The sequence below is a fragment of the Myxocyprinus asiaticus genome, chromosome 50 (assembly GCF_019703515.2).
Source record: "Myxocyprinus asiaticus isolate MX2 ecotype Aquarium Trade chromosome 50, UBuf_Myxa_2, whole genome shotgun sequence".
In the NCBI taxonomy this organism is placed as follows: domain Eukaryota; kingdom Metazoa; phylum Chordata; class Actinopteri; order Cypriniformes; family Catostomidae; genus Myxocyprinus; species Myxocyprinus asiaticus.
This window is the reverse complement of record NC_059393.1, coordinates 15,378,508-15,497,010: the sequence shown is the minus strand read 5'-3', so window position 1 is coordinate 15,497,010 and position 118,503 is coordinate 15,378,508. Positions and strand designations below refer to the sequence as shown.

General features: G+C 38.0%; 3 protein-coding genes across 4 annotated transcripts; all 3 read left to right on the top strand.

Moving 5' to 3' along the window:
* The first annotated feature begins 29,994 nt into the window (after positions 1–29,994).
* Positions 29,995–40,330, top strand: LOC127439198 (follistatin-related protein 3-like). Its single transcript, XM_051695344.1, has 5 exons — positions 29,995–30,227; positions 31,238–31,423; positions 35,701–35,916; positions 37,739–37,966; positions 38,945–40,330. Exons 1-5 carry the CDS (start codon positions 30,149–30,151, stop codon positions 38,977–38,979), a joined length of 744 nt encoding a protein of 247 aa, XP_051551304.1. The 5' UTR covers positions 29,995–30,148; the 3' UTR covers positions 38,980–40,330.
* Positions 40,331–51,796: 11,466 nt separating this feature from the next.
* Positions 51,797–76,930, top strand: LOC127439196 (basigin-like). Of its 2 annotated transcripts, none has more exons than XM_051695342.1 (9): positions 51,797–52,011; positions 52,694–52,845; positions 62,691–62,859; positions 65,550–65,638; positions 66,995–67,137; positions 67,460–67,736; positions 74,768–74,792; positions 75,657–75,730; positions 75,816–76,930. In XM_051695342.1, exons 2-8 carry the CDS (start codon positions 52,833–52,835, stop codon positions 75,715–75,717), a joined length of 777 nt encoding a protein of 258 aa, XP_051551302.1. In that variant the 5' UTR covers positions 51,797–52,011; positions 52,694–52,832; the 3' UTR covers positions 75,718–75,730; positions 75,816–76,930. The 2 variants fall into 2 exon arrangements, with proteins under 2 accessions (XP_051551302.1, XP_051551301.1); XM_051695341.1 differs by lacking the exons at positions 51,797–52,011; positions 52,694–52,845 and adding exons at positions 55,717–55,932; positions 57,093–57,443.
* A 4,035-nt stretch (positions 76,931–80,965) lies between these two features.
* On the top strand, positions 80,966–116,802 carry LOC127439191 (potassium/sodium hyperpolarization-activated cyclic nucleotide-gated channel 2-like). Its single transcript, XM_051695327.1, has 8 exons — positions 80,966–81,798; positions 85,612–86,035; positions 89,276–89,437; positions 97,633–97,851; positions 106,967–107,113; positions 107,458–107,698; positions 109,918–110,082; positions 114,309–116,802. The coding sequence occupies exons 1-8, from the start codon at positions 80,966–80,968 to the stop codon at positions 115,184–115,186; spliced, it is 3,069 nt and encodes a 1,022-aa protein (XP_051551287.1). The 3' UTR covers positions 115,187–116,802.
* The last annotated feature ends 1,701 nt before the right edge of the window (positions 116,803–118,503 follow it).

The following is a 118,503-nucleotide window of genomic DNA, read 5'->3' as shown; positions in this document are numbered from 1 at the left end:
GTATAAGAGATGTCATAACTTTACTTAATTGGTTAGCCAAAATTTTTGACAATATTTTAATGTTAAGCTGGAACAGGGAAATTGGAGGTTCGCTTGGATCTTTGTTCTTTTTAAGGATCAGACTGATCCGGGTTTGTGTCATTGTTGGCAGAAGCTTTCCATTCTTTAATGATTCCATATAAACTTCTAGCAAAAGTGGAGCCAGTTCTGTAGCAGTCCTTAATTATCTCGCCAAGCTCCTCCAAGTTTATCTCAGAATCAAGATAATTTTTTTCCTCAGTCGTCAGTTTAGGAAGTTCTAATGGTTCCACAAAGTTTCTAATATCCTCATCAGTAGACGAAGACGTGGAACTATAGAGATCAAGATAGAATTCTTTAAAATCATTATTAATATCAATGGCTGAGGTAAATATTTCACCACCAGCAGATTTCACTGAGGGAATGGTAGAAAAAGACTCTCTCTGTTTTATATATCTAGCCAGAAGCTTCCCTGCTTTGTCCCCCGACTCAAAGTATGACTGTCTTGCCCTGAATAGCCAAAACTCCACCTGCCGCGACAAAATAGTATTATATCTGTATTTTAATCGGGTCAATTCCCTGAGGCCATTCGATGACATTAGGCGCTTCAGCTCTGCCTCGGCACTTTTAATATTCCCTTCCAATTCCACAAGTTCTTGTGCTTTGGATTTTTTGGTGAATGAGATATACTGTATGATCCGACCCCTAAGAACCATCTTAAATGCCTCCCAAGCCCCGCCACAGAGGATACTGAAGAGCAGTTGGTCTCCATATAGACATTGATTTCAGCCATTTGCATTTGTTGGAATTCAGGATTTTGCAAAAGGGATACATTAAAGTGCCAACTTTATGATTTCCTTTTCTCCATATGTGGCAACACCTCTAAACACACCAGGGCATGATCTGAAACTAAAATGTTTCCAATTGAGCAATCAGCAACAGATGAAAAGAGGGACTTAGATACTATATAAAACAAATCTATTCTAGAATAAATCTTATGGACTGATTAAAAACATTTTTAGTCCCGCCAAGATTTTTACATATCCTGTGAAGCATCAGTGCTGCTTTAGGGGGCTTGCACACCTTTGCTTCACTATGATCAAGCACTGAGTCCATCAAAAGATTAAAGTCTCCTCCAAATATTATTTCATGAGGGGTGCCAGCGGCTTGCAGCATTCCTTCAAGATCTATAAAAAAGCCCTGATCATCAACGTTTCAACATTAGGTGCATAAATATTGACCAAAATAATACTTTGTCCCTGAATCTCAGCTAAAACAGTAATGACTCTTCCTAATTTGTCTTTAATCTGTTTGAGACATTTGAATTGTAGATATATACTTCTTAGTGTAATGACTCCTCTGCTCTTACTCAAGCCAGCACTACAGAAAACATTCCCACCCCATATCTTCCCAAATTTTTCAGCTTCCTGCATAGAAATATGCATTTCTTGAAGAAATACAATATCATATTTCTTATACTTAAGAAGAGAAATAACCTTCCTTCTTTTTATGGGGTGCCCCAACCCATTCACATTCCACGTGGAGAGAGACAATCCACTCATATTAACATTTGACATTTTGACATATAAGAAAAGATAAATCGTGTGTCAAAAACAAGATTATAAAGACCACGTTCCAACATTAGTGTGACAATCAAAACCTAAACATGCCCCAGAACAAAACAAACAGAAAAAAGAAAAACGTGCGCATTAACCCTGCGCACGACAGCACCAACTGGCGTCCATCCGTCCAAACTCAAACGGTCCATGGACACCCACGAGAAACCCCGCGACAACCTTGCCGTCGGATTGCTTATGTTTCTATACAAATTTTGTAAAACAGAATTACACAGAAAAAGACAATCTACAAAACAAACTCCAGCCAATAGGTGGAAGAGCGTGTAGATTCATCCATAAAACTGTCCTGAAGGTGTGTACTCTACAAAATAAACTCCAGCCGATAGGCGGAAACAGCACAAAAAGAGCACGCAGATTCCTCAAACAGTCAAGCAAATGTTCAGTGAGCTGGTCCACTCAAGCTGCAATGTGAGTTCAAACAAATGACTTACTCCAATGACTTTGCAAGAAGTACTCCACAAAATAAACTCCAGCCAATAGGCAGAATAAGCACAAAGAGCATTTAGATTCATCCATAAAACTGTCCTGAAGGTGTGTTACTCTACAAAATAAACTCCAGCCACTAGGCGGAACCAGCAAAAAAGAGCGCACAGATTCCTCAAACAGTCAAGCGAATGTTCAGTGAGCCGGCCCACTCAGGCATGCAAGATGAGTACAAGATGACTTATTCACTCCATCGACTTTATGAAGGACATTGCTTGCTGTGGGCATGTGAAAGTTTTACGGCCATCCCTAGCATCTGTTCTCAATTTGGCAGAGAATATCAGTACAAAGGTGACCTTCCGTTGATGTAAAAGTTTCTTGCATTCCGTGAATCTATTGCGTTTCTCTCTTGTCGAATTCGCAAAGTCTGGGAACAAGAAAATGCTGTGGTTCTTCCAAGAAAGCCTTCCTTTAATCCTCGCCTCGCGTAACACAAGCTCTTTATCGGATGATCTCAGAAATTTAGCCAGAATTGATCGGGGCCTGTCTCCCTCCGCGGATTGCTGAGCAGGAACCTTGTGAGCTTGCTCGATTTCCAGCTTATGGCCTGCTATGTCGAGCAGATTCAGAAAGAGCCCATCCAGGAATTTCAACATATTCTGTCTCTCTGCTCCCTCAGGAACTCCGACGATACGGACGTTATTCCGCCGGCTATGGTTCTCCATGTCCTCCAACTTCTCCCAGACATGCTCCAAATCCACCTTTTTCTCTAGCGGATTAGCAGATAATTCCTTCTCCACTTACTTCAGGTAATTGAACCATTTCTCGACATCCCCCACTCTTGTAACATCAGTGAACTTTGCCTCCATGGCAGTGATCGATCGACATATCACAGAAAGATCCTCCAAGTCAGCAATGACCTTCGTCAGCATTGCCGACATGTTCAGCATCTCTTGCCACATTTCCCGCACCTCCCTGAGTGATCCAGTTCTACATATCTGTCAAGACTAGTAATTAAATCCTTTTTAAGTAGAATAGTTTCTGCATGGACACACATGTAATTTATTGCATTTTCAGCTAATTGAAACCTCATTCATTACTCAAGGAAAACAAGCAAAAAGAAGAAGCAACAGACAAACCGCTACGGCATCACCCTTCAGAGCTTGGCAATAATTAGGATGACTGTACCCAGTGAAGCGTGCTTGGTATACATATGCACCGCTCGAGGCTAGAGAGTACTATGTGCCTCTCAACATTGTAGTGACAGCAAATATGGTTTCAGTGGAAGGAGTCATTTTACAGTGGTTCACTAAAAGAATACTGTCTCTTTTTGCAAATGTGCCTAGAACCACTAGGAGATTCAAAGTCACAGGAACAAATAGCATCTGAAATATCTGCACTTCATGAAACACAATATCCTGTGAAATCCAATAAGTGAAGATGGCCAGTGAGTCACCAGCAATGCACAAATTAATGGATATGAAATATAACTCATTCCCCACCCCAGCCCATCAAGAGACGGAATGGTACTCTGCAAGAGCACAGCATCAACATTTCAATCGCCCAATTCCAGAAAGAGAGAGAGAGAAAGACAGAGAGAGAATGCGTGGGAGACTCTGGTGATTCAGAGAGGTCTGACACACTTTTATTGGAAGGTCACTCAGGCTCTCTTCTCCAATTAAGCTGGCTGAAAATGTGAAAAACTGGTAACTGGTATTTTCAACTTGACAAACTTCAGAAGCATTGGAATTTATGTTCCAAATACAATCATATTCCCATAGGAAATAAAAATCATGAATGAGATTTATTTGACATCTTAATTGTTTCTCCTAGACAGCAATGGGATTAAATGGAAAGCAAACAGAGACTCAAGCATCCAAGACTTTTCTTAGGAGAACAAGAACCCAGTAACCTCCAGACTGATCTCACTGTGAATTCGCTTACAGTAGGTCTAAAGTTCTTAAGCTGAAATTGGCCTGCTTACCAAAATTAGAATCACTGCCCCCTAGTGGCAGAAGCTGGAAGTGTGTTGACCAGTTTCCAGGTAAGATGTACACAGGGTGGTGCCAAAAGCCACCCTGATTATGTAATACAGTTAACATGAATCCATTTTTATTTCCTCTACTCCCTACCTCTAACCAGAACCTGAATACAAACCATCAGTGGAGTAAAAATGTCATTTTAGAGCAAAAATGCAACCCACGAGTTGCGCTCATTGGGCCTCATTCATTCAACATTCGTAAACATATGAGTGAATCTGGAGTAATTTGTATGTAAAATGGACCTTCCCAAAAAATTTCCTCTGGATTCACGAATGCTTCGTACCCACCAGATTTGTTGGTTAACTGTGTGTTTTTTAGTCAATTCCAAACATTCGTAAATGGTGTGCTTGTGCACGTTCATTCACAATTATCATAATCCACAGCCATGAAAATGCCCTATAAGGATGGCACCAGATTTGCTAGTAAATGCGAATAGGGATATGTTGAAGAGTAAAGAAAGGGGTTTAAAATGAAGTGCATACAAAATACGAAATTTTGATTTAGTAAACAATCTGCCGTGGTCACAAAGAAAGTGAGGAACTTAATGTATTGCATGTTCTGGCTGCCATTGGAGGTTCTTTTGTTATTCGAATAGTCCATGAAGCTTTAGTGTAAAAAAAAAAATTCAGTTCATGCCGGCAGGAGGATGTCCACCACCATTAACCTGTGCACATCGCTAGCATCATTGGTGAAACATGTTCTGTTGTGTCTGTGTCTTTGGACACTTATTTTGAAATGTAGTTTTGGTCTTTTGTCATAGTTCTGTTCTTGGTTCCTTCCCTGATTGTATCCCAGCTGTGTCTTGTTTCCTTGTAGTCCTTGTTAAGACCTCTTTTTGCTGTGTCCCTTGTCTAGTTTTGTGTTTGTAACATCACTTACCGCTCTGTCTGTATTCTTAAACTGTGTCTGAAATCACTCCCTATCCACTAGTGCACTGTTTTGGGTGTCGGCCATTTTGTAGTAGTGTCTGAATTCGTTCCCTACATCTTGTTCCCCACATTTGTTCACTCATTCTTACCCACAATGCATCATGATTTGGATTGTACAGAGAATGTATACTCGCTGGCGCTACCTTGTCCATAATCCAACTCAGGGAGGACTAACGTGCAGGGAGAGAGAGCATGAGCAGGAGGGACAGAGAGAGGGAGCGCAAGAGACGCCAGTTAAGGGCTTCATTTCATTCCTGCAATGTTTTATTTCACGCTGGCTGTAGTGTTTCACTTTTTGACATACCAAAACTTGATATAAATAATCAAATATTGCGATCCAAAATCATACAGATAAATTGGACAATTTATGATTTATTAATATAGATGAAATATTTTATATGGATAAAAAGACATGCACACAGAAATTATTCAAATATTCAGTTATCATATAGGTATTCGTCCAATAATCAATGGATGATGTTCTTAATCATTTTAGTAGCCTTCTGTATTACAGTCACATTAGGGCGCTATGTGCACATCATCTCTTCTCGGGGTTCAGAAATGCTGCCGAGTTTAGATGGGAGAGTGTCAAGATGGTAAAATAATACAAATAAATACAATAATGTATGCTTGTACATATGTTTTTATTCTTGTTGCCAGTTTTTAGTATGCATATATTAATCATTATGAAAATATATATTAATGAGTTAAACATGACAAACAGAATGAAGATGTATTGTATATACCATTTTATAAGAATAACAAGTATTATAATTGTGGTTATTATGATCATTATTATCCTACATGTGAGATAAAAGTTTTCTGCGTCATCTCCAGCGCTCTTTCCCGCTCTCTCCGACATTCCGTGTTTATGTCAGCGTCCGAATTCACTCACTCATTTCGCTCACTCTTGCCTGATATAGGGCACACACAGACATCCACTATATAGGAAATAGTGAATGAGTGAACAAGTGAGCGATTTCGGATGCAGCATTAGTCAAGTCTAGTTTTAGTCATAGTTGTATCTTTTGTTATAGTTCTTATTTCTGTTTTGGTTTCACTTTGGATGTTTAAATAAAGCTGCACTTGAGTTCTTCATTATCTTGTCATCGTCCTGCTCCTGTCTTCAGCCTGCCTCAACGTTACACATAAATATTCAAGAGTTCAAACATTTCTCATCAAATTCTATCAAGACCAAATTAACTGGGATATGCTATATAATGTATAGCTCTATACTCTTTCTGTTCTATTTAGGATTTTTTAGTAGAAACGTTTGAGACAAAGATTCTTAAATGTAATATAACTGGGAACTTAGAGTGACAAAATGTTCCACTGCCTTATATCTTCCTGTCTGCATTAGTTCGTATAAAGTTTAACACATTCTCATTGCCTTTGAGAACCCTGTAAATCAGATAAAACATTGATGAAGCTAGATATCTGTAACTTAATGACCTTACACATGGTTTGCACTTTACTTCCCAGTCACCAAACGCTAATTCTAGAAATTGCCATGTTGACCCCAAGCCTCTTTAACATTCACTGTGATGAATGGCAATGGTTGTAAAGGGAGCACCATGTGAGGTGATTTTATCTAAGGGGCTGGGTAGGCAGAGGAAAGTGGGAACTTGTTAAGAGATTGAGCCAGTGCTTATGAATGAGTCATAGGGAGTGAAGCCATATGAATGGGCAGGTGCCACTGCACTGGAGAAAGAAATCGAAAGAGACAAACAAAAAAGAGGAAAAGAGATAGAAATAAGTGGGGAAATATTTTATTTTTTAACAAAAATTCCATTTAGTCATTTAATAATACAAATAACACATTATTTCCTCAATAAAAGAAACACACCAACCACCAACCCAACGCATTGCCAACGCACAGACCGGTTGAACATACTTACAGTAATGCGCATTCTTGTGTTACTGTGGCGGTAACTAATCTCAGTACTCTAGGGGGTGATAAAGTTATCTAGGTTTGTGCCATAAAACCTGATTTGTTATTATTCAGGGAAGCTGCGTTAAATATATTGACTACATTACATGCTCAACTGTCGCTCTGTCATGGCAGTAGCAGACTTGAAAAATCACCATAGAAGTCACCACTAATGTTGGATAAAGCGCCCCTTGTGGCAATGTTGAGAATGCAACGCATTCGGGACACATTTCGAAACGCATCAGCACACAAAATCAAGCATGTGTAGCTAAGCGTCTGCTCACGCACTTGTGTTCAGTATGTTTCGAGCCTGAGACACAAACCTCAACACCACAAAATATATTAAAAAAATTAATAATTCTCACTTCACTACAGTACAAAAGATATCATTATTATAGCACAATTGTTGGTCAAACAGTTCTATATAATTCATTATTTTATCATACTTAAATTTGACAGTGATTCTGGACTTTAAATGCTTTTACAACATCATTCTAAAGTAACTACTTTCAGTCAATTAAAAAAATGTTTTAGTCAAAATACAGCTACATCAACATGACAATAAAGTTACACCACCAAAAAGTAATTTAACACTTTTTAAGTGTATATTTTGATTTTACCCTGACCCAAAAATAAAAGCATTTGCTGAAAACAACTGACTTGATAAATCAAAAAGGTGTTTGATTCTTAAAAGGAGAAAAAAGGAGAGGAAGAGCGAGAGAGAGGAAGTTAGAAAAACGATCCATGGAAAGCTGATTAGGTTCCAGCTCATGCCCACAATCCACCCACACACTCTCCCTCCTCCACCTCTCTTCCTTCTCTTATGAGGATGATGAACGTATGGGTTCCTCTATAACACCCCTGTTGTGTAACTCTGCGGTGATAGTCTTTATCTGTGGTCTGCAGCACAAGAAAAGAACTCTTGAATGACAAATCTAAAGAAAGCACAGCCACATAAATGTTTAACCAAAGAGCATTGATTGACTTGAAAAAGCCTTTGAAAAGGGCTATTGTATATAGGTTAATGTTTCTTTTTATATCGATAAAAAAAGATCTTACTGACCTTCAGAATGTCTTCTGGGAGAACTGTGCATCTCTGAAACCATGACCTTTCCTCACAGAGCTTTTTGTTAAGTTCAATGTTGTCACACAAGTTGTCACTGAATAGTGAATCGTCAACTGCGAAATCTCTCATGATGAAATTAACCCAACAACTACATTTTAAAATTTTCTGAAGAAAATGCAAGGCGTGCTTTCCTGTACAAAACTCGCCACCACAGTGCATTGGTGTTGTGGGTGGTTGCCATGGCGTTGCTACTGTAAGTGGTTGCCAAGGTGTTCTGAGTGGTTGTTTGTCCATTGCTATGCAGTTGCTAGTGTGTTGTAGGTGGTTGCCAGGACCATGGTACTGTAAGGAGTTCCTAAGGTGTTCTGAGTGATTGCTAGTGCATTACTAAGCAGTTGCTAGGGTGTTCAGGGTGGTTGCTAGGTGGTTGCTTATTGTCCCAGTCTAATGTGCCAAACCCTAATTCCCTTGTTTTGTCCACTATGTGAAAATATTTGATCAGTTGAGAAATGAAAGGCACACCTCTCCTCAACAAACCACACAGTTTGAGGTGAACAAGAACAAATGCATGTCAAGATACACGCAATGTTTAATACTCAGTGTTTTGTTCAAATCCCTATACATAAGTATATGCAATAGTAATAGTAATGCTTGTCTTAGCAGGCACCACTTATAAGAATCAAACATTCAAAACATGGCTTAGCAACTTAATGAATGGCTCTCAGTTATGTCAAAACCATGATACAACCTCCCAATTGGACAAAACAGAGTGATATAAGCACACTTCATTGGAATACATCATGATTATGAAGACCCAATCAGGCCATTTCATAATAAGCCACTTTAAACGACAGGACCACAATGATAGCAGCACTACAGTTGTAGTCTGTGGGTGTAACTAAGCAACACCACTAATCAGACTCTTTATTAATTAGACTCAAATAACAAAAAATCAAGTCCTTCCAAACAGGTCAGACAAAATAAATAATATAGTATCAATGTGAATGCAATCGATGTGTTTGAAGATTCTGGATGCTGCTTGATCATGTCGACCATGAATTATTAGCTTGTCTAGCACAAACAGCAAATGCCTGTGAGAGCCTTTTTGGTCTGTACTGCCACTCACAGCAAGTCCATTTAATTCCCATTGACCTCTGTGACTGTGGTATAGGTTACGGAAGTTATTTCCCTGTGTCTGACAAATGACGGACACAAAGAATGCATACTAACCCATAGTGAGTTGTGGATGTGTTGAAGAGAGAGGAAAAAGACATTGTATTGTGGAGCACATTCTATTGTAGAAGTGTGACTATTCTGCTTGCCGCAGAATGACTCACAGTTGCCATGGCAACTTTACCACTCACCACTTTCTGATCAGCTATTTCAACAGCCAGATGGAGAGAGCGGGAGCTGAATAAAATGCTACATGCCGGAAATAATCACCACACGGCGCTGGACAGACAGACCCAAAAGACTGGACCCGGGCTGTACTGGCAGACATCAATTTTTACAACAAATGGCACTGACTGACAGTGCAGTACTGTTTTATTATTAATGGAAATTTAAAATGATGGTGGACAGTGAAAATAAAAACAAAGTGATCTTAGTGAAGTCTTAAATAGGTCAGTTTGATGGACTGTGTTGGAAACTGATGCAATTGCCTCTGAAAGATTTTATTGCCCACTAAAACTGTGGCCCCACGTTCACCTAAGGTGTAGATGACGCTAAATACAAGTGTAAACATGGTCCAGAATGTTTTGGAGCTGCCCCTGGAAATGTCCCCGTTTTTATTGTGCATTCAAAACAGTCCGCTAAGTGAAAATACATGGTAAGAAAGCCCATATTGAAGCCTACCAGCAACAAGGTTAATTGTGTGCTGTTTATTTTGAGGGGGCTGCTTGCTATAGCAGCTTTAAGTCATTCATCTTCCTTTACTGATTACTTATTCGCACCAATTTAGCCAATTAAGAACAGGACCAGGGAGCAAAATCATCATCATTGTTATCAGCTTCAAGGTGAGGCACATACTAATTATGTTATAAAGAAGTTATATTGTTATGTATTATATAAAATTAATACATTTAAAATAAGAATACAACATTAAAAACATGGAAAAATAAATTAAATGTATAATAAAGTATCTGCAAAGAACAACAAATCAGCACATTACAGCATAGATAACATTGCGCCTTGCTGGGAAACAAGTGACTGAAAAGAAGCTTCATAATGCATAAGAGATGAATGGTATGTCAAATGAGCTCATTTCTTTCAAATTCCTCTGCCAGTTTGCCAGCAAGCAAGTTAGCATCCTACCGTCTTACTTTTAGGAAAGTGCCAGGTAAAGGTGAAGGAAAAGAGGAGAAGAGAAGGAATTTTAGAAGAGAGTAAGAAGAATGTTGTAAAGAGTGACCAAGGACAGATGTCCCTGTGCTGTGGAGTCAGCTGCAATAGTTCCTATATTCAATTATTGTTTCTATATGTTTGTTTAGTTCACTTTTATGCCACAGTGTCATCTACTGTATACAGTGCAGAAAAGAATGAACTCGTGTAACAGAAGACAATTAAAAACGATCAACTTTACCTGCATATCGGAATTTCATTGAGACATATTCAACTGTGTATGATATACCATAGTTCACATTACTACATTCACCATGGTCAAAATCAGGGACTAAAAACTCAGTGTTTTTCATTTCGGTTCGTTCTGAGCAAAAACAGTATTTTTTCGTTCCGGTTCAGAAGTTCTGCATTCTCCTTTCCAAAAGGTTACCGATTAGAACAAAATAAAAGAACGGTTAATAACGTTCTTTTTAAAGTTACAGTACTCTGCACTATGGGATGCGTGCAATACCAATTGTAATGTTGCCAGATCTCGCAAGAGAAACAAGCAACATGGTCTGGAAAAACAAGCCCAAAATAAGCCACTTCCTCACCAAAATAAGCTAAAATAAGCAATTTGTGTGTGTGTGTGTGTGTGTGTGTGTGAGTGAGTGAGTGTGTGTGGGCAGGTTTAAGTGGTTTACGAGGACTTTTTTTAGGTTACGAACTGGTAATTACAAGGGTATTATGCTATAAATGTGTTTTATGAGGACATTTCTAGTGTCCCCATAATGTAAATCACTTAAAAAACATAGTAAATGATGTTTTATTGAAAATGTAAAAATGCAGAAAGTTTTTTGTGAGGGTTAGGTTTAGGGGTGGGGTTAGGGTTAGGGGATAGAATCTATAGTTTGTACAGTATAAAAATCATTATGTCTATGGAGAGTCCTCATAAGGATAGCTGCACCAACGTGTATGTGTGTGTATGTGTGTGAGTGTGTGGTGTATTTATCAGCATAGAAATCATAACAAGCAGTTAATTAACAGTTAAGTATAATTTTGTTTACAGATCTGCTTCTCAGTCAAACCCCGACAGCATCAAATCTGTATTAATGCATCATATCTAACAATAATTCAGTGAAGACTTGGAAACAACTGAGAAATGATCTAATAAAGTTTTCCTTGTATCTGGATTAGTAATGCACGTATATGTAGTAATTATACATAGTTGTTAAAAAGGTCTTCACTCAGAGAATGCAACATCCACAACGGGCAGTTAGGCAAAGAAATGTGTGATGCAGCAGTTTCCTTCAGGATCAAAGCAACATAAAGTGGTGTAGTTCCAAAAATGTACTGTGATAAACCCTTTGGCCTTTAGTTTCAGTAAAAATTATAGGAACAAAATTAACTGGTTATAACCATTTACCAGCATTTAAAAATAATGTTTCACTCCGGAACAATCGAAAATCACTTTGTTCCGGTTTTCGGTTACATTCTGCTAAAAATTTTGTTCATTTTCGTTTTTCGTTTTCATTCCTTACACCATTTTAAGTCCCTGGTCAAAATACATAACATCCGAATTGTCCCTCTTTTTTAAATCACAGCTAAGTAATAAGTGAAATATCAATTACATATTTACCACTAAACTATAAATGTCCCCATTTTCATTTCAGAAATCTGGTCATCTTAGTCTAAAATTATCTACAGTGATGCAAACTCATGAGGGGCAAAAAAGGTGAGACACTCAATGATCCACGAACATATTTTTGGGGGATTTTTTTGTTTTTTTAAAGAATAAGCTAAAAGCGCCTATTCCAGCTATTTTAATCATTCAAGTATCACAAATTAACTGCACAATTGTGCAGAATTAGCTGCAAAAATAAATGGTGTTTTGGTATGGCTTGCTTCTGTTTCACAAATTAGTTCAGGTTTATTAATTGATTAGTTCAGTGACCCCTTCTGGTTTCAATGGAAATTGCTTTGATTGCAGAAAGTAAAAAGAGGACTTGTCTATGTTTAGGTCTGAGCGTTTTCTTGGTGAATGTAATAATTGTAGTTCAATAACTCGGGATACTCCAAAGCGATAAGGTAATAATTAATCATTTAATATATGAAGAAATATTGAAAGTCTCATAATTCCAGCTCTTCCGCTCTTTTCTCTCCTTGATGAACAAGGTAGACTCACATGTCGATGCAGAAGTAAACAAACAACATGCCCCTATCATTCAGTCGATCGGTACATGTACAGTACCAGGTCATTCAGTTTGTTTATGAATGAAAAGTTTCACGAGTGTCGCTTCACGATCCATACCTGTCACTGTACGTTTCCACTGGTGCGTTTTGAGTGAAAGTGAGTGAGTGTTTTGGATTCATTCCCATGGAAGACAAACGCCATGCTCTTGAGGTGGATTGTGGAACTGACAGCAGTGCGGAGAAAGCATTGAGGGCGGTCGAGAGCATTGAGAAGTTGAGTTTATTCAAATGAGGAACGAAAAATGGCGGCCGGCAGTCAATCACTGTGAGCTGGAAGCAGTGATGTCTGTCATAAGCACTTAAAACATGCCTTCAATGCTGGATTTTCTGCTGGATTCAGTGCTTTAATCACATCATCATGTATATTTCTGACTTCAAACGGACTTCAAATGATGATTGCACACATTCATTGTGGCAATACTTTGGCTGGGTAAGCAAAAGTGTAATAAATCAACACTGTTTGTACATTGTGGGCATTCGGAAATGAAGCTGACATCCAAGTGTAATCACCCATATATAAGATGATATAATTGCTCATATACTGAAAACAATAAGAGACAAAACGCACTGGTTTTGCATATTACAAACACGCCCTAGTGTAGCAGCTCTCTGCCATGGTGAGCGGTGTTCAGTGGCTTTTTTCTGCACCAATGGAAATGTACAGTCAGACGCAGAATCATAGTGCACACGCTGCTGTATTCAAGCACGCATTGGTTGTAGCTGTAACCAATCAAGCCATCTGCCCTGGTATGACTGCGATTGCAAAGCACGCAATTGGCCGCAGCTCTAATCAATCACGCAGGAGTCCGCCAACCCCCCTCCAAAACAAAAACTGTTTGGATCTGCACGAATCACAAAAGTGACCAATTTTGGTTTCAAAACGGCGAATTTCGCAGAAAGGTGAGGAGTTTGCATCCCTGTATATACATTTTTAAACTGCTGAAATTATATCCTTGTCCATTGTGAATATTCAGTGTAGCTGTTTACGAAGCACCACCCACACAGAGGTCACCGCCAAACCAAGCAACTTCCTATTGGTCAATGTAGCGATTTCGCCTGTCAAAGTTCTCCAAACTTGAACTCGAGGCAAAATCAGCGTGAGGAAATTCTTCGCCACCAAGTCACGATCACGCGGATTCCCATTGAGATGACTATATTTTGCCTGCGGAATTTCACCGTGCAAAGGTATGTGTGACCGCACCTTTAGTTGGTATAAAAATTTGTTTAGGCTAAACTTTTGCAGTTGTTGGCTGTCGTAACAGCTCCAAGCAATTAATGAAATCAACGTAACTCACCTCGGACCATCGCATCATGTCATCAACCCACTCCTTAAACTTTGACAGGTGAGGCACTGTCAAAAGACGGTCATTACAACTCTATAAAGTATCCACACAATGGAGCCACATGTTTTTTTTTTACATGGCAATTTTTTACTACTTTAAGACACCAAACATTACATTATTTATTAAAACTTACACTGATGTGAGTGAAAGCATTGGAGACCGAAAAACGAACGCATGCTTTTGTTATGAATTGTGGAACACTTCCGCAATTAGAAAAAGGTGGCTAATATAATACATATATAAGTACATGCAGTACATATTGTAAGTATATTTGGGAGAAATAGTGCACCATTTTTTCACGCTTTTTCTTTTTTTGCTTTTTTGCAATTTATCAACATGCAGTAAATGTCATTCACAAGAAAAAAATCATAATCTGTGGACGAAATGTTTTATTCGGCACAAGATCATATGAGGTTGGAACGCTCATTTTTGTTAATTTCTCTACTTCCTTTTTGGAGCAAAAGCAGAACACAGTTACCCCCTAAAAACATAATCAAAATTAATCCACTAATCCACTAATGGTTACAAACAAGCATTATTTAACTCCAGGAAATCCGTTATTATTCAAAAGGGAATACTGAGGAAGTAACGAGTTCCTAGAAATACAATACAGTATGTTCTACTGTTAGGTCTCCTGGTAGCATTATGTATCATGAGATATTAATGAATGAATTGCTTGCCATTCGCTTGTGAAATGAAAATCATCAAAGCCTGTTTCCTGATTTGTATAAAGAAAATAAAGCTTTGATAATGAGCTCTGTACACTGGGTTCATATAATGAAATGTGTAACGGGTTGGAACTGTCTGAACTTGGTAGCCATTATTTTAGATTTTCAACTGTATTTTATGATCCAACACTGAGGACAAAAAAAAGACCCTGATAAAATAAACAATGAATTTAAAAAATGTAAACATGTTTTTGGATAAAAGCATCTGCCAAATGCATAAATGAAATGCATAAATAAAACAAATGGATGATTGTAAGAGTGGTAAGGCCCAAAACACACTCAAATACACAAGCTCGATATCACAGTTTGCTGTATTCCGAAATGTCAGAACGCAATTCATAATGCAATGCATGTGCTCGTTGCATTATCAGTGTTGCCACAAGGGCGCTGTGGCAGGCATTAGCGTAACTCCCATCTTCTATGGTTAGATTTCTCTCTCATGTTAGCTAATGTCATGGTAGAGCAACTGTTTGAAGAGAATCTCATTGAGTTAGTTAGTTAACTTCAACATGCTTATAGTTTATAGTTTGCCTATATAGCGGCAGATGCATTTGAAGAACCCATCTATCCAAGAATAACTCAGAGACTTAGGGCTCTATTTTTGTGACTGCTCTAAGTGCAGTGCTACGTGCATCGATGTGAGCTACGTCTCTAATTTTCATGTGAGGACTTATTCTAAGCGCAGTTTTTGTGCCAGTGGCGTGGATGAGAGTGTTTGCACTCTGTGGGTGCATTGTATGTTAGTAACTTACGGAAGTGGCGCAAAGTGCAATCTGCTAATATTCGGAGAAATACACTAAAATGTTTGAGAAACACGTCAATTCTCGGCACAGTCTAAACTTAGCTCCTGCATCTGCAGTTTTGGGATTCCACCAGCAATACATATTAAAGAGCTACAGTATCAATCCATTTTAAAACTAGCCATGGTTTGTGTAACTGTAGATCAATATGATTATTAATAATAATAATATGTTTATTTTGTATAGCGCATTTCCAAAGCTTAAAGGACGCTGCACAGAAATTAAACATAAAACTTTAAACAGAGAAACAAAACACAAATATGCATTACAAAACAATGAACAATGGGAGAGCAGCAAAGCAAGTTTCCAGCTTCACATAACACTGTTAGGACCACAGGTGAGGCAAATAATGAACATATACATCGCGGTCCGGAGACAGAGGTAAACACAAACATCTTCTATAGTATTTCACCGCTAAACACCATAGCACTGGAACAATGGCAGACAAAACTAGAGCGAGTTCACAGCAAAGACTTTGTTACTGCGCAAAAGAACGTAAGACACAAATGGTCCATATTTCTATACTACTAATGCATTACATAAAGCCCATTTTCACAACCAAATTCTTATGAATAAGCTGTCGTCATTTATATTGACATTGCTCGACAGGGAATGGAATATATAATAGGATGCAGACGGTGCAATAACCGGTGAAAATAATCTGAATTAAATTGCACTTAAAACAGCCTATTTGCTAATTCACCAACCCACTTGCGCCTAGACTTAGCTCAGTGGCCATGCTCGCTGACTTTGCGTGAATGTCGCATAGCATAGCATAGCACTGCGCTTAAGGCATAGCGCTCTTAAAATAGGGCCCTTAGACTTAGAGAAAGTGGGACCACTGCTGGCTTTCTTAAAAGGAATCAAAGACATTCATTTAAAGTAAGTCCAACTTCACCTCACAAAAGTTTAAAATGTATACCTTGTGAGTCACTGCTGCGGTTGCAATTCATGCGTCATGACTTCAAAAGCACAAAGTCAGATTCAGCCAACTCTCAATGTCTGATTAATGTTGCTGTTACCTCTTGATTGGGGAATCAAGCTCTCTGTGTCATCCAATCAGATGCTACAAATTATGTAATGAAATAATGCTTTTCTGAAATGGTGTATGTTCTGATACAAACCTTAATAAGCAGGTAGAAGATTATTGGAAAAAGCCTTTTAGATGCCTCGGCAAGGACACATCCAAGCACATCAGTGGGTGAGGGTGTTTGTAAGAGAGAAAGTGAGATAAAGAAATTATTTAATTTGTTGGATAAAACATTTACTGTGGACATGCACTGTAGGTTTGTCAAAGTTATCTGTACACTAAAGCATAGACAGCTCAAAAGCTGCAGTCAAACTACATTCTACTGTGTTTTCTTAATTAAACTTAAACTGATTGCTCGAGCAGATGTCCTTTGAAAAGGCAGGCTAATTGTGCCTATAGATGAAAAAGTTCAAGGAGAATAGATTAGCATATTTAGCATGAAAATAAATAGAGGTGAGTCACTTGTTGAAGGATTTTTACACTGAGGAATAAAGGTAAGCAAAGGTAAGTAAAGAGGTCATTTTCACCGGTCTCTATCTTCAGCAATAAAAAGGGGTAGAATGTTTGTATGTATTTAGGATCCTTAATAACCATTACCTTCTTAAAGTTAAAGACTTTGGCAGTTTCACAATGAGTCATCAAATCTTGCCTCTTTGATCCTAGAAGATGCAAATATGATGTAAGTTGAAAGTTTTTTGATGAAGAACTCTAGCTATCAGCTGATTCACTGAGATGTGATTATCTAAATCAGGGGTTCTCAACAGGGGCCGTACTGCCCCTCAGGGGGCGTTCAAAGGATGCCTGAGAGCAAATTAGTAGAGAAGGGGGGTGTTAGGTTACAAATGGGGGGCGATTATCAGTCATAATAAATCTATCATCAAGTTCGTCTTTGAATTAAAACATTTATCTAGACTTGGAGTATACCACTTGGTTCTCAGTTAAACAGGTTGGTATGAATTTGTACTACGGTTCATCTGATTTTGAAGTCTAGCGACGCATCTGAAGTATCTGGTTAAGCAGCGTCAAATACACAGGCAGAGGCACAACCTCGGCTAATGCATCTATATGGACAGAGCAATGCAAGCACAAAGCTCTTAAAACTTTAGCTCTTAAACACGCAGCTTTGCTAGAATCAGTGAGAAGCAAGGCGCGAGAAGTGGAAACCATTTGAATTCGGGAATGAAGTAGGGGGCGTTTATCAAAAGAAGGTTGAGAACCACTGACCTAAATTAATATGAAAAGGACTACACCTGATCCATCTTAATCATGAGTAATGTAAATTGACTCATGATTTTCGCAAATATGCAAAGATAGGCATGAAGTAATATGAGCAAAAAAGCTCTAGATTTTTGTTAAAGGGGTCCAAAAATGAAAAATTGATTTATTAACCCTAATGAGAGTAAATGGTCTCCCTAATGTCTCATTTTAAGTTCTGTGTTAGAAAATAAGGCCCAAGTAAATTATAAAGGTTTGAAAGAACTTGAAGATAAGTATTTGATGACAGAATTTTTATTTTTGAGCTAGCTATCCCTTTAAGCATGCTGGTCAAGTATGTTCAATTCAATTCATTATGTCCAAAATAACATTAAAGGAGACAAAACACACACACTGGCTTTTATTACTCCTCAAGAAAAGGTCGTTTTCTGAAAGTAGTCATTAAATTTGCATATGTTACAGCATGGTGCCAAGTCTGCCAACATCCCATGGTAAATCCCCTTAATGTTAATATCTGCATGGAGCTGTGCTGTTAATTTTAAAGACCTGTCTGCCCTTTAGGTCGTTTAAATATTTATAACAAGTTTTTTTCTTCTTCTTCTTTTGACCTTTGGCTCATATCCTGCTTTATGTTGAGTACTGATGCGCCCCTGTAATTGAAGGGTAATTTATTTTATGGAGGAGTAAATAATGGTTGCAACATTCCTCGTCCTGTAAAATGGAAATGAAGATTTGCACTGGATGAATGCTACCAATGATAAAGTAGACGAAACATTTTGATTATAAAACAGGTAGTTCTGACTGTAGTTTCTGATTGGATAAGCCATGTTTTAAAACCTCAATAAATGTACACCTGTGACAGCACATTTGATATTGATTCTATAATTGCTATGTTGCTTGGAAACCATTAACAGCTTGTAGTTTGACTTATGAGCTACAGTATATTACTCGGCAGAAGAATTGTTTATTTTGATTATTGGTGAACATTAGAGAACATTGACCTTTATCATATTTCTGGTGCTGCAATTTTTTAAAAGCAATGAGCCATGAGGCTGTGCATTACGATGATTTTACCACGGTAAGGGGGTTGAAGCATCACATCGTACCCACAAACCCATTTTCCATGATAAAATCACTGTAACACATGGCCTTAGGCCTTTCGTGGCTTATTGCTTTACTATAACCCATTCCTTAGCATGTTCAAACTATATACATTCTTCAGTAACAACTAACAAGTACCCCAATGGGTTAATATAAATAAGTTTATTGCACAGAAAGCATGTTTTTTTTTTTGTATAGGATTGATTCTTGAGATAAGGGACAAAACATGTCTTACATACAAAAGTCATCTTTATGTAAAAAATCAAGAATAATAAAAATACTGGAAAAGTTAAATCTAAAGGAAATGTGTATACTCAGGGCATTTATTACTTATATTTTAAAATAATTTCATTAGAATGTTTTAAAATGCATGCTCACATGTTACTTAACCTGTCCTCAGCAAGAGGTCACAATGTTAAACTGCCAAACAAAGTGTTGAAAAATGCAACAAATTCATAAATATAAATGTAAAATGAAGCAATACATAAAGTAAACTTTAAATGACATTTTCCATTAAAAAAACTGTCTATCAAAGTTGTGTCTTCACTTTGTGTCAACTCTGTCAGATTTTTTTATAATCCTCAATAAATCAGACAATGGCATGGTCACCTATATCTCTGAGGACCCCTTTCCCATTTCCTGCTCATGGTGGATGCAACAGTAGGACACGTGGTCTGGTAAGATTTATATTTTTTTACAAACAATGTTTAAGTCTCTGTGGTCACAGCCTCAACATGTCAACCCTGACATTCCCATTATGATATTTTCAATTAGAATTGTGGGATAAATTTTGGCCTTTCAGTTTAGTTTATAGAGGCAGCTTTAACTGAAGAGAAGGTCCAGAGTACAACACATAGTTAAGAAAACATACTGCATGATCATGAGGAAGGATTACATTAAGATGTAGATTGGAATGCTGGTGCGGAATTTTAACACATACTTATTAAAAATATTAAATTTAGTCAACTCCATCAGAATTTTCATAATAGTGTGAAAACAGAAAGAAAAAAAATGTATAAAATGCATTTGATTACTTAACTCCTCTACTGAACACCGCTATTAGATAGTTAAAGACTTTATACTCTTATTGGATGGATCAAATTAATATAGCATGCTTTTAGTGTGTCTGAAGGAGAAAAAAAAGCTTTTTTAAAAAAAAAAAAAAAAAAAAACACATATTCCCTTACATGCTTCATTAGCTGTCACCTTTGTCTACAATGAAATCCATTTCAAATTAATTTAGACTCAGATTTTAAACGTGCTTTGTCCCTTATCTCAAGAATCAGTGATAGATAAAAAATAAACAGGTTTGGATTACTTTCTAAAATAGGTCTAACAATAGGGTGACCAGACATCCTCATTTTCCAGAGACAGTCCCGGTTTTTGATGGTCTGTCCCCGGCTGGAGCCGTCCCTGGAAATGTCCCCGTTTTTACTGCACGTTCAAAACAGTCCGCTAAGGGAAAATACATGGCAAGAAAGCCCCTATTGAAGCCTACCTGCAACAAGGTTAATCATGTGTTGTTTATTTTGACCAACAGAGGGGGCTGCTCGCTATAGCAGCTTTAAGTCATTCATCTTCCTTTACTGAGTACTTGTTTGCACCAATTTAGCCAATTAAGAACAGAACCAGGGAGCAAAATCATCATCATTGTTATCAGCTTCGAGGTGAGGCACATAATAGTTGTTATAAAGAAGTTATATTGTTATGTATTATATAAAATTAATACATTTAAAATAAGAATACAACATTAATAACATGGAAAAATAAATTAAATGTATAATAAAGTATCTGCAAAGAACAACAAGTCAGCACATTACAGCATAGATAACATTGTGCCTTGCTGGGAAACAAGTGACTGAAAAGAAGCTTCATAATGCATAAGAGTTGATCAAAATAAAATGTACTGTATAATTAAGAAAAACAGGTCCATATAAAATAACTGATAGAAACAGTTAGGTGAAGTAGTGTACTAATAATAATTATTATTATTATTATACAATATTGAATATCTTTGTGTCATGACTACAAAGTGGAAAAAAATCCCCAACAATATGAGGCATCTAAGGGGGGCAATCCCTCCTTCAGAAATGAATTTCAGGCCCTGATATTGTCCATAGTGTAAGTGTTTCGTATGATTTCAGTTGTAATGCTGAGGGAAATGGTAGTCAAGTGAGCTCATTTCTTTCAAATTCCTCTGCCAGTTTGCCAGCAAGCAAGTTAGCATCCTACCGTCTTACTTTTAGGAAAGTGCCAGGTAAAGGTGAAGGAAAAGAGGAGAAGAGAAGGAATTTTAGAAGAGAGTAAGAAGAGTGTTGTAAAGAGTGACCAAGGACAGATGTCCCTGTGCTGTGGAGTCAGCTGCAATAGTTCCTATATTCAATTATTGTTTCTATATGTTTGTTTAGTTCACTGTTTTATGCCACAGTGTCATCTACTGTATACAGTGCAGAAAAGAATGAACTCATGTAACAGAAGACAATTAAAAACGATCAACTTTACCTGCATATCGGAATTTCATTGAGACATATTCAACTGTGTATGATATACCATAGTTCACATTACTACATTCACCATGGTCAAAATACATAACATCTGAATTGTCCCCCTTTTTTAAATCATGGATAAGTAACATATTAGTATGTATAGTAATACGCATATTAGTATAGTAACATATATTCAGTGACATATTTACCACTGAACAAGAAATTTTCCCGTTTTTCATTTCCGAAATCTGGTCACCTTACAACTGCTTTAAAAATGCGTAACTCACCTAAGTAATTGGCATACATTATTTTTATATGGGGGAAACCTCTGCTTTACAAAAACCCACCTGAGCTGGTTTGCTGGCTTAAGCTGATCTTCCAGGATGACCAGTTTCAATGTGCCCAAAACTCCTCTAAAACCAGCCTCATCAGGATGGGAGACTAGCAAAGTAAAACCAGCTTAGGCAGTGTTTATCACCACAGCAGAACCCACCCAAGCTTTGCTAACATATACTGATATTGCTGGATGACAGCCGCGATGGAGCTGGAAATACAGTGGTTAGCAGTTCATAATTTCATGAGAAGCAGGGAAATCTCCCGCGCTCGCTCAGCCACACCAGCTCAAACGTCCTGAAACTCTGCTCCAACGCGAGGATGGTATGCTTCCGTCATATGTCCCAATCGTCTCAGCAAGAAAGCTTTTAAGATTTGTGAACAGTGTACTGGGCTACTCGTCACAATTTCTTGCATCAGTGAATGTTTCTCATGGTAGGTTTATTTTTAACAGCCAGCCACATACCTTAAAGCCTTGGCTACAAAATTAGCTATTGAACATTTCCCACTGATATTGCCAGGAAAAGAGTACAGTTCATTGAACACGTGTTTACTTTTTTTTTTCACAGTTTATGGGATAAGTTGTCACAATTAATTAAACAGCCTATCACAGGCTTTTTAGCCAAATGTAAAAGCGTATACGGTAACACTTTACAGTAATCAAAAATATACAAAAATCATTTTTGACCCACTTTAATTTTGTTTGTTTTTGTAAAAAAAAAAAAAAAAAAAAAAAAAATTTTTCAAGTGTGATTCTAAAACGAAGAGTGCACAAGGGTTAATGCATTAGGTATCATGAACAAACTATTAACAATACATTGTTTACAGTATTTATTCATCTTTGTTAACGTTAGTTAATAAAAATGCAATTGTTCATTGTTAGTTCATGTTAGTTCATGGTGCATTAACAAATGTTAACAAATACAACTTTTGATTTAAAAAAATGTATTAGTATATGTTGAAATTAACATGAACTAAGATTACTAAAAACTGTAAAGGTATTGTTCATTGTTAGTTCGTGTTAACTAATGTAGTTAACTAATGATAACAAATGAAACCTTATTGTAAAGTGTTACCAGTAATACAAACATTTAAAATGTAACATTCAAAAATATCAAACTATGTCTGATAAAACGCTGGTTAATATTTACAATTAATAAATTGTTTAAAATTATACAACATGCCCCAGTTAAAATATGACAAATTGCCCCAACTTCACATCAATTTAAGTTTGGAGAATAGAATTCACTGCTTGAAACCAAAATAACTTCTAGAGAAAACATACATTTAATTGGTCTTTAGACTGAAATCCCTACATTCCCATTTTTTTTTTTTTTTTTTTTTTTTTTCACAGAGGCTTAAACAGCAGAAATGCTCTTGCTACTTCTCCTTCAGTTGTAACATTTATTGCATTAAAACAATCAAATGCAAAATAAGCTGTTTTTACTTGTCTGTGAGCTTGTTTGGATGAATAATCCAATTTTATATCTGTGATGTCCAGAACAAAATATGCAGTCCAGCAGGAAAAGCATGCTAAACTAACGAACATGGGGAAAATATGTTATTGATGATTATAACATGTTATTTATCATTGCAAAGGGGAGGATTTCAGATCAAAACATAAGATTATTTGTATTTTCTGAGAGGCACCCTCATTTAGCAAACTGTCATTCTAAATATCCAACTATTAGATTAATTGGTCTTAAAACTATATAAGGCAGAACTTTCAGCACTGTAATGTTGCAAACTTGATAAAGCAATTATGAAACGTGCATATGCAAATACTCTTTACTTGGTTGTTTGTCATGACAATGCCAACATGTCATTTAATTGTGTGTTGGGTCAACAACAGGGTTATACTGATTCATAAAAAAAAAAAAAAAAACAATGGTCTAATTCCAGATCAGTGTTTTGCCTCTTGTTCTGTACTGAAGGTCATTTTCAAGTACATCATGAGTAAGACATGTTGTGATATCCCATCAATGCACAACAGTAGTCCTTCACCACATTATTCATCTAAATTGGTTCTCATTGTCATCTATGACTGTCTGTTGATCAAATGTGAAACAACACTGCAATAATTTCCATTAAAACATTCAGTCAGTTGCTAATTACAATGTTTTAGTCGCACTGTGTGAGATGAGTTGATTAGTCATTGTTATTTGGTCCATCAATCATAATCACCTGGGGAGGAAAAGAACAAATTTTGACAATAAACAAATAAAAGCATTGGTAGCAATGAAGAACTAACACCAAGAGCTAAAATGCAATTGCTAAAATAGTCTAGGCGCCCTTGACCTATCCACTTATGTTAAACTGATGCAGAAAGATTGGGAAAAGTGTTGAAACATCTGCTCGCCGGCATATGAAGGCAATCTTTACTTCTATTGCTGTAGACCAGTGCTATGATAAACACATCACGACTCACTCTCAACCTACACCCACTCATTTCAGTTGCAAGAACAGCATACAGTAGTTCAGTTTGCCAACTGTTATAGCCAGTGCCATAACAGTGCCACCTCCTGTACAGCCAGTAATATGTGGACATAGTATTAAACCCATAAATTATCTGCATCTTATTCCAATGGAGACTCAATGCCATATGATAACCTTTTCACAATAAGCAGATTGCATTTTCAGTGAGCCATGTTTCACAATAAGACAAACAATCTGTTTACTAACCAAAGAGAAATACGCATGGCTGTTTAGTGCAGTCTCATTCAAGGTAACTGTACTTGACTTGTGCTAAGGCAAGTACAGCTGTTACTGTTACTATTACTCATACTAGGGTTAGGGTTTGAGAACATAATTTACTTTCTTATACATAAGACAGGCGAAAAACCCTAAAGACTTGTCTTAGGGCAGGATTCTAATATTAATATATTATCTTGGGGCCCTTTTGACTAACATGATTACACTGCAAAACAACATGTACCTTCTGAAAGTTTATGTACCCATAAATCGGCCCCTTATTGTCAAATTACTGAAAAATGTCATCCCCCATCAGGCATTTTGCACCATTTCAAATTTGATCACTTTCCCCTCTGGCGCTACTGATAGTGTGTTGTGAGAGCAATCTCAGGGACACAGGTTCTGGTCCTATGGGAACCAGGAAGTAATTGTGTACACATAAATAGTGGTAAACATGATTCGGAGGTTGCATTTTCATTCTAAAATTAAACTTTTACTCCACTGAGGGTTAGGTTTAGGGTTGGGTTAGGTTAGGGTGTAGTGTTAATAAAATATGCATTACTGTTGAGTGTATTACATCCTTCACAACTAAAAAGACAACTCGCTTTTGGCGCCACCCTGTGGCGCTGGAGCTCACATGTGCCTATACACATTCAACAACACTTCCATCTTTGGCCACTGGGGGCAGTGATTCGAATTTTGGTAAATATTTCAGCTGATGAATTATCAACCTGTTAGGCCCTTTCCCACCTACAGTCCTGGTACTTTTCCTTTAGTAGCTTTCTAGATGAGAACTCTTATGAGGAACGGGACACCCAAGGAGACTTTTCCCCTGTTGCATTTGCATTCCCAAAAGTACCCCTGTAGTGACGTCATCTAGTATCGACCATTTTTCTTCTGACGTGGTTGGAACACACGATTCAATAGCAACAACAACAACAACAACAACAACAACAACAATGAAATCAACAACACCGACGGAGGATGCCGGGATCGGAGTTACAATTTTGTTAGGGCTGTTTTACATGAGCTTTGGCTGCATCTAAAAATGTAGGCAGGTGCCTAATCAGTTAATGGTTTAAACGATAGCATTTCTGAATGAATGGAACTCTTAAGAAAACTGGTCTCTGAACAGTTTAAAAAGCTCCTTATTTCATCCTACCTCATTATACATCCTCTGAAGGCAGAACATTGCCATTGTCGGATGCAGTCTGTGTCTTCAGGTTACAGTTTAAACTGGGCGTGAGAGCTGAGCATGTGGAGCTCTGTGCTACTGCAGCCGGAGTGAGAGGAGAGGGGAGGCGGTCAGACTACCACGCAGCACGCGCTGAATTTTGTGTTGAAAATGCAGTATAAACCTATTTATCAACACAATCTATTACAATAAAGGCTTTTATGACTCAACATAAATATAATGTACTGAAAATACTCATCATTGACTTAAAAAAGACGTCTGGATGCAAGTTAACTACGCAGTGACAGGCACACAATACTTCCCTCGTGCAAACAAGATTTCATGACGGTTTAGTATAATAGAGTTAAATTACCCACTCTCGATAAACATCTGATTATTTATATCCATCACACCAGGAAAAATTTGATGTAGTAATCCAGAAATCACTTGGTCACATATTTCAAACAGTACAGATGCGATGAAAACTCAAAAGACCACGTTCACACAGCAGCAGGATACGGTTGTCAGTCCTGTTTTGAGTGCTTAATATGGTTACGTTCACAACGTTTATTGGCACAGGCCTGAATAGTATCAGAGTAGGATGCTTCCCATCGCCCTGAGGCTCCAAGGTTTCCTACCACAGTGCACTCACTCTTCTTTTAGTTATTCTTGCGTCAGAGCATGTCCTGTGCAGCAAGATCGGCACCCTACGGTGTAGCCGGCAAAGAGGGATTAAGTAACCCATCAATGAACAGCTGGAGGGACTTTGAATGGCCATTAAGAGGGCGGCAAGGTGTGTTGGTGTGAGGGGGGTGAACGAATTAGTCACTTCCTCTTTGGTAGGTTTTTTTTTCCACTTTTTTTTTCTTTTTTTTCCCCAACACACATTGGGAGGAAATTAACTGAATGACCTATCAAGTGGTTCTGAGGCAGAGAAAGCTAAAGGAAAAGTTGATGTAAATACCTCTATTTATTCAAAGATAATGGTTAGAGCAAAATATCTCTAACAGTAACTCTACATTGGAAAATTCTGTCTGCTTTCATTGGGCACACTATGCCATTACAGGATTATGTATCTGTTGCCATTTTTTTCTGCATCACAGATGTCAATTAATGCTATTATGTCATTTCTGTTCTGCTAGAATCCAATAAATCAAACTGCAAACATAATAATCACCATAAACCAATTCTCTAGATCAGCCCATGGCTGTGGCCCACTCATACAAATAATGTATTGGCCCCTGTGAATTTTACTGACGGCCTTGCCACAGGCCATCAAGAATAGAATTTAAATTTATTTTTAGTTCACCAAGGTCTTGACAGGAATGAAATATACAATCTTGCATCATACAACCACCACTAGAGAGCAGCATTGCTAAATAATGAGGCTCAATTTACTGTAGCTGTAGTAGTATTTAAGGTAAGCCTACAATACTGTAAATGATTGAATTATGATCCTTAAAATGGTAAAACTATACAATAAGGTTAAATATTACTGAATGTATTAGGTAGGTATCATGGCCTAACTATGGACATTTTTTACAGCATTTATTAATATTGGTTAATGTTAATTTAAATATAGGACTAAAATGGTTCACTCTTTGCTCATGTTAGTTCATAATGCAATACATATGTTAACATATACAGCATTTAATGTATTAGTATATGCAGAAACACTGATATTGACAAAAAAAATAGCTTTAAAGGTTGTTGTTTTTTGTTATTACTACAATTTGCCTTGACTGGTTGTAATGAGAATTTGTAGTTACTGCAATGTTCACACTCTTTTCTTCTTCTTCTTCTTCTTCTTCTTCTTCTTCTTTTCACTGAATCTGACCATAGCTGAGCCAAAAAACATCACAGACTTAATTTCAGTCATAACTCAGTTTTTACAGAATGAGTAGTTACTGCATTTCACATTTGAACAGCAGTATACTGTACTGTAAATATTTCAGGTAAACATATAAGCTTGACTTGACATATTAGTAATATTCTAGCTTCTCTTGTTAATTTTCAACTGAATTGTAAAAATATTTAAAGTCACATTTTGTGCTTCCCTCCCTCCCACCAGGACACACATCTCAGCTGCTGATTTTGTAATACTGGTGCCATAGTCACAGTGTGTTTTTCGTCATGTCAAATCAAAATCAGACATCTTTCAGCACAGGGTCTTTAAGATATATTCACAGTTTGTAAGTATTGTAAGTGTCAGATGAATATTGGTAACATCTCATTAGGTTGCTTCCCATAAGTTGCTCTGTCATCAATGATGAGCACTTATGATCTAACCATGACAGTTATTGAGCAAGTGCTTCCTAGCCCACCCACGTCACCCATCTCAAATTCAGCATTCAAACCCAAAGCATGGGGATTACTGTACTGAGTTCGGAATGGCATACTAGACATACTACTCTTACTATTTCTGCCATAGACACGTATGCCATTCTGAACTAACCCTATTTCAATGTTTTCTGATAATGGTTTGTCAAGACTTCATATATTTCCCGGTGCTACTTTCATGTTTTTCGTATCACTCCACAATCTCTCTCTTTTCATAACGCAAGCTAGAATAGCTAATTGGCGCCACCTTGCGTCTCAAAACAGTTCCCAACTGTAGTAATAAATGACCTTCAGTATTCATTTTATCGTGAGGCATAACCTTTTATAGATGGAAGCTCAGTCCAATGAAAGCAAGAAAACGAAAACTTGCTTGTGTGATATTGCTTAAATATAGACAAGTCATGTGATACTTTAACTTTTTTCTCTATCTCCATTCACATTATACAGATAAGACCCTGAAGCTGAAGACATCCTGCAAAATATTAACTGGCTTGCAATATCATACCATAGCGATTTGAGGAGGGAAGGGTGTGCCAGTGAAAAGTTTGAAGAAACATGCCAATGAGCGACTTTGGGAGTTTACATCAGAGCCTGAGTCGCAATATAAACCATGTGTTCCACTCTCAAGGAACTCCTTGTGTTGAGCACAACATCTTAATGAGCTCCATCTTCAGTGGACTGAGGTTTTCCACATGGCTGAACAGACACACTGTTATGAGCCTATAGTTTTCTGATTTGTTTCTGTTGTTTTGGAATATCTATGTGTGTTTGTCCTAGGAACGACGTCTGATTGCCTCCTGCGGCCTAATGTCACCAAGACAAATTCCTTCTATGTGTAAGCATACTTGGCAATAAAGCTCATTCTGATTCTGATTCTGATTCTGATTCTAATTGATGCCACTTCCTGATTGGTGCAGCCCCCCCAATTTGCCTTTAGAGCCCCCCCCCAACAAACTTCAGATGCCCCCACCCTGACAGTGAAAAGATCTACTTAGCCCCCGGACTGACAGAGAAACGATCAACGTTTCCTCAAACACCACATGCCCCGTTCATGAAAAAAAATCTAGAGTTCTGGCAAAACTTGCCGCAAATTTGCCACTCTTTTCTTCCACATGCAAATGAGCTTGCGATTTGCAGCAAATATTTGCCAGAAGTTTGCAGCCCTTCAACGGTAGTGGTGAACCTGCTGCAAACCTTTGGCAACAATGGACAATTTGCCGCTACTGGAAAACACTTCTGTGGCAAACCAACAATGGTTTGCAGCTAATCTAATTTTCATGTGAAAATAGCGAGTGACAAATCGGCACAGGGGTTCAACAGAACTCTTGATTTTTGTAAGGGCCACTAAAGATCACATCCTAGTACCGGCCCTGGTTATGTTTGTAAATCTGATCTTTTTAAGATGTTTAGCAGTTGTTTATTAGATTGTGATGCTTTCCAGATCAAAAGATCTAAAACAGACATCTCTGGGACGCATGTGTGCTATCTGGGTATTGGGTCCCGTAGTAAACAAATAAATTGTACATATTACAAGTTAGTGTTTTTAGGCTAAATCTCTCACGATTAGCCTGCGATGTTTTACAGTAACAACAATGCACCATGTATTATCATCATCATAAGTTTAATATTATTAATATTTGATTATAAATTACTTTTATATCATACAATGTTGAGCTATTTCTAACCGATATAACCCTTAAAAAGGAGTTTCTTGTAACCTAGTGTACTCAAGTCGATTAATTAGGGTTAATATGTTTGACTTAAATACATCAAGTAGATGTTACCACATGAAGCACATATTTAGGCTGTTAGCTGTATTGTTTTCAGTGTAAGAATGAAAGATTATTTGACTTTGTAAGTAGCTAATAAAGTGTAGAGACATGCGTCACACTAAACGCTCGTGATAAATGTGGTTAAGAGAGTTCAGACAGGTCTGAGATGAAGTGTGGGAGTTTTTTAGCCTCATATCCGAGAACTGACTCAAGTACACAAGCTAGACCCCTTCCATCAGCAACGTAACTGGCTGGAATGATCGCCCATCCCAGAAGCATAATTTACTCGAACAAAATATTTATAGAGAGGCGGACCGAAATCACTCATAACAAGCCCATTCACGAAACCGAGTGGAAACGACCCGCAAAAAAAAAAAAAAAAAAAAAAAAAAAAAAATTAAATAAATAAATAAAAAAAGTCTGTGCAGACTTCCTATCAAACTAAATAGTTCTAAGGAAAGAGGCTGGTTACTCCAAACATCTGTGCAAAGAAGATTTTTTTTTTTTTTTTAAACAGCATGATGAACTTTCTGGCTATTTTACACTGTGTGATACTTATTTCATTGTGCGCAATACTTGGAAAACATCGAGCGAACGGTAAGTACGCGAAAACGCTTTTTTAAATCGCGTTTCTAAATATGGTTTCTCGTTCATATATTATTACGAAGTTGTTCATCGGGGTTAAAGTGTGCTAATTAGGACAATAAAACCTTTTGAACTCACAGAAATTATTTATTTTAATAAATTAATCAAATGAACTCAATTTCAGTGCTACTTAAATATCTACTGCGCACGCAGGTGCACACGCGTCTGTAAAGAGGACATGCAACTGATAGACAGCTCAAATGTTTCAGTGAAGCAGTGCTATTTACATTTGATTTACCCTGCCAGCAGTTTGTCATCTTTAATTGCCCAGTGAACTGTTGGTACATGAGAATGATTACAACAAAGGACAATGGCATGTTTGTATTAGAAGCTCATTCAATAGAAAGTGTAATCTTAACAAATAGGGTGTTATGTTAATATTGCATGTGTCACCAGTGGGGTTAATTAATTTCAGATTAATTGTACTGTTCAAACTGCTGTGCACAACACAGCCCCATTAAACGTTAATAATTTAAACATCTCCATGTTCACCTGGCATACAGTCAGATAGTTAACATTTGAGGCATAAAACATGCTTAACGCATGCATGCATGCATGCACACACAACAACAACGCTTACATTTACTAGCCTACTATTAAAATATTTTCCACAAAGTTTCACAGGAAAATTATTGTGCCTCTGTGTAATGCTCCTATTCTTTTAATTGTTATATTGGGATAGTTCACTCAAAAGAGTTGGCCATAATGTTAGGGACTGACAGCCTCAGTCATCATTCACTTTCATTGCATCTTTTTGTCCATACAATGAAAGCGTAGAATAGTGACAAATTCTGCGTAACATCCAATAAAAGTGAAAGGAAGTACTTTATTAGTATCTGTATCAAAAACTTTGTAATCGCACATGTGCAACAGGGAAAGACATCCTTTATAGCTGACGTCAGGGCTGTGTTGTTGATTTTTGTTCTGGATTGTGTATGTTTTTAATCTATGTGTGTGTGTAGCTGGCATGTGCTGGTTGCAGCAGGGACCGGAGCAACGCTGTGATATGGTGCTCATGAGGGGCGTGAGCAGGGAGGAGTGCTGTGCATCTGGCCGTCTGGACACCGCCTGGTCCAATACCAGTCTGCCCATCAATGAAGTCAGCCTGCTGGGATTCCTGGGAATAGTTTCCTGCAAGCCGTGCAAAGGTACAGACTCATATTTACCCTCTGTTCTAAGATCTCAGTAGGGCTGGCTTGTCCAATTGTGTAATGTTCCAAAATGTTAATACCAATGAGAGTCAACCACACACAGACACCTGATACTCTTCATACTTTTACTAGCATTTTTAAACTTGTAGATCATTCTTAGAGAACATTCCTTGCTTGGAAATTAGGGCTGAGATCCTTTTTATTTGAAAAGATAAAATTGTACCTTTGGCCAAATCTAGATTTGGGAGTGTTTTCTTTACAAAAGCAATTGCGCATATATTTTAATAAAGCATGGATCTACAAAAAGGCTGTTGGTCCATTACTGGTAACCTGGACCAGGTATTCAGGTTTATACAAGAGGTCAGAGGTCCCAGCAATACCATAAACTTGTTACCAAAGTGCCTATTGATCATAAACATGCACTGTAATATGTATAATATGTAACACTGTAATTGCAATATGTTGTCAGGCAGTCTAAAAATGAGAAGTATTGATATCTGATTCTTGAACGAATCGTTCTTTTGAGACGATTCTCAGCGAGTGCCGGTCGACCCGGTTCACAAAATCGAACTGAATTGAACTTTAATTCCGGGATGATGACGCAATACGCACAGCTGAAGCACTTATTGGCTACACAGCACGTCAAACTGACTCAAAAACAACCGAATGAGCCGGTCCCGCTGTCTGGACTTGCTATGTGTTGCGATGTTAATGTCAGTAAACCTTTATAAACCTACAGATGTATTTAAAAAATCTTTGCAAATGAAGGCCTTGAGAATTAAGTAGCCATTTTTACTCAATGATGTTACTAATACAAATTATCAATAATATATATGTTTTCTAGTTGTGTTTGTATTTTTTATTTGACTTAATGAATTGTGTAGCTAACTGTGATGATGATAAATGCAAAACCAACGAGTTGGATTCATACAGGCTAGGTGGCTCTTATGAGTTACTTGACCGGTTATTGAACCAAAGAACTTGTTCGAAATTAACAGATCAAACCTACATGCTGAATTGGACATCTAGACTCAAAAAGAACCAGAAACCGATGAAAGAGCCTAAAAGAAATAAGCATGTGTGTACTGAGGACTTGAACGAGCCCGGTGCGAAATGTAAGCATTTTAAATAACAAACAAAACATCCTGGAAATATGCTTATGACTAGTTTTATTAAATGCAATTTTTATTAAAACATGCAAAAACTTTTTAGAAGAGAAGTGTAAATTAATTTTACAGTTGTATATTGTGTATTCAGATTATATTTTAAATTGTTATAAGCTGAATCATGGTTTCTGGTGAGTGGATTAAGACTAGTTTATCAACTTTATATGCTTAAGACACAGAACATATTTTAATGTAGGACACTTATCCAAGATGTAATCAATATATGTCTGTCATAGGATATTCGACATTTAGGATCACATAATGAAATACTGATGACAATAAACACCCTTATTATTATAAATGAATTGAATAAATGGTAATATTCAGCAATATGCATTCACATGCATTCACATATGGCATATGCATTCACATATGGCTTTATTTTAATGCTTGATAACCATGCCACAGGGATATTAGAATTGCGTACTAGTGACGTCATTATGTGATGACGTCAAAGAACCACTAAATCGGTTCATTGAAACGAACCGTCCGAAAGAACTGGTTCGCGGAAATCAGTCAGAGTTCCCATCACTAATGTGAAGTGTCAGTTCAATCATGTCAACTCCATGAATAAATTTAAGGTATTAAGTTGATAGGTTTGGTCATGGTGGACTAAGTTTGGTCATGGCGGACTAGAACTCATTATGCTGTTGCTGCAGAGCAAGTACGAAGACTTGCTACTGGTGAAACATAGAGAGATATGCCATGTTGCGCATGTAAGACATGCTTCTGGTGCTGCACAATTTGGCAAACACGATACATGTAGCATCAAGCAGGTAGGACATGCTTCTGCTTCACAATTATACATAGAATTCCGTTGAAGCAGATCTAGACAAGTGATGCTGGGGCGGAGGAGGGTTTCAGAGAAAAAACTCTCATATGATGCTGCAGTGAATACCTGTAAACAACTGAGGCAATTTAAATGTTAGACAAAGAGAAAGCATGCAGATTGATTGGCTAACAAAAAACATGTCAAAGGACCTATCAGCTGCACCTTGTGAGCTGATTGGCTTAACAGATTACATGTCAAAGGACCTAACAGCTTGTAACTCGTAGAGTTTCATGACTAAGCTTAGAATCATATCAGGCAGAAATAGCTCTTAAAATTAACAACTGGACATTTTTTCACTTTTTACAGTGTGTTTATTGCATTCATTTATCCCTTTATTTTATTTTCAATTTAATCCCTTATATCGGGCCTTATTTTAAGACCGCTATGTCTTAAGCGCAGTGCCATGCAATACGTCATACGCACAAAGTCAGTGGGCATGGTGGTAAAGTTTTTTTTTATGCATGAGCTAAGTCTTAGCTGTTAATGTGGGTTAGCGAAATAGCGTGCTAAGCGTGAATGAGTTTGGTCAAGTGCAGTTTAATTCTAAAGTTATTGTCCAATTATTGCAGCATCTGTGTTATAGAAATATGGACTATTTGTGTCCATAGGTTCTTTTGCGCATTAACTACGTCCTTGTTGAATGTCAGGCATATTTCTATAACTGTGATATGCTCCTTATGTACGCATTGAAAATGTGGTGCTCAGGCAAATTGGATGTAGCCTGTGTTAAATTATAAAAAATGTAAGTATAATTAATCATATTGATCTACTGACACACAAATCATGGCTAGAGGCTAGTATTAAAAGTGGCCAATAACTCTTTTATACAGTATCATCTGCTGGTGGAATCCCTAAACTGCAAATGCAGGAACTGAGTTTAGACGTTGCACCCAGAATAGACATGATTCTCAGACATCTGAGCGCAATGACCTATTTTTCAGGACAATAGCAAACTGCGATTTGCAGCACTTCATTAACATACACCGTTTGCACACATACGGCCACAGATAGCACAAGCACTTACACCTGCACGTTGTGCTGGCACGAAAATGGCGCTTAGAATGAATGCTCTCACAAAAATTGGATAAAATACAGCATATGGTCGTTAAAAATAAAGCCCATGAATAAAACTGTATCACAGTGCATGAACTTAATCAATCAAATTTGACACAAAAGAAGCTCTTTTCTGAACTTTTCTCTCTTCCCTCTCTCGGCATTCACTCTTTCCCAATGCTTATTGGAAAGCAGGCTTGTTTTGCCTTTCCCTCTTGGAGACGACTGAATTCTAGCTCACCGCAAAGGAAAATTCCTTCCACATGCTGGAGGTCTGGTCCGCATAAGCCTCAAACACAATCAGTATCATTAGACAATTGGGAAAAAAGTGAAAGCCTATTATATTGTTTGTTCCATGGCATTTGCCTTTCATTGTCATAAAACTATATGGACTAGTGAACCCTACTGAGTGACCTCTCCAGTGTGCTCTCAATGTCAACTGCTTCAAAGCATTCCTGACATCTCAACTCACACTTTGCATCTAACCAGCACATTTCCTTACATTTGTTTTCTTCGAAGGGCAGACAAGACAGTTCGTAAATCATGTGTGACTGCCTGCCATTTTTAAGGAAACATAACAGGGATTGCTGAATTTCCAGTGGAGGTGGAGGTATCTGATGCGGCCTTTAGTGATTTGGCTTCACAGGGAAGGGGAGCAATAGGATATTAAAGGACTTGGAGGAATGGGAACCAGGAGCAGGGATAACAGGGCTTCAATTTGAGGGAGTAGTGCAGACTCGCTCAATGGGTTTCTGATGTGTTTTGTTTACAGTTGAATGAAGTAGAATGGGCAATTATTTGACAGCAAGTCAATTGCCATGGATGTGGAAATCTTACAGTATTAACACAGAACACTCTGGGGTGAATTCACTAAACAGTTGCGCCACTTTGGCATGCTGTAGTCCAGCACAAAAATGTGCATCTTATTCACTAACCACCTTCAATCCAGTTTAAACAGGCGCTAAATGCGCTGAAAAGATTTTAGTTAAGTTGTTTTTGTTTTTTTCAGTGCAAACACACCTCCTCTCTATGTAAAGTAGGCTTCTTGTAGATTGCACCTTGTTCACAAAACTCAGTGATATTTGCATGCCACAATTAACACCATGCTATTACCGCCCAGGCAGTAAGCAAATTTTTACTGTACTGAATCAATATTGAAAATACTGTGTTTAACATCCTTAAACGTTTATATCACTACATCATATTTTATCTTTTTCTTATAGACAACTGTGAAGGGGTCAACTGCAGCCCTGGAAAGGTGTGCAGGATGAAGGCAGGACGTCCGCAGTGCATATGCTCTCCAGACTGTTCCAACATCTCCACTAAACATGCCGTGTGTGGGAGTGATGGGAACTCGTACAATGATGAGTGTGCGCTCCTGATGGCTCGCTGCATAGGTCACCCTGACCTGGAGATTATGTACCAGGGGGAATGCAAAAGTAAGCTTGTTTTTTTAGGTTCCATATAATCAGTCCATTATTTTGCTAAGTCATATTAGCATTTTTGCCAGTGGTGGTCACTTGCATGTTTAAAGGAACAGTGCAACCAGGAATGAAATGTCTATCATTATTTACTCACCCTCATGTATGATTATTGTGGCGGAATGACCCACCCCTCCCTCTCGTCATCGTCGCCCTTCCTCTTAGGGCCGTCCTTCATTCAGGCTCACAATGGGAGTGGGCTTGAGAGCGAGAAGAGGTTCATAGATAATAAGCCTCGTTTCGACAGTGGTGGATGAAACACACCTGATGTGAATTATGCCTCATCACCGCTGTCTTTAATATGCAGAGCGCACCTCTTCTTGGGAAGTCGGCTTCAACTCTCCATGCGCGCACACACTGGCATTCTCGCACGGCCAGGACCATAGCGGGGAGCTGAATTAGATGCAATGCCGGACCCACTCATCGGACCCCTGGCGTGAGTTAGATCGCCGGGGGGAGAACAGCACGCATTGAAGCCGATGGGCTAGAGTCCAGGCGCTTCCCCTCACACCTGCCGCAGGCCTAGGAGGACAGGCCACTGACAACGATGACGCGCCACGGATCCAGGAGGAGAGTGCTTGTGGCTGTCGGACCCCGCTCATGCCTGGGCCATTCCTTACACACTCCCCCGACCTTCACGGAGCTCCATTTCACTGCGAGGATGCCAGATTCCCCATTATTTTGATCACCATTCCCTCTGGACACTATTTCCCCTATTTATTATTTTTAATAAATGCCTCTCCGAGGCTTGACACCACACCCACTGTGTCTGTCTCTTTCTCACCCCGCCACATTATCTAGAAAAAAAAGAAGCACAATAAAGGTATCATAAAAGTGGCACGACAGTGTATTCCAAGTATTCTGTACCCTTATGATTTGTGCGAGGAACAGACCTAAATTTAAGTTGCTGAAAATGTCCCCAGACTGGTCAAACTGTGAATTCAGCAAAAGGAGGTTGAAAATTCTGCTGCTGAAATCGGTCTGTGCTAACTGAAATTCGAAACCACTCCCCCAGTGGCCGAAGCTGGAAGTGTTGTTGGGGTGAAATGTAAAACGTCCACAGGTGGGGCGTGTGGTGAGTTGCGCGTGGATGCTGCAGAGAATTGCGTGAGCCTCCACATGCGCTAGGTCTCCATGGTGACGCGCTCAACAAGCCACATGATAAGATGTACGGATTGACTCTCTCAGATGCGGAGGCAACTGAGATTCATCCTCCGCCACCCGGATTGAGTTTAGTCACTACACCACCATGAGGACTTAGAGCGCATTGGGAATTCGGCATGCCAAATTGGGGAGAAAAGGGGAGAAAATCCACACCAAAAAAAATGTCCACAGGATGATGCCAAAAGCGAATTGTATTTTTAGTTGTAAATGATGTAATACAGTCAAAAAGAATGCTCGTTTTATTAACCATATGCCATAACTCCAACCCTAAACCTAAACGTAAGTTAAGTAAAAATTTAATTTTAAGGTGACTAAACTGTGACTTTTTAATCCCACTTTTCAATTTTTCTAATAACGTTAACATTACTTCCTGTTTTCAACAGGACAGGAATCTATGTTTCAGAGTGAACATCGATTACTTTCTGGTTTCCATGGGACCAGAACCTGTGTCGACAGAACAGCATGTTGATTTTCACTGTGTGATCATGTTGTGATGTTAAACCAGTTGTGACATCACTGTGTACTTAAAACCATAACTCTACAGGTGATATCTGTTTGAATCAATGCTTTTGTATTTTCAACATGTTTCCTAGACCCTTGACACTTATTCTTTCAGAGTCTTGCTCCAATGTCGTATGCCCTGGTACACACACCTGTGTGACGGACCAGACCAACAGCGCCCACTGTGTTATGTGCCGCACTGCGCCATGCCCGATGCCCATGGTCACTGAGCAAACCATCTGCGGCAATGATAACATCACTTACCCTAGTGCCTGCCACCTGCGTAGGGCTACCTGCTTTTTGGGTCGCTCCATAGGAGTCCGCCACTATGGACACTGCAGAAGTAAGCAGCAACCTAGGTTCCGCCCCGAAAGACATGCACTGCTATTCATGCTGAAAAGACTAGCTTAAACCAACATGAATTTCCATGCTGGTCCAGGTGGTGTAAGGTGGTCAGTGAACTTATGCCCAAAGTATACTTCGGTTTTGATGCGAATAGCGTCTGCGTACAGTCGAACGCTAGCCTTTCAAAGTGTACTTCATTTGACTGTGCCCACACACACGGGGTTGGCGCATGCATGCTACGACTGCAACAGGATACTGGACAATATCTCATCAGGAGTTTAGACCCATAAAGATGTCTTTGTATTCCTTCAGACTCAAGTTATTCAAATTCAGGTATCTCCTGACCACCTCACGCACTCTTGATGTGCACATCCACTGTTGTTGTTTCTACTTTCATCTCCTGCTGCTTAGCGGCGATTACATCTTCTTCTAGCACTTCTTTGTGACAGCAATGGCTCAATTGTTTGTTGCCACTAATCTGGACCCACTAATTAGTGCAAATAATTCCAGGCGCATGCAAATACTGTGCTTTCAGAGTATGTGCTGTTAGAAAAATCGAGTCGTACACATTCAGTGCTCCGGCACGTGTCCTGTGTGCAGATGCCAATTGTTCGCATCTGACTGAAGAATACTTTTGGATTAAGCTGGTCACGCAGCCTAGCCAAGCTGGTGCTGAGCTGGTTTAGTGGGGATGCCAGCTGATTTCCCAACTGACCAGACAAAAATTGCCCAAAACCCCTCTTATACTAGCCAACTGACCAGCCTGACCAGGCTTGACAAACAGCTAAAACCAGCCAACCAGCATAGGCTGGTTTTAATGTATTTTTAATGTATTACTAATTGCATTGTTTGTAAATATTAAAATCAGATATTTTATTCTATATGCGTTAAGAGTGGTGTCAAAAAATTGTTTCACAAAATGTAAAGTCAGTTTTATTGAGATGTGAATTTAACTACTTTATGTTGTGTCTTGCAGGTTATGAAGGCAGTGAGGAAAATTCACTTTTCTGAGGATGTCAGCTTTACTCAAAATAAATTCTGCTCCATGTACATATAATGAAGGCACATATAAAATGAAAGAGCCTGTTTGAAACCATATAGTCTCACAACAGGGTCCTCTGTACCAAAGAACTGCTGCTGTTATTATAAACACATGCAGTAGAATATTTAAACGGAAACGTATGCCTTTGCTTCGCCTGTCTTTGTTTTAACAAGTAGAATTGAACTGATGAACTGACAATGTGTATATTGTAAATATACTAAAAGCTACTATTTATTGGTGAAAAGTAATGAAGTAATGAAGTCAGTGTTATTTATGTTTAACACATTTAAGACCATATTATCCATAGATCAGTTGCCTATATCAAGGTATTTATTGTGTGTTTTCATGTACATTATATCAGAAGTGAATAATGTCAACGCACATGATTCAGTCCTATGTATGCCAGACTGAGTACATGGATAAAAACTGCACTAATGCCAGCAATTATCTTTTTGACAAGTGTTGTCATAGTAAGTGTAAGGGAAACTTACCGCACTTAGACACACTCCTCGTTGAGCTAATTTATGTCATAGGTTGGATACCAGGGCACCACAGCAAACATATATAACCAAAAACCACTGAAATACCTTCTTGATCATTCTGTTAGTCTAAATACTGCTTATCTAAAATGTGCCTCTCTGAAGGAAACCATGTAGCTGCACGGTTGAAATTCTTATGGACATGGGAGACTATTTACTCACTGAGATAGTGTTATGCATGTACTGTTTGTGTTCAGAAGGATTACTCAGCCAAAACAGCAACACTTCCAGGCCTTGTTGGTGTGGTGTTGGCTACATTGGTGTGAAGACCAAACTGAGCCACCCACCAAGCAATGAAATTGATCACAGTCTAATGGCAGCAGTTTTTACGAGAACACTGAGAAAGTCAAAGAATGTACAGTACATTCCACTGTTTAATGATTTTCACATTGTTGGGCTATTTTTTATTTTATTTTATTTTGTGTATTATGCAAGTTTTTCGGATAAATTGACCTTGTTATATATTGAACTGGCAAAAAGAAGAAATTCAATGACTAGACGTTGTAAACACTCTGTCATGTTTTTATTCCCAGTAGTAAATGGTGTGGTGTTATGTGAATAAGAGACAGATGGTTTCACAGTTGTACTTTTGTAAATGATCATTGTGTTTGTTACGAACTGTGCTGAAATGCGTAACCTTTCATAAGAGATTTTAACCTGCCTGTAAATAGAGACCTTTTGCAGTATTTGAATGTATACTGTTAAATTCATTTTTATCAATGCATTGCTATTTTTATAATGATTTACTTACATTCCATTTTTTATTAAAACACAAAATTAATATTGTGTAATGTGATTCTAATGATTCTTGCTTATTCATGTGTCAAATTATGGGCCACTCAATAATCATTTAAGAAATCAATAAATCAATGAAACATTTTAATATAAAACATTTAAATACATTGATAATCTAAAAATAATAATATATGATATACATAAACAATACTATAAATAAATCGAAAATACTACTGTACATTTAATTTTGCAATTGATAATATAGAAATGATCAAATTGAAAATGTGTGAAAATTATTTTTATTATGTTGATAGAAAGTAAGGGAAATTGCATTTTTTAAATGTTTATTGTTTTCCTGTTATCTATTGTCCTATTACTTTATTGAATATTATATGTATATAGTGTAATCAAATTATAGTTACTGACTTTAAGTAACTTTTAAATATATTACTTGGGTTACACAATTCTTTTTTTTTCTTTTTTCTTTTTTTCCATTAACAATTTTTATTGATTCCATACTCAAAATAACACAATCAGAACATGAAAAACACAGAATCAACTTTTATCAATATATGCCCAACCGCATCATTGCATGTCAATTCTATGACACTTTTGTGTCACATGTCAACTTCTGTGCTTGTCTGGGCTTGAACCATATACTTCAGATTCCATAGTCCAACATGCTATATCAGTTGAGCTACCATGCAAGCTAATCATGTTTGAATACATGTGTAAATGTAGGAGTGTCTGTAAAAGAAGCATTATATTGTGACGTTTTTCAAATTATGCATTTTGTGCATAAAATTGTTGTTTTTTGTAACTTTTTGTTTGTGTCATCTTGGACTTACAGTGACACCTAGTGGTGTGGATGCAGCATCATTCAGAATCAATAGTTTTCAGTTACAGATGCCATTTTAGAAATTAACTATTCACAATCAGCATGATTAATTTAATCCAAGAGTGAAAGTGTCCAATAACAAGATGGTTACTGAGATTAAGTGAGTAGTATTCAGCTGGTCATGTGATTCTAAAATGGCAGCCGCCATGAGGGTGCCCCTAACCATGTAGAATTAAACAGCTTTTATATGGTCACTGATATGACAAGAGTCCTCATCTCAAGTGAGTGCTCGTGATTTTATATATATGTTTCAAAATTACAATTCTTTTCTTTAGGAGTAAATGTTTTTTTTAATGGGTACAAAATTAGTGCACCTTTAAGATATCATAACATAGCACTATGTGAGCAACAGAGTGAAAAATAAGTGTTTATAAAGTCATAATCAGTAGTTGTAGTCGTGATTTGTGTTAAACTGCAGTGTAATGTAGAACATGGGATGTAAAACTCAGGTTGCAAAAATGTATTTATAGTAATGTTCATTCTATAAGACTAGGTTGCATTTAATTATGTTCAAATGTTGGCCTCTTTGTGTTTCTGTGACTGCTGAAGGTCGAACGTCCCCTAATAAGTCATTGTAAGGGAGTATATGACTTCCATATGGCAATGAACAAGGAGAAAATACTTTTTTAGAATTTTTTTAAATATTTTGGAGCAGAAAACAAAAACAAAAAAATCTGCGAAAAGTGTTTTAGAAAGTAATTTAAAGTATGTAATGTGATTACTTTTTCAATGAAGTAATCAGTAAATTTTATAGAAGTAATTAGTTATTTTTTGAAAATTACTTTTTGAGTAACTTTCCCAACACTGATAAATCATCTTTGCAGTGTTCAATTTCACCAATGTGCAAAATGCTAAATACAAAAACAGGAGTGACCAAATTAATCCAAGCATTTTCTTAGAAGGTTTAGTTGGAATAGTTGTTCAATCATTTCAGTATAAATTTCACCCTATTATATAATCAAACGGAGAAGTGTTAGTCCACTGTCTATGAGGTGGCCTCTTAACTAACAGTGGCAGCAGTGAGAAATATAGGGGTTATTGTTTCATTTTCCTGTCTGAAAAAGGAGCTTCTCCCGATTGCTCTCCGCATCTGGTCTACATTTGAGAGATGTTTAGATTCTGATCCAAGTTCCTTTTATTGCATTGGAACTGGAATTAATTGTTTGCTTTAACAGGCCATAACAATTCCATAAAAAAATGTTTGCAGTGCATTGTTTCTACATCTCGATTTTCCTCTGTGTTTATAAAATAGCTGTTTCTGTTGGTCTAGAATGTTCCACAGTGATCCTGAAAGCAATTTATGGGCCTGATTTAATTTTCTTGTTATTACAAGAGGAGGTCATCAGGTACTCAGCCTATGAAACAATGTTTTGCTTTATAACCAAATAAAGAAGTGGTATTTATTTGGGTGTTCCACAAAATCCATCTAGGGGTTTTCAAACTGGGTTTAAACTTTTTGTCAAGATTTGTAAAAAACAAATTTTTTATACATCTTATTTAAACTGTATACACTTTAAACTTAACATATATATATATATATATATATATATATATATATATATATATATATATATATATACAGTAACTATGTAAGGGCTGAGAAATGTAATGCATTAATCTCTGCGATTACTCTTTTTGTTAAATGCATAAATCCTTTTTTACATAATTAACGCAGTGTCTGAAACTTCATGCAATGGGAGAACTGTGTCTTGAGTTGGTGTCTCTGCCTCCCAGGAACAAACACAGTCACCTTTGTACAATAGGTGAAACTACACAAACGTTCTTCCCCACTTTCTGTGGCAAAGCACTGGCATTTATTTAATTTGTCTGGAGGTGTACGCTAGACTCGACTGCACATCCTAGCACAGAAACTGATTGTATGGAGCAGTGCACCATTATTCATTACGTGCGATACATGTCCCGGTCATAATAAACATGGAAGCAGATTAACCGCACAGAGAAAGAAGACTTCACCATATATATATATATATATACACTGATCAGCCATAACATTAAAGTCACTGACAGGTGAGGGAAAAACATGTATTATCTTGTTACAATGGCACCTGTCAAGGGGTGGGATATATTAGGCAGCAAGTGAACAGTCAGTTCATGTCATTTGAATTTCATGTCTTGGAAGCAGGAAAAATGGGCAAGCGTAAGGATCTGAGCGACTTTGACAAGAGCCAAATTGTAATAGCTAGACGACTGGGTCAGAGCATCTCCAAAAGGGCAGGTCTTGTGGGGTGTTCCCGGTATGCAGTGGTTTGTACCTACCAAAAAAGGTCCAAGGAAGGACAACCAGTGAACCGGAGACAGGGTCATTGGCGCCCAAGGCTCATTGATGAACGTGGGGAGTGAAGGATAGCCCATCTGGTCCGATCCCACAGAAGAGCAACTGTAGCACAAATTGCCGAAAAATGTAATGCTGGCCATGACAGAAAGGTGTCAGAACACACAGTGCACCACAGCTTGCTGCATATGGGGCCATGCTGACCCCTATCCACCGCCGTCAGTGAGAGTCAGAACTGGACCATGGAGCAATGGAAGAAGGTGGACTAGTCTGATGAATCATGTTTTCTTTTAGATCATGTGGACGGCCGGGTGTGTGTGCGTCGTTTACCTGGGGAAGAGATAGCAGCAGGATGCACTATGGGAAGAAGGCAGGCCAGCGAAGGCAGTGTGATGCTCTGGGCAATGGCTGGGAAACCTTGGGTCCTGGCATTCATGTGGATGTTACTTTGACACGTATCACCTACCTAAAGATTATTGCAGTCCACGTACACCCCTTTATGGCAACGGTATTCCCTGATGGCAGTGGCCTCTTTCAGCAGGATAATGCTCCCTGGCACACTGCAAAAATTGTTCAGGAATGGTTTGAGGAACATGACAAAAAGTTCAAGGTGTTGACTTGGCCTCCAAATTCCCCAGATCTCAATTCGATTGAGCATCTATGGGATGTGCTGGACCAACAAGTCCGATCCATGGATGCCCCTCCTCGCAACTTACAGGACTTAAAGGATCTGCTGCTAACGTCTTGGTGCCAGATACCACAGGACACCTTCAGAGGTCTTATATATATATACATATTCATGTATATCTGCCTTTGTAGAAATTGGGTCCCTAGCTGATCATATTTGGGGGCCCATGACATCAAAAAGTTTGAAAACCCCTGTTGTACACCATATAAAAGAAGGGGATCTTATTGTTGTGTCTAGCACAACCTGGAATGATTTCAAAGCTGATATCACATTTTTGTTTAAAATTCCACTGCTAGAGAATCACCATTGTGAGTCAGTTGTGTTGTCATAGACATTATGAGTGGCGCCTACTAATTTGTTCATGGTGTGTCATTTACAGCCCAGCTTACCTATTCATGATGGACACTATGTTTTCTCTATCTCCAAAGGAAGTATGGCTTCAGGAAAAACAATCCAGAGGGGTATAAAAGCATTGGTAATTATGTGTAGCGTAACACAACGGTGCAGTAAAGTTAAGTGCTGTAATTTGTTAGCATGACATGGGATCTGCTCTGAAATCCATTAAGTATTGCAGCCTACACCTCCTGAATGAATACGGGAAGGGAGGCAAACATTAAAAACACATTTACTTGAGTATCAAATGTGTACAGTACAAATATATCAAAACTAAGATTACAGCATTGCCTACAGAACTAGCAGGGGCCAATTCGCAAAAAAAACAACTTTAATTTAAGTCAGTTCATTTCAGTGAATTGGCTAAATGGGGAAACAAAACTGTCTGAATCGATTCGCAATTCGGTTTTGTTTGGACATATCACTCACACACTGGATATTTACCTACAATCAACTGAAACAAAATTTTACTTTTTTGAGAGGTATTTTTGAGAAACTTCATCTAGTTATGTCATGTGATTAGATCTTTTAGAAATGCTTTGTAGCCAATAGGTACAGGAATACGCACACTCTCAAAGTCACCGGAATTTTGCGCTTTGGTGTTGTTTTTGCAAAAACATCTTCCAGGGAAGCATTGAAGCCAAGCCAATCAGAATACACCTTACTAGAGAATGTGCTTTCCAGTTTTGTGTGCAATATGCAACAGACAGCCAGTGAACGGACTAAAGGCTGAAACAAGAGATGCAGAAACCATTTCATTTGGTAATTTGATTGCCAATGAGTGACCTAATTGGAGCAATCCACAGGCTAATGGTTAACAGGTGCAAGCAATTGAATTTTGCTTTGAGGGAAATAGATTAAGACAACAGTATGGACTAAAAAACAGACATCAGAAATTATGCAACCTCTATACATCTCGATTAAGTGTGGTGCACAGCAAACTGAGCAGAGATGGTGTCTGTTGACTGCCTGATCTCACTCGATCTCTCTGTGTGGTCTAAGACTTTGAGACTTTGGTACTTTGGCTCTGAAAGGATTCTGTTACAGTACATAAAAAATGACTACATCTTCAATTAAAACTATACACGTTTCAATGCTTATATACATTTTAATGCAGAGCGGTCACAGAGACTTACTGTCTCTCAAAACTTTAATCCGATGTATTAATAGCCAAGTTTTCCCAAAGGAATATCCAGATTCCCTGATAAATTATGATATTTATGATTTGAAAAAGTAAATGTGTAGGCAAAGCATACAGTAATTAGACCAAAAAAAAAAAAAAATATAAAAGTTTGGACACATTGTGACACTTTAGTCTAATTTAACCATTTAAAATAAGATCATACTTTTAAACTGTCCCATTTCCATTGTTTGCAATGAAATTTCACTTTACTTTTTACTTTTTTTGCTGTCTTCATAAATGGTTCTGTATATTACGTAAGGCGCATTGTAAACTCCTGAAAATACTTTGTTTTTTGTTCTCATCTGCCCATATGGGGTCCATTTTCTCAGAAATTCAGTCACAGAGCTTGCTTATGATACATGATCTGTCTGCAGGACAAGCCCCCGAGCTGATGTCTTCTTCTGTTGTGCATGAGAACCACAAAGACAGCCAGATGCATTTGCTCCTATCTCCACCATCAATGTTATTACTGGTCTACAGCAGCATTGTTTTGAATGCACTGAGGCTTGACCAACTCTAATTGACTAATCTGTTCTGATTTATACCTTCTAACAGGCTGAAATTTCACTTCACCATGGCCTTGTGCCACCAACGATGGATGTTTCCGGCTGCAACAGGGTACAAACTCAGATGCATCTTAGAATAATTGTCATGTCAGTCATAGTCATAGCACATCAATTAAACAAATAGATTCTTACTTTGACATGAGACCTCGATGTGGTGGCAAACAGCATTTTTGACAACCTTAGGCAGGTGGATTTTACCAAAAAGAACCACTCCAGACAGAAGATTTCCTGTACTATACAATGTCTGGCTGATTCTTGCATGTGTTAAAGTGTGCTTAATTCCATATGGTCTCCTGATGTTATCAGGAACACTGTGTGTTTCTTCACACTCTATGAAGCAATCTTCCCAGCTGGTGTGGATAACTCATTTCCACAAAATATTACTATTCTGTCTGACGCATGATGAATGAGTGTTGATAATGGAGTCCAGTTGTTTAAACCTAAACTACTGGGTGATCAGGGACATAGGAAGTTCTAGACTGATGTTTTTGCCTGGAGACAAAAGGGAAGTGTATTTTATCAGCTCTATATTTACTGTATATCTGGATATGCTCAAAGTGAGGATGACGTGTATGTCAACAACATACTCTAAACAGAGGACTCAAATGTAACATATCTTAGAACTGTTTGGAACTGTAAATTTACTGACAGTGACTGGTACAGCTCTTTGTCGATAAAGCAAGATTCATGGGTACTATGTTCCCTTTCATGTCGCTCACTTGGCGTAACGTCAATGATCGACGGCCAAGTGTCTTACCTCGTCCAAAAAAACAAAAACAAAACAATACAAAAAAACTAAACAAAATCAAATTGGAAACTTCCATCTCACCTAATCTAAAACATGTAATCACGCTGTTTTCTAAACCATAACTAAACAAAAATCCTGTACATGTAATCACCTCATCAAAGCAAAACAAAACAAAATCAAATTTCCCATTTGGAAACTTCCATCTCACCTTGTCTAAAACATTCAATTAACTTGTCTTCTAAACCATAACAAAACAAAAATCCTATACATATAATCATCTCGTCAAAGCAAAAACAAAACTAAATCAAATTTCCCATTTGAAAACGCCCATCTCACCTCCTCTAAAACATACAATTAACTTGTCTTCTAAACCATAACAAAACAAAAATACTGTACATTTAATGAACAAAGCAAAACATAACATAACATAACAAAAATACTGTACATGTAATCATCTTGTCTTCTAAAAAAAAAAAAAAATTGAAAGGAAACATATACATGTAATCCAGTCATCAGTAAAAATTAAAAATGAAATCACCCCTTCTTCCAAAAAAGCCAAAACAAAATAAAAATCTAACCAAAATAACTTAAATTTAATATAATGTAAAAATTTGTAAAATAAATTAATACAAATATTAAATGTAATAAAATTGTACATTTAATAAAATAAAACACACAAAAGAAAAACAAAGAGAAGAAAAACACAAGGTGAGGTCACATCCAATGTGAAGAGAAATTGCAATGCAAAGAGGAATCTATAGCCCTGAGCAACAGTCTGTATACTCCGGACACAAATACTGCAACTGAGACACTGAGACAGACGTGGAGGAGTCACACGTGAGAGTGGACACAATAGCTGAGTTAATGAGCACAAACATAGCAAGGTCTGTACTGTCGGATTCCTCCCGTCACGTCTCCCACACACATCAGATAAAGCTTACACAAGGGCCTACAACAACTGAGGACTTCATCAACTGAGCAACCTTGGTAACATAGTAAATATGACTTTATGACATTTGAACACATACTGTATGTTAACCTGCATGTGGAATTAAAAGCTCCAGCAATTTCGTTGTTACAAAAGTATTTGGGGGTTAAAAAACAAACCAAAAAACAGCCCTCTAACTCATTATGTTTGGCCCAAAGAACATTATTCCACCCCAGCCAACTATTTTATGCAAACTGGCAATGGCATTCCAATGTAGACTAAATAGGTAAATAAATGCATATAATAAATTCTACCAGATATTGTTTATTGTTCAGATAATAGGTTTAACAGGCTTAATAGCCTACTGAAATACAATAGCTTGTTGAAAAAAGACAGAAAAACACAATAAAGAGATATCCTAACTCATTCTGAATAATTGTTACAACACTAATTCCCAGTTGTAAAACTGAGTGGCCCATGTTTTGCTTACAGTGCTATTCTAGGTCATGTTTAGAGCACGCACTAAAAATGATAATCGTGGTCAGGCGAGTGGACAGGGAGCAGGGATTGGCTGAGGGACAAATATGCGGAAACTCCTACTTACTCCCCAAGATTCTGATCTGTTCTTGAGAACTGGAGGTATTTCAATAGGTAGCAAACACACTCAATGGCTATGAGGTCTGGATATCCCTCTACAGACTGTTAAATCATTTCAACAGTATTCATGGGATTGTACTTAAGGTTCTTAAGCAGAAAGGATTTATTGCCTTTCTTTCCCCAAATGACTCAAGGGTTTCTTTTAAATATGAAATAATACTTAAGTGTAGAAGTTCAAAGGGAAATAAAGACACAGTCCCTTGAAAGTAGTCATTCGTTTTTCATTGACTCACTGATGTTTAAGTAATTAAATTGCCATTGGAATTTGATTGGTTTTATGTGTTATTATGAGAGTGTATAGACACCAATCTTGTAAAAAAAAAAAAAAAAAAAAAGGTTGTTTTGCAGTTTATAGAAATGTCTAATGTCTCTCAAAGTATTTCTTTATTATTTGTTATGACTAAATATTGGGCAGCACAAAATACTAGCACTTCTCAAGACCATCACAGGTTTTGGAATATTTCTTAGCAATTGCGCCACCTTCTGGTGGTAATATGTCATCAATATTCTAATAATTCAACTGAATTCATAGCTCATAAAGCATTAAAGCAATGTTCCAGCAGTTTATTTTTTTTATAAAGTTGGGAGGGTGTTATAATTTTTTTTCTTTTATGTAATTTTATGTTTTTATTTTTTCTGTCATCTCTAGGTCAAATGTGTTAATTTCAACTTTATTAATACGCTTCGTTATGTCCAGTGATGCAATTTATTCAACGTGTAGTAGCTGTTGTTTGGTGTGGCTTCTTGTTTTCTCTGTGTCTTTCTACCTTTTGCTGTATCAGGCAGCATTTTATTTAATCTGTGTCTGGGATTGGGATTGGTTGGCCCAAGAAATGGGAAATAGCCTATATAAACAGACTACAGTGCTGCTTGAAGGGGACTTGAGCCAGAGACTATCCACAATATTCCTGAGTCCCATGATGCTTTGTGGGCGATGTGGGCGTAACTTCCGGTTAAGCGTAAACAATCATTATGTACTAACAGCATTAAAAATGACAGAAACTTCAGAACAAATGATCACAGAATTATAGCGAGGCAATTTTGTTCATCCCCACCTATCTGTTAATGATTATGGGTTTGAGGATGATGGCCAAATATCGCAAATAGAAGCATTTTAGTTATTTTGTTGAGTCCTTATCCATCGATGGAAGAACCTGAGCAGACTAACCTGAAAAGCTATGTAGCCTATTAGCGCCTTCACAGCTGTAAGGTTGGAAGTTTTGAGAACTGTAGATAATTATGTTTATTTTAAAGCATATATTGAGTCTAGTCTGAAGAGTTTGTTGTACCGAGATTATGTACTTACTGCAGATACAGGAGAGGTCCAGACAGCAGGATGCTTGTGTATTACAGGACTCATGCGATGATACTGTCGTGCTGCCATTTTTTTTGGATAAAATACAATTATTTTGTGGGAGCTGAATGTGTACTAAGCTCAATCTAGCTTTATAATTGTTAGTTTACATACATCATCTCTGTATCTAAATGCTATAACCTACATGAAATGTTTTGCTGTTGACTGAACAGCTAAACCTGTTGATAGACTGAATTTATTGTTCTTGTGTAGGAAATAACGATGTCTTAGCAGCCACACAATAAACTGTACCATACAAAAGAAGTATATGCAATACAAATAAACATTTATTTGGACATACATTATAAACTTTGTACACAAAAGTTCAATGTTCTCTGTAAAGCAACTATAAAACAGTATGTATTTGTGACAGGTTCGTGGTTTCTGGGCAATGGAGGAGTCAGCAGGCAGCGAACTATCATCGTATTTTATTTACTTGTTCAGGGTCAGACAAAACTTTAACATAAAAGGGCTCTTAGTGGCCAAAGGTAAACAGAAGATTCTCTGCGTTTCTCCCTATAATATGACGGGCACATGCAGACAACACTCTCCACTGTCACTCTCTCTCCCACTCTGACGCATTTGTGTGCTTTTTCAGGTCTCCCTCCGCCATCTCTATAACAAGAAACAGGTGATAGAGATAATGAAAACCCAGGTGACGAGCCTCACCGCTCTCCCTCTCCCGCAGACAGACACACGACCATGCCCCCATCCCCACATACCCTCGCCACCCGACTCAGGCCAGGGAACCGTCCGGCCTGACAAGCCCCCCCCCATTTTGGGAGAGAAAATCAGCGACAGCCATCTGCGCCCCTGATCTGTGGATCACCTCAAATTTGAATGGTTGAAGTGCCAGGTACCAGCGGGTGATCCACGTGTTGGTATCCTTCATGAGGTGGAGCCATTGGAGTGGGGTGTGATCTGAGCAGAAGTTGAAGGCCCGCCCCAGCAGGTAGTAGCAGATGGTGGACTGCTCACTTGATCGCAAGACACTCCTTCTCAATGGTGCTGTACTTCGTCTCCCTCAGAGAGAGCTTGCGACTGATGTAAACCACCGTTGTGGGGGGCCCCCTGTACTTTTGGGCCCCTAGAATCGTTACCACCTTTCACCCCACTAACTACGGCCCTGGTAACAGTGGATAATATAAGTAATCTCCACTGTTGACTTTTTGCCAGTAAAGTGAAAAGAGCACACAAACAAATTATTCCAAAGCTTTTTCAAACAGATGTTCCTAAGTCAATCCTTTTGTAGAAAGCCGATGGAAATAGCAGCACCTGGGACTGGAGCGCTGTGCTTTGCAAGTGGCTTCTGATCATAACATTGCTGTTTTAGATAAAAAAAACTTTAGTTTCGCTTGATTATTAGGATAACCATCTCTGCACACATTGCCCGGGCAATTTTTAAGACATCTTACAACATTTAAAAATCAAGAATCTAACCGCATGACACGCAAGCAAGCAGAGACCCGTTAGCAAACCGGAAATTCCGACCATCTAGCGAAATACAGTAGATTCACTGAGAATATTGTGGATACTGGAAAACCTTAATTTAGAAACATAAAGACATGAAAACCAATCAAAACTTTATGGATCATATTCCCACTCTTCATTCATTATATGTATAGAATATTTAGCCTGATATGGTTATTTGAAAGTGCCTGCTGCTTTGTTTATTTCGAAATCAGTTTACTTGTTTTCAACGCACGAACATGTGTGCGCTACTATGTTGAAATTTACAGGCAGCGAGGGCCGTGATGCCGCTCAGGACCGGACGTGATGACGTAAGAGCTTTCGCCTGTATACGTGCGCGTTCTCGAGTACGTTTCGGAACAAGTAGAAGGCGACGGGACCTCGTCGTGGATTCTGTTCCGTGCTGTCTCTACATTTACAAACAGTCCTCATTTTTTACACGGCTACACATATTTTAATACTTCACCATGAAAAGTAGGGGGAACATGTGGCTGTTCGTCGGAACGTTTGCATTTTTTGTGTTTTTTTTTCAAGCCGAGGCTCTGACAGGTAAGGCGTCGCGTTTTTATGTTGTCCATTTTTTCACTAACCAGACTGCTGACAAAAACACTGGCCGAGACAACATCATTTTTTAATTTGTTTTACGTTTGTAGCCCACAGTAAAGCAAAATACGTCGTTAATGGCTGATTTAAAGGTTTTCAAACGTTTAAAAGCCGATAAAGCCGTCGTAGTTTTGTGGGCGCACGCGCATCGAGCTATAGCAAAAGCGGATGTGTTTTTAAAATACACGTTTTCTCTCTCGTTGCATATCAGAACGCATGCATCACATTTCTCACAAAAATGTAAAAATATAAACGACTGGAAAGATGTATTGAGAAGAATTTGTAAAAAGAGGAAATCGATAGAAAATTCACCAGTGAGATGTTAGCAACAGCATAGATCATGACCGTATTATAGCTAAAGTTCTGTACTTAAACCACCATGTGCTGATTATCTGCCTTGCTTTAATGTAAAATACCCGTTAATCCTCAAAGGGTGTTGTAAGCTTTTAAGTTACACATTTACCAAATTGGACAGTATCTTCTCTCCAATTCTTCTTTCATGCTTCTTGGTTGACATTTTGGCTAATTATTGCTGAGTTTCATGTGATCTCTCACTGGGGCTCAACAACCAGCAGGTCTCAGCCAGTCTTTGCTGTTTAATATTAATGTCTGTTCTGTTCCCTGGCAGGTCGGTTACTCCAGTGAATGATGTTTAAACACAGTAAGCAGCAGGCAGCCATTAAAACCAGTGCAGACTAGATTTGGAGGCCTGCAGTCAGCATGCTGTCATTGTTGGCAGGTCTAATGAAACATTAGTTGAGAAAGCAATGGGACAACTAGGTGAGCCTGTAGTTACATTCTCAAATTTAGGGCATATAATCATATAATGGAAGCTGAAAAGGCAAAGCATCATCAAGTATTTTGTCCAATCATCTGGCGTAAAATTTGTTTCATCTTTTAGTCTATCCTTGGTCCGTAAAAAGCTTAGCCTAAGCTCATTATAATGTTCCATCACTGTAAATGGCCCACGCTCAGAAATCCCCACAAACCCTCTGAACCTGTAGGCACATAACCACCATTACTATTATGGTAATGAAAGTTATTTTCATTAGAGCAGTGTACCCTTCACTTGGAAATACAAATCATATATACTCAATGTGTTTTTCTGTATGAGCCGATTGATCCAACCCCTGAGGTAAATTAATGGTGCTTTGCATGATAAATGAAAATGGACAGCAGCAGGATAATGAGATTGTTTTAGGGCCTGGTAACATCATAGCATAATTCGTCTCCCAGCAGCAGCTAAATTAATGTCTGGTAATGTCTGTAAATCCGAACCTAATCAGCTTCTAGCTTGCAGTTAGAAATAGAGTTCTAAACGCTGTAGGTGGTGGATTTCTACACACAAGCCTCGACCCGTACTCAAAACTGCTCTAGAAATTACTGGTTCCTTTTTGTGCTCACTATGACCTCTGTCACCAGAACAGATTTGTACTTTGAAAGAGCAACAGGTTTACTTATAGAGTTCCTGAATACTGTGGCACATACGCTGCAGCAAAACCTGAGCTGGCAGCTCCCCCCGCTCAACTTGGTTATGAGCGAACAAGCAGGTGATTTTTTTTTTACCAGGTTAATAGCCATCAAAAAGTGTTTTGTTTGTGGAGGTGTTTTGATTTGGCAGCCATTTTGCACTCTGGAAAATGCCTTGAAAGTGTGTTTCTCAACATACACCCAATGATTTTTTTTGGCATCAAGGATGGTTCTGTCCTATCCTTCAACAATTCACAGCTTCTTTTTGTTAGACCCTCTAAGGTGCAAGGATACTTGCTTTCAGCTTTTTAACATCGAGCCTTTTTTTGTTCAGGCATTCTTTATCCCAATGGGACTAGTCAGTTTAGTATCAGTGACTAATACTTTTTGTAATGCACATTTAAGTTAAATAATAGTCTATGCAAGGGCTAACGCAGGAAAGATGTTTCTTATCAGCACACTAGATTATTTCTTACAGGCCATCAGCATTAAAGGAAATGTTGACCCAGAAATGAATAAAGCTGCTTTTAATCTGTATACTTTTTTTTTCTTCCTTTAAACTCTTTTTGAATAATTTAGCAAATGTTTGTCCGCGCTGCTTCCTCATCCATAAAACGAAAGAGATTGACGACCCCATCTGTCAAGATGCAACAAGGACAAAAAAAGTATTTCATACAATTCATTCATTAAGTCTTTTGAAGCCGAACTATATGTGTAGTGCAACAATGCATGCTCACTTTTTCAGCCATCTTTGTTCCCAAAGTATTTTTCCCATTCGTATTTTCCCATTGGGATTTTATTAAATACTGTATAAGAGTTTCAGGGCCCTAACTAAAGTAATTGTTTCCCCATTAAAAAAAGTTTTCTCAAAGAAATTAATTTTGAAACGTATGTATAAAATCATGACCACTCACATGAGTTGAGGACTCATCAGTAACCTATAAAAGCTGTTTTATTCTACATGGGGCAGGAGCGCCCTCATGGGGGCTGCCATTTCAGAACCACATGGCCAGCTGAATGTCTTTTTATTGGACATTTTCACTCTTGGATTAAATTAATCATGGCTGATTGCGAATAGTTCATTTCTACAATGGCATCTGTAACTGAAAACTATTAATTTTGAATGATGCTGCTGCATCTACACAACTAGGATGCATTTAAAGAATAGAAAAAAGGACCATTTATGTCTTGTTCTTTTGCGTATTAACTACGTCCTTGTTGAGTGTCAGGCATATTTCTATGACTGTGACACACTTTATAAAGGCATGAAAAATGTGGTGTTTCTCAGGTCTAATTAGATGTAGACTTCATTAAATTCAAAAGAGTGTAAGTAGTATTAATCATATTGATTTAATGACACAAATCATGGCTAGTATCATCTGTTGTTGGAATCCTCAAAATACACATGCAGAAAGTAAGTTTAGACTTTGCTTCGAAGCAAAAAAGTATTTTGAAAATCAGACCAAAAGTCAAAGGTGTAAGACTGTGCACTTAACGACTTGAATGAGGGGATGAATAAAGAATTGCGAATGATGTAATCGAATTAAAAATGATGGAAATATATAAAACTTGATTTAAAGTTAAGTAAATAATTCTAAAACTACAGTGATCAAACAGGTGACCATTCAACCCCCAGTCAATGAATCTGCATGTTGGCTTAATGAGAGAGGAAAACTTGTTTACTAGAGCAGTTTGAATAAGTTAATTATCTAGTAGCGGCAGACTTTGTACCAAAAAAGGACCTCCGTAGAGTTTGAATTATTTAGAATTTAAGCTTTGGATGTTTAGCTGAAATGCCATCTTATTTAATTAAAATCTGAATTATAACACACTAAATCCAAGCACTGAAGTACACGTTAATAATCCTGTCAGAAGAGTTAGTTTGTCTTTTAGAGTAGAGGAGTGCCTTTAAGTGAACACTGTAGAGGTGACCTTTCATGATATTCACTTGGATGAGGCCTGTTCCCTTTCAAAGGGCAGATGATGTTATTTCAGGCTCAAGGCATGTGTGGAGTCTCATTGCTTTGACTGTGGACATCCACCCTTTTTTACTCCTCCCTAGCTAACATGCAAAAACATTTTCTCAACAGTGGGGATAAATGGGATCGAAATGGGAGTGCCTCACTCTTGTTTAAAAACAAAATGCACTGAAAACATATATGTGCTACACTACAGGAAGAAACTGGAGATCTGAAGCTGATCTCAAACAGTTCTTGTCATTGATGTGGAGTGGTGTTTTTCAAGAAGCACTGCACAGACTCCCATGTTGTCCGCCGTGTGTATTGTTCTAAGGTGATCAGAAGAATTCCATTGAAAGTTCTCCATGGGGATTAGCACAGAACAACCTTTGAATGTTATTCTCGGAGTACATGCTCACAAGGAAAAGTCTGTCATTCGGTATGTTTATATGCACATTTAAAAGTTTGATTTCAGTCAGATTGAAAGAATAATTCTTATTTTTTAAATGTCATGTAAATGATTTAATCTTACTTGAATCATATGATTTTTGGAAAGTTTGACTAACAAACCTAACATGATTGCAGCTTAGCTTAGACTTAGTCCAGCACACTGCAAAAATTTTATTTTTGTATCTAACTAAATTTTGCAGGATTTATGCTTAAAGCAAGAAAAACTATACCGCCACCCTTGAAACAGTTTTTTTTTTTTTTTACCCTATTGGCAAAATTATTTTTCTTGTTATGAGCATAAACTTTACTCAGTTTTGTTTATATTTCTCTGAAAACATGACAAAATGCCTTTGTCATTTTGATTTTCAAGTGAATTTGACTTGTTTTAATAATGAACAGATATTGTTACTGGAAAACAAGATGAAAATACTAAGATACTTTCAGTGCATGTAAACATTAATTGGACCACAGTTTGCCACAGCACATGTTCTGAAAGACAGGTGATGCCCAATGTGTATTTAACCTGCCATATTTTTCGTAATTACAAATATTCATTTTTGCATTGTCATTTATACTTTGTCAGAATAAGAGACTAGCTCAACTACTCAATAATACCCAGTTTTAGCGTAATAACTTTACATGTAAATGTACTAACTTTATTTTTATATATCCATCATATTTTACTGTAATCAGAATTTGACATTCATCAATGACATGTCCTTTGCCTCATCGGTCATCACCATTGCTTTTCATCTATTTATTCCAAATTATGAATTTCATACTTTGTCAAATTTCATTTTTCATTGCATTTCTTGATATATTAAGCTTTTATATGAATGCATGCTTTAACTCATTGTTTTTTAAATGCCTCAACATTTGGATTTTGGTATCATAAAGTGCTAAAAAGCACTCATGTGAGCCAGGATTTGGACTTGTATAATGATACACAAAATCCATCTGTTTCTTATGTATGCCTGTTTTATGTCTTCCATTGTAACATTCTTTCTTTTCTCTTCTTTTGTTTCTTCTTCTCTTTGCCTGCCTGTATGCTTCTAATCATTATTCATATCATCTCAATGAATCGTTTGCTTTGAAACCAAATCCATTTTAATCACTGGTCCCATTCATCTGACAAATCCAAATGTCCAGCGGGCTTCATAAAATCGCCCTTGTCGCAGATGAAACTGATAGAAGACAGTGCAGAGCTTCATTGCGAGGTCATAGGCAATCCCATCCCTGAAATTCAGTGGTGGTTCATAGAGGGCGAGGAACCAGATGAGATTGTTACTCAGCTGTTTGACGGCGCACGAGAGGAACGTGTGCACATCAATGCCACCTATATCCACCATGCTGCCAGCACGCTCATCCTCACCAACCTAACGCTCAACGACACGGGCGTTTACGAGTGCCGTGCATCCAATGACCCTGACCGCAACGACCTCAGGACCCCACCCAAAGTCAAGTGGATTCGCTCGCAAGCGAATGTTATAGTGTTTGAACGTGAGTTACATTGTGGAGATGGAAACACCACGTCTCCCCTAGTGTAGCGGAAGAAAGTCCTGTAGATTCAGACTCTCCCTGGCCTTGCCCTTTACCTTGTTTTGTCCTTTAACTAGAAACCAGGACCAGCTGCTAAAGCCAGGTGCACAGTGTACGATTTTCATGGCTCTTTACGATTGTTGCTTGTCAGATCATGCAATATGATCCCAGTGAGATCTTGGGTAAAATCCATTGCACAGTATGCGACAAGCCAGACTGTACAAAACACATTTTCGACACTTTGGTCCCGATTGGCAGTGCTCGCTAGGTATTTAACACCATCTGTTTGACGTAGATGTAGTCACACTGCTCAACTGTGATGCCAAAATTCTGACACTGCCAGAACTTCGTCAGAGGCTAAGATTCATCGCAAAAGCAATTAATCAGAGATTAGTGAACATTTCACACAAAGACATGCTTTTGCGCTTTGACAAGAAATCTTTTACGATACCTGAAATTTGTTTCAGGTGACGTCCACACTATTCGTTTTCACTAAATGCATTGATTTCGTTACATTCACAAAAAAAACCTCACCATTACCACATACTTTAAAACGATGACATTAGAAAACTGAAAACACAGGTTTCAAACTGAAATGAATTAGTTTGGATGTGGCCTCAGATGGCAAAATTGCTGCCTTATTCGTACATTGTGAACCTGGCTTAACACAACACAGAATCATTTCTTCCACACAATCTCTACTCTAGCACTGGCTGTTCCTTTAAAGTAATCCAATGCCTTTTGGAGCATATAAGTGCGTAGGGTTGGGTACCGAGAACCAGTCCTTGTTCAGAACTAATTCCATTCTTTAAAAAATACCAGAACTGTATGAGCTTCACGATTTTCGGTTCCATTCATGGTTCCCCTACGTGCAACTTTCCGTTGATGTGAATGAAACACTGTGCAAAAATACTGTTCCCAGCAGTGCATTTCAGCAGCAGCACTGTCTTCTACTGACTCTAGAGCGTAAAACACACAATGTGATCAGTGTATTTTAATTCCCAAACAAATTACTCTCATGAGCCGGCTCTTTTGAATCTACAATGCAAAACATACAGCACTTCCAGTGTAGTCCGAATCCATAAAGAATGATTCTGAGATGGTTCTTTTGAATCTACAGCTCATAAAGCACAGTGCTTCCAGTATATTACGGTATAGAAGTATCAAGCGCAAGTTATGAATTTCCAACTGATGAGAACTGTTGAAGTCTCACAAGCCTGAAGTATAACAGTCTAAACAGTAACAGTTTCTTGAGACAGTTATATAATGTTATATATTTTACTTCAGACCTTTGAGACTTCACAGGTCTCTTCAAATGATTTTGTTGTAATGAGTGGCATTTTATAAAAGAATAAATGAAATGTGCCATCATTTTTCTTGTTTTAGATTTTTATTTAAAATATTGTTAGAATCATTTATTGGCTAATATTTATGTCTCAAAATCTGCAAACCCACCTTTTACAAAAATTGAATTACATGTATTGATTTTTTTTTTTTTTGCTTTGTAAAAATCTGAATTCTCATGGTTTGGCAACAGACTGCAGAGGGCAGTAAATTTAATAAGAACTGCATTTCCTATTTTCAAATAATCCTTAAATACTAAAAGAATTACTGGAATCGTTACTGGAACCGTAAAAGAACTGGAATTGTTAAGAGGTTTCAGAATCAGAACAGAATTGTTAAATTCCTTATGATTCCCATCACTGTAGGGCCATAAGGTGAACCTTTTAAAGAAATGGCATTGATCGTTTAATGTTACTGCTGGTCAGAAGGTGTATGATGTACTAATTGGCATGTATTTCTGAAAAAGGGCTCAGATTATGTCTTTAACATGGCTTTCCTTCAGTAAATGTTTCGCATGTACTAGAACATCCAAAAGCTCTTTAGATGTGTGGCTTGACAATTTGGCTCCCAATGTCTAAAGCAGGGGTCGGCAACCTATGGCACGCGGAGGGGTAATCAGTGGCACGCCAGCAATGGCGAGTGAGTAGACTTATTTTATTTATATAAATTCCGCACCTGCATTCTAATCTACATCTTGATGTAATCCTTCCTCATGATCACGCAGTGTGTTTTCATGAGCTGAATGGGAGGCTAAATGAAAAATGTGACGAGACTGCAATATACCCAACAGACTCGTGCAGTGTGTGCAAGCCATTTGCGAATCATGAGCCGGCAGCACTTCACTTTTGGTTAATCGTGCGAGTAAACGCTCGCTTTGATTCGGTCAGACTATGTGGATGACAGCCTACGTTCTCTTTTTCATTTTTCTTTTTGCTTTCAGAACAGCATGTGATGTAATCATACAGGTACACCCTCCTTGAACCATGGTCACATTCAAAATTAGATTAAAAGAGAAAACATAACTCTGCATCGTGGAGTCTATTAAAAATATAAATTAAACCTGGAAATAAAGTTTTAGGATTTTGCAGGTGCGATTCACAGAAAAGGCCTAAATAGTTGATCGGTTTGTGATGTGCGAATGGCTTGCACGTGCAGCACGAGTCTCATCACACTTTATTTGTGTTTAGTCTCCCATTCAGCTTATGAAAACGCTACATCATGAGGAAGGATTACATCAAGATGTAGATTTGAATGCAGGTGCGAAAAACTTATAAATAAAATAGCCTGCTCCTCTCTCTCTGTTGCTTGCATGCTAGTGATAACCCCTCTGTGTGATTTAGTAAAATGTATAAAATATAAGAAATATTTAAGATTCCACACAGTTTTGTGATCGGTAATCAAATAAGCAAATTTGTGACATTAACTGTTAACTCATTTTGTACAAAAGGACAGGGTTTCTTTCATTAAAGCAATGTACATTACATTCACATGATGCTCTGTGAAAAAAATGAAATGGCACTTCATGTCAAAAAGGTTGCCGACCCCTGGTCTAAAGAGTATTACACTCAGCAAATCTTTAATTGCACACAACCGCAGAAAACCTACAATTCTTCCTATAAACTACAGCAATTTAATGAACTCATGGAGTTTATTTCCCCTCTATCCTGACTTGTCTATGTTCATTTACAAACTGCTCACTCCTTAAAGGAGCTGATAATTTACTCACCCTCAGGACATCCAAGATGTATATGATCTTCTTTCTTCATCAGAACAGGATTTAAGATTTTTAGGAAAAGTATCCCAGGTTTTTAAGCTTCATCCAATGCAAGTGAATGGACACCAGTTTTTGATGGTCCAAAAAGCACACTTACTCAGCATCAAAGTAATCCACACGACTCCAGCCAGTCAAGTAATGTCTTCTGAAGTGAAACGATACGTTTGTGTGAAAAACTAATCGCTAATTAAAACTTAACTTTAAAAAAAAATAGCTTCCTGTAAACACTCGATGTCTCACGTCGCTGTTGCGTGACGTCAACTTGTTGGCGTGCTCTCGTGAGAATTCAGAAGTTCCACTCTGTTTACCACAGAGGAACGAACTTCACATGAGAGCTAGGTCAATTCAAACAGCTACGGAGAGCTGGCGGAAGCGCCGATTTAAAGTTAAATAAGTTTTAATTAGCAATTTGTTTTTCACACAAACCTATTGATTCACATCAGAAGACATTACTTGATTGGCTGGAGTCTTGTGGATTACTTTTATGCTGACTAACTGTGCTTTTTGGACCGTCAAAAATTGGTGTCCATTCACTTGCATTGGATGAAGCTAAAAACCTGGGATACTTTCCTAAAAATCTTAAATCCTGTTCTGATGAAGAAAGAAGGTCATATACATCTTGGATTGCCTGAGGGTGAGTAAATTATCAGCAAATTTTCATTTTTGGGTGAGCTATTACTTAAATGTTACCCTGTAGCTCACAGCCCAAATCTACCTTCACTTCTCCCTTTTTTAGTGTTTTCTAGCACAATGTGCATTTTTGTGCACATTGTGGTAAACATCTGGACAGCAATGTTCCAATCTATTCTGTCCTGTCTTTTATGTAAAAATACTAATTTCAGAGTACCACTGCACTTCATCTTGAGGTTGGTAGATTCATTTTAAAGGATACCTAAGTTTCAACGGCACATGAGTTGGTGAGCAATTTGTAAACATTAGATTTTTTTGGGAGGGAAGTCTTGATAGTGGTCCACCAATCTGGGTTTTTCAATGACTGATACCAGTATCTAGCGAGCAGGATGGCCAATATAAATGCCATACAGTTTAACAACAGTAAATCAGATGTACACAAAATTTCTAATGTGAAATGAAGACATACAATATTTACTCAAATTCGCTTAAACTTGGGAGGAAAAAAACTTGAAAAGAGAAATTGTTTTCTTTTCATTGACACATCTATTGGTAGATTTTGGAACTGACTCAAGGGAAAGTTTAAGGGATAGTCCACCCAAAAATGAAATATCTCATCATTTACTCACCCTCATGCCATCCCAGATGTGTAGAACACAAATTATAATTTTGTGAAAAATATTTCAGCTCTAAAGGTCCATACAGTGCAAGTGAATGGGTGTCAAAATTTTGACGCTTCAAAAAGCACAAAGACATTATAAAAGGAATCCATACGACTCCAGTGTTTTAATTCATATCTTCAGATTATAGGTGTGGGTGAGAAATGGATCAATATTTTGCTTGAAATTCTTCTCCCTGCCCAGTAGGGGGGCAGTTTGCATGAAGAATGTGAAAGTGATCTGTTTCTCACCCACACCTATCAAATCACTTCTGAAGACATGGATTTAACCACTGGAGTCTTAAGAATTACTTTATATGCTGACTTGTGTGATTTTATTGAGCTTCAGACTTTTGGCACCCATTTACTTGCATTGTATGGACCAAAAGAGCTGAGAAATTCTTCTAAAAAATCTTAATCTGAGTTCAGCAGATGAAAGAGTCATACATATATGGGATGACATGAGGGTGAGTAAATGAGAGAATTTTCATTTTTGAGTGAACTATCCCTTTAACACTCTTTTAATCGGCCAAGTGAACACTGTTATTTGGCCCGATTAATCTGCCTGGCCAATAGATCGATCTATCACTACTTAAAATTTATGGAAATTTCTATAGTGAATATAAATTTATGCTCAGCTCCATAAAATTATTTTCATGATTTTTTACACACACACAAATGGAAGTTATGGAAATTCATTGGTCAAAAGATGTGGTAACCTGAAAAGTTATAATATTATAGCCTAAAACCTTATCAGTGGTTAGTGTATTTGTGGTAACTTGCTACTTTTATGCATGTGCAGATGCCAACATTCTGACTGTTCCAACTGTGGTGAACAACCTGACCTCTGCAACTCTCAGCTGTAACCTTACCAACCCCTCCTCTCCAGTTAAAGGCCACTATTGGACCAGGAATGGCAAGACCATTGACAACTCCAAATCATCCAGTTCAGGCCTTTACACGGAGTACTAGTATGTTCCTTAAACTCAAATAAATAAATGTTTGACTAAAGACGAGCTAAAAGTAGTGCTTAATGTCATTTCCTTTAATAATCAGCTTCCCAGATTTAGAATGTTTAAGCATCCATTAAGTATTGTGCAGTCTCTTTGTTAATTCATAGTTATTGAGATGGAGTTGTCACGTGGCTCTGTCTGCAGCAGTAGCACCAATAATCATCTGACGCTCAACACTCTGACCTTAATTCCCATTAGTGCAGAAGCAGAGCTGCTGGGTTGGAAAAAAATATCCATGGGGATGCCTGCACAGCATACTGGAAAAGCTGTTTACTTTACAGATACCTGTTTGTTTTGCTTTATTTACCTCCCATCCACCTTTATAGGTATGATGAGGCTTTTATATTAAAGGCACCTGTGGGCCCATGAAAGAATTCAGGGAGATTTTTTTTTTTTTTTCACATGTCTTGTTCAGATTGGAATTCTAGCTTTGTACTTGCTGAATACTGCACTGTATACACAATTTTTTTAATATTAAGTCAAACAGTAGGCTTCATTCCATGATAAACATTTAAAACGGTATTGTGCTACATTGTCACCTAAAAACAGCTATTTTGCTTATCAAATAAGTCAAGAAAGAGATGTTAAAATTCATGGCTGTTATTACTTCTGGTTCATTCGTCACACTGGAAATGGAAGTTAAAGTGAAGTGCATTGGTGATGGCGACCAATGCGCACTTTTTTTATACTGCCTTGGTAAACATAGTAGATCATCTGAGTATTCTATGCGTATAGAAAATTTACATACTGTACTCGGTATACATTAGGGGTGTAATGGTTTACTACTCTTATGGTTTAGTTCACGATATTGAGCTCACGGTTCGGTTCAGTTTACAATTCTTTAAGCCTGAATCAAGAAAAGTTAACCATAGATAGGAAAAGAGCATTACAGAAGCATCCTAATTTGCCAAAAATCTTAAACAAGTGTCCTTAACAACCCCACTGGCATCCTAACTGAACTTACTTTGAAAGCCAATGGTTATAGTCACATTACAATACTATAAAACATAATATTGCTCTGTCCGTGAATAGCGCTACATTAATTAATGATACAAATTGAAGAAAAGCGACGTTTGATGGTAGAAACACTTTTTGAAGACTTTGCTTTGACAAAACACTTACGTAGGCTTAGGACGTCGCATGTATTGGATGCTTGTAAAATAATTAAAAACAAACAAATAAACCAATCTCCCTAATGCATTTTAGAACTGCGATAAATAGTGCCTCGATACACCATTACACCCCTAGTATACATACTAGGGCTGCACAATTAATCAAATAAATGTTTGTTTACAATTAAAGCTGCCACAATTAACTAATTGTGAAAAGTGTCAATTATAGCAGCCATGTAGATCTTAAGTGTGTGAATTTTAAATTTAATTTTCTATTTGACGTGTATTTTTGCAGTGGTTGAGCATTGTACGCAATCACAAGTGCGTTACTCGCTTGTGTGTATCCTTTTCAAAATCTGAAGTACAGTTTTGTTTTTCATGCTGCTAAGAGGGCCAATCTTAAGTTGACCATTTAGGCATTTATTTTAGGCAAGACTTCATTTACTGATAAAACAGCCATAAAATTCAGAAACCGTTCTCAACTTTTTGATCTGATTTCTTCTGTTTTTGTGTATATCTCATACTGAATTTTCAAAAATTCAAACAAAATCTAACAAAACAAAGGCAATCTGAGTAAACACAAAATCCAGTTTTTAAATGATAATGTTATTTATTGAAGCAAAAAAGTTATCCAATACCAGCTGGGCCTGTATGAAAAAGTATTTGCCGCCTCAGTTACTAAATCCCCAAATCTATGAAACTGCATTCATAATGGGGTTCACAGTAGTGAACCTTCCCAAAAGTGGCCGACCTTACAAAATCACAGCGACTGTGCTCCAAGAGCACAGCGACGACTCATCCAGGAAGTCACAAAAAAGCCAAGGACAACATCTGAGGAACTGCAGGCCTCTCTCGCTTTCACATGGGTGTTATAAGTGTTGGATAACTTTTGCTTCAATAAAAAAATATAGCCAAAAATTTTGGCACCCTTGGTAAGTATGATCAAAGAAGACTGTGAAAACAAATCTACATTTTTTTTTATTTTTATTAAAGATCAAAAGGATAAACAATCACAATCTAACCTTTTAATTGAAGAAACAATTGAAAGGGGAAATCTCATTATTAAATTAATGTTTTTCTCAGTTTATTTTTTTATTTTATTTTAATGAAAGATCAAAAGGACAAACAATGCAGACTTTTTTTTTTTTTTTTTTTACAGCCCTCTTTGCTCATTTACCAAGGGTGCCAATATTTTTGGCCACAACTGTATATTTGAAAACTGTATTTAGTGTTTACTCAGTTTGCCTTTTGTTTTATGTTGTTTGAAGATCTAAAACATTGTACTATGAAAAATACACAAAAATAGAAGAAATCAGGAAGCACTGTATATAGAAAATATGGCGTGCAGGTGATCCACCCAAAATAAGTATTTTTAATGTAAATTATATCAAAATTAATAAACTACAATCCACAATATTGATATGTCATAATCGTGCAGCCCTAATACATATACTGCTGTAGATGGTTACTGTTTGGGGGGGTGATTTTGATTTGTTGGGCTCACTGCTGTTTTTTTTTTTCCCCTCCCCACAACAGCATTGAAAAGATTGATTACCACTTTTCAGGAATATATTCATGCGTCTTCCTAACAGAACCTCAGGTTAATAAAACCATTGAAGTCAAAGGTAAGAACTGTTGAGTCTAGTCTATCTGCATCCAACACAGTTGGAACTTAAATTAATGTAAGATATTAACCCTAGTGTTGTGTTTGTTGTGCTAACACATTTTGTGTTCCTGGTCAAAAATGACTGGCCCACTAAGATTGTTCATAAATCTCTCATATTGGATATTATTACAAGATATTGCTTTTAGATATTTTTATAAAACTTTTTTTTTTTTAGTAATTATGACTGGTTTTGTATTCCTTTTTTGAACATATTAAAGCATTTTTATTTTTATTTTTTATTGATAGGATTCATTGAACCGAGAGCTGGAGGGCACTCCCTGCTGAATAATAATAATAATTTAAAAACCACTTGCTTGTTCTGAACCAAATAGGTGTCAGTTTACAGCTTTAAATCTGGACTTTACAATGCATATAGCTGATCCTATCAATTCTTGAATAATGCTATTTAATTTGCTGACAAATAAGAACTGTTTCATTCTCACCATTTGCAATCACAACAATTATAATCAGAGTTGATAAAACCTTAAAGATGAGATAGCCAAGCGTTATATATCATTGGAAAGGTCTCGGTTAGTAGAATGAAATGAGCAAATTAGTTAAACTTAAAGGCCAAACTGCAGTGAGTATTAGTGTATGAAATTCCCACTTAGACAAATATATTAAACTGGAGTGGCTTTTTATCCCGTTTTTCTTTATTACTTCCTGAAAAATACATATAACATAGACAATGACGTATAACTCGCAGCGTACTATCCCGATTCAAACAAGCCCAAACACAACATATGGTAGAGATCTTGAAATGTTCATCAAAGAGATTACATGGAAAGGCGATGCACAAAAGGGCACTCAAAACACGTGTGTTGTGAGTTTGTGCACATGTTCGAGGACTTTTTCTAAAGCAGTGGTTCTCAAACCAGTCCTGGAGGCCCCCTAGCACTGCATATTTTGCATGTCGCCCTTTTCTGACACCCAATATAAGTATTGGAGTCTCCACTAACGAGATGAGTTGAATCAGGTGTGTTTGATCGAGGAGACATCCAAAATGTGTAGTAATTTCCAGTGGCTAGTCATTTTTGACTGGGAACACAAGTGTAACAGTGAAATCCTAGCAAAAAAAAGTAAATAAAATGTTTTCAGATACCATATGTGAACGAGGTCAAGAAATGTTATTTCAGTTGGATTGAGTAAAAAAAAACAGCAGTTAAAAAAAAAAAAAATTGTCCAGGTCAGAATGACCAGAACACAACTTAAGGCATAAATTTGTTATTGAACTACAACTGCTGTTTTATTAAGGAATATTACGAACTGTATTTATCCTGGTTTTTGACTTTGTGCCCAATGCCCTTCCCGTTAGCTCTCCCACACGTCGCAGCCTACAAACACACTGAATATGGTAATGAGAATGACAAGGCTGTTCTTGCATGTGTGAGCCATGGATACCCCTTGCCTACTGACTGGAGTTGGTACAAGCTTTCCGAAGATGGAACTGGGATAAAGGTACACAAAGGTTTTAAAAGACTGTGCATGTTGCAAGAACAGGTGATAGGTGCCTGGCCTTGTGGTTTGACATTAGTTTTAAATGCATGCAGTCATTAAAATTGCAAAGATTTGCCAAATGTCTCTTGGCATAGTGTGAATACAATACTGTTTAACTGATGTATAGCAGACCTATCATATTTGATGTATCTCATGAGATTTACGTAGTTATCTCTCAACGTAAACAGAAACTTGTGAAACTGATTTGTTAAGCTATCAGCTTGTAAGCGATTTCCTTCTTTTTACTATGAGCATTTACGTTGGTGTCCTTGTCAACACACAGGATGCCATCGAAAATGGCACTGACAAGTATGAAATCAAGAACACTCCCAACAAGACCACACTGTACGTGAAAGATCTGGATATCAACAACGACATGGGCAACTATCGGTGCCTTGGTCTTAATGATCTGGGATCAGCCCACGATCAGATTCAACTGCATGTGCGCAGTCGCTTAGCTGCCCTGTGGCCCTTCCTTGGCATAGTCGCTGAGGTCATCATTCTCGTCACCATCATTTTTATCTACGAGAAGAGGAGAAAGCCTGACGAAATCAATGACGGTAAGTGACGGGAGTCATTTACGTCATAGTGATCTTTCGCAATCCAAATGTTCAGTGGATGTAAATAATAATAAAAAAAATCCTTTTTTTTTTAATTAATTTTTTTATTTATAATGGTGCAGGATCCAATTTCAGTTTGATTTTGTACATTTATTTGGCTGCAGTGTGTGGCTGTGCCTTAGTTGAGTCTATTTTTATTATTTACTTTGTTTATTTCTCTGTTCGCTGCTGCTTTTACATTGTGGTAAGTGCTCAAAACTGCATGTCAGACTGCAGTGGACTTACAACTTTCACTGACAGTTTGTCTTAAATGAGAAGATAAAATACATCAGATTTGTCAGAATGAGTTTCTTCAAAAAGAAAAGTGACTTGTTTGTTCTCCCTTAGCCAGTGAAAGGGTTAAGTTGAGTCTGACATGTTGCAGTTTAGAATGTGCATAATACCTTGACATTTAAAACCCAATAACCAAGATGACATTTCCGAAGGATCATGTTATATTTCCTTGCATGCTCTCTGCATAATTTTCTCATTGCATGATATTCTTCAGTGCTAAATTACTGCAGTGGTTCCTTATGGGTCTCATTTGTCTCTGCGAGGCAGCGCCCATATGACACAAAGGGTGGAAAATTATATATCCCAAATTCAGTATTACTTTAACTGCTATTCTTTGTTCTGAATGTGTTTGGACATGCTCTCTGCATGAAAAATTGGGCAGTAAAGGTGTCTTTTACACAAGGATTCAACTCTGTTTTATTTAAGAATATATTTGTTGGTTTTCAACCCACATCTTAAAACATTTATCTTTGATTTGTGTAGTGCAACCTTGCCAGTAGCTGTAGTATTTTAAACTGTTCTTTTTCAAACAGGCATTGTTTCATTTCACAAATCCATTGTCATTTCCTTAGGCTTATCTACTATGTACTGGAATGGAGTGGGGTGTTATCATAGGTTGCTTTTTAATATGAAAATTTTGGGGGGATCTATGCAGAAATAAAGTGTGCAAGTTTATAGATGATATAATGCTATTTGACAGCCTACACAGGGACTGATCCATAAACTGAATAGTATCTTTAAACAACGTTTGGGTGAATCTCACGAAACCAGTCAAGAAAATGTCCTGGTCATATTTAACCTCAAATCAATAGACCTTACTCACAGCAGAGCCATCTTTGATTTTTGACTGGAATGACAACGAGGCTGTGAGTGACAGATGTACAATCTCTTCAATGGGCTGTACTGCAGTTTAAAGTGTTTTTGGATCAATCCGTGGACAAAACATTGAAAAAAATATCTTCAAGAACATTCAGTAGACAAAAACACTCCAGACAACATGAGTTGTGGAAAATCCATTAGGATCTAGAAGCTTTTTACAGCTTTATACCGTGCATGCCATTGAAGAGATGGTAAGTCTATCCCTCAAAGCCTCATTTCATTCTCGTTAAAAAGATGGCGCTGCTGTGAATAAGGTCTATACGAAACTATATAAAATTTTCAAAAAGAAAATAAAGCCTACATTTAGGACCATTAAGATTTTTTGTTTTGTTTTCTCTGACATTTTACTTTTACTATTCCCATTGTTTTAAATGGGAACTCTCATTACTGTAATACAGTCATGTTTTTACTTTATTACAGTAAGACCCGTGCTGTTGTTCAATTATATTCTTAATTAAAATATGCAAAAATGAAAGGCAGTACCAAGGGAGTACTACTTTGATTTGTAAATACAATTCATATAATCTGTGTGTTGCAGTATTGGAAATATTAGAATGAACAGAAATGTGGGCCAAAATCTGCGTAACTGTCATGAAAATAATGTCACAATGTAAGAAATCTTAATGGCCATAAAATTAGGCTTCATTTTCTGTATACAAAATCTAATTTCTTAGTTGTTGCTTTTGATTTTGAGTAGAGCCCGACTGATATGGGATTTGAGACGGATACCAATTTTAGAGGGGGAAAATTTGCCGATTACCGATATGGTGGCCAATATATTTGAGTTGGAATGAAAACAGACTTTTTCTATGTGGATTTTTCACTGATTTTGCACCGATATGACTATGCAAAGGAAGGCTGCTTTCTTAAATATTTTTATCAAAGAATATTTGACATTATTATACATTGTCATCAAATTCTAGAAATGAAAATAAAGAATCAATAAAAATACAATAAATAGCTAAATAAACATCAGTACTGTATGTTTAGTATCAGTCAAATGCTGACCATTCAAATAAAGAATAAATAAAAATAAAATAGTTTAACATCAGTACTGATTAGCTAGTTAGCTATAAGCTCATTGTCACGGAGAGTAAAATATGGATGTTTATTTTACTTTCCAGCATTGTCACACCAACTAGGTAATAACATAGCGTGAAATCAACACTCAACAGACCCAATCCACCACTGCACCGTTGGCTGCTGAGCTGCAAAAAGATGCTCTGATGTTTACAAACTATAGCTGGCTAACAGCAAACAGATGTGATAAACAGGAGTGACATGGTTGTCAGGGACAAGGTTAATATTATATTAGTTATATTTAAAAGGGAAAATGATGGGGTCATTGTTTTATAACTTTCCTGTATGTATTTCACAAACTAGTTAACAACTTACCGTGATGACACACTGAACTCCCCTGTCTGCAGAGCCATCGTCAGTTCAGAGTCAGCTCTGTAAACAATGGATTCGGAGCGCACTCTGCTGGACAAACTACGCTACGACACCAATTCTAAAGCATTGTTTTCTGCATTATATGTTCTGAAAAAAAGTTTTCATATTGGCGCATATCGGTAAAATATACAGCGATACCAATATATCGGTGAAAGGCTAATATCGGCCGACCGATATATCAGTCGGGCACTAATTGAGTAAAACAGGGCCTTGACATTTTCCTCACAGGTTTCGTGAGAATGTCGCAGCTAATGGCAAGTTTGTGCTCCAAACAATGATACTTGACTAGAAACAGTTATCGTTAGAGGTTGACCGATAGTGGATTTTACCTATATCGATAACTAAGTTGATAACCGATTAATCAACCGATTTTTAAAATTGATACTGAATGAAAAAAAATAACACAAAGTAAAATAGTGCTGAACTTTATTACAAAAATAAACAGTAGTGACTGAACCATGAAAATTTATTGTGCTTTTTAAATGAAATATATAAATATTAATATACAGTTGAAGTCAGAAGTTTACATACACCTTAGCCAAATACATTTAAACTCAGTGTAAGGCAGTTCTTGGCAAAAGGAGGATGCTGGAGCCGGCTTGACAAACAGGTAGACATTTATTGTTGTACTTTTCAGTCGCACACAATAAGGCCACTTTTCAGCAGTACACACAAGGTTTGCTTTTCAGCTTCACTACACAAACTCAGTTGGCTTTTCAGCTCAACACTACAAATAAACTGTTGGCTTTTCAGCTCAACACTACACAAACTCAGTTGGCTTTTCAGCTCAACACTACACACAAACAGCTTCGTTGAGTCTCTCTCCCTCTCTCCGTGTCTCTCCCCAACAGCAGCTCTCGCCGCGGCTTTATATCTTGCCCGTTAACGCTGCAATCAGCCACAGCTGGGCGAGATAATCTGCTTCAGGTTTCCAACCCAGCCTCGCTCCACACAGTCGCCGTTCGGCGCGCCCTGCTCTCCACACTCAGTTTTTCACAATTCCTGATATTTAATCATAGAAAACATTCCGTCTTAGGTCAGTTAGGATCACTACTGTATTTTAAGAATGTGAAATGGTGAGGGGGCCTGGGTAGCTCAGCGAGTAAAGACGCTGACTACCACCCCTGGAGGGGTTGTGAGTTCAAATCCAGGGCGTGCTGAGTGACTCCAGCCAGGTCTCATAAGCAACCAAATTGGCCCGGTTGCTAGGGAGGGTAGAGTCACATGGGGTAACTCCTCGTGGTCGCTATAATGTGTGGTTCTCGCTCTGGGTGGGGCGTGTTGTGAGTTGTGCATCGATGCCACGGAGAATAGCGTGAAGCCTCCACACGCGCTACATCTCTGCAGTAAAGCGCTCAACAAGCCACGTGATAAGATGTGCGGATTGACGATCTCAGACGCGGAGGCAACTGAGATTAGTCCTCCGCCACCTGGATTGAGGTGAGCTACTACGCCACCACGAGAACTTAGAGCGCATTGGGAATTGGGCATTCCAAATTGGGGAGTAAAGGGGAGAAAAAAAAATGAAATGCCATAATAATAGTAGAGAGTGATTTATTTCAGCTTTCATTTCTTTCATCACATTCCCAGTGGGTCAGACGTATACATACACTTTGGTAGCATTGTCTTTAAATTGTTTAACTTGGGTCAAACATTTTGGGTAGCCTTCCACAAGCTTCTCACAATAAGTTGCTGGAATTTTGGCCCATTCCTTCTGACAGAACTGGTGTAACTGAGTCAGGTTTGTAGGCCTCCTTGCTCGCACATGCTTTTTCAGTTCTGCCCGCAAAGTTTCTATCGGATTGAGGTTAGGGCTTGGTGATGGCCACTCCAATACCTTGACTTCATTGTTCTTAAGCCATTTTGCCACAACTTTGGATGTATGCTTGGGGTCATTGTCCATTTGGAAGACCCATTTGCGACCGAGCTTTAACTTCCTGGCTGATGTCTTGATGTTGCTTCAATGTATCCACATAATTTTCCTTCCTCATGATGCCATCTATGAGACAGAATGCATCTCTCTCCTGAGCAGTATGATGGCTGCGTGGTCCCATGGTGTTTATACTTGCGTACTTTCAGGCATTTGGAAATTGCTCTTAAGGTTGAACCAGACTTGTGGACGTCCACAAATTTTTTTTTTTTTTTTTTTTTCTCTGAGGTCTTGGCTGATTTCTTTTGATTTTCCCATGATGTCAAGAAAGAGGCACTGAGTTTCAAGGTAGAATACATCCACAGGTACACCTCCTATCAGAATCTAACTGGCTAATTGTCTAAAGTCTTGACATCATTTTCTGGAATATTCTAAGCTGCTTAAAGGCACAGTTAACTTAGTGTATGTAAACTTATGTCCCACTGGGATTGTGATATAGTAAATTAAAAGTGAAACAATCTGTTTCAAAACAACTTGCCAAAACTATAGTTTGCTAATATTAAATCTGTGGAGTGGTTAAAATTTGTTTTAATGACTTCAGCTGTATATGAACTAATATTCGTATTTTAATGTTAGCTTATTTTTAAATTGACGTTGTTTCCTTAGTTCACAAGAGGGTGAAATATATACATAAACCATTCAGCACTGTTATATTATTGCATAGAACATTCCTATCCTGGCTGAAAAAAAAAAAAAAAAAAAAAAACATTTCATTTTCAACTAATGTGCATAAAATAAATAGTTTTAGTCTGCCCATATTCTCAAATGTTAAGTTAAAAGTAAAATGGGGGGGGGGGGGGGATGCTTCAATAAACAGTTCACATGGTGGTACACTTGCACTGATTCCTACTACTCTAGACTCAAGCTTCATAATAACAGTGAAATACCACGTTGTATTTTATTCAGTGCAGTTGTTTGTAGAGTAGCAATATTCACAGATAGTGATATTCGGCTGAACTCAGTTGTGAAGTGGCTCAGACTATGAGCTCAGGCCAGAAACACAATAGACTGGAACCGAACGCGAGAATCTCGAGACACACATTTCAAAGTTGAACATCTTTCCTGACAAAGCATTTAAACAACTCATTGCTTAATCTGAGAAACGCTTATAAGAGAGCAAGACGCAAAGACCAGAGACCTCCACCAACTGTAAAGGTCTGTTCACACTGAATGCTTTTGCAACCTTCCATTTGTTTTTCTATGTAAACGCATTAGACAAAAGTCTTTAGTTTCCCTTTGTTTTTGTTTATTCAACGTCTTGTGCAGGAGTGCTGTTTTTTTAGATGATGTGTCTAATTAAAAATAACTTTAAAAGCATATTGAGACACCTGCTTTCTGCGCTGTCTCTAGCCTTTTTTAGCGCAAGAACACGATCGATCTGAAGTTATCAAATTACAGGTACGATACATTTTTTAAAATTGAAATCAGATGCGTTTGATTTGTTTATACATTTATCTCGGCTGCATGAAGATATTAACTTGCTTTCTCACATCACTAGCTTTAAATATGCAACTTAGCTGGCTAAAGAATGCATAAACGTGACCAGCTGGATATAAACTAATGCAAATAGATGGTATAATCGTGAATTTAAACATTTGGGTAGGACTTGCGTGTATTTTTGTCACATTGTTCTAACTGCTTGAGGTTAGCTTTAAATGTTAGTGTCCTCTCAGCCTTGTCGGCAAACATACTGCTGTTCTCTACTAATGCAGCATCTAGTCAACAAATTAATGACTTAAATGATATGACAACGTGTACTGTATACATACCTTTTCGTTGTTGTTTTAAATTTGCTCATGAAGTGTTCCGCTCCTTGCAGATTGTAGTCTCGCATGTCAAAACAAACACCACAAAGGCATCAGTGAAGTGATTTCGCCTCTAGAGGCCACTCTCATACTGCATAATGAGAGCGGATCCTTCCCAGCCGCTCCAGCATCGGATGCAATGGGGAAAAACGATCAGTGTGGAATTTTGCCGATAACCGATAGTTCCAGAAATCTGTTATCGGTGCCAATTCATTGGCAAAACCAACATATCAGTCGACCTTTAGTTGTCGTTATATGCTTTGTGTTGAAAACCACTGAACATATCCTTTCAATCCAACATCAGACTGCATGTTTAATGGAACGGCATCATTCTGCACGAATCATTCAGCAGTGCAGTAAAGAGATAGTGTATACTTGTTGACGTTTTTAGACTCCTAAATCAAGCAGTTTAGCAGTAGAATGGACTGAATTATGAATTTAAATAAAATGTTGTCCCATAATCAAAATGTACAGTACTCTTCATGTATTTAGTTATCTCACTGTCTCTTGAGGCTCTCAGAACTAGACAAGCTAACTGTAAAAGTAGACAGGGAAGTCTTGTATCTATAAACCTGTAAAATAAGTTTAACTTTGATTTCGTCTTTCCATGTGTGCCCTCTTGGTGCCTGTAGATGACGACGCAGGATCTGCTCCACTGTAAGTTTTTGTAATCTTTTACATTACACATATATTCTAGACAGCCTGATCTTGTGAAAATTGACTGACATTTTTACAAATATTATGTGGTTCTTTGTACGTATCGTGAAAATTATGAGGCGCAATGTCCATTGTGTGGTGCTGAAAGAGAATTAAATGTTCTCCCAAATGGATAAGGATTTTAAGGTTAATGCTCTATCGAGTTTTAAATCAACAGAACCTACCTTAAACCTAGATCTAACCGATAGTGTCATAAAAAGCAAACGTGAGATGAAAAACGCAATCGCTGAAGCAACCATGACATTTTGTGATGCTTCTGACACACAGCTTGCACGCTCTTCTGTACTTGGACCGCGGTCCTTTGCATCGCAAGTGCGATGCGCTATCAGTTGAATTACGACCTAATTTGATTGCGCGCCTGAACAAGCTTATGAATGTAGTTGGTTATGTAATGCAAACGTTAAAATGTATTGCCTAACAAATTATGCATTATAGTAAAAGTTTTCTGATGTCATAGAGCATTGTGTGAGGAACGGAGCAAAATGTTTATGAACCGATAATCTGCCTTTTATTCCCTTTCACACAAATAACATGTTAAAAGTAATTTGTTGTAGCACCTCTAGTGTTTCACCTGGAAAGTGCTGCGATACGTACAACAAGCCATGCAAAAACCATTTCAAAAAAGTGTAGGTATAGTAACGTGTTTCAATGGGACCAGATAGATTCTAGAGGTTGATTTTGATCTTTTTCAAAAGAACTTCAATGCCGTATTGAAATCTAGAAAACAGCTCCACAATATGGTTCTAGCTCAGGAAATCCTTGAGAGCATCAAAGAGGGAACTTAAGTGAAATCATGTTTTTCAGGAAGAGCAATGCCGCCACGAACCACAAAGACAAAAACGTCCGGCAAAGAAACTCCAACTGAGATGGGAGAAAAGGTGAGGCAAGACAAACTTGACAAGTTTGTCACACTTTCTTCTTGAAACAACAAAATATCTGATTTTCTTGCTCTGTTCTTGTCAGGTATCCTGATGACTACTGTTGAAGATGAGCATTGAGTTGTATAGTTGTTGCAATATAGTGCACCCTGAGAGTTAAACAACCTTTCACTTGAGGATAAATGTATTGAGATATTAATTGGTCTCCTTTTACTTGTTACTCCGGTCTGTAATGTGCTGCCAGCTGATGTTTTTAAAAGTGATTGTTTTTGGGGGGGTGGGGGGATTGCATGATTGTATTCTAGTTGTAGATGTGTTTATTGAAGATCTCTAAATGTGGGAATAAACAATTTTTTTTTGGTTTTGTCCTGGCTTTCTTCAATGTTCCTCACGAGTGTACAACGGTTTCTAAATCATCTACCTTTTCACTGTTCAGAAGCATGGTAATTTGACAATGTTCCGTGTCTACACAGATCTCTGTAGCTGAAACTATCTAAAAGGTTTCTTTGGCAGGAGTCAAAGGACCTGTTGTTCACACTTTTTGGCAGTGATTTTCTTTTCTGTAAGCCTTAATGTCTTGCCACTTCATTGTATTGTAAAAACATGCTGTTTTTAATCATGGCAACAACTTAATTTAACAACTTGTATGTGCAGTACTTGTGTTGTTTCTGCATTTGAAAGCGCACTGTTCCAGTGTGGATGGTCGAATGCCACTTTTAATTTTTTTCTGTTGGGTTAACAATTTTTCCATTTAACATCTCAAAGGGCTTATTTTTAAAGATGCTTGTGTAGATTTTGATGTTGGCTCCTAAGCCGCTACTAACCCATAAGGACCAAGTGCTAGAAAGGCGTGCCATTTGCTACTCCGATAATCAAGTATGTAAATTGTTGCCAAAATGTTTAAATCTAATATTTAGGTCAATGAGATGGTAATATATTTAGATGAGAAGTCAGTGAAAGCGATGTATAGTGAAGGCTTATTTAGTTGCTTAATAATACTCTCCTGTAGACATTTCAGAAGTCATGCTCAATACATTGTGATGCATAGTGTCTGGATGTGTGCCATTTCCAAGTTGAGGTGCATAAAAGTTAAGACCTTATTAGAAGTGTATAAATTATTTTGCCTTAGTGCCATAGGAAATCTAATACACTGTCAACTGTACTGACTTGCACAATCTGAATAAACTTTTTTGATTTCAACATTGGTTCTCTTTTGAATATATATATATATATATATAATATATGGTTCTCTTGAATATATTTAATATATACAGTGTATTCATCAAGTATTCAGACCCCTTCATTTTTCTCACATTTTGTTATGTTGAAGCCTATGCTAGAATGCTTTAAATTATTTTTCACATCAATCCACACTCCATACCCCATAATGACAAAGCAAAAAACAGATTTTTGATAACTTTGCAAATTTATTAAAAAGAAAAAACTGAAATATCACACAGGCATAAGTATTCAGACCCTTAACTCAGTACTTAGTTGAAGCACCTTTGGCAGCGATTACAGCCTCAAGTATTTTTGGGTATGATGCAACAAGCTTTGCACACCTGGATTTGGAGATTTTCTGCCATTCTTCTCTGCAGATCCTCTCAAGCTCTGTTAGGTAGGATGGGTATTGTTGGTGGACAGCCATTGTCAGGTCTCTCCAGAGATGTTCAGTTGGGTTCAAGTGTCCCTAAGCCACATTTGTGTTGTCTTGGCTGTGTGCTTAGGGTCATTGTCCTGCTGGAAGGTGAACCTTCGGCCTAGTCTGAGGTCCAGAGCGCTCTGGACCAGGTTTTCATTAAAGATATCTCTGTATTTTGCTGCAACCCTTCAACCCTGACCAGTACCCGCCGCTGAAAAACATCCCCACAGCATGATGCTACCACCACCATGCTTTTCTGTTGGGACGGTATTGTTCAGGTAGTGAGTGGTGCCTGATTTCCACCAGACATGATTCTTTGAATTGAGGCCAAACAGTTCAATCTTCATTTCATCAGACTAGAGAATCTTGTTTCTCACAGTCAGAGAGTCCTTTAGGTGTTTTTTTGCTAATTCCAAGTGGGCTTTCATGTGTCTTGCACTGAGGAGAGGCTTCCGTCTGGCCACTCTGCCATAAAGCTCAGATCGGTGGAGTGTTGCAGTGATGGTTGTCCTTCAAGTTTCTCCTATCTCCACACATGATCTCTGGAGCTCAACCAGAGTGACCATCGGGTTCTTGGTCACCTCTCTTACCAAGACCCTTCTCCCCCGATAGCTCAGTTTGGCCAAGCGGCCAGCTCTAGGAAGAGTCCTGGTGGTCCAAACTTGTTCCATTTAAGAATTATAGAGGCCACTGTGTTCTTGGGAACCTTCAGATTGTGCCTTGACACAATCCTGTCTCTGAGCTCTGCAGGCAGTTCTTTGGACCTCATGGCTTGATTTTTGCTCTGATATGCATTTTCAGCTGTGAGACCTTATATAGACAGGTGTGTGCCTTTCCAAATTATGTCCAATCAATTGAATTTGCCACCGGTGGACTCCAATCAAAGTGTAGAAACATCTCAAAGATGATCCAGAGAAATGGGATGCACCTGAGCTAAATTTCAAGTGTCATAGTAAAGGGTCTGAATACTTGTCAATGTGATATTTCAGTTTTTCTTTTTAATAAATTCGCAGTTATCAAAAATCCGTTTTTGGCTTTGTCATTATGGGGTATAGAGTGTAGATTGATGTGAAAAAAAAAAAATTAAAGCATTTTAGCATAAGGTGCAACATAAAATGTGAAAAAAATAAATAAGGGGTTTGATTACTTTATTGGTGTTATCAACTTTAAAGCCAAAGAAAATGCAATTTCCTTCGATTTACAGGCACCAGTCAATCATAGAAAAATGTTAAAGTGTTCCAGGTTCAATACAAGTGTAGATCAATCAACAGCATTTGTGGCATAATATTTACTATTGATAATATTTGATTACCACAAAAAGTTTTGACTTATTTTTGAATAAAGAGGGTACTGTAACAGTAAGGGCACTCGCAATGGAATTGAATGGGTCTAGTCCATAAATGATAAAATGCACAGTTTCAAAGGTTTAGCTACAAGATGTTAAAGGAACGGTTCACCCAAAAATGAACATTTATCATTTTCTCACCTTTATGCCACCCCAGATGTCTATGACTTTTTCATCTTAACTGAACTTAAGCTTTTTTGGTCCATACAATCCAAGTGAATGGGTGGTAATCCATAAGACTCAAGTGGTTAAATGTCTCCGGAAGTGATATGATAGGTGTGGGTGAGAAACAGATAAATATTTAAGTCTTTTTTTTTTATTATAAATTCTCCTGCCTGCTCAGTCAATATTCACTTTCTTGTGTTTTTGGTGATTCACATTCTTCATGATTCACATATCACCCCCTACTGGGCAGGGAGGAGAATTTCTAGCAAAAATTTACTTAAATATTGACTTAAAGTTTCTCACCAACACCTATTGTATCACTTTGAAAATATGGATTAAAACACTAGAGTCATGGATTACTTTTATGCTGCCTTTGTGCTTTTTTGGAGTGTCAAATGTTTTGACACCTATTCACTTGCATTGTATGGATCTACAGAGCTGAAATATTCTTCTAATAATCTTCATTTGTGTTCTGAAGAAAGTCATAAATATTTGGGATTTTATTACACTAAAATCATTAACAATTTTGATGTTTACAAATTGAGGCTATACTTTTGAAATGTGTATTTTAGCGTTTATGGACTGGCCCCATTGACTTCCGTTATAAGTGTTTCACTGTACCTGCGATTTTGCTTATTTTTGTGGAAAACAACATGCTGTATATTCTAAGATTAAAGGGATAGTTCACTCAAAAATAAAAAATAAATCTCTCATTTACTCACCCTCACGCCATCCCAGATGTATAATAATGTCTTCTGCTGAACAAAAACAAAGCTTTTTAGAAGAATATTTCAGCTCTGTAGGTCCATACAATGCAAGTGAATGGTGACCAAAATTTTTAAGCTCTAACAAGCAAATAAAGGTAGCATAAAAGTAATCCGTACGACCCCAGTGTTTAAACCCATATCTTCAAAAGCGATATGATAGGTGTGGGTGAAAAACAGATCAATATTTAAATCCTTTTCTCCAGCCTGCCCAGTACGTAGCAATATGCAGAAAGAATGTGAAAGTGAAAGTGGAGATTGATAGTAAGTAATGTACTTAAATATGTATGTTTCTAACCCACATCGATCATATCTGTTCTGAAGATATAAATGTAACCACTGGAGTCCTATGGATTACTTTTATGCTGCTTTTGGAGCTTCAAAATTTTGGTACCCATTCACTTGCATTGTGAAGACCAAAAGAGCGGAGATATTCTTCTAAAAATCTGGGTTTTGCTGAAGCAAGAAAGTCATACACATCTGGGATGACATAAGGGTGAGTAAATGATGAGAATTTTCATTTATTGGGTGAACTATTCCTTCAACTTATATTCAACCCAGAACATTCCTGTAGTAGGGTTTATATCTGCCTATTTTTAAACCACCGGATGGTGGCGACATTTCCTCACTTATTCATTTTCATTCATTCAGTTTCTGGGAGCGGCACTATACGTGACTAAACGCTCACAGCATTGTTGCTGCACTGGAACTAAGGAGCGATTCCACAATCTTAAACATATAGGTGCGCGCAAGCAACAACAGGGTTTAAACCCTTATGACTTTTCTAAAGTAAATAAAACTACCCCAAATATTGCTGTTCATAATTTAATAGCCATAATCTTAATTTAAATAATAATTGCATTTAGAAAGCACTTTGCATTGCACTGGAGGACTGAGGCATTAGATTGGAAAATCACTTATTTTTATTTATTATTCATAATTAGCATATTTAGAACTGAGCTTATATCGGGATGATAATTATAAGAGGAAATTGAAACATTTTCCAGTGTAGTTGTTCTAGGATAAAATTGCAAATAATTTCAGGGGGCCTTTAATCTACTTTTCTAGTACTTAGTTTTTACTTGTCTTAATGTGCACCATTCATTAGCCTATCAGAGAATTGGAATAAAGAGATTGTGATGTGTTTACCAGGTAAGGGAGTGAGCAACTGACACTGCAGCCATAGCAACGCGACTGCGGTAGTAGTATAGTAGTCCATTAGTGATATTGGGAAGAGGTGCAAAGGACTACAGCCTATTGCCCACGTCTGCGCTTTCGCAATCTGGCTGCGTCAGGATTCATCTCCAAGCAATACCGTCATGGACGAGGTGGAGGACGGCGATGAAGACCACAAAGAGACTCACAGGTGCGACATGCTGGACTCTTCCTCCAGAAGAATGAAGAATTTAACACCAGGAGGGGGAGCAACGGCAGTGGCGAGCAGGAACTCCAACAACAATGATCTCCGCGTAGCGCACGACAAGGACTTCGCCTCTGTCTCGTGTAAAGGCGCCACGGAATCCGCGTTCCTCCTGTGCCAGGGAGATGTCTCCGGCTTTTGCGCCCCGGTCACCAGTGGTGGCGCGGACAAGTCCTCTGGAGCAGCCGCGTTTGAAGGGGAGGATGGCACCGGACGGAGATGCGTAATCAACGGAGATTGCAGAAGAGAAGCGGCCACCTCCGCGAGCTTGTCCTCGACCCTCTGTAAACAGGAGAAGCAGACAGGTGGAGGTGGTCACTCCACCACCGCCAGCATGGATGGCTCGGTCACTCCTTTAGCACAGGGGCCAGGGGCTGAGACGGCGAGTCTAGGGGCCCCGACCTCCAATGCTCCCAACGAGAAGGACTCGAGAGTTGCCTTCACAAACGCGCCGAGCAGAAAGGCGTCCTCACCTGCCCACGGAGCGACCCCGAACCAGCAGACAGGGAATTCTGCCAGCTTTCCCAAGTTTGAGGATGGACAGATCGTGGCAGATGATGGGGAATCAAGAGACAATCAAACTTACATGCAGAGACAGTTCAGTTCCATGCTACAGCCCGGGGTTAATAAATTCTCCCTGCGTATGTTTGGGAGCCAAAAGGCAGTGGAGAAGGAGCAAGAACGGGTCAAATCGGCCGGCAATTGGATTATTCACCCTTACAGTGATTTCAGGTAGGTTTAAGTTGAATGAAGTCAATGGAGATTGCACAGGCCTGAATGCCAAGCATGCACATTATCAATAATAATGATTCGTGTGTGTAAGAACTTTTCTCTTATATGTGGACCAGTTTGGCAGCAGAACTAAAGCTGTCATGGTTCGTGTCATCAGGTGTGTTTTAAACCATAAAATTGATGGAAATTCTTTTGTGTAGGAGCTGGAAAACTGCACATTTTAGATGAAAACAGGACAGGACAGTTTTCCCAATATTAAGGAATTATCATCCTGGCCTCTCTGGATAAAAGAATGAATGCAATTTAGAATGGAATAAAATTTGCCTATCACAGGCGTCACACACATTTTTGATTGAAAAGCAGAGTACAATGATTTACCAGATGGAAACTATTTGCGTTTCTCTCTTTAGCAATACCTTTCCCTGATAGCACACATGCATCACCCATATGTCTATTTGATGTGCGTGTTTACATCTGGAATATGTTTTTTTTTTTTAGGTTGTTTGATCATCTGCACTACGTCTGCAAGACATTTCCTCTCGGATGTCAAAAAGACATTCGGCAGATGTCTTTGAGATGTTTATGATTTAGAACATTTGTAAATCTGATCTTTTTAAGATGTTTGTTCCAGATTAAAATATATAAAACAGATATCTCGGAGACATATAGAACGTGTGCTATCTGGGTTAGGTTTTGTACAATGCCTAAAGGTTTTGTACATGCATTCTTAGATAGCACATGTACGTCTCCGAGATGTCTGTTTTAGATAGTTTCATCTGGAAAGCATCAAATTCTTATTAACATCTGCTAAACATCTTAAAAAGATCAGATTTACAAACATTATAAATCATAAACGTCTCAAAGACATCTGCTGAATGTCTTATTGACATCCAAGGGGAAACATCTTCTAGGCTTTTTACAGATTAGTGAAAAACCAGAAAATAAATAAATACACATTCCAGATGTAAACACACACATCAAATAGACGTCTGGGTGATGTACACTATATGGCCAAAAATATGTTGACACCCCCTTCTAATTAAAGAGTTTGGTTACTCCGTTAATACCAGTGAAGATAAATCATAATTCTACTCCAAACAATGGCATTCTAGGGCATTCGGTGCTTCCAACTTTATGGCAACAGTTTGGGGAGAGCCCTTTTCTATTTCAGCATGAAAATGCCCCTTTGCACAAAGCAAAGTCCATAAAGAAATGGTTTACTGTGTATGATGTGGAAGAAATTGACTGGCCTGCACAAAGCCCAGACCTGAACCCCACTGAACACCTTTGGGGTGAATTGGAATGCCAACTGAAAGCCAGGCCCCATCGCCCAACATCAGTGCCGGACCTCAGTGATGCACTTGTGTCTGAATGGGAACAAATCCCTGCAGCCATGTCACTACATACAGTATAGTGGAAAGCCTTCCCAGAAGAGTGGAAGTTGTTATTGCACCAAAGGGGGAAATTGATGCTTACGGTTTTGAAATTGAAGGTTCATCAAGCACATATGGTGTCCACAAACTTTTGGCCACATAGTGTATGTTAAAACAATAAGTGAAGTGTCTCGTCATCAGAACTGAACCCTGATAGCACACATACATCACCCAGACGTCTGTATGATGTATGTGTTAATGTCTATAAGACGTTTCCTCTCGGATGTCCATAAGTATGTCTCAGATGTCAATAAGACATTCAGCAGATGTCTTTGAGAATTTATGATTTAGAATGTTTGTAAATCTGATCTTTTTAAGATGTTTAGCAGATGTTAATCAGATTGTGATGCTTTCCAGATGAAAATATCTAAAACAGACATCTCGGAGATGTACGTGTGCTATCTGGGACCCTGGACGCGATAAAACCATTTAATATGAATTATTTGAAACCATAATTAAGTCTTAGATGTCAAAAATGCACATGAACTGTAGAACACAAATGTTGCTCTCCAGGCAATCACATTAAATTGGATTCTCTTGCTCCTCTGTGGTCTATATTTAATTTTTTCCCAGGACAGAGCACAGACGACGTTCCTTTATATACTCTGACAAACAGGTTGATTTTCATTCGAGTCCAACAAAGCCTATTTTTATAGGATTATTAGCCTACTACCTGAATTCACAAAGCTGCTAATGCACTTTCAATTGGATACACAGTTGAACAATGTTTTAATGGAATATTTTAGATATGTAAAAGGCTCTATCCCATACGAGGAAAAATGAATTACTCTGGAACAAAACAGTCTTGTTTTTCAAACATCAGCATCATTAGAAGATTGCATGCCTCGCCCATGCTTTTAGGCATTCTGGTCATTAATGTGCATTCATGTATGATGAAGGACTGCCAAATGAACGCTACTCTTCTGTGCATGCAAGAAAAGACTGATTTTGAGCCTTTTGTATACCAACTGATGTCGTAGTTGATCCCATTTTGCCCTTCCTGTATCTCTTTCTAGCGTTTATGTACGTCCTTGTGATGACCTAGTATGGGTTGAGGTAACTATTATTTATGGGTACAATATTTCACAATACTGAGCATCCAATGGCGATATAATCACATGAGGGCTATTTTATGACGCCCTATATATCGCGTCTTTCCTCGTCTTTTGTGCGGCATGTTTGACAAGGCTTTTACGGTGGCCCACGTGTGCACAACACAACAAAATTAGCAAAATAAATTAAATTCACAACGCAATGAAAATAAGCTGCAACACAACAAAAAAACAACAACAACACACGGAAATAAACCACAGCACAATAGAAAAGGCACAATACAAAAATAAGCTGCAACAAAACAGAAAAACAACAACACAATGAAAATAAGCTGCAACAAAAGAAAGCCACAGCACAACGGAAATAAACCACAACACAACAGAAAACCACAGCACAACGAAAATAAGATGCAACACAACAGAAAAACAACACAATGGAAATAAACCACAACACAACAGGAAAGCAGCAGCACAACCAAAATACGCAGCAACACAACAGAAATGCCACAGCACAACGGAAATAATCCACTATCAGAAAAGACACAACACAATGAAAATAAGCAACAAAACCAACACAAAAACAACAACACAACAGAAATAAACCACTGCACAACAAAGAAATGACACCACACCGGAAACAAACCATATCACAACACAATTAAGCCACAACATAACAAAATTAAGCCATAACACAACATAAAATAAATTGTTAAAAAACATTTATTTTCTGTTAATTTTGTTGTCTTGCGGCTTATTACGTTGTGACTTATTTCCATTGTGTTTTCAACTTTTGTTTGCTTTGCTCATTTTTGTTGTGTTGTGCACTCCTGGGCCACCAAAGGCTTGGGTTATTTATAGGGTGTATTCCTGTCTCAGTGTGCACAAGGACTGAATCTCATTTCATTATTCTAAGGGTGTGCCTGTTATAGTGAATCCAATTTGTCAATGAAATATCTGAATAGTTCCCAAAATACATTCTCATATAAATATAAAAAATGCACCAAAGTATGCCAAATTATTAATCCATTCGCATGACCCTGCCTTGAGGACTGCTGTGACAATTTATTATTGCTCTGAAACCACTTTTATTTTATAACACAATATGTGTTGCCCCTGAGACATTTAAATGCCTATTTTTGAGATAATTGTTATAAAAATGTTAAATAATATGCTGAATTCTTTGACATTCTCACTTCAGGCTTTAAGTCACCCATCCAATCATAACATAAATTCTATTATTTTAGTCATTTCAATATAATTGAAGTAAAAAAATGAAAAAATTAAAATAATGTTGAATGCACTTGTTCATGCACATATCATCTATGTAGGTTCTACTGGGATTTCACAATGCTTATGTTTATGGTGGGCAACTTGATTATCATCCCTGTGGGCATCACCTTCTTCAAGGAGGAGACCTCCACTCCTTGGATTATCTTCAATGTAGTGTCTGACACTTTCTTCCTCATGGACCTGGTACTGAACTTTCGTACAGGCATAGTCTATGAAGACAACACAGAGATAATACTGGACCCTGAAAAGATCAAGAAGAAGTACCTGAAGACGTGGTTTGTGGTGGACTTTGTCTCATCCATCCCGGTGGATTATATCTTTCTCATCGTAGAGAAAGGCATCGACTCGGAGGTTTACAAGACGGCAAGGGCGTTGCGGATTGTGCGTTTCACCAAGATCCTCAGTCTACTGCGACTTCTTAGACTGTCCAGACTCATTCGTTACATCCATCAATGGGAGGAGGTAAGACGGACAATTTTACAGTTTGTCTTCATAGTTGAAGTCAAACAGGATCTGTTTGAAGAAGCTAATTTTGATGAGAGCTATCCCTTTAAGCAACAATCTTGCACAATTTTCCCAAAAAAAATAAAAGTAAAGAAAAAAAAAGAAAAAGCCACCAGTGTGAGTCTCACACTTCTACCATTCTTAAAAGGGTGTTTCTTCAACTTTGGCCAGTTTCATGTCTCAAGTGTTGATTTAAGAAAGAAGAAAAAAAGAAAAAGAGATTTCAACTTTTTTCTTATATACAGTATATTTGAATATATTGCCCCCCTAGATTTACCTTGAGGCTCTCTCCAGAAACTTCTGTAGCCCTCCGCCCTGAGTCGCACTACGCCCCCGGACTGACGGCGAAATATTAGTCCCCCACCTCAAACCATAGGTGTAGATTTAGGTAGCGATGATAGGGACATGTCTCTACCAACTTTCAGAAAATTGGAAATGTCTCAACCAAAATTTGGGCAGTTTTACCACACCGAAAATACTTTAACTTTGCTATGTTTTTATTTTCATTTTAAAAACTGTTAAAGGTCCTTAGTAAAAATGGTTCATGGGTTGTTGTCACGTGGCACCTGTTACTTTTCTCAGTGCTGTGCAGGATACACCGATTAGAGTCATAAGATTAAAAAGAAAATCATTTTCTGGAGATTACAGGGACGGATTTTCATTGGTGTTTTACATTCAATCCTTGAAATTAATAGATTTGTACAAAATTTTTACCAATATTTAGAAATGTATTCTTGCATTATGTCCCTACCAGCTTTCAAACCAAACCTACGCCCTTGCCTCAAACATACAAGTGCCCCACCAAAGACTGCATCCTAATACCGTCCCTGTGTAAAAAATATTTTAACAAGACTTTGCTTTATAGAAAAGTGCCTAAAGTTGAAGAAACACAGAAAAATGGTTTATATAAAAGTCCAAGAACTAGAACATTTAACAGTCTGCAGAACAAAAAGTCCCCAAAACTGTTATTTAGCTGTTGATGTCCAGTTTCTTGTCTGTAATTGGAAACGGCAGAGCGCAATCAATGATTCTCTTCATTGATTGCCAATGCTGCTTTCCAGGTGTTTTGTTGTGGGTGACTAATTAGGCTCAAAGGCTAATTAACATTAGAGTTAATTCTGTTATTAACCATCACAAATGTTAATAACAGCAACTGATTGACCACAATGGCAAAAACAGTTCGGTGTATTAGCATTGAAACCGACATTTTAAAATACCAGTTTTTATGAACATTTGAGATGACTACATAGAAGACCAGCTGTTCAAAGTGACAGCAATGTGACGATATGTCTTAGTTAAGCATATTCCGATGATTCACTTATATTTGTTCTTTTCACCACTAAATGGCACAATTATGCTCCTGATTACACTGTGGTAATGTGAGCCAAGCAAGGCCCTCAATTATTGAATCAACCTTGCACAGCAGCAGTGTCGCATACACTCGGCACTGTGTTTGGCCTCCTTATTGCTCTTGATTGCTTAGGCAGGGACATGGAGATTAGGGTCACTTCCAGGTTGTAAAACCAATCTGTCAACGATAATGTAAACTAAGTATTATTTTAGAAGTACCTGCTATAAAGTGAGTTAATTAAATCTGTGATTATTTTTTGTATTCACGCAATCAAGTATTCATGATTAATTCGGCAATCTGCATCACTGGGAGCTTAAAAAAACACCACATTTTAAAAACATTAGCTTCAATGTTTTTGATTATAATGTTAAAATAATTTCTCCTGATGCAAAGAGACCTTTAAGTGCTTCCACAATGTCTTAAGAGCACTGAACCTGATCAAAGAGACTTGCTGTAGATGCCGTGATTGGAAACAGACCAAGAACTGCAAAGTGACAATGATATGCTAAACAAACATAATGTTTCTCTTTAAATATTATTCTCCAGTCAGTTTTATGTTTTGTGTTGTCTCGGTTTAAAGATCATGTCCACCGTGCTGCTTTTACTCAAGCTAGAAAAAAACGACCCACGCCGTCTTCAATCTTAACAACTTGAGCCAAGGTTGTGTCTCCGCCTTGTCTTCTATCGCTGTTTTTGGCCTAGTTGCTATTTAGGGCACTTGGCTTTTCTCAGGTGTGACAAGCCTTGTTACTGTTATGGGAAGAGAGTGTCAGCGCTGTCTCGCAGAACCACACAAGACATTATCTTGGACTGGTGCCAGATCGCTCTCCAATATCAGTCTTCTCCACTTTGTAACCACAAACAAATGGTACACACACCGCTGTCTCCTAGAGACAAATTCTCAGGTCTCTAGTTTTTATCAATCCTTCTAGAAAGAACATGGTATCTGTTTGGCACGGCGCTTTCATCATTCACAATTGTGCTCATATCACCTTGACCTGGCAGTCACCGATATTGAATCTAATCTGACAGGTTGAGTAGTTTTAGGATGACCATACCTATTACATAAAGCTTTGGAAATGATGTCCAGATGTTGACTCGTACAAATCTAGAGGTCACAAAATAATCAACAGATCAAAAGGGTTTTGAAACAATTGCTTGTTAGAAGAATCCCTCCAAAAATGAAAAAGATAAAACCCTTGTAATATACCCTTTTCTAAGCTCTGCCCCCCTTGGTTACTGTTGCGCACTCAGACAAGCTTTATAGAACGTCCCACAACAATGAAAGGGAGATTGACCACACTAATCCATTTTCGTTTGAACTTTCAGTTTTCAGTTTGCTAACGTCATTGTTTTCAAAAGTATGTGAATATTGAGATAGTTTTCAGTTGAGAAAAACATTTTAATGTAAACGAGAGGCATAAATGTAACAAAATTAAAGGGTTTTCAAACTTATTAGTGTGGACATGGCCTGAAAAGCTCCGCTGTTTTTCTTAAAAAAAAAAAAAAAATGTTACATTACGGAGTAACATGATGAAAAACTGCACAGATTGCGAATCAATGTTTACGATTTTTTTAATATAAAGAGAAAAAAATATTGTGTGTTTCATCTCTGGGTATTTTGTGTCTCTATTATAAGTGTCCCGACAAGTACGTTTTACCATATTTGTTGGATAATATCTATAAAATATAATATGAAAATATAAAGGTGGGTTTAGCATTGGGTCAGCTGCCCTTAAAGGATTTTTTTTGGGTGAACTATTCCTTTAAAATGTTCTGGCTTGTCCTAGAGATTCCTGTTGCCTGGTGCTACTCAAGTGTAATGCTGCTTTTATTTCGTCTGACAGATTTTTCACATGACCTATGACCTGGCCAGCGCAGTTATGCGCATAATCAATCTCATTGGCATGATGTTGCTGCTGTGCCACTGGGATGGCTGTCTGCAGTTCCTGGTGCCCATGTTGCAGGACTTCCCTTCGGACTGTTGGGTGTCCCTGAACAAGATGGTGGTAAGTCTTGCCGTCTTAAAGCGCGGTCACATTTAACTTTGCACAGCGAAATTCCACAAGCGAAATACAGTCATCTAAATGGGAATCCGCACGATCGTGAATTCCACACGACATACTTCAGGTGGCAAAGAATTTCCACTCCTGGATTTCATGTGGAGTTCAAGCTTGGTGAACTTTGACAGGTGAATTCAAACAAAAATTCAAAAATTTATGAATTGCATTATATAGCAAAACGTCAAACTATGTGGCATTTATTTTAAAGAAACATAACAGAAGCACACTTTTAAATCATTTGTATTGTCATTGTCCAAAACAGAGTGACGCCATTGGATTAATAACAAGTAGTTTTCCCTACATGAAGTTGAGTGAATTTGGTTGGAGAATGAAGGCTAGTTGTCAGCCTCGTAAATAGCTCAGTGGGCTTCATTCATTAAACACAAGGAGAACAAATTTTTGTGTAAATTGTCATATTTATGAAAGTTTTCGTATTTACAAAATGTTAGTTGATACGACCAAAATTTACACCTGCTGCTGACTATGCATAAATCGTGTGTAAATGACATCTAAATGTTTTGTGCATGTGAATGCACATGTGCCCCATTTACAAATATTTTGAATTTTCTAACAAACATATTTAAGCTACAAATCTCAGGTGTACGCAGCGTTTGTGAATCTGGCGGAAAGTTTCCGGGGAGGTCTGTTTTATGTGCAAATTTTTCCCAAATTACTTGTATATTTAAAAAAGTTTCATGAATGAGGCTCCATGTGTACAGAACAGGATTATGAGCTAATAATTGGAATTACAAACACACTGATTCAAATTTTAACGCCACATCCACACTAATATGTTTTAATGTGTTTGATTTTGTACGTTTAATCCTCTCATCAACACTGGAACATTGGGGAGCAGACACATTCATCTGCTTGTCGCAGGCACTTACACCCACCCCTCCCTCAATTCCCGCAATCATCCATCTGCTCTAGAACTTCTCCCTGCTGTTTAGTCTAGTCTGAAGTTAAGACATTGTTTGGACATTTGGTACAATGATGTAGAAAATAACCAATCGTGAACTCTTGCTTGACAAAAGTCTATAGTGTCAAGCAACTTCCACTAGATGTATGATTTTTCCTGGGTCATTTGGGGATTCACATTTTGGCACAAAGCCAATCAGAAAACCAGATGTTGGCATGTTTCAAGTTGTGTGGAGTTCTGTGGCTTTTAGTCCATGTCTTTTAGCTTTGAAGGCATCTACATGCTAGTGTGCATCAAGTAGGTTTATGTTTGTGATGTGAAAAACTAAACTTAAAACTAAATGTATGAAATACATCAACCCAGGACAGGAAACTGCTCACTGGGTCTTTCGACTGGTTGTTTGGATTGGTTGATAATCGTTTTTTCCCAGTAGGGTTACAACTGTCCCATTTTAGCTGGGACGTCCTGTATTTCGTCCACAATTAATACTTCCTGCACGACGTTCAAATGGAAAAATGTCCCGTATTGAAGGAATCGTGTCCTGTACTGAAGTGCCAAAATCCCTAAGGGGGACCACTTCTCTGCCCCGGGTCTGGCGGCGAAACATCTGGTATCGAAGCGCTCATAATGCTCAGTGCTCAAGCATCCCGTATTCTCACAATGAAAAGGTGGCAACCCTATCTCCCACTTTTGTATGAAATTTTTTTTTAATTTAATTTAATTTACAAATGGAAGAATGGACAAACCCAAGAGATCATGTTTCTACACGAGAAATGAATAATTCATTGGCTGTTCTAATAAGTGCAGATTATTTGGGTTTTCCCATTTGTTTCCACGCTCTCTAGGCTATATGTTCTCACTTGTCAAAAACCATGTGACACGGGAACAGATTATTCATTGGCATTTGTACTGCAATAGCTTTGAGTGCAGTCATTCTAGTCGCTGCCAGTGCTAAGTGCAATCAAGGTCAGCAGCTTGCGAAAAATAAAAGACGCAGCGTTACATGATCTGTCACGTTATTTCAAGTGTCTGCCTGGTCACACAACAGGCCCTTCTTTGTGCAGTAATGAAGCCTCTGAGTCACTCTTACTCAGGTGTTGTTAAGCTTCAACAATGGTGCTAACAAAACCTAGATCATTTATAAAAATTTCTAAATTTTTTCGGATAAAGGGACAAATATACCAGTGCTTAAAGGACTAGTTTACCCAAAAAAGAAAATTCTGTTATTATTTATTTACTGTCATGTTGTAGTAAATATTCAATGTCTATTTAGAGGACCAGAACTAACTGTTGTAAAAAGTATCATCATATGTATTCTCCTTTGTTGGTTTAGAATAATTTCATTTAGAAAACATAAAGATGTGTTATGAGAGCGTATGGAGATGTCCAGACAGAAAAATCCAATACAAAATAAACTAGCTTGTAGTTGCGTTCACCCTGGGTGCAGAATGTCCAACGCAAGAAAAAAATATGAATGTGTGTCTTCAGCAGTGGAAGGAAAACATCTGAGATCACCAATGCAAAGATTCATCAATATAGCACCAAAATCGAATTAAAATTTCATTTAGACTCACATAAATGAGTTACAGCTGGTTTAACGGTAATTCACCTGCCGCTGTGTTTGCAGCCTCTGATAGATCAATGCACTAAAATACATGCCTTTGATCCCCCTTTTGATCCAGCTGTGCCCTGTGATCCATGACCTAGCACTGTCAAATCCATCCATGCACAGACTGAATCCTAAATAAAGCCTGTGCAATTCACAGGTACAAGCGCACATTTAAGTTTTTCAAGGGTCTTGCTTATGAGGCCATTCACAGTCATGGGCATCCCCAACCTCCACAGCAGCCACTTACTGTGCATGCACATGTGCAAACAGATCAGGCCTATTTAAAGATATGAACTAACATAATGAGATTTAATCATCCATGGGGTGGGTGGGTCCTTCTAGAGCATCATTTTTGCCAAAATACGGGACATGCCACCTAATATGGGACAGTTGGCAACCTTAGTAAAAAGGCATGAAGTAGTTAAGTGTAAATATCTTTATAGAGTCAACAATGATCTACCCTGATCTACACTGTCCACTGTAAAAGACCCTTAAACAGAGGGACTTAAATGAAACAAGCAATGCCACATGAAACCTTTATGTATTTCAGCTAATTAGCACTAGCTTTATTTATTCAATGACAAGCATATTTCAATACCTCAGCCAGCTGTCTTGTGTATAAGAGTAATAGACAGTGAATGTCAGGATAATTTTTCCCTTGGCCAGTAGCTGCGACACAGTGCTGTTAATGGTTGTCCAAGGAAAAGCCTTAAAGTAACTAGCATATACTATGCAAGATTAGCATGGATTGAGGGTGTAAGGCAAGCTGTGCAATTGTGTAATTAAGGCTTTTAGCACACATTTAACGTGTGTTACTCGCCCCCACTAGCATTAAGAAGAATAAGAGGCTAACTTCATTTGAAAGCTTGACTAGCATTTAGCATTTTTTAAATCATGCTAGCAGCACTACAGTTCGTGCTTGTTCAAACAGATTATACAGAAGTAAACATTTCCTTTCTCTTTTCTCATAAAAGCAGGGTAAAGGGGAAAAAATATTTGTGAATATTTTTGGTGACAGAAATTATAGCAGTGACTGAATGTAGCGCACATGTTAGTGTGTTGAATGGTGATTGTTTTGATGCATAAGGATGGCCTTTAAATGGTTTAATGCATTAATTTGCATACTGTCCTCTGAGAAGCATGCCACTGCCAAGCGACTCTGTATTTACAGCTTGTTGGTGTTCATGTGAGCATTTACAAGTGTCAAACTGATCTCCATTTCTCCTTTAAATTTTAAACAACAGAATCAGTCTCACCGTTGAAAGTGCGACTCGGATCTATCTCACGATGTAAATAAACAATAAAGTTCTTAATTACATTAGTTTCTATCCCAGCTGGAGGATAAAAAACATCTTAAACCTGCCTGGTTTGCTGGTCTAAGATGGTTTAAGCTGGCCTAAGATGGTCTCCTAGTCAGTTTGAATTTTCTTCACTGGTCTATCAGCCTGACAAGATGAAAATTACCCCTCTTAACCCCTTTAAAACCAGCAAACTGATCTTCCAGGCTGAAAGACCAGCTAAGACCAGAAAAACTGATTAGGCTGGTTTAAGATTTTATTTTTTCCCCAGCAGGGTTGCCATTCAGATCTCATGAAGGTTCAAAAAGGTGACAATAGAGGCAGTTTCGGGTATTATTTAGATGTTCTATTGTTTACCTGCATGCCTAGTGAAATATTCCAATGAACTTAAGAGATTTGTTGTTCTTGCCTGGGTTCCTGTTGCTCATCTGGTAGAGCATGGTGTTAGCAATGCCAAGATCATGGGTTTGATTCCCAGGGAACACCCAAACTGATTAAATGTATATACTGAATGCACTGTAAGTCACTTTGTATAAAAGTGTTTGCCAATTGCATAAATGTCAAAGATAAGTATGGTAAGTTAAGTTTCAGAAAGTAGAGATGCATGTAAAGAGGCTCAAAGAAAGCAGACATGCTTGTAAACAAAGCTATCTTACACACTGCATACCTTCTGCAAAACCAAGTCTTTGCAGTAACCCGAATCAAGGGTTAGACTCCAAACCATGTCTTGGCTTTGTTTTTTTTTTCATCTGTACAGGTGCATCTCAATAAATTAGAATGTTGTGGAAAAGTTCATTTATTTCAGTAATTCAACTCAAATTGTGAAACTCGTGTATTAAATAAATTCAATGCACACAGACTGAAGTAGTTTAAGTCTTTGGTTCTTTTAATTGTGATGATTTTGACTCACATTTAACAAAAACCCACCAATTCACTATCTCAAAAAATTAGAATACATCATAAGACCAATAAAAAAAAACATTTTTAGTGAATTGTTGGCCTTCTGGAAAGTATGTTCATTTACTGTGTATGTACTTAATACTTGGTAGGGGCTCCTTTTGCTTTAATTACTGCCTCAATTCAGCGTGGCATGGAGGTGATCAGTTTGTGGCAATGCTGAGGTGGTATGGAAGCCCAGGTTTCTTTGACAGTGGCCTTCAGCTCATCTGCATTTTTTGGTCTCTTATTTCTCATTTTCCTCTTGACAATACCCCATAGATTCTCTATGGGGTTCAGGTCTGGTGAGTTTGCTGGCCAGTCAAGCACACCAACACCATGGTCATTTAACCAACTTTTGGTGCTTTTGGCAGTGTGGGCAGGTGCCAAATCCTGCTGGAAAATGAAATCAGCATCTTTAAAAAGCTGGTCAGCAGAAGGAAGCATGAAGTGCTCCAAAATGTCTTGGTAAACGGGTGCAGTGACTTGGTTTTCAAAAAATACAATGGACCAACACCAGCAGATGACATTGCATCCCAAATCATCACTGACTGTGGAAACTTAACCCTGGACTTCAAGCAACTTGGGCTATGAGCTTCTCCACCCTTCCTCCAGACTCTAGGACCTTGGTTTCCAAATGAAATACAAAACTTGCTCTCATCTGAAAAGAGGACTTTGGACCACTGGGCAACAATCCAGTTCTTCTTCTCCTTAGCCCAGGTAAGACGCCTCTGACGTTGTCTGTGTTTCAGAAGTGGCTTAACAAGAGGAATACAACAACTGTAGCCAAATTCCTTGACACGTCTGTGTGTGGTGGCTCTTGATGCCTTGACCCCAGCTTCAGTCCATTCCTTGTGAAGTTCACCCAAATTCTTGAATCAATTTTGCTTGACAATCTTCATAAGGCTGCGGTTCTCTCGGTTGGTTGTGCATCTTTTTCTTCCACACTTTTTCCTTCCACTCAACTTTCTGTTAACATGCTTGGATACAGCACTCTGTGAACAGCCAGCTTCTTTGGCAATGAATGTTTGTGGCTTACCCTCCTTGTGAAGGGTGTCAATGATTGTCTTCTGGACAACTGTCAGATCAGCAGTCTTCCCCATCATTGTGTAGCCTAGTGAACCAAACTGAGAGACCATTTTGAAGGCTCAGGAAACCTTTGCAGGTGTTTTGAGTTGATTAGCTGATTGGCATGTCACCATATTCTAATTTTTTGAGATAGTGAATTGGTGGGTTTTTGTTAAATGTGAGCCAAAATCATCACAATTAAAAGAACCAAAGACTTAAACTACTTCAGTCTGTGTGCATTGAATTTATTTAATACACGAGTTTCACAATTTGAGTTGAATTACTGAAATAAATGAACTTTTCCACAACATTCTAATTTATTGAGATGCACCTGTATATGACATAGAGTGTGCACTGCACACAGCATGCCTATTGATTATAGCAATCCAGTGGATCCTGCCCCGACAGAAGCTGGAGACTCAAATACTTTGCCATAGTTACTTGAGAACGGCTTCCTCCTTTCCAACCCCAGCAAGCCACTTCTTATCTCATCTCCTCCACATAGTAATTCCACTGATTACACATCAACCTCTTTCATTACCACCTCCGACTCACCCTGCTTCATCATTCAAAGTCAGCCGCAGCCTCCTTGACTTTATCTCTTTGATTCAGAATTTTCATAGCTTTGTTTAAACCCTGCTCGAAGAGAATGCAAATCAGGTTAAGCACATTTCACAGGCACCCATCAGGTCAATCCTGGAAAATCAGTCACTTATGAAGAGAGACTAGGCACCTTGGTGCAGCAGCTGAGGTCTTATGCAGATACCTGCGAGGGGAGGAAAGACTTTAAAACATGAGCCCAGCTGAACAATAAACAGCCCAGTGCACATTAGCTGCCTTTAAATCGCAAGAGAGTGAATTGAATAATGAAACTATCACAGGTTCATAGCACATCCATCAAGCGTACTTTGGAAGATGCTTGTCATTCAGACTCGAAGTCAGGAATTTTATTGAGGTGTATCCCATTGTTGGCACTAGGGGTGGGCTTCCAGGATTTAAGCCCCTAATATTTTTAGTTAAGCCTTGGATGTTTTTTAATCACCTGGCCTATTTTATATCTGTTAATTTTTGTCACTAATGAAATTATTCAGACCTGTAATTCCTCTTTATAAATGGGACAGTCTCAAAAGCCAGACATTTGACCACTAGCCTAAAGTCTGGCTCATATTGTAGCTTATTCTGCAACAAAGTGAAAACACTTGTTGACGTTTTAAACAGTTTTCCTCCGTTCAGGCATGATAACCTTATATTTCAGATACATAAAGATGAAAACGAAGCAGAATATACAGTTATGCTCAAGGAATTTGCAAACGTTTAGACACGATACTGACAACTTGCGGTTCTTGCTGTCTTTTAATAAGACATCCGTTCATGAACCTCACAAACTTCTGCAAATCCAGCAACTACTAATTTTTTCTTAGAGGTACTCCTTTTAACAACCTGTTAACTTGTAAACAAACCTAAAAACACTCTGTGAACTAATGATGTAAAATTGTAAGATGTACACGATATGCATCAGACTTTGGAAAGCTGAAATTGACTTTTTTGTTGGTATTTTTAGCTACCACATTGTAGAGTAATCTATATACAGTGATAAAAACTAACAACCTCTGGATGGTTAACACTATGGTTTTTGGACCAATTTTGCTGTCTGATACTAATTTTGTGGATCATAAACGGTTTCTCTTGTCGTAGTGCAAAATCAGCAATCTTTAATTGAGTAGTGACATGTTCACAAACCGCCAATTTATTGCCTTTGCGATGAATATTAGCCTCGAATAAAGAGTCCCAGTTGTGCAGTGTGACTGCTCCTATGATGGCCAGATGACATTAAACATCAAGTCAATGCTGTCAAAAAGAAATATTGGGACCAAAGTCTTGGCTACATTGATTATAATACAGTCTGATAAAATTTTGCACACAGTGCCATGGCTTTCCCCCCAAGATCTCAATGGTATCATATTGTACAGTCTGACAAGCAACAATCGTAAAGGACTGTAAAAGTCATATAGTGCAACTGGTTTAAGGTTAGTGGGACCTTTTTAGTCTTTGTTCCAGTAATGTTTAAAGACTTACTTAATCACAATGACATTTAACATGAACATTTATTATAAAGTCATATTGCAATATTTTATCAAATGATGGCCTCATATGTACCCACAGAGGTCTTGGCTAAGCTCTGAATATCCACAACCCCTTGAACCATCCTGATGCACCCCTCCTGAGCCAATCTTTTGACACAAGGATTAGCATGTTAAAGTGAGTGGATCTTGTGCTCATAAAGTGTAATTTTTTGCCTCCCACTTTGCAGAATGACTCATGGAGTGAGCTGTATTCCTTTGCCCTGTTTAAAGCCATGAGCCATATGCTGTGTATTGGGTATGGACGCCAGGCCCCTGAGAGTATGTCTGATATCTGGTTGACCATGCTGAGTATGATTGTGGGAGCCACCTGCTACGCCATGTTCATTGGCCATGCCACCGCCCTCATACAGTCATTGGACTCTTCCCGTCGCCAGTACCAGGAAAAGGTGAGTAACACAAAAACACACACCGCAACACCTGCAGATGACCTTCTTATGTGTCAACGTTTGTTTGATCTTGCAAGATCAAAGTCGGTATTGATCGTCTGTTTGAGAGGATGAAACTGCTCAGGCCAACAAATCCTTCAGCTCAGATTCTAGGTATTCTCTGCAATCTGGTCTCCCTCTCATTTTATCAGTTGTTAGCCCCTCCCACTTCTGTAATTCGGCCCTCTTTGATTCCTTATCCTGGCATCTGGTGTTTGTTTACACTGGAAACCCTAGTTTGCAACTTGTGTCTTGTTGTCATAGACAATTTGGTTTAATGTCATAGGTCTGCATCGTTTCCCTTGAGTGCTGACCACTCCACTGTTCTTCTTTCCTGTAATTAGAGAATATTTTATTTTTTTTACATATTGAATTGTGACTGTAAAGAAAAGATGGTTTAGGGAGACTGTAGTCCTAGAAATGTAAGGTTGATGGCCACCTAAATAAAAAGGCTGGCATGTTCTTACATTATTGGAGAGTCCCTGGGGGCTGGCAGTCAGTTCACAATAAAGATATGACAGTGAGATAGACAAGTCAGATAAAAGGGTGAGAGATTGTTCTCTTCAACAGGAAATGGGGCAGAGCTGTTAGATGTGGCAAAAACAATGTAAGACAATGTGAAGTCACAGGCATGTCCTATTGTTCTGCTTCAATGTTCAGAAATCAGCATCAGCTATAAAACTTTGAAATATTGCATGTACGCTTGTATAATTGTTAGCTCATTTCAAGGTAACGTGTGCCATTAGTGATAGTAAATGGAACTGCAAAAAATACGTTTCTAAACAGGTTTCCAAAACTCGCATTCCCAAAACGGCAGGGGATGAGTCATATATATTTATGCGTAAAGCACTACCTGAGATGTTAGGGTTAGGTGTAGGGTAAGGGTTGGGTTATAGTTTTTCAGAACCAATCAGGTAGTGCTGTCCTGATGAATATTACCGAATTGTATAATCAGGTATCACTTTACTCATGAATATAAATGACTCTCTCTGCCATGATATGTTTCTCAAACAGTCTGACTGGCCCTTCCACCCTCCCTAAGTCTTCCTTTGTTTGGACAAACAGATAGTCCCGCCCTAAAACCATGCCATTGGCTGAGCCAGAAATTGGCAAGCACCATAGAGCCACAATGATTACACTTTCCTGGAAGTCAACCTACAAATGGCATACTAATGGTTGTCTCTGTCCATTCAACTGGAACTGTAAAAAGTACAATGAAAAGTATTTTAGCAATTAGTACTTTAAGCTCAACGTTTTAAGGCACATCTTCCTCCTAACTATTATTATTAAGACGAGAATTGGATTTCTACTTCAACTTTACATATATTATGATAACATTTGAAGGAATGGTGTAATCTAGTGCATCCCAAAGGAACTGTCGTTGGAGCTCATCAAATCTCGCCTTAGGCGACAGACTTTCCTCTTCATTAATCATTAGCTACAGAGCTGCTTACCGTCAGATAACAGTGCCGTAACTGTATCAGGGGAGTAGAATGTGCTAAAGAGCCCCACCAAAGCCATTCTTTGCAAAAGATAAATGATACATGGGAAGCCGCTTGTGGATGTGCCACTCATGGTCCAGAATAAACATGTATTGATGCCTTGTGCTAAAACACACACTGAAGTTGATTGGGGAGTAGTTCATGATTGCTGAGGGGGGTCTCATGGGTGGAATGCAAGTTGTGGATTACTGTATTACACTATATGGCCAAAAGTACTGTATGTAGAAACCCAAACACTACACCTCCAGTTCAGGCACGAGCGTCAGTGAGGTCAGGCACAGAAGTTGGGCAATGTGGTATGGCTTGCAGTCTGTGTTTCCAATTTATCACAAAAATGTTCAGTGGGGTTCAGGTCTGGACTTTGTGCAGGACAGTCTTCCACACCAAATGACAAGACCTCGCTTTGTGTGCTCCCCAAATTTGTGCCGCAAAGTTTGAAACACACAATTCTCAAATGTCATATTAGCATTAAGCTTTGGCTTTACTGAAACTAAGGGGCCTTGCCAAACCTATCAATTAGTAGGGGATATCCACATACTTTTGGCCCTGATAAACAAACTGCGCAACGTCCCCAAGTACCTCCCCCATCGTACCAACACATGTCCATCTCTCCTGTTGAGTGAAAACCAGTGGATTGCCAGACAACGACAGATGAACGGGACATAAGCCATTATGGCACATTACATAATGAGCATTACATTACTAATCTTTGACTTTCAAGCACCTGTTTAGGTTCAGCCTCTAACAAATTATAGAGTAGAACAACACTGGTCTTGGATCAGTTTTCCATCAGCTGTACCCCAGGGAGTTGTGGTTGAATATTTAGGCCTGCTGAGATGTACTGATCCAGGTGTATCAATCGACTATTAAACACCACATTGTCTGCTCAGATCAGTACTTTAGAACATTGAACACTTAGGGTCTGTTACAAAACTTAGTGAGCTACCTCACTGTCTCCTGCCTACATAGGCAGCTGTCTTCTCTGGCAGCATCCTTACTGAAATGATGCCTCATAAGAGACTGATTTTGATCTCCTCACATCATTCAAATAGCGCTCCTCACGCGCAGCGCATGAGACTCGATTCACAACTGATTTCAACACAGGTAACACGAGAACACAATCCTCTAATGAGCATAAATAAGCACAGCACACACACATTTTGGGTAAATAGTCTGTTTTTTTAATCATATTAAACTGTTATTTATCGATACTTTTCAGTATTGAATGGATTATATATATATATATATATATATATATATATATATATATATAATCTTATTTTCTCTCACTTCGTCTACCATCTTGGATTTCTGTTTCCACCGAGCTCATCACGGTGCATTCTGGGATCGCCTACCCGGGGAAGGATACTTACGATGATACCTTAGAATTTAGCCAAAATGAGATAAGAGGCAGCATAATTAAGATACCTACCTTTTGGAACAGCCTGGAGCGTGCCTATGATGTCTTAAAATACTGCTTCTGGTGGACATTCACTAGGTTTTGGAACAGACCCATTGTCTCCATCATGACAGTAAATAGACTTCTAATATTGGCATGCACAAAAACCACTTGATATGAGGCTACATTCACACAGCAGCAGAATTCGGTTTTTAGTCCCATTTTAGAGTGCGCGTTTTCTGTCTGTCTGCTCTGTTTTTTATTATTTTTTATGTAAACATGTGCTAGACAGACATCTTTGATTGTTGTACAGAGTCTTACTATTTTTTCAGCATCTTGCGCAGGAGCAGTTTGTCAAGTTAAAAAGAACTTTCACTTTTAAAAACGTGTCTCAAAACACCTGTGTTTTATTCATTGTGCTACGTCTAGCGCAACACAAATGCAGGGCACTTTTGAGAGTTTACACACTGTTCAAACAAGAATGACAACCTTTATAAACATTTTATAACCACACTTACTCCCATGAATTTTAAGGACTTAGGAGGCATTCATTTGCACTGTTTTTCAAATGTTTTTCTATTTAAATAAGCCATAGATGGATATTTTTAACCATTACTATGCGTCTTACCGTTTTTATTTTTGCGTCTCGCACAGCAGTGTTTTTAGATGCCGTGTCATGTTAAAATAAACTTAAGATTTTAACATTTATCTCAAGACCCTTGCGTTCATGTTTATGAAATAACATGCCCACTGTGTTTTTGTTTTTTTTTAAAGATGTTTTCGAAGTCGCTCCTGTTAGCTGTAATATGTACAGGATCATTAAAAAGTCACACCTGTTGCCTTTAGAGAAATTTCAACCTTGTCATTTTAATAGTTTTCACGAAAATCTTCAAAAGAAAAAAATAAATAAAGTTCTTAGAATAAATTGAAAAGATTTCGTAAGAAGGTATCTTGCCATAAACATAGATTGTTTGAGAAAAAAGATAAGAACCTTCTTTAGAAGTCTTTTTTCAGAATACAAAAAAAACAAAAAAAAAAAACAAACAAAAAAAATCATAATTTCTTTAAGTTCGAAAATAGTAGTTTAGAATAGCTTTTATTCGTAAGATTTTTTGTGAATCCGGCCCCTGATCTTTGTGTTAATGGTAAAGTTTTGCACTACAGAAAATATCATGGGACTACAGGGCTGTAGGGATCTCACATTGGTTATTACCTAATGGTAAACCATCATAATCCCAGTTTGCCCAGGACACTTATGGTTTAAATGTATCTGCCAATGGACTGATGGTCCATATGGAAGAAAGGCTTGATATACGGTTCATAGGAATCAGGCTTTCATCCCCTCTCCTTGGTGACCATGCTGACCTTGATGCTTTGGCAGATGGTCATGGGAGATATATCATCCCTTTATGCCATTGAAGATCAACTGCATGCCCCTGTGGAAAAAACCCATAGGATTTCATGCAGTGCTCTATAATACATTACACAATTCCATTTATCCATTATAAATTAATAGCTTGTTTTCATGTGTTTATTCGATCCTTGTCCTTCCCCCATATGGCAAAAGTGATTCTGTTGTAAATTTGAATTGAAACAAAATAAAAAAATTCAAAAATTGCTATTAGTTGCTATACAACTAATAATACTGATAAACAAATATTTGAAAGGATTTTTAAGAGACCAATCTGGGAGTCTTAAAAAAGTAATAGATCAAATCCAGTGTGTACAAACCAGTCCAGCGGTGCCTGAAGAAAGATTTTATCGGTAAATATCAGTGTGTCAATCCATTCATATTGGAAGGGCAAAGATGATTATCTTTCATATATTACGCAACATTGCATCACTCTTGTTTGATGATTTGTGTTTGGAAGCTTAATCTGGTTAATCTGATATACCTGCTCAAAGGTTTCAGTGTAGGTCACCAGATGTATAGCTTATTTTGTTGTCGCTAAGCTAATGCTAGCTCTGTCCTGTCACTACAGATTCATGTAGCTTTCCATCTTATTCCACTCTCATCTCTCTTTCTAGTCCTTCTTCCTGGTCTTTGTTTTTTGTCTTGTCTTTCTGGTCTTTCTTTCACGTCTGTCTAGCCTTTTTTCTGGTCTGTCTTTCTCATCTTTATTGTCTTACTAGTCTTTTTTTCTGGTCTTTTATTGTTTTGTCATTATTGTCTCACAACTCTTTCTTATCTTTTTCTGATCTTTCTTTCTTGTATTTCTGTTCTTTCTTTCTAGTCTATTTAGTCTACCTTGTGTTTTTTTGTGTCTTGTCTTTTTTCTGGTCTTTCTTTTATTGTAATTTCATTATTGTTTTTCTAGTCGTTCTTTGTCATCTTTATTGTCTCTTTGGTCTTTCTGTCTAGTATTTTTCTGGTCTTTCTTGTCTTATTCATCTTTCTTTATTGTCTGTCTAGTCTTTCTAATCATTCTCCCTGGTCTTTCTTTTGATATTTTGTTTTCTCACCTTTCTTTCTCATGTTTTTGGTTCATCTCTTTCTTTTGCCTACTCTCACTCTGTCCCTGAGGTGTATGATGCTTAGCTTGATCCAACAGACAAATGGCCCTAGGGAGAGTTAGTCACTGGAAGTGCAAGAGGAAAGTGAGGACACAAAAAGACAAGGAAGCCCTGTCCTGACTATAAACAGGCAGCTTCCTCAGCTGTAGCCCTTTTACACAAACCAGCCCAAGGCTTGGCACAATTAAAAGTTTCCCGAAGTTGTTTTCAGTGTTAATACACAGACCTTGGCCATATGTAATAGGAGCTCAAACAGTGATTGCAACAAGGTCCAAGTTAGTCTCCACTTTTCAACTTAGCTGTTTGTCTCACTTCAAGGCTGATTGAATGAACTAAAGAGAGGAGAAAATTGATTGAAAGGGACAAAGCGTGACTTACAGAGAGTTTGTCAAGCTTGACGAGACAGGCAGGGATTGTTTTGTGGTGGCCAAATGTTAGTGTGCAAGTAAACATGGACGCTTCAGATACTTTCCCGTACTATTGAGTGGTTAATCATAGTTTTGTCAATGTTAACCATGGACAGACTCACTGCTTTTGCCCTTATTATTTTATTAAATTGTGGGGGGAATTTACAAAGATAGAATTGCACCCACTGAAAGCACTGTTTATTTGGATGCATGGTCTTTGTTGCATGCATGGGCTACGTTATTTTAACGCCCAGTTCACTTAAGGAATTATGCAATTCAAGCAACTGCACAAACGCTCCTATAAAATCTGAGTGGAACACAAATTTCCCTATTCTCCATAATTTAATCATCATAATGTGTACAAACATGTTTTTAAGTGAAATTCATTTACAGTACCATCTTTCCATGTACGGTAGTAGTGTGACATTAATTGTGCCCGAAAATAATGAAAAGTTTTGTGAATATAGCGCAATGAGCCATGTTTTCAACTGAAAACATTTCAATTTAAATAATTTAATTATTAAACTATTTAAATATGGTGCAGCGCTATTTCAGCACATTTAGAACCTGGTTAAACTGGATTGCGGGTGGTTAGTGAATAGGATGCAGGTTTTTGCGCTGAAATATTGTGCACAAAAGTGGTGCAACTGTTAAATCAATTTGCCCCTTTGTGTTGTAAAACAAGGTGAAAATGGAAATGGATACAGGGCATGTTGGGACCTCCCTGGTTATTTCATTCAGTTAGGTGCGATTGTATAATTCCTTTATCCAATCATAATTAATTAAGATTGAATGAGATTAGGATTTGGGGTGGATTACAGAACAAAAGGTTTTCATGAAATGGGTTTATGAGGGGGATTTCCACTCTGAGCTAATTAAAGTCAGTCACTTCACTTCCCATGATTTTCCACCCACTGCCAAAGGGATGATGAGTAACAGCGTGCATGCTAACACACATGTGCCATAGGGTCTATTGTATATAGCACGTCTGTGTCTGATAGGAAGTGTAAGCTGTATTTGGGAACACAATAAGGCTGTATTAAGGCTGTATATGTTAACAATTAGTTAATGCATTAGGTAGCATGAGCTAACAATGATCAGTCATATTTAACAGCATTTATTTACAGTAACTTGGTTGATTTTAATTTAGAAATATACTACGGTTCATTGTTAGTTAATATTAGTTTTAATTAAACATTAAACTTTTAATGTTAAAAATTTGGAACTACATGTAGAAATGAACATTAACAAAGATAAATAAATGATGTAAAAGTCTTGTTAATTTGTATTTAATGTTAAAGGGATAGTTCACCAAAAAATTTTATTATTCTTTAATTACATTCTATACATTGTTTTACAACATGCTGTGTAAAACAGACAGCACCTGTTCGTAACCAGTGCAACAGACTGTACCTGTTAGTAGCTCCAAGAATTGACCTAAGGCATGTCAAGCTGAGCATGTCACAGCGCACATACCAACAGTCATTATCCACACACCTTCTCCTTCCGACACATCCATCCAGCTGCAAGATCACCAAAGAGCATCACCCTTCCCCCACATCATTATCCCTGTGTGCACATGACCCACTCTAGTTGAGTTATGTTGGAAAATGAGGTCTGAGAGGCCACGAAAGCCTATCTTAGTTTCAACGATGCTTCAGAAATATTGACACAAGGTTCAAATTTAGCACAACCCTATACTGCATATAGCCGCCTTCCACTGTAATAAGACTGTGATGAAGTGTGACGTTTTGACTGCTTCATTGACGTGTCATCAAAATAAACCTTGCCATCACCTTAAAACCCTTTAAAAAAAACTACAAATCCTGAGAAGCCATAACGGACAGATGAGACTACTATCCGTCCGTCTGTCCGTCTGTCCATCCATCTGTCTGTCTATCTGTCTGTCCATCCATCCATCCACCTATCCATCCATCAGTCAATCTTTCTGTCTGTCTGTCCGTCCATCTATCCGTCCGTCCGCCGTCTATCCATCCATCTATCTGTCTGTCATCCATCCGTCCATCTTTCTATCTGTCTGTTCATCTATCAGTCCGTCCATCTATATATCTGTCTGTCTGTCCATCCTTCGGTCTGTCTGTCTATCTATCCATCTGTCCGTCCTTCTGTCTGCCTGTCTATCTATCGATCCATGTATTTGTTCATCTATGTATCTGTACAGTATATCTAACTATTCGTCTATCCATCTTTTTATAGTATAGCCTTAGCATACTCTCAATCCTCTTAGTATTGACATGTAAATAGACTTTTATTATCTTTATTCTTAAGTCAAGAAAGAAAAATGAAAGAAAGAAAAAAATGGTGTGGACTATTTTAAATGGAATGAGGAAATAAAGCTTGTAATTGTTAGGCTTTTTGAAATTGCACTCAGACCTCAGCACGTCTATCTGACTGACACTGTGTATATAACCCTCTGCTTCTGCAAGTCAGGAGGTGTGATTTTCAGAATTTGATCATCTTGCTATACTGTGAAATATATCCACCATCACTAGACATATACTTTTTGGCTTTTCAATAATGTGAATAATTTGCAGCAAAACAAGAACTTGGAATAGACAGATAAGTTTGACCTAATTTCTCCTTGCCTAGGACAATTCAAGTGTGCACAGTTAACCCCACTTTCCCCTAATGTATACATGGTCAAGACAATTTAAAGGAATGTACTGTATTTTCTTGTGAAATAAACCAGAAAGCCATGACATCACAGACAATGCAGAAGAAACTTCATAGTCTGTGCTATGAATAGTTTATCTTCAGTTTCATCATACAGTTCCTGCTTTGAGAACATCATATTATTATATGCTCTTGAGTATATCACATCCACCATATATAACTTGCTTTGATGTTTCCCAAAATAGCAGGAATGGCCATACAGGAAAACAAGCCTGGATATTTAAATTATTTACTTTTGCCTGTATATAGTGATCCCTGCCAGCATATCACATCTCCACAAAAGAGGGCACACTGGACTGATATGGGCAAACCACTGATTGGTGGTTGTACATTTTGGGTCAACCCTTACAAACAAGTACTGTGGTAGTATCAGTTTGTAATACTATTGTACTTAAGTACTGAAATTCATGTTCCATGGTATTTACATGTTACTCAATGTCCAAATAAATATGATGGCACCATGTCCAAAAATTCATTAGCAGTAGTAACGTTTTGTAATTGAAACTGTTGTGAAATGTTGCTAGCATCTTTATCCTGTATCTTTTTTTTTTCCTTTTCAGTACAAGCAAGTTGAGCAGTATATGTCTTTCCACAAACTTCCAGCCGATTTCCGTCAGAAGATCCACGATTACTATGAGCACAGATACCAGGGCAAGATGTTTGATGAAGAAAGCATTTTGGAAGAGTTGAACGAACCATTGCGAGAGGTACCAGTTAGCCTTACCATATTGCCAATTTTTTTTTTTTTTTAAAGCAAAAATTTTGAGATTTATGCATAAAACAAGAAGAAAAAAAAAACTATTTGTCAATGGGGTAATAAAATAAATAAACTTAGAAACAACAGTTTTGCTGCTCAAGTATATGCATCTTGTTTTAAGGATGTCTAGATATTTTTTTGTGTGGAAAAAAACTACTGATTAAGATATATATATATATATATATATATATATATATATATATATATATATATATATATATATATATATATATATCGTAGTGTACCTTTATTTTTTTAATTATAAACTAATCCACATAACTTCCTCACCTGCAGGAAATAGTCAACTTCAACTGTCGGAAGCTGGTGGCGTCTATGCCGCTCTTCGCCAACGCAGATCCCAACTTTGTGACAGCCATGTTAACAAAGCTTCGCTTCGAGGTCTTCCAACCAGCCGATTACATCGTTCGTGAGGGAACTATAGGCAAGAAAATGTACTTCATTCAGCATGGTGTAGTCAGCATTCTGACCAAAGGGAATATTGGCATGAAGCTCTCTGATGGCTCCTACTTTGGGGGTAAGGACCACACAGCATGACTTTTTCATTAATTTCTTGGACATATTACTCTTGCGCTGAGATGTACAGTATAAGTGTCATAACCACACTTAAATATTGTTATTAAACATCCCGTAGTCAAATATGTCATTTCTCTCAGAATTTAGGACCAATCCAATGGGAATTGTCTCAAAGGAATCCAATTTCAAGCAAAAATTAGATCTTTTAAAACTCAAAGTTCCCAATAGGACTGTTATGAATACCAAAAGGATAAAATGCCCCATTAGAACATCAAAAGGAATTCAATGAAAATCTTTCAGCATTTTAAACTTCCTATAGCTACCTGTGTGATTTCCTTTGCTGTCCAGTAACAAGACATTATTCCAATACAAGATGTGTTCAGATACACAATATTCAATAGGACTGTAAGAATCAAAGAATCTTGTAAGAGTTTCAGTATATCCAGCAGGACGCCATTAAATGACATTCAGGCAGAATGCGTTTAGAAACGCAGCGCAACGGCTAACAGAACACAGGTGTCTCAGATACATTTTAAAAGCTGAAATTCTTTTTAACTTGACACGGTGTCTAAAAACATGGCAGTCCTGCGCAAGACGCTAATCAAACAGCAAAACTTGGCACAACGGTCAAAACTGTCCATCTAGCGCATGTTTACATAGAAAACCAATTCAAAAATAGTACAGATAGATGCAAATATGCTTGTGAACAACCCATTAGGATCCTTTAGGATTGGTGTTATGACAGAAATTCCAATAAGAGTTTTGTAACTTTTTATACACGTTCCTAGCATAAAATGCAGAAATAAATATAAACAAGCCATTTGTGTTTAATTCCCTAAAATGTGAAAACACTTAAACATTGGCTCAACCAGCAGTGCGAACACGGTGGTGTGTTTGGGGAAACCTGTTTGATTACATTATTTTTGCAATTATGTCTGGTGCCGCTAGTGGCCCAGAAATTAGACCTTTAAGAGGAAAGAGTTTTTCAAAAGTGGCTTTTTAAAACAAGCAGGCTTGCTCCATGTTTACAGTCTCTTATTATTGCATGTTATGTTCGCTCCCTCTGAAACCCTAACTGCTCACTTGCAGTTTATACTGATGAATATCACTGACATTTGAACATGACTCCTCTGTTTCTCCCTCCAGTGAGCTTTGTCCCATTTAAGATCCTGCTCCCCCCTTCGAGGGGCCGGCGTTGATGATCCAGAAAAAAGCCAGTGCTTTTTCCGGAGTCTTTAGGGTATGGTCTGGGAAGGGGGCACAGCCGGGCAAGAGCAGAGTTCACTGAGAATGCGAATACTCCAGGAGCCATGAAGGAGTGCCACAGATAAAGAAAAATGTGGCCAATTAAAAACACCTAATTAGTAGAGCAGAACATCAATGGCAGAGCAATTTATAATGTTGACAGTGGAGATTCCCTGGCTAAAGACAATTATATTGTACCTCTTACGTCGCATGGATGAGAGGGGATTATTCATGATGCCAGACTGATTTGTCATGGTTCTCTGCTTATCACAGCGCCTCACATAATAAAAAGACCCCAATTCTGTTCAGTCTTATTATAAAAAGGACAGCTCCGGCACTAAAATCTGAGTTGTTGCGCCGTTGTAAAAGCCTCAAATATAATCACATACAGTGTGTACTGTACAGTATACACACATATACTTAACAACTGAGACCATTCACATCAGTTGAGTAAAAATTGGTTTGGCGGTTAATGAAACTTGCCTATTGGCCGGTAATTTTATTAGAAAACTGCATTTTAAAACATGGTTTAAGTACAATCTGAACTTCGCTGTTGTAAGTGAAGTGAGCAATGCAAGTTAAACCTTGTAGGCTACAAGTAGCCATACGTTTTCTTTGGGTCATGAAGAACATTGCGAAGTGTAATATTGCATGTTATTTGTGCAGCTGTAATGAGTGTAAACCCGGGCTAAATTTAATCTCCACACTTGTGTTAAGAGGCACTTCATCAAAGATTTGACAGTTCTGTTTTGCAAGCTGGAATGCATCAAGCCAAATTGGGCATGTTGTGAAAATGTGATTTTTTTTGGCAGTCTGCTGTTTTTGCAGGATTATAATTAGAGGTACCAATCTGACTTTTTTTTGGTAGTTCGAGACTGCGCTGTTTAAGGGATAGTCTCCCAGCCTGACCAAGCTAGTCTGTTTTTAGTTTTTTTTTTCTGTTTTTATGTCCTGTTTGTTTCTCTCTCATATTAGAGATTTGCCTGTTGACCCGTGGAAGAAGAACTGCCAGCGTTCGCGCAGACACCTATTGCCGTCTGTACTCGCTCTCTGTAGACAACTTCAATGAAGTACTGGAGGAGTACCCCATGATGAGGAGAGCATTTGAGACAGTTGCCATCGACCGCCTTGACCGAATAGGTATGTCCGCCACCTAGAGAGTTACATTTATAGAATAAATACATAAAATGAGTACCATCACTTATTAAAAAAAACAATGGTAATACCGTGGTCTTATGGACATGGTACCATGATAATATCATGTTTGTTTGACATGCACTATGGTACTAACATCTCTAACAACAAAATATGGTGACATTAACAAAGTACGGCAATAATATCAGATGGTAAAGCCATGATACTTTGATAAATATCATGGCACCATGTTACATGTCTTAAAAAACAGTTTTGGACATGTACTATGCTAGTACCATGGAATTCTTTGAACTGCCTTGGAGTACCATGGTTTTGTTTATATGGTACCATGGTAATACCATGTTTTTCTGGGTAACATGGTACTAATATCCCTTACATAAAAGTGCTGTGGCAGTAACAATTGAACAGTAATAGTATCAGATAGTAATACCATGGTACTTTGGTATGTACCAAAATGTATGTACCATGGTACCATGTTTATATTAACATAATAAAAATCCCATGGTAGTGGCACAGTACAATGTCCAAAAAACATGGTTGTACCATGGTACTTTTTTTTTAGTAAGTGATAGTGTTTTGGACACGTACTATGGTAGTACCATGGTATTTTTTGAAGTATCTTGGAGTACCATTTTAAGTACCATGGTATTGCCATGTGATACCACCACTTTACCATGGTACTGCCACAGTACCTGTATTAGATACGCAATAGCCAGCAACTGTTGTCCACACATTCAGATCTTCCATGGGTTTCTTCACATTTGGACATTCATTGGTCACATCTGTGGGCAGATTTGAGTCCCCTCCAAAATTCATTTGTATTCAACACAATTGTTTTGCCATTCTTGGTTTGAATCATCAGCACATAAACATGTAATTTGCCAAAAGAGGCCACCTGTCCTCCCACCTGATCACATCCATCCTTCCCTTATCTCCCAAGGTCAGTGTGCTGCTGATGTCACACCCTGTCACATGGCCACCTTGTTGTTTACATATGGGCCATGCAGCCACTCCATGCGCTGCTGTTGCCATAGCAGCCAGATTCCATAAATGATCAGTTCAGCTCACAGAGGAGTTCAGACTCCATACACTTTGTAGTAGAGCATCTGCTTTCACAGTCTCAAATTTAATGGGCTGCAGTCCCTTCGAGTAAATAGTGCCGGTTAAATGTATGAATGCAAAAAGTGTCTCAAGGAACGTATAGCACAAGGAGCTGCTTAAGAAAAAGTTGCCCACTAAAACAGCTAAAATGAGTGATTCTCATGTTACACAAGGCTAAACATCATGCTACTGCTAGTTTCTCATGATTGAAAAGCCAGTGGTGAATTCTCAGGGCCAGAAAAGCCTTTTCTGCTGGCCAGGGATGTCACTAGAGATTCAGGTGGGCTAAGCCTCTTTTAGTGGGGTCAAAACATCTTTTCATCATGTATTTTTAGAGTAACAATGGGTGTAAAATCTATCGAAATAAGGTTCTTTTTTGTCAAGGCTGGCTAAAAGTATACATGTCTCATAGCTTGTGTTAGACGCTGCTTCTGTAAATACATTCATATGTTAACATAGATGGCGAAAAAAAATACGCACTGCTTCTATCCTGGTTCAGCGTGCAGTGTACAGTCACTAGCACGTGCAGCAGCCTCTGCAGCAGCAGCCTCCCCCAGGTCCTAGTACCCACCAAGTAAGAAGTTTAAGGACCCCTAATATAGGCCTAGCGACATCCCTGCTGCTGGCCTAAGCCTAAAAAATTCATCCTTTCATTCCCATTCACCTTTTTGCCTATGTATTTTCAATCGCTTTCCACTCCTAATTCATCTACAAACGAATAGGAAAAAACAAAAAGTTTATCCAATCAGAATTTATTCCTTGATGCTTACAAGCGTGACGGCTGTTTCACAAATTGCATGCCCAAAGCAGCGCTCGTTAGATGAAGCAGCGTGTAAGTCTGAGCTCCAACCCATTAAGCCTTCAGAATTTCTACAGAACCCATCAACAGTGCCAGTAAATAGGGATCTAAAGTCAGATTGTTAGATTCATCAGCCAATCAGATTGATTTATATGTTCTTGGTGGGTGTGGTCTTTAGGATGTGTCCCAGTCGAGGCCTTCTAGCTGGACTTGAGTGACGCTATCACGCATTTAATAATGTACGTAATTCGAAAGCAAAGTGTGCGAGATCAAGCTGACCAGTCAGCTCGGCTGTCACTGCCACTATCGCCATTGAGAAAGAGATCCTTATGGATTTAAAAACCTGAGATCTGCATGACCGTGTGATTATTTAATTTATTAAACAGGAAAGGAGGGCTGATTTATACTCCAAGTAAATTGGCAAGTTCTTTTTACATTGTTATAGCAACATCAGTTATCAGAGTTTTCAAAGTGTTAATTAGGCTGGCTTAAGCATTCAGTGTCATTTCAAGTTTTGAAAAGCAATCGTGTAACCTGACGAAACAAAATTTATTGTAAGCAACATTTAAATTGCAAATATTATTAGATGGCTTTTTTGCAGGTATTGTAGACCTCCTTGGTAGATTCATATAAAGAAATATGATTTTTGAATGTCAGTTCAGGAGATATTCATTTCACAAACAATCATGCTGCAATTAAAATTAGGCTTGCTTGTGCATTCAGTGTCGTTTCAAATTTAGGCTTTCGTGCGTGGATGTGTTTTAAAAATGTCAATTGGTATTATTAGTTGGCTGCGACATAATGTATGATGTCCATAGGCATAGGGTGTCTTATTTATTGTGAAACTATGAATCGCAGTGAAGGCCTAGACTTAAAATGCATGGGCCGCCACTGGAAAAAGCATGAATCACAACTATTTTGGTTTAAAATGTTTCTTTATATGAATCAAATTGAGTTATGGTAATGTCCACACTAACCTGTTTTCGTTTGACAACACTTTGATTTTGCTACATTTATCTCTCAGTCTCTCAACACTGGAACAGTGTTTTCCTCCACCGAAAATGGAGACTTTTGAAAATGCTCTCGAGTACTGCATACTTTTAAAATTGATCAGGAAATAGAAAACTGTGGCCTAAGACTAATTATGAGGAAAAATTATGTCCCCACTGCATCGGAACTGTCGCAATTTTATCAGGATGTCATCCAAAATTTACAGTGCTGGTTTATTCCAGTACCAGTATTATGAAACTCTGCCTTAGTCGTAGCTCTGAACATAATGGATGACACAAATCTCCACCGCACATCCTCTTGATATTCTCCATATAGCCGTGGATCTGGAAGACGGCTTGGTAAAATTGGATTCCCAAACTAAGAGACAAAGTGATACTTTTCAGTGTTATTTTTGTGTGCTACTGATGATGGAGGTGAGAGAAATTGGAGGTGATGTTGGGGCCCTGCCGGCGGGAGCTGTGCGAAGGATGTCATTTTAGCAGCAAATTGGCCTCTGCTAGCAGCAGGGTGCAGGTGATAGGCACATGCTGTGTCGCGAGTTAGTGTTAGCTGTGCCGTGACTCAGCAGAATGATACCAGAGCCAGAAATTATAGCTTCCTCTCACCAGAGATCTCAGCAGGGCTCCGGTTCATACTGTTCACAAGGGAATGGGTGACCCATCAATGATGAAAGAGCAGTTCCCTTCTGAACAAAAAACAAACATCTTAAACCTGCTGGTTGTAGCTTATCTGTTTGCTGGTTTTGGGGCATTTGTCAGTTAGTCAGGCTGGGATACCAGCTGGCCAACCAGCTGAGCACCAGCTTTGCCATGTTGGGAGACCAGTTGAAGACCAGCTTGGCCTGGCTGGGAGACCAGGTAGACCGTAACACAGCTAAAACCAACAAAAAGACATTTGGTTAAAGCTGTTTTTTAATTTCATCAGGGTTATCAGTAAAACCACAGGGAAGCGCCATGTAACACAGCAAATACAGTCAAAACCCAAAGATAAAAGTATGCTCTCCAAATAATGCATATCAGCCAAATGTGCATGCAGTTGTTTTTCAGTACTTTGCAGCCTCTAGGTCTGGAAAATAAGACTAGGATTAAGTGCAGTATGTTGTTTCAGATTAATCCAATACTTAATTGTGTCTGACAAGGCAATGAGGGTAATAGAATTTAGTGTAATGGGTTCATTTTAATATGAATTAAATATTTAGTTTTTACAATTGCATCATTATTACAGATCCTTTACTGCAATATTATTAACTGTTTGGTATTTTGTATGTGCAACAGATACCTAAAAGTTGTACCTCTTTCAGGAAAGAAGAACTCCATCCTGATGCACAAAGTACAGCATGATCTCAACTCTGGGGTCTTCAACAACCACGAGAACGAGATGATTCAGGAGATTGTCAAGTACGATCGGGAAATGGTTAAATTGGTGAAACAAGGAGACATGCAGAGGTCCAGGGCCATGTCAATGACTCCTTCAACCCATGGTAGCTTTTTTGCACCTTCAAGCCAACCCTCCACCAGTTCTGCAATTGCCACCCTCCAGCAGGCTGTGGCCATGAGCTTCTGCCCCCAGATGTGCAACTCTCTAGTGGGTTCTGGTGCCGTCCAGTCTCCCCGGATGGTGCGGCGCTTCCAGGTGGTCCAGAGCCAGACTCCCCCAGGCTCCCAGTACTCCACATTAGCCCTTGCCTCAGCTCTTGCTAGCACACCTGTCCATAGCCCTCTGGCCACAACTGGTCGAACTTTCCAGTATGGTTCCAGCCCTCCTGGTGCACCCTCGGGCTCCCAGCTATCCCTTGCACAGCAACACGTTCCCAGCCCCGCACATCGACCACATGGCCCCAGGAGCACTCTAAGCCAGGATACCCGAGCTCTGTCCGCCTCCCAGCTATCATTGCCCCATGATTTGCTGCAACCAGTTGCCCCAAGTCCTCCCCAGTCCACCAGAGTCTCCTCCACATCCATTGGCCCTCCTCAGAATCTTCCAGGCCCTGCAGGTCTTAGAGGTAGCATCCCTCCAAGAATGGCACTGCCCCATCAAATGTCTGTAGGTGCATTCCCTCCCGCTTCCCTCCCCCAGATGAGATCCAGCTTGGATTCAGGACTGCCCAAGAAGGATTCAGTAATCAGCCTGCCAGAAACTGACCACCACATGAGATCTAGATTGTCGTCAAATTTGTGACCACGATGAGCTGGTGGGCACAGCCTGTGTACCTGTAGACTTTCCCTCCCCAAGAACTTTTCCCATTTCTTTGTCACACCTTGGATTCTACTCTCAGAATGTATGTAGTGTGACCGGCCACAAAAAACCCTCAGACTTGATAGCATACAACGAACAACATGTCTGTATAATTCTGAACATAACTGGGACATTTCCATTGTACCTATAATATAAACATCAATGTAGCTGCCACCCATACAGTTTGCCTCTTTTAAATGGTTTTCTTTATTGTAGCTGTTCACAAAGATTACAAATGTACCCACTCTCTTTTATATACTGTAGTCCAAATGATGCAAACAAACATGAATACCAGGACATTGCAGTTTGCTTCTGATCATAACGTAGGTTATTCCCTCTTCTCAACATAAACCAGCTAGACAATAGATATTTAACCTATAATGCACAATATTAGAATTGTTATAGGAAACTAAGAAAAACAATGCCGTATTAGACAGATGGTCAGTGGAATCCAGGTTCTGAAAAGGGATGGAATTGCTGTCCATGTTTTATTTCTTATTCCTTCAGACCAAAGTTGGGCCAAAAGAAAATTGTTAACATGAGGTGACATGTAAAGGTGTCAAATGAAATGAAAGGATAAAAATCAAATATAATTTCATTAGCTTGATTTTGACAAACTTTATGTGTGACCATATGTGTGTGTTTCTTAGCTATAAGTCCCACAAAAGAGCACATTTCATTCATGTCCTGATTTAACATTAGGACACAAAGTGAACCAATAGTTTTGTAATTAGGGTTCATGAAAGTGAATATCACAGATTTGTAACTATTTAAACTGGTGCAGTACAAAGTCTAATGACTGGGATACTAATTTGCCCTTATATGGTGCATTCAAATGCATTTAAGTCTTAATTCCAATGGACTTAAGTAGCTTTCTTCACAAAGGTCAGCTTTTCAAAATCAGTGATGAATTTATTTAAAAGATTTGATGAGTTTTTAAAAGACTATGGCACTGTCCCATATGTAAAATTGTTCTTCCTCTCAAAATACTCATTGCTCAAAGCTTGAGCAATTCTGAGGGGATCACACATGGGTAACAACAAAATGTCCTGGTCCTATTTTACTCTAAAATCAAAAGAAACAAATAAAATATATTTTCCATATAGAAAATGAAACCTTTTTATTTATTTTTTATTTTTAGGGCAATTAAGAATTTTTATATTGTATTATTTTCATGACAGCTACACCCATTTAGCCCCACCGCCTCATTCTCATTACCACAATGCAAAAAAGATGGTCATTATGATATTCTCATTACTGCAATGAAAACAATAAAAAACAAACAAATTATTAATTAAATTGAAAAGTACAATAAAAAAATAATAATAATAATAATATGTCTGTGTTTTGGTAATGAAAATCTTCCTTACAAACAATGGGAATAATAAAAGTAAAACATCCAGATGTGTTCCAGTAATGAAGACTGGGTGGTATAATGTGCTTAAGTGTCTAATGTCACACAGCAAAAAAATTATAATGGTCCTAAATGTAGGCTTCATTTTTTCTATACGCAATATAGCAATATATATACATTTATATACATACAGTTGTGCTCAAAAGTTTGCATACCCTGGCAAAAATTGTGAAATTTTGGCATTGATTTTGAAAATATGACTGATCATGCAAAAAAACTGTCTTTTATTTAAGGATAGTAATCATATGAAGCCATTTATTATCACATAGTTGTTTGGCTCCTTTTTAAATCATAACGGTAACAGAAATCACCCAAATAGCCCTGATCAAAAGTTTACATACCCTTGAATGTTTGGCCTTGTTACAGACACACAAGGTGACACACACAGGTTTAAATGGCAATTAAAGGTTAATTTCCCACACTTGTGGCTTTTAAAATTGCAGTTAGTGTCTGTGTATAAATAGTCAATGAGTTTGTTAGCCTTCATGTACATGCACTGAGCAGGCTAGATACTGAGCCACGGGGAGCAGAAAAGAACTGTCAAAAGACCTGCGTAACAAGGTAATGGAACTTTATAAATATGGAAAAGGATATAAAAAGATATCCAAAGCCTTGAAAATGCCAGTCAGTACTGTTCAATCACTTAAGAAGTGGAAAATTCAGGGATCTCTTGATACCAAGCCAAGGTCAGGTAGACCAAGAAAGATTTCAGCCACAACTGCCAGGAGAACTGTTCGGGATCCAAAGAAAAACCCACAGGTAACCTCAGGAGAAATACAGGCTGCTCTGGAAAAAGACGGTGTGGTTGTTTCAAGGAGCACAATACTTGCTGACCCCTCTCCAAACATAGCGCTTATGGTTGTGACCATAAAGCTCTATTTTGGTCTTGTCACTCCAAATTATTGTGTGCCAGAAGCTGTGAGGCGTGTCAAGGTGTTGTTGGGCATATTGTAACCAGGCTTTTTTGTGGCATTGGCTTTTTTGTGGCAACTCGACCATGCAGTTCATTTTTGTTCAAGTATCGTCATATTGTGCTCCTTGAAACAACCACACCATCTTTTTCCAGAGCAGCCTGTATTTCTTCTGAGGTTACCTGTGGGTTTTTCTTTGTATCCCGAACAATTCTTCTGGCAGTTGTGGCTGAAATCTTTCTTGGTCTACCTGACCTTGGCTTGGTATCAAGAGATCCCTGAATTTTCCACTTCTTAATAAGTGATTGAACAGTACTGACTGGCATTTTCAAGGCTTTGGATGTATTTTTATATCATTTTCCATCTTTATAAAGTTCCATTACCTTGTTACGCAGGTCTTTTGACAGTTCTTTTCTGTGCCCCATGGCTCAATATCTAGCCTGCTCAGTGCATCCACATGAGAGCTAACAAACTCATTGACTATTTATACACAGACACTAATTGCAATTTAAAAAGCCACAGATGTGGGAAATTAACCTTTATTTGCTATTTAAACCTGTGTGTGTCATGTTGTGTGTCTGTAACAAGGCCAAACATTCAAGGGTATGTAAACTTTTGATCAGGGCCATTTGGGTGATTTCTGTTATCATAATGATTTATAAAGGAGCCAAACAACTATGTGATGATAAATGGCTTCATATGATCACTATCCTTAAATAAAAGACAGCTTTTTTGCATGATCAGCCATATTTTCAAAATCAATGCCAAAATTTCACAATTTCTGCCAGGGTATGCAAACTTTTGAGCACAACTGTATATATATATATATATATATACATACACACACGATCAGCCACAACATTAAAACCGCCTGCCTAATATTGTGTCGGTCCCCCTCGTGCCGCCAAAACAGCGCCAACCCGCATCTCAGAATA

Bases quoted from the DNA above. Each gene is read 5' to 3' on its own strand.
- LOC127439191 (XM_051695327.1), top strand. From the start codon at position 80,966: ATGGACGAGGTGGAGGACGGCGATGAAGACCACAAAGAGACTCACAGG. The intron at 81,799-85,611 runs GTAGGTTTAAGT...TCATCTATGTAG, and splicing joins CACCCTTACAGTGATTTCAG to GTTCTACTGGGATTTCACAA. The intron at 110,083-114,308 runs GTATGTCCGCCA...TACCTCTTTCAG, and splicing joins CGACCGCCTTGACCGAATAG to GAAAGAAGAACTCCATCCTG.
- LOC127439198 (XM_051695344.1), top strand. From the start codon at position 30,149: ATGATGAACTTTCTGGCTATTTTACACTGTGTGATACTTATTTCATTG. The intron at 31,424-35,700 runs GTACAGACTCAT...TTTTTCTTATAG, and splicing joins TTCCTGCAAGCCGTGCAAAG to ACAACTGTGAAGGGGTCAAC. The intron at 35,917-37,738 runs GTAAGCTTGTTT...TTATTCTTTCAG, and splicing joins GTACCAGGGGGAATGCAAAA to AGTCTTGCTCCAATGTCGTA.
- LOC127439196 (XM_051695341.1), top strand. From the start codon at position 55,887: ATGTTATTCTCGGAGTACATGCTCACAAGGAAAAGTCTGTCATTCG. The intron at 62,860-65,549 runs GTATGTTCCTTA...TCCCCACAACAG, and splicing joins GGCCTTTACACGGAGTACTA to CATTGAAAAGATTGATTACC. The intron at 67,138-67,459 runs GTACACAAAGGT...GTCAACACACAG, and splicing joins AAGATGGAACTGGGATAAAG to GATGCCATCGAAAATGGCAC.